The 144179-nt window shown below is 38.9% G+C and overlaps 1 protein-coding gene and 1 pseudogene across 1 annotated transcript; both read right to left on the bottom strand.

Moving 5' to 3' along the window:
* Window positions 1–48182: 48182 nt before the first annotated feature.
* LOC149172410 (large ribosomal subunit protein eL8y pseudogene) lies at window positions 48183–92417 on the bottom strand (annotated as a pseudogene).
* A 13509-nt stretch (window positions 92418–105926) lies between these two features.
* Window positions 105927–107645, bottom strand: LOC149172409 (protein PHLOEM PROTEIN 2-LIKE A10-like). The gene has a single exon (XM_089424311.1). The coding sequence runs from the start codon at window positions 107455–107457 to the stop codon at window positions 106153–106155; it is 1305 nt and encodes a 434-aa protein (XP_089280437.1). The 5' UTR covers window positions 107458–107645; the 3' UTR covers window positions 105927–106152.
* Window positions 107646–144179: the final 36534 nt, after the last annotated feature.

Here is a 144179-nt window from a genome sequence, read left to right as displayed (position 1 = left end):
ATTTGGCATGTTGTGGACAAAAACCTCTCTCAGTTTTCCAAAATTCATCTTTTATTGCTCTGGAACATCATTTGAGTGTGACTTGTCCCGATGTGTGAAACAAGGAATTTTGTCGAAATGGAGCGAAATGAAGGGGATAGGGGGCTTCTAAATTCTTGGGGAAATTTTTGGGAGTGGGGAGGGATGTTAGGAAGCAGGGGAAAATGGAATCTCAGAGATTGAGTGAGGGGAAGGGGTCCAAAAGGGAAAAACACAGGCCAAACCTAGAAAATTGCCAGATTGTAGCTAGAAACTAGGGTTTGTGCAAAAATGAGGAATTTGGCGGATCTAAGGGATAGGAAGTGTTTGATAAGGTACTTTAAGGATAGGGAAAGGTGTATGAACATTAGGAAACAAGTTTTGCCGGTGATTTGACCATCCAAGAGAAATTGCCTTCAAAACCCTAGGAGAGGGAAATGACCTTGCCTAGATGCAACTGAAGCATGAACAAGGTGTGAAATGACTCATTAGACACTGACATGATAATGAAAACCCTATGAATGATGATAAACTCAACTGAATGGTGACATGGATTGGCATTTGGGCAACTTTGAAAACAGTGAGAGCAAACCCTAGACCTAATGCCTAGTGACCAAATTTTGCTTGAAAACTCTTTGAAATGACAAAATTTGACCTTAACACTCTGAAACCACTTTGTAAGAACATATTTGATCACTGGAGGAAGGCTGGAAAGACTGACACTAACACAAGGGAGACCACTTTCACAGAGATTGTCCTTGCATCCCTCGGATACTAAGGGACTGGTCTCCCCGATTGCACAATTCGATGGCGTCAACCTCTGATAGCCATGTTGACAACACACCGTCAACTAGTTAAAGTGAAGCCACAGGACAGAGAGGGAGAGCTAGATTTCCCTGCAAACTGTGTGAAGGCGACCATGCCATCCACCATTGTCCCTTCTTAGACGAGGCTAAAAGAGTTTTGGAAGATCGCCCGGTTTTACCAGCGCGACTTCCTCCTGGATATCAAAAACTCATGCCAACTCCTTCACCAGTTGAGAACCCGATTGGCCCGCCCAGGTGGTCAGCCGAAGCACCTATCATTGAGGATGAACCGTCTGAATCCATACCTGACAAAAGTCAAAAGGTCGAGGCGGCAGTTGACCCGGTCTTGCCTTCAGAGGTTCTATCTTCGAATGATACCATCACAGAGGAGAATAAAGACGACACCGTCCAAATTCTCTTCATCAACACAGACTCCGACGAACAAGGGGGAAATTCGCCCATTCCTTTATCGCAGGAAGGAAGTTCGTCAGAGCGATATCCGGCCGTCTATTCGGTCCCACCACCAAGCAACCTAGTTGTATCCTTCGATTGGAACCAACTAGGCAGACCCCGGTTGCCAGCAAGCATACCATTCAGAATTATCGTTCAAATATACAGAATGGTAATGGCTGGCACCATCATTGATGAGGGGTCATTTGTGAGTATCCTTTCCTCTATTGCTTGGAAAGCGCTTGGTTCGCCAGCGCTTTTGCCTGAAATGAGAAATCTGACAGGCTTTGATAAAGGAACCAGTCGACCTTTAGGGATTCTTCCCAATGTGCCAATAGCATTAAAAGGGAAGACCGTTCAAATGAACGTGATGGTCGTTCAAGGACCCTTGGATTATAACCTACTCCTTGGACGAGACTATATATATTGCATGGGAGCCATCGTCTCCTCACTCTTTAGAGTAATGTGTTTTCCGCACGAAGGGAGAATGGTCAAGCTCGTGGATCAACTTTCATTCCCCGGATCATGCATCGCAAATAGTCATATACCATCCCTAAATGGTCTCTTCACTCAAGAAATGTCTCAACACACAGTCCGTCCTTCCGATGAGCGCGAGTAATCCGGAAGGATATGACTGGAACCCAGGGAGCATGCGTCCTGGTCTGCTTCGGCAGGAAAACTTTGGGTATAGAGTAGGTTTCCGCGGGAGAATATGACTAGTCTGTACCTCGTCCGTGGTTGGAAGAGGGGTTATTCTAGAATAAGATTCTCTTGTCAAAGTTATGTGTTTTGGCACTCACCTTTGTCTATTTCGGTAGACATCGCCGAAGAAGTGTTTTGTTTGGGGTGCAAATAGAACAATCTTTGGGTAACCTGTAAGAGGTAGGCCTCTCTCGGTAAAACAAATGTTTTGGCGGAAGATGAAGTAGGGGTAACCTTGAAACTCTGTTCTATACCTGGGGGCATGCAAACCTTTTGGAGTGCAAGCAAGGGCGACTATTTATTTTTAAAATTTGTAGGACCTCTAACCCTTTAAACTCATAGGATTAGTCGTTTCCAAACTTGCATAAAGAAAGGATCCGGGGCAAAGCTTTGTAAGATGAAGCTCCATAAAAAATAGAATCTTAATGAGACATTCTTATCATATGACTGGATTAATCGAGCAGTTTTAGCACACAGTTCATGCTCGTTAAAAAATAAACGCAAGATCCGAGCAGTTTTAGCGCATAGTTCATGCTCGTTAAAAAATAAACATAAGATCGAGCAAACGTTTCCACCCGCGTTTAAGCTCGTTAAAAAATGAACTATTCTGGTAAATAACCACCGTGAATGTAATATCATCAGCCATTAAATCCTTGGTCGTGTTTGCCCGTCACCTCCACTTTTCCATTGGCCGATCATTCACCTCCATATGATTGTTTACCCATTTTCAGGAACAGCTGCGAAGAGTGATTTCACTAGCCATCCTTGTGACACTGCCATGATTTGGAAATTCCAATCCTTCCCTGGAATCAGCTGCTACCCTTTTTATCACTCGTTCCTCAAAAGACGAGTCTTCTTTAAGCTCTTTTCATCTGACTCGTGAAATATGAAAAGATTGCCGAGTTTTGGCCTTCCAGCTCGATAAAGTGACCGGAAGATCTATCCCTCCTCTAGATTTTAATCTTTTTGGACCTGAGGGATTATTGCACAAAAAGATCGAGCGCTTGTTTTATTCGGCTCGTTAAAGATATCGAAAATCCATCCCTTCTGTATTGTTTTATACTTTTTCGGAATTAAGGGATTAGATGATGAAAAAGGACTTTTGGAGTTAACTTTATGTACCTTTTCAGACTCTCTAAAAATGAAAAGGACCGAGTTATCCTTGTCGTTAGACTCGTTAAATGCATGAAATAGCGACAAACTTGTCTTTAGATGAGAACGAGTTTCACTATCGCTAGGCTCGTTAAAACATAGCAATGGGCTTTCCCGAAGGGCAAGTTATAGAACAAGCATATGTTATCCTCCTCAAGCTTGACAAAAATAAAGAGGTATTGGTCAGCAATGACTGGGGAAAAATTGGGAGAAACTCAAGAAAACTTTGATGGTAGCAAGTCGCTCTTGAACATGACACTTTTCCTCCGTACCACAATCGGGTTGGGTTGTTTCATTCACCGGTCACATCACCATGGTCTCGCCATACCATCCATATTTGGGGTAATGCTACCAATCCATCGCATAAGTGTCGCCATATGTTCAAGAGAAGTCGTTCAGAGAAGTCACCTGTGTCCCATCCACTACCATACATTATACTCTTTCATGACCGCCACCCTGAATCATATGTCATCAGATCGTTTTCACCTCCATTAAAATAATTAGCTCCATTCCGTGTCATTGATGTGGGATTCATCATGGCCCTCCTTTGACGGATCGCTTCTTGTCGACATCAACTCATTATCCAAGAAGTTGATCTAGGAACACCCCCTCAGTACTTTGAAGCTTGCATGCCTCAATGGCAAGTTTCTCACTTCCGGCGACAGGTATACATCAATGACCTTCGACCGAAAGATTTTTCGTGGTGTTCGATGCCAAGTCCTCTATTCACACCACGTGAATTGTACTGCAGTACCTTGAGGGTCATCTTCATTATCGGTGATTCCTCTCGCGCTTGTTAACGGTTTACATCATTTACTGGTAATCAAGCGATGTCTTTCCATGTTCGACTTCAGAGCAATTCTCACATGGATCGACTTGTACTTAGAGTGAAGATCGGACGAGATTGAAGACCCCGGATCTAGTTTCATCCATCTGGGCTGCGATATATATTCAGAAAATAAAGACATAGAAATGTACAGCTTTACAGCACAGATAATCATCCTACCAAAAGGATGATGGCTCTATCAGAATCATCAGTCTATCATCAGACGATTGTCTGTTGTATGTACATGAAAATGAATTTATAAAGCTGAGCATGGGAATGCCCGCCTCAGCTAGATCATGAAAAAAGTATGAAAATAATGTATTATATTGTATTATATTACAGGTCTCCTCCCAGCATTGAAAGAACTTCGGATCCTCCTAATAAAGCATTTCACCCGATAAACGGCCTCATACTTTAGGGGGCAACTGTTATAGACATTTTTGTGCCTTACAGCTATAAGCATGAAATGTCCATAATCCAAGGGATCCAAAGTCCCTAAACATGTTGTTCCTACCCCTAGAGGAACAAGGCTAACAAACTACAGCAATTCACAGAAGTTCTCCACCAGAAACTGCTCAAAAACAAGTCAATTCAGGATCAATTCAGAGGCTCCACTAGCTGCCTGCGTTGAAATGCAGAGGCTACACTGGCTAGTTGCATTGCAATGCAGGTGGAAGCACTACCAAGGTGCGCTGAGCGGGAAATGACAAATGGCAAGGTCCTTTGTGCGAGGTGTAAAGACTTTGGAAGCTTCCAGAATCTTCCTCCATGACACTTGCCTTGCTGAGTTCGATTAAGTGATGAGTAAGAGGCTCTTAGTCTCCAAGTGGAAGCAAGAACTGACAGCGAGAGAGGACACTAGTCAGATCTCAAGCTGACTCATCCTCTCTCCAAACATCTATATATGGATCTCTCCTCCATGAGATCTAGAGGCTGGAATTTTGTTATTGCAAAGAATTGTTGTTGGTTTGAGATTGGAATCATTGGGTGCTTAATGCTTTGAAGGGATGTGAAGAAAGGATTTCATTTGTTGGGAGGTAGATGCTGGATTGGAACTCTCTTGGTTGTATCTTCTCCTGAACCTTGTTATTTCATCAATAAAGCTATCTTGGTTTCTCCTATATACTGATGTGTCTTTGATGTATGATTGCATTAGTATGTTTAGTTTATTTCTAATCCTGAACTAGTTATGAATATGAATCTATGTCTTTGTGTAGTGTTCCCTTCTTGTGATCTTGCAGGAACCTGTTGAAGCTGGGCGAGTGAGAAGGCAAGTAGCTGGGAACTCCCAAAGAGAAGAGAAACTGGATCGGGGGACAAATGGAAGACACCGGTTAGTCCATCCATCTCTCTTTATTCTTAATTCATAAAGGAAGAATACTAGAATAGTTGTTTCTGTTTGTTGCTAAGGCACTGTCACACCTTAGGTGGATAGGATCGTCCTGCATAGGCATTTTTCCCCACAACACTCACTCTTTCGAGTGATTTGTTTTCCGCATGAAGGCAGAGTGGTCCAATTAGTTGACCAGCTTTCATTCCCTGGTTCAAACACAACTACTAGTCAAATGCCATCCCTAACTGGTCTTTTTGCACAAGTAATGTCTCATCAATCTCCAGTTTGTCCACCTGATGAGTGCGAGTGATTCAGTGATTGTGACTAAACCCAGGGGACATGCGCCCTGGTCCGCTTCGGCAGGAAAACCCCATATATAAAGTAGGTTTCCGCATAGGATATGTGACTAGTCTAACCCCCTGTCTATTTAGGAAAATGGGATTAGACTGGAAAAGGATTCCCCCGTCAAAGGTTATGTGATTGGAAATTCCCACCATTCACCTTTGTCTATTCTCGACAGAGCCAAGGAAGTGTTTTGTTTGCAAATGTGGGTGAAACAATCTTGCTAATGCAAGAACTTCCGTATGGTAACCTGGAAACTCTACTTCTCTTTATACCTGGGGGCATGCAAAACTCTCGCATGCAAGTGAAAAATGGCCTTTTATTTTCTTAGGTTGTAGGCTCTCAACCCTTTAACCTTGTAGGTTAGTCGTTCCTAGCTTGCATACAAAAGGATCCGGAGCAAAGTTTCGTATAGGGCAAGCTCCCTAAAAAATGAACCTACCAATGAGAGACATCCTTATTATACAACTAGCACGAGCAGGTTTATGCGAAGTTCAAGCTCGTTAAAAAATAAACCTAGCAATGAGCACATGTTCCCCTAGAGTTTAAGCTCATTAAAAAATGAACCCACCTTCGGTAAATAATCTTTGCAATCGCATAACTATCAGCTTTTGAACCTTGGTCGTGTTCTTACCATCACCTCCACTCTTTTTTAGCCGATCATATGCCTCCATTTGATTATTTACCCTTTCGAGGAATAACTGCGACAAGTGATTCTATTAGCCATCTTCTTTACACTGTCGTGATTGAAAAAGTTCCAAACCTTACCTGGAACCAGCTACTACCTAAAAACATCACTCGTTCCTCAAAAACAAGTCTCCTTTAAGCTCTTTTCATCTGTCTCGTAAAATATGAAAAGATTGTCGAGCAATTAGCCTCTCCAGCTCGTTAAAGTCATTGGAAGTGTTGTCCCTCCTCTATATTTTAATCTTTTTGGACCTGAGGATTCATTACAAAAAAAATATCGAGCGTTTGTCAAGCTCGTCTCGTTAAAACTATCAAAAAGTCATCCCTTTTGTATTATTTTATACTTTTTCGGGCTTAAGGGATTATATTACAAAAAAGGACTACTGCAGTTTCCTTTCCATCTCTTTTTAGACTCTCTAAAATTGAAAAGGACCGAGTTATCTTTGTCATTAAACTCGTTAAAACAATAGCGACAAACTTGTCCATGCAGACAAGAGTGAGTTTCATTGTCGCTAGGCTCGTTAAAACGTAGTGATAGGTTTGCCCGAAGGGAAAATTATAGAACAAGCATATGTTATCCTCCTCAAGCTTGACAAAAATAAAGAGGTACTGGTTAGCAATGACTAGGGAAAAAGGGAAGAAAACTTGAATAACTTCATTGGTAGCAGGTCGCTCTTGAACATGACACTTTCACTCCATCACCATGATTGAGTCGGGTTGGGTTATTTTGTTCGCCGGTCATATCACCATTGGTCCTCTGTACCATCCATCTTGGGGTTAACACTACCAATCGATTTCAGTGTCGCTGATATGTTCAAGAGAAGTCACTCAGAGAATTCACCAACCTAGCTAATGCCTCATCCGATGCAATACCTTAACACTCTATTCTTTCATGACCACCACCCTGAACCTTATACCATCAGATCGTTTTCACCTCCACAAAATCATTTGATCCGTTCTGTGTCCTAGATGTGGGATTCATTAAGTCCCTCCTACGACGGGTCACTTCTTGTTGACATCAGGTCATTATCCAAGAAGTTGACTTACGAACAACCCTTTCAGTACTTTGAAGCTTGCATACCTCAATGGAAAGTTTCTCACTTCCGCGACAAGTTTACATCAATTGCCTTCGACCGAAAGATTTTGCGTCGTGTTCGACATCGACTCATGTATTCACACCACGTGAATTGTACTGTAGTACCTTGAGGGTCATCATCATTATCGGTGATTCCTCTCATGCCTGTTAACAAATTATATCATTGGCTGGTAATCAGGTGATGCATTTCCATGTTCGACATCAGAACATCTTTTCACATGGATCGACTTGTACTTCGGGCGAAGATTGAACGAGGTTGAAGACCCCAGATCTAGTTTCATCCATCTGGGTTGCGATATATTCAGGAAAATAAAGACATCAAATGTACATCATTGCTGCATAGATAATCATCCAAGCTAAGGGATGATGGCTCTACCAGAATCATTAGTCTACCACACAGATGGTTGTCTATCCTATGTACATGAAAATGGATTTATAAAGCTAGCATGGGAATTCCCACCTCAACTAGATCATGAAAATATTATGAAGATAATGTATTGTATTTTATCTTATTATAGGTCACCTTCCAGTTCGGAAAACCTCGGATCCTCATGATAAAGCATTTCACCCGACATCAGAAGATTTATGACCTCGTGCTTTAGGGGCAATTGTTATAGAAATATTTGGGCACTGCAACCCTAATCACATATGTCCATAAACCAAGGGCTCTCAAACCCATAAAAGTGTTGTTTCATACCCTAAAGGATCAAGGTCAACTGATTACATCATTTCCCAGAAGTTCTCCCTGAAAAAATGCTCAGAACTGGTCAAAACTGGACCATACAGACTGCTCCATGTTGAGGGTGCGATGCATCTCACCTATTACACACGGGGGTACGATGCATACTGGAAAGCCCTTCTGTAGGGTACGATGAGCGAGAGCAGACAAATGGCAGAGGCAGTTTTCTAGGTGGAAACTCAAATAATCTTCTAGAAACTGCTCATATGACACTTGCATCTTTGAATTCGCCCAGGGATGAGTAAGAGATCATGAAATATCCAAACAGAACCAAGAACTATTAGTGAAATTACACTAATCAAAATCCCAAAAGCTGACTCACTCTCCTCCAAACATCTATATATGGATCCCTCATCCTAGAGATCTAGAGGCTGGAATTTTGTAATTTGTAAGGAAGTATTGTTGGTTTCTCTTTGAGACATTGTATTGTTGGGTGATCTTGCTTTTTATGAGGTGAAGAGGGCTTTCATGCTGGGAGGATGATGCTGGATCAGACAGCTTGGTTGTAATCCTCTCTTCTACTACTTCTATCAATAAAGCTATTTGAGTTTTCCTCCATATACTTGTGTATCTCTGAATCTTGTATTTGTATATGCATTTGTATGGTTAATGTACATCTGATCCTATATTTTTTATGGTTATAGATCTCTATGCTTTGATGATATTTTTCTGCTTTGACTCTACAGGTGTGCTTTGAAGCGGGACAAGTGAGAAAGGAGTGGCGAAAGCTTTATCAAAGGAGAGAGGAAAAAAGCAAGGAGACTAGCGAAAGAATGAGGTTGGTACTCTTTGCTTCTCTCTTATCTATCTCTCATAAAGGAAAACACAAATAGCTTTAGTTTGTTTGTTTCTAAGATAGCTACCCGTCTTAGTGGGACTAGAAGCTCTGAATGGACACTAGTTTTCCTTATAACAGGTAGTGGAAGAGAACCATTGTAGTGTTAGATTTGTGGAAAATATCATTGCAAGAAAGTTTTTTTGGTTTACTAGGGTGGCAGGCCTTAGATCTAAAGTGCTCAGGAAGTGCAAAAAGTTGGGGATGTTTTTCATAACATTCCTTTGATTTATGTAGCACTTAATAACAAGAGGCAGATCATCAGGCATCCATTATTCAGATGGAAGGTAAGCTTTGTGATCGAGTTGTTTCCATTTGATTGATCCTATATCTAATTATAGTTATGTTAGTCTTGACCTGGTGGCTAAGTTTAGCTTGAATAAAGAAGTGCATGTAGAGTCTTGGTTGGTTCAGTTGACTGCAGGGACCAAGAAAAGAATTGATCATTGGGTGAGAGCTTGTGCATTTGAGTTGAATGATATTCCTACATCAACATATCTTAATGTGCTTCCATTGGGATCATTTAATATTATTTTGAGAATGCATTGGTTGTTCACTCATAGGACCCAGGTAGACTTCTATGAGAAGGATATCGAGTGTCAGATGATGATGGAGAAAAGAGAATCTTGCAGGGAAAGAAGAAGCCTACATCAGTGAGGATGGTCATAGCTATGTAGGCCAAGCGTAGTTTCAAGAAAGGGTGTGTATTATTTGCAGTGCACGTTTCTAGTGACAAAGGAAAGGATGTTGATGAGCCCCAATATTGCACTAAGAATGTTGCAACTCCTAGGATGACCAACTTTACTTTATCGACCCAGGGTTCGTATAAACTTGGAGGTGACAGTGCTATACGCACAACAGATGTAATAGTCTACTCTTGTCACTTCTCAACTATGGTGATAAACCACTAGGGTTTTTCAAACCAGTATTCTATTGACTAGAAGGAGGCTGACTACTGACAGTGAATGTAAAGCTATCTTTAATGCAAAAAGTAAGTTCTTGCCTATGTTAAGGAAATGAAAGTGCTATGAAATGACATGAAATTACCTAGCTAAGAATTAACACACATTACTTGCAGAAGAGACCTAATTTAACCTTGCATTCTATCATCTAGTTATTTGGACTAAGTAAGCATGGAAATGATCCTAACATTTCTAAGACTGATGTATGCATGCACTAGCTAAATATTGCAGAAAAGAGTCTTTTGGTTTTCAATTTAGAAATGTAAATGTTAAGCTAAACAAGTTGATCTTTTGCAGGGGAGGAAGGTATGGGAAAACTGGTCAAAAATGGCATTGAGGGGTATGGAGGTCAAGTTGAAGGCCTACCCTAGGCTCTAATCATCATTTCTGCCCAAAATAGTCTAAAACAGGTTGTTACAGGGTTTCCTGTAGTTGCTATAGGATTTCTTGTAGTTACTACAAGATGTCCTAGTTTACTACAGGAAACTTAGCTGAAAGTTGTAGGAAGGTAGGGAAGGTGAAAGGAAGTGCTGGGAAGGTGTATGATGGTGGAATAAGGTATGGGGAAGGTGCACACTACCCAAGGATCATCCCAACTCTTCAGAATGGTTGGATTTGCTCAAGGTGGTTGTCTACGATGGCTATAAAACATAAATATGAATTGGTGATTGGTGGGATTTGGCGAGAGGTGGAGAAGACTTAGATGAGGCTAGTGGAATGAGTTCCTCCCTACATATTAGTAACTCTTGCAACAACACATATTCATTTCTTTGTTTATGCACAACTTTATGTAAATGTGGAAAATATGAGTTGAATTTGAGAAATTGATTTATTGATGGCTACTGGATTAAATATATGGAATGGAATGCTTTCTAATCTACAACAAACTCAAGAAACCAAAATGACAATTTCAGGTGCTTCTAAGAAATCATTAACAATGATCTACTCAATAAGAAATCCTAAGCTATGTAATAATCAAAAGATAAATTTATTTTTGGGGTTGTGAGGGTGAGGCCCTCAAACCATGATCCCATGAGGGAGATGAGGATGAGGCCACTGTCACAAGATTTTTAGAAGTCCTTTCTTTCACTACTATAACATTGATCTACTTCTCCAACTAATGGAAGAAAAACTAACCAATCATTCAAAGACTTGTAAATTAAACAAAACAGAGATAACTTCAACAACTAATATATGATTCTAATCTAAGGATACATGTGTAAAAGGAGGAACCTATACTGCTAGGGTTGGGCCCTAACCCAAGAGCTTCATCCCTCTGAGTCAACTCAGCGGTGGATCAAAGAAACCCTTTTCACTATCACCAAAATGTCAAAAATAACATGATAATAACAATCATAATATCTTAGCTCGAAATTGCCTCTTGGCTATAATAAACAGTCGAATCCTAATGAGGCCCTAGACCTTCTTATTTATACAACTGAAGCTACCAACAACTTCCTTAAAATTAGGAAGGCTTGGCTCCCAAACTTGATATTAACTTGCCTTCAACTATCACTAGCTTGGCTGCAAATGAACTCGGTGAGCTTGGCTGCTTGTAACTCTAAGTTGATGAGATTTGGTGGAGGAATATTCGAGTGATTGAGGAGTTAAGGAGGGAGACCCAATCTCCTAAAATCCCTATTTCTTGTCTACTTCGAGTTCCTGCACTTAAATTAGCCCAGAACTGCTCCAAATCCCGCAATTAATGCACATTTGGCCACATGACATAACATATAAACTTTACGCTTCTCACTAGGAAAAATATAATAAAATATGTAAATAAATGTGAGAAAAGTTGATTTTAATAAGATGGAGAGTGGCATAAAGGCCTATATAATTTACCTTTTCATGAGACTCATGAGATGTTAAGGATGACGAATTCCTGAAGAGTATCTTGTTTTGTAACAATTTTAGGATGTATTCCCTGTAGAGGTTTCAAAGTTACCACCTCATAGGGAAGTGGATTTATCTATTGAGTTAGTACTAGGAGCAGCACCAACGTCAAAGGAACCTTATAGGATGAGCGCTCCAGATTTAGTGTAATTCAAGTTGCAACTTAAGGAAATGCTTGATAAGGGATACATAAGGCCAAGTGTGTTGCCTTTGGGTGCACCAATGTTTTTTGTGAATAAGAAGGATGGTACTCTCAGATTGTGCATTGATTATGGGTAGTTGAACAACGTGATGATTAATAATAGGTATCCTTTGTCGAGGATTGATGACTTGTTTGATCAGCTGAAGGGAGCAACAATGTTCTCAAAGATTGATTTGAGATGAGGATATCATCAAGTGTGCATCAAAGAAGAATATATCTATAAGACCACATTTTGTATAGGTATGGGAATTATGAGTTTGTGGTGGTTCTATTTGGTCTTACTAATGCTCCAGCTAATTTCATGAGTTTGATGAAAAATGTGTTGCATCCCTATTTGGACAAGTTTGTGATAGTGTTCATTGATGATATATTGATATATTCTAAGAATGAGGAAGAGCATGCAGAACACCTGGCAACAATGTTGAGATTGTTGAGAGAGCATCAGTTGTATGCCAAGCTTAGCAAGTGCATTTTCTTTCAGACAAGTTCATTACTTGGGGCATGTTGTTTCCAATCAAGGTATAGTAGTGGATCTGGAAAATATTAGAGATATCATGGAGTGACCAACTCCTAGGAATGTGGATGAGGTCAGATCATTCATGGGATTAGCAGGATATTACAGGAGGTTCATCTCACAAATTTCCTATCCTATTACATATTTTCAAAGAAAAGGAAAGAAGTTTGAATGGGCATAGGAGTGTGCAACTAGCTTTGAGTAGTTGAAGCATTTGCTTACAAATGCTCCAGTCTTGAAGATAGCAAATCCAAATAAAGAGTTCTTGGTATGTACATATGCTTGAAAGAGAGGACTTTGTGGAGTGTTGATGTAGGAAGGACCGGTGGTATGCTATAAGTCAAGGAAATAGAATAAGCACGAGAAAAATTATGTGACTCATGATCTTGATTTGGAAGCTATCATTCATGCCTAGACATTATATTCTAATGAGTTATCATAATGTATTAAGGTACTTATTTGATCAACCCAATTTGAATTCCAGGCAAACTAGATTGTTGGATAGTCTCAGTGAGTTTGATTTTGATATCATATACATTAAGGGAAAGGAGAATCATACTGTAGATGCTCTTAGTAGAAGAGTGCAGGTGAATCACATTGAAACAATGAGTTCGTATGGGACAAATTTGCAGGAGATATTATGCTGGAAGGGAAACATGATGACAAATACTAGCAATTGAAGCAGAGGTTGCAGCAGCAGGGTGAACGTGATATGGATAAGGAGTATCACCTCACAGCAGGTGGATTGGTTAGATTTAGGAACATATTTATTTTCCAGATAGTAGTGACCTCAAGAAGATTATCTTGAGTGTGTTTCATGTCAAGCCATATTAAGGTCTCCCGGGATATCAGAAAACATAGATAGCAGTCAAGAATTTCTATCATTGGACGAACTTGAAGAAAGAGGTGGTTCATTTTCTTGTTATATGTATGGATTGTCAACAAGTGAAAGAAGAGTGTAAGCGACAGCTGGTCTACTATAGCCTATTTTGATTCCAGAGTGGAAATGGGAGGTCATTTCTATGGACTTCATTACAGGTTTTCCACAGACATTTAAGAAGTGTGATTCCATCATGGTTGTAGTTGACAAGTTAAGTAAAGTAGCTCACGTCGTTGCAGTTAAGTCCACTAATTCATATAGTGAGATAGCTTAGATCTTGATTGGGGAGATAGTGAGATTGCATGGTGTTCCCAAGAAGATCATATCAGACAGAGATGCCAAGTTCACTTCCAGGTTTTGAAAGGGGTTGTTTGCAGGCTTAAGGAAAGAATTGGATTTCAATACAACTTATCATATATAGACATATGGATAGATAGAGAGGGTCAACATGATTCTTGAGTACATGTTGAGGATGTATGTCATGCATCAGTAGAGAAAGTGAGAGGAGTATCTTCCATTGGTGGAGTTTGCATATAATAATGGGTATCCAGAGTCCATGGGGATGAGTCCATTTGAGGATATTTATGGGCAGAGTTGTAATACTCCTATTAGCTGGAGTGATCCAGTGAACAAGGTGTTCATTGGACCAGACATGTTGGCTGAGATGGAATAGGAGATGCAAGTTATCAAAAAAGAATCTAAAGGCAACCCAGGACAGGTAAAAGAGTTATGCAGATCAACATATAGCATTCAAGGAGTTTAGGTTTGGGAGCATGTGTACTTGTGCATCAAGTCCAATAGGATATCTTTGAGGATTTTTTCCTATGCCAAGCTAGCATCTCAGTATTGTGGGTGTTTCAAGATCCTTGATAGGATTGGATTAGTGGCCTACCTACTTGCACTTCTACCAACAGTGAAATTCCATGATGTTTTCCATGTAATATTGCATAACAGATATGTGCAAGATGTTGATCATGTGATTGATTGGTCTGAATTGTAGGTGGAACCAAAGGGATATTTTCAGTCATAACCTCATTGCATATAGAAGAAAAAATAGCTCATGCTCCATAAATGAGCAATAGGGCAAGTTAAAGTGCAGTGGAATCACTTTGGGCCTAATGAAGCTAACGGGAAGATGATTGATCAGATGTGGGCTTTGTATCCTTCATTATTTGTTGGTCAAGAAAATGATTTTTTGGTATATTTATATGTATATGTATATGGATATGGTTGTAAATACCACAATGAGTTGTGTTATAAAGCTGCAATAATCGATATGTTTGTTTTGCTTTCAGTAGGATGTCATTGTAAATACTATATCAAGCTATGTTATAAAGCTCCATAGGAAGTATGTTTTGTTTTCAGCAATTTGTTGGTCCTAGGTGTCATAGAACACCGAGGATGATGTTCCCATAAGGGGGATGGGTTTGTAACAACCTCAGTTTAAAGTTTCATGTAATAAATGAAAATAAAGGAAAATAAGACCAAGGTTACGGGACACATATTCCAAGCTGAATGTTGGGAAAAGCACTTTAGTGGGCATCACTTTTGGTTTATTGTGTCTATGGAAATTAGCAAAGGCAAAGAGGCATTAATTGGAATTTAATTATGAGAAATAAGGAAAATAAGAGAAAAGGGAGGTGAAGAGACACAAAGTTGCATGCTAAGGAAATTAGAGGAAAATGAAGGAAAATGGAAAAAAAGGAGACATCAATAATAAAAATTCTTCAAAGAATCAGTTCACATCTTTTGCTGGTTTAGCTTTTGTCATTCACATTTGTCTCTCTCCTTTCAATCTCTCTCTCATACACTCTTGCACACTTAGAGTATTCTTGGAGCATTTTGGAATTCACTTGGTTGGGAGAAAGGCAAGAAAGAAAGGAAAGGAAGGAAAAGGATAAGCAAAGGAAAGTGAAGGAAAGTAAGGAGAATGTTGGATCAACAGGTTTAGCAGGAGAATTTTGCAGGTAATAGGTTGCATGTGTGATTTCCTAGCTGAAGTGTGAATGCATGGTACATGCATTTGTATATTTGGTTCCTTGTCATTTGCATGGGTTTTTCCTGGTTCAACAGTGGTTTCATCATTGCCTTGCCATTTCCTAGAGAGCCATGGTGTGATGGGATTCATTCTTGGTTGATTTTTGGATTACCAGAAGGTTTTGGAACCAAGTGAGGTGGTATCAGGGAAATTCCCAAGTGTTGGGGTGGATATGGTTTTCTCCGGGAAGCTCTCGACATGTGGGTGGGGACGAGAAAACTCCTCAAGGTATGGTGAATAAATTCTGAGGCATCCAAGCTCAATTTAGTTTTGTGATCTTAGGATCGGTTTAGGTGAGATCACATTAGCTCGAGGGTGGAGGTGGTTTAACCTCTGGAGTGCCTGGTTGATTATGTCTTGGTGGATCCCATGAGATCCAACATTCATGCTTGGAATATGGCCCAGGGGTGATTGGATGAAAGAAATATTTGGTTCAACCCAATCTATGGTTGGGTGGTATGTGGAAGTCCCTGACTTGGTTGGATTTTGCATATGTTAATAAGACTTATTTTTGTATTATTATCTATGAGAACTTGTACTTGTTATTATGTGGATTTGATGACTGATTTTTCATAGTTATATGTTGGTTATGAGCATGGTTCTATGATGTGCTCTAGCTATGGCTCTTGTTCATGATTTGATAAGTATTCAAATGGTTAATGAATGCATGGGCTAAGTGTTGTTGTGGCTACTTGAGAGGGAATTATGTAGAAATTCCTTGTAGATTAAAACTTATGTAATTTACTAAAACAAAAGACTTGAATCTACTCTACTCATGAGTGGAAATAATTAAACGATCAATAAATCACAACATAAACATGAGACAAGATTCAGTCACATATGCTCATAGATTTATCTAAGTGGAAAGAAACTGCTCAAAAACCCTTCCTATCTGTATTGCATTAGTAAGAAAATAGAGAAGAAATGCAATTCTTGCTCAAGCCTAAGCAACCTTTGCACTACTTTAATTTATCTCATTACTTCCTAGATAGGCTCTAGTCAATACTTCACCAAATCCAAGCCTTCCCAAGTCCCTATTTGATCCAGGTGGATATTGGTGGCCACCCACCTATTCCACCTAGACCTCGAGTCGATTTCATCTGTTTCCTTGTTTGTTTCAACATTTACGATTTTTAGCAATTGTTTGGGTCTTGAACTTCCGGAGCAGTTTTGACCCCCCAAAACGGAGTTTATTTGAAGTTCACAGCATGCCCATAGCCATAATCAATGGCCTACCACCAATCTTGTAGTACTCGGAGAGACCTTTCCAACAAGGTATCATACGCACCAAATGGAGATAATATGACCAAGTTACGATCCCGGGAAGTTGGCTGCCCAACTAACCCCAACGGACCCACAAACTCTTGGTGTTGCATCTCCTTGGGTTAGGGTTTTGGTTGTTTATGGTTTTCTCTTGTTTTTCAATAATAAATAGGCCCTTGAGCCTCATTGTAACACATTTCATAATCATGTAGCCGCCACATCTCTTCTAAGAGATAAGTTACCATTGTCCGAGACAATTTATTTCCATTATCTTTGTAATCATATTTTAGTATTTTGATATTAATGAAATGAAGTGTTATTTGTGTTGCATCTATGTATCCATGGTTATATCTGTATTTTTTTGTGTTCATGTTTAAGTTCGGATCAATGGTATAAAAGTGGTCTTCTCTTTCTCTATTTTTCTTTTCATGTCCCCAACGAGGTCAAGGTATAAGGAGTTAGGGATCGAATTGGTTGAACCTTTGCCAGACTAACCTCGCAAACCCCGATGGATTCCCATGGCGGAAGAAAATAAAGATGAAGGGGCAGGAGATATTTTCAAAATATTTCTCGAGGAAGCTCTCGAGCGACAGAGGAACATGATGATGGATAACTTTGCCCAGATCGTCCAATGGCTACCCACAGGTGACGCATCTTCATCCAACAACCACTCTTGAGGCGCCACTCCTTTTAAGGTACAAGTTAACTTTGATATTCCCATATTTGAGGGCCAGATAGATGTAGACACCATAGATAAATGGTTGAATCTGTTGGAAGGATATTTTTCAGTTCATGACTTTTCCCATCAAGAAAATATTACTTTTTCACTTCTCAAATCCGCCCATGCATCAAGGACTCATGGGAAACCTACTATGAACAAAAGGACGAGAGGGAATTCTCACTATTTTCAATTTCACCCACTTGGGATTCTTTCCGAGACACCATCATGGAACAATATTACCCTGTCAGGAGCTATGAAGATAAATACATAAAGCAGACCTCGCTACGGTAGGGAAGGGATCAAGACGTGCCAAAGTTGACAAATGTCTTCCATACCCTCCACACGAAGTTGGGTATCAAGGATTCTGAAAGGAATTTGGTACTCAAGTACTGTGACTATTTACACAAGTACATCCAAGATGAGATGGAGTTAATGGACATCTCCTCGCTTAGCACGGCATACCGATATGCTATCAAGATTAAGACAAATTTTAAACAGAAGAAGCAAGACTTTGGATCTGTGAATCGAAAGCAAGGAAAATGCGCCCCCAAACCATAGAGAAAAGGCCAAAACCAAGGCGGGGTGACCCAGGACAACCCGTTGAATCCGCAAGAAAAGAAAAACACCACGAAGACAAAGAAGGACACGGGAAAATGGCGTGAGTTCCCTAAGAGCTCCACTCACAACATAAGTGAGTTTCGGGCTAAGCAATCATTGGTGTACAAGTTAAAGGCTTCTGATTCAGAGGCATGCTCCAACTCTAAGTGAGAACCCGATAAGGGGAATGACAAAGGGAAGCAGATCATTGACACGGAGCCCAACGCCATCATGGCCACCACCAAGATCCAAAAGAATGAGCCTGAAGATCCAGAGGAGGGGGGACACCTCTTCCACTCGTAGATGTGGGTGAAGGGTTCTCCACTGGAGTTCGTTTTTGAGAGCGGTAGCTAAAAGAACCTCATTTCAGCAGAGGTAGTGAAGCCCCTAATCCTACCAACGACAGCACATATGCAGCCATACACTATTGGGTAGATTCACCAAAGATGATTTCTCTGTGTCATCTAGCAGTGTTTCCTTCCCTACAACATCCAACCCTTCATGGATGAGGTACTGTGTGATGTTTCTCCTCTTGAAGTTTGTGATGTATTATTAGGACAACCATACTTATGGAAGCGACATGTTGTATATGAGTCTAGACCTCACTCTGTGATTATTACTTTGGGAAATAAGTTGTACATGATACCGGAGGTAGCCCTGCCTACCACCATATCTTTGATCACTACAAAGAAATGTAGTAAGATCATTTCTCTTACTAGGAAATTTGTTTTCCTTATGATTCACCCTCAGGGAAAGAAGAAGGTCGTGGCCATGGCTTCCACACAGGGATCCTCGACACAATACAACTAGATGGAAAAGGTCATGGAGGAGTACGGGGACATTTTCACCTCACCTATAGGGCTACCTCTTCATTGTCAGGTCAAGCACTCCATCAATCTAACACCAAGTGTGCCACTACCTAGTGGATCGATCTATCAACGCTCAGTTCTAGAGAACGATAAGATCAAGAGGTAGATTTGAGAGTTGTTGCAGAAAGGGCACATCAGGCCAAGCTCATCACTCTGTGGGAGCCCAATTGTATTGGTATAGAAGAAGGACAAGACCTTGAGACTATATATTGACTATCGGGCGATGAACAATATCATTGTCCAGAATAGGTACCCAATCCCACAAATAGATGACCTTCTGGACCAGCTCAAGGGGGCAAAATATTTTAGCAATATTGACTTGAATTTTGGTTATCACCAGGTGCCTATCGAATGCTTTGATGTATGGAAGGTTGCCTTCAAATCCAAGGAGGTCATTTTCAAATTGTTGGTCATGCCTTTCGAGTTTACAAATGCCCCCGCGACCTTCATGAGATTGATGGATGACATATTTCAACCCTTCACCAATGCATTCACGGTGGTGTATTTATATGACATATTGATCTTTATCCAAAGTTGGGAAGAGCACCTCCACCATATTCAACAGGTCCTTCAAAACCTGCGACAACACAAGTTGTGTGCCAATTTGGAAAAATGCACTTTTGGCATGACCTAGTTTCAATATCGGGGGTACATCATTGATGAGAATGGTGTGCATGTGGACCCAAATAAGATATAAGTCATTCAGATCAGCCAGTCCCAACCACTCTAACAGAGCTCCGCAGCTTTCTAGGTCTTGCCAATTTCTACCGCAGGTTCATGTTGGGGTTCTCTCATCTCACTTGGCCTTTAAGTCAAGTTGCCAAGGGCGAAGCGAAAGCAAAGTTTTTTTGGTTTGAAACCCAACATAAGGCATTTTCCGAGTTGAAGCATCACCTCTACTCTACACCAGTGCTCACATTACCAAACCGACAGCACCTCGAACTATGTTATTGTTGTAGTTCTTACTTAGCAGGAGCAACCAATGGCTTACCACAGTGAGACACTTTCAAATATAGTATGAAAGTATCACACTTACGACAAAGAAATGTACTCCATTTTGCAAGCTTGTTGTCAATGGAAGCATTACATTATGGGGAAGGAAATGGCCATCCACACAGACCACTGACCACTGCAGTTCATACAAACATAAGGAAAGTTGTAGAACAATCGCCATCAGAAATGATCCACCTACCTACAACAGTTCCATTTGAACATTAAGTACAAGAAGGGCAGCACCAATAAGTGTTATTTCTAGTGCATCTCTTTATTTGTGGTTATATATGTAATTTGTTATGTTCATGTTTAAGTTTGGATCACTATTTCCTTGCATTGTTCCTCAAGGAATTAACCCCCTATTTAATTAGGGAAATTCTCAATTAGAATTGCACATCTGTAGGCCATTCTCGGACTACATGCACCACCTGTACAACATGGATAATTATACAACTGATAGTACACTTCCCTTGAACTCCAATCTCAACTGGGTAACTCAAATTTCATGCAGGCATGAGTTAATTAAGGTTGATTGATCAGTTAACTAGTTGAACACTAAAGTTGCACCCCACTGCTAGACCTCCTATTAGTTCCTCCAACAATTAGAACTAGTTTAACTGCCCTTAACTCAATTTAACACAAATAAATTGTTACAACTGAAATTAACTCAACCTAGACTCCTAAATTTAGGAATCACTATACACAACTCAAGTTAAGCCCAAAACTCGAATTAACTAAGCTAACTGAGTGATAACAACTTATTTAACTCATTCAAGTTGTCTTGTGATGTGGAATTTCAATTTTCTCCTAATTTAATTCAAGGGAAAATTAAATTAGGAATTTTTTACTTCATTTATACTCCCTCTCAATAAGAAATGGATTATCTGCTACCCTGATCCTACCTCTATGGAACTCGAATTTACATCTTGACAATGCCTTTGTCAAAATATCTGCATCTTGTTCCTTTGTAGGAATGTACTCCAACAACATGATTCTTCTATGCACAAAATCTCGTAGATGGTGATACCGTATGTCGATCTTCTTGGACCGATCATGAAAAGTTGGATTTTCAAAGAGTTTGACAACTCTAGTTGTCACAATAAATCATTGTAGTATCCATCATCTGACGAAATAACCCAACAAGGATCTCTCTCATCCAGATAGCCTCATATACTACTTGGTTAGTAGCCATGTATTATGCCTCTATTGATATGAGTGAAACATATTGTTGCTTCCTGATGTACCAAGAAACCGTTGTTGAACCAACACTAAAAATTCCTCTTGATGTGCTCTTCCTGTCTGATGGACTACCTGCCCACTTTGCATCTATGAATCCTTACAGCTTCACTCCCTCTATCTGCCTGTACCAAAGACCAAACTGAGTGGTTCCTTTGAGGTATCTCAACACATGCTTTTCTTCATTCCAATACAATTTGGTTGCCTTAACCATAGCTTGACTAAGTTAGTTAATTGCATAACACATGTTTGATTGTGTGTTCAACAAATACACAAGTGAACCCACAAGCTACCTGTAAATGGTAGCCTCCACTATTTCACCTAAAGTAGCATCTTCCTTCCTCAAATTCCCTGCTAGAGGAGTTTCCATGGGTTTGTTGCTCTCCATGTGGAACTTATTCCATATCTTGTTGGCAAACTTTCCCTGAGAGACAAAAAATTCCCCATCTCCTTTCCATTCTTCCATACCAAGGAAATAATGCATGAGCCTCAGGTCCTTAATCTTGAATTCTCTTGCAAAATCCTTTTTTCAAGACTTGATCGACTTCTCATCACCAGCTAAAATTAAATCATCGACATATAATACTATAATCAATAATTTACCTTCAACAACAATATGGTAAAGTTGTGCATCTTCTTCACTTTTGGTGAAGCCCAACCTAGTGAGATAACTGTCGATCCTAGTGTACCAAGCACGAGGTGCTTGTTTCAATCCATACAACTGAGTCTGCACACATGCAACTCTCTGTTGAAGGTCCCAAATCCTTCTAGTTGCTCAATGTACACCTCCTTCTCAATCACTCCATTGAGGAATGGTGTCTTCACATCCATCTAATGTATCTTCCATCCCATCTGCACTGCAAGAGATATAATTGATCTTATTGAAGAGTACCTTACAACTGGAGAAAAGGTCTCCTCATAGTCAATTCCCTCCACCTAAGAGAACACCTTGGCCACAAATATGGCCTTGTGTTTCTCGATTCTTCCATCTTTTGATTACTTCACCTTGTAGGTCCACTTGGAACCTACCACTGACTTGTCCTATGGTCTTGGGACCACTTCCCAAACACTATTTATGATAATGGATTCATACTCCTCTACCATGGCATCAACCCATACAGGTTGTTGCACTACTTCCTCGAATGAGGTTGGCTTGAGATCTACAAGCTCACTCGTCAGAACCATGTAGCCAATGTACCGATATGGTGACCTCCTCTACCTGTGTTGTAATGTGGGTGCTCCCACATTCTCTCTAGCATCATTCAATAATTTTTTAGCTTCTCCGGTGCACTTCCTTCCATTTGGATGTCTCTTCTTGAGTGGAAGTCCCCATTCACTCTACCTCTGCTTGTGGCTGCTCCACAACTTCGTGACGTTCCTCCTTTGGAGTCAAAAGCTCTTGCTCTGAATGCAACTGAAGTTGTTAGGTCCCTATACTACTAGTGTAGACCCTTATTGTTATTAGTGAAACCCCGTTATTGTATTTTTGTGCCCATGTACTCCCCATATTTTTATTATTGTGACCCATAGAATCCCACTATTTTTATTGTTGTGCCCTTACAATATTATTGTTATATAGACTCTAATTATATTGTGAACCTTAAGACTCCTATATATTGAAAGGAAGTTTTTCTATTTGTATCATCCAAGAATTGTTCCTTTATTTAATGTAAAGGAGGTTTCCCCCTCGAAAAGGCTGATTTTGAAGTCGTTGATCTATCTCTTCTTTTATTTTGTGAGTTGCTTGCATAACATTTGGTATCAGAGCTTTTGATTCTAGGGTTTTTCTGCTTCAAACAGGTCATCGTGGAATTTTCGCTATAAAGTTTTTCATATGAATCTTCAGAAGTTGAAATTAAAACCCATTTGAGAAGAAATATTGGAGAATCTCTTGTACAAATTTCATATCTTATCTCGCTACATTTTCAGAGATATGATCCGAGGAAGTTAGGGTTTTTGTAGGCTTTAGAATTCGATCTCAGACAGGTGACCTTGGTAAAATCATCATAACTTTCTCTCTAAGAATTGGATTCAAATTTCGTAAAACGTTGTAGAAAGAGGATGGACTGTAGCTTATTGGGTATCGTCTTAAAGGCCGAATGTTGAAACAATAACACATGGCACTTTGTACAAGTTCGCCCTACTAAACTATTCTATAATCAGACAATCTTGGAAGATTCGGCATAACTCTTTCTTGGAGAATTAAATCTCAATCCGACTTGTGGGGTTGGAAATAGGAATTAGAGGGCTACCATAGGAATAAATTACAGACCTTGGAAATAAAAAATTATAGAGATACAATATATTCAATATCGAGCTCCTACAAAGCGACAAAAAAAAAAAATGTGCATTTTTTAAAATTTGCATTAAGTTTTGTTTGAAAAATTAGTTTGAAGTGATTAAAAGGGAATATTAAAGAATAATTATCATTAATTGATACCTCAAAGAAATAAAATGGAAACACCTAGTAAGCAATCATCAAGCTCTAGTATGACACATGAAGAAGAGGAAGAAATGCAACATGATATATCAAAATTGCAAGACCAAGTGCAACAAATTTTTCTCTCGCAAAAAGTAATAAAAAATGAATTGGAAGCCATGATGAATGTTAAGATAGATGATATAAAAAGGGACATGGTAGTTTTGAATTATGGTTTAAAATCAGACATGGAAGAAATGATGAATGTCAATATAGATGGATTGAAGGAAGGTTTGGCAAAGTTGCTAGAAGAAAGGTGTCCCAATGGTGACAAGGCAATCCATGAAAATCATGATGAAGACAAAAGGAATATAAATTACAATTTTAGAGACTCCAATGTGGGGTTTAAGAACCACAATATTCCAAATATCGATATGAGGAAGTTTGATGGCAAGGATCTTGTAACATGGATCCTACAGATGGAGCAATATTTCGATCTCCATAATGTGCAAAACACACAAAAGGTATGCATTGCGACTTTATACTTGGAACCCAATCAGTTTGTATGGTATCGATGGATTTTCTCTCGTAAACAAAATTTCACTTGGTCAATTTTTACGGAGGAAATAATAGCACATTATGAGGATACAAATAGAAATGCCTTCTTTATCCAATTGATAAATCTCAAACAAAAAGGTTTAATAGTGGAGCACATTGAGGACTTCCAAAAATTGAATATAAGGGTAAATGATATTCCAAAGGAGCATAGGATTGATGTCTTCATAGGGACTTTAAAGGATAACATCCAACATGAGGTTTGTCTTTGGGAACTCGATTCATTGGAGAAGGCATTCAGGTTGGCAGCAAAAATTGAAAGCAAAATTATGCAAACAAGGAATCCTACCCCTCACAACTATAAAGATGGAATTGTTGTTTCTCCTAGACTTCCACAAACTACAAGGTTGACACCACAACAATCGGAAGAAAAGGGCTCTGTTACAGTTGTGATAGAAAATACACTAAAGGTCATAAGTGTTTTGAGAAGAAATTAATTTACATAGATTGGGAAGAGGAGGAAGAAAAGGAATAAGAAACATCAAAATACACCAGGCACCAACCCTAGATAAATAATAAATGAATCTGACCATATCATGTAATGCATTGATAGGAATTACCACTCCTTAAACTCTCAAGATAGGACATATCAAGAAGAAAAAGGTAATAGTGTTGACTGATTCGGGTAGTACCCATAATTTTATTCATTGAAAGATAGCCAAGGAATTGAATTTCTTCCTATATCCAACACCAGAGTGTCAAGTGATGGTTTCAAATGGAGGAACCATAAATTTCTCTAGAAAGTGCCATAATTTCAAGTTATCCATGGTAGAATATGTATTGAATAGTCCAATTCTTTCCATTCCAATGGGTGGTGCTAATGTTGTATTAGGAGTCCAATGGTTACAATCTTTGGGTACGATAGCTTTTAATTTTCAAGAACTTTTCTTAAAAAAAAGTTGGGAAAGAAAGGAAGTTGAATTAAGGGGTATCAAAGGGAAACCAGGAAAGATAATCAGTCGTAATGGCATGACAAATATTCTAAAGAAAGAAAAATGGGGCATAATTGCACAATTATGTTCACTAGAGGTTCAAATAGTGAAATCATCTATTTCTACAGATCTCAAAAAAGTATTGGATAATGTTATAAGATTCAAGAAGTAGAAGATCACATCGAGCATCAACAACAAGTTCTCCAACTCTTAAAAGATAACCTCACTTTGGCACTGAATAGAATGAAACAACAGGCAGATCAACATCGCAACAAAAGAAGTTTTGATGTAGGTGATTGGATATTTTTACGACTACAACCATACAAACAAGTTTCCCTCAAGCAAGCTAAGAAGGATAACAAATTATCACCAAAGTACTATGGTCCTTACAAGGTGTTGCAAAATATTGGTACTATGGCATACAAATTGGAGCTCCCGCAGCTTCCCGAGTGCACCCAGTTTTCCATGTTTCAAGCTTAAATAAGGTTATATGTGACAAGCTACCATTTCAAACAATATTTTCGAAACTTTACAAGGAAGGAAAAATCATATTGGAACCTGAAGCAGTCTCGGAAATAAGAACCCGACAACTACGAAATCAATCAATTTCATAGTATCTCATCAAGTGGAAGAACCTAACCGCTGAATATTTTGCATGGGAGGATGAGAATTTTATAAGAAGCATCCATAACTATCCAAGCGTTGAGGACAACACTTTTTTGAAGGAGAGGGGCGTGTTAGGTTCCTGTATTACTAGTGTAGACCCTTATTGTTATTAGTGCAACCCTCTCATTGTATTGTTGTGCCCATGTAGTCCCCATATTTTTATTATTGTGCCCCATAGAAGCCCACTATTGTTATTTTTGTGCCCTCACAATATTATTGTTATGTAGGTTCTTATTATATTGTGACCCCTAAGACTCCTAAGGAGGTATTTTCATTTGTATCATCCAAGAATTGTTCATTTGTGTAATGTAAAAGAGGTTGCCCCCTCGAAGAGGCTAATTTTGAAGTCGTCAATCTATATATTCTTTTATTTGTGAGTTGGTTGCATAACAGAAGCTCCCTCTCAAGGGAACACCTCATTACCTTCTCCTCATCAAACTTCACATCTCTTATGACAATTGTCATCCTGAGAGATGGAAAATACACATGATAGTTGTGAGGTGTATCTGTGTACCCTACAAATATGCCCAAGTCAATTGTAGGCTCTAGATTTTTCCTTGCATCCATGGAAATATGACAGTAAACTTATGATCCAAAGATCCTGAAGTGTGACACGTCTAGTTTCTTCCTTGGAAAATATTCCTCTGTGTACTCATGCCAAGAATCTTGTGAGGACCCTTGTTCTCCAAATAAATAGTTGTGTTGCATGCTTCATCCCACAAGTGCAACGGTAAGCTGTAATCATGCAACATGGCCTGTGCAACTCCCACAATACGTTTTTTATTCCTCTCAGCCACCCCATTTCATTGTGGGTTATGAGGTTTTGTAAACTCCCATCGAATTCCTTATTTTGCATAGAAGTTCTTAAATTCATTCGACACATAATCTCCACCATTTTCGCTCTTGAGAGCCTTCACTTTCCTGCTAGTCTCTTTCTCAACAAGTGCTTTAAATTCAACAAATTTGGAGAATGTTTAGTATTTCTTCTACATGAAGAAGATTCAGTACTTCCGTGAGAAATCATCCACAAATATCACATAATACATGTGCTTGGCCATGGAGGTTGTCGAGAAAGGTCCACACAAATCTGAGTGAACTCTTTCAAGGACTACTTGTGCTTTACTGCCCTCCTAATTGAAGGTGGGTTTCATGTACGTCCCCAATGTACACCCTTTGCGTGTATCTCTCTACTCTAGTGCACCCTTGGGAAGTCTTGTAGAAATATGTTGCAGATCTTCAAGGATCCATGGTGAAAATGGCCTAATATTCTATGCCATAATTCACTAATGTCTCAGGTATGCACCTTCTCTTCTTTTGTGCTCAATGTTGCACAATATTCTACATCCAATTTGTAGAGGTTCTTCACCCGAACCCCGACCCTCTTCAACTATCATGTGGAAATGTGTCTAAGGAAATCCTTTCCTTTACTAAATATCACATCGTAGCCATGGTCTTCCAACATAGAGACATAAACGAGATTATTCTTCAGACCCAGAACATACATCACATCTTTTAATTTGAGAGGGGAGCCAAAATCCCTTTGAAAAGAAATTGTACCAATACCTATAGCACTATACCTTCCATCATCTCCTGTTTCCATGTGCATCTGAAGGTCCTTCTCCTCCAAGTCACTGAATAATTCTCAGTTTACCGTCATACAGAATGAGGCTCCACTATCTAGATACCACACACTACCCATTACGATTCTCACCATCCAAGTGATGAGGGTGAAATAAAGTTTGAATTGTGAAGCAAGAGATTCAATTGCCGCTCCTTCTAAGGGCTTCTTACCTGCCTTCTTGTGTGGACACTTCATGGCATACTGTCCCTATTCATGACAGTGAAAGAACTTGATCTTCGACAAGTCTTTCTTGTTGCTTCCCTGACTAGAATCCCCTTTGGATTGGGATTTCTTCCCCTTCCCTTTCTTTGCCTTTCCATCCAAGACATAATTCTCCTCATCGTCATGCTTGGATGAGGTTCCATCTCTCGTGTTCCACCGTATCTCTTCTTGCCCCAAGTCGGACCACAATTGCTCCCAATTTGGTAGCTTCTCCCTACTATTTATTGAATCCTGGTATTTATGCCAGCTCTTGGGAAGGCCTAGAAGTGATAGGCTTAACAAATCATCTTCTACAATTGTAATACCAACACTCTCAAGTTCATCCCGACATTGGGTGAGCCTGCTCAGGCACTGTGGTATTGTGTCTCCCTTCTCCATCTTGATATTTCGAAGCTTGTCCTTCAGTGCCAACTTCCTATGGTCACTATTGTTCTGAAACAATTCTATCAAGGCTTTCCACATTGCGTATGGGGTATCCTTCCCATGGAGATTCGAGATAATATGATCTCAAACTCCTTCTAGTATGATCCTCCTTGCATTTGCCACACATTTCTTACACTCTAGCAGATGTTGAGCATCAATTGTTGGAGGCTTCGAAATATCATTGTCTATGAATTCATTCAACCCATTATCTTCCAACACTGCCTCCACCATGTCCTTCTAAGAAAAATAATTCAAGCTACACTCAAGGGAATACTCGAGTCTCAATCCATAGAACGACATCCTACTGGCTCTAAAGAATGATACTACAAATTTAATTCAACTGCAAAGAAAAACTCAAATTCTTCTCTTCTATTGTGATTCCCGCTCTAATACCATGTATAGATTCCATGTAGATTCAAACTGCTTATGTAATTTTCTAAAACAAAAGACTTGAATCTACTCTACTTATCAGCAGAAACAATTAAATGATCGAGAAATCACAACATAAACATGAGACAAGATTCAGTCACATATGCTCAAATATTTATCTAAAGTGAAAGAAACTGTTCAAGACCCCTTCCTATATGTATTGTATTAGTCAGAAAATAAAGAAGAAATACAATGCTTGCTCAAGCCCGAGCAATATCACTACTTCATAGACAAGCTCTGGTCAATACTTAACCAAATCTAAGCCTTCCCAAGTCCCTATTTCCTTGTGTTGTTCTTCAAGGAATTAGCCCCCTATTAATTAGAGAAATTCCCAATTAGAATTTCGCAATCCCCATAGGCCCTTCTCTTACTGTATGCACCACTTGTACAACTTGGATACTTATAAAACTAATATTTCACTGCCCTTGAAATCGAATATCAACTGGGTAACTTGAATTTCATGTAGGCATGAGTTAATTCAGGTTGATTGATCAATTAACTAGTTGAACACTAAAGTTTCACCCCACTTCTAGACCTCCTACTAGTTCCTCCAACAGTTGGAACTTTTTTAACTGGCCTTAACTCAATTTAACTAAAATACATTGTTACAACTGAAATTAACTCAACCTAGGCTCCTAAAATTTAGGAATCACTATACACAACTCAAGTTAAGCCCTCAATTCAAATTAACTAAGCTAACTGAGTGATAATAACTCAGTTAACTCATTCAAGTTGTCTTGTGATGTGGAAATTTGATTTTCTCCTAATTTAATTCAGGGGGAAATTAAATTAGGAATTTCTTGTTTCATTTTCAACACATTAGACCTTCTTGGTGATCCTCAGATGAAGTTCAGATATTTGTAATCAGATATGCATTCATGACCTGTATGTTACATGTTCACCATATGTTTGACAAAATGTCTAATGTGTACTAGGCAATCTAGGTAATGTTATGGCTTCAAGATTGAATGTTTAGCATTATCATCATGTTAGTTGTGATTCTGGAAAGTTACGGGCAGTTTTGGAGAGTGGTCTAGAGGCTATCCCGGAAAAGTGGCTCAGATCGCAAAACCACTGGTAATGAACTGAAGGATTTATGTTATAACCACATGTAAGTAGGCTTTTTCATGTGGTTGGGGCCTCATAACCACACTCTTACCTTGTTGTGCATGTGATTGGGGTGTTAGGCCAATGAAAAAGGGTTCCAACTCAAGGATTGATTACTTGGGTTGGTTGTTCAACTCCTAAGTGATATTTAGTCCTTGTAGGAAGTCAATAAGTGTTCAATTTGTAAGACACACTTCCTTAACTGCAACATGGATTTTGGGTCATGTCATAGTAGCACTCAACCTCACATTTACCTTGGGAGCTTGTAAAAGCACGTAAATGTTGGAAGGAGGTGTTTACACCCAGGAAGTGATCACAACTTCTCCTAGCATTCAAGGGGAGATTCATTAGTTGGAGACATGTGTCATTAATGATCACCGGACCTATTCATATTTGAAAATTAGGGAGGAGGTCTCTAATTGACTCCCTAACCCTAGTTATACCAGGGGAAGAAGAAAGAAATGCTTGCATTCCATCACCCTACATTGGCAGTTGAAGACTTTGTTAGGCCGAGTTCTGAAGGAGAAACATGAAGATAAGAACGACATCATGTTCCCCCTCAACAAGATCCAAAGTGTGTAGTGTTATCAATGGTCTTGTTTGGGGAGACTAGATTCTCGCTTGGCTCACCTGGAGAGTCACCTCCAATGTGAGCTCAAGCCTTCTATGCCAACTGGAAAAAGTGTAAGGGACCTTGCTTCTATGACATCTTCAAATTCTTAAGTATGCAGTTTTGTAGTTATTTTGTTTTATATTGTAGTCCTATTTTAATATGGAACTAATGTGGTAATTTTTGGCTTCTTTATGACGATACTCTATCTCTCTTTCTTCTAGCCAATAGACCTGTTTTCCATTCTTGTGAGGCCAAATTATTTTTTAACAATGGTCTATCAATGATGTATCTTGAATTTCAAAGGTAATTCATAAATTAACTCAAAAAATAAAATAGTTAGAGGGTAGCTTGATCTACGTAATTAATCCATAATAGATCAAGAATTTAGCTCTAACACAAAATGGAATAAACAATCTGTGTTATTATTTTGATTGATATAGTCTCTATGTAATTGTATATTATAATATTAAATATAATGATTGATTGTTAAGATTTGGTGATGCTACAATGAGCTCTATGATAGTATATTTATATGCATCAATTTGTCACAAGGTCAAGGGGTGTGTGACCCTTTAATAGTTTTCACTAACCTTATTATTATTACTACTACAATGAAAACATTGGCCAAGGTAGAAGGTCAAGGTGTGTATTTATTCCTCAATAACGTGAGGATGATGCTCATAAATTTTAACTATGGGATTCTAATACAAAATCATAGGTATCACATCAATCAAAAGGAGTTTCTTGTTTGTGGCTTAGCTTCAGTTAGTTTTCCATGTTTTGTTGCGCCATTTGTGTATGTGATTATAGGGTAAGGTTGAGTGAGGAATTCACTCTAATTTTTAATATTACTTAACAACTTTAATAAACACAAGTTCAAAGGTTGAATGGTAAATATTTCCTAGTTAAAATCAGGAAAGGGAGATTTCCTTCCTATAGGACTACCAAGTGAAGTTATTCAAGATAGAAAATACAAGATAGATGAAGGGTGATGTGGAGGGTGGAAAAGTCGAGAGGGACATGGCATCATGAGAATGATTCTTTGTAGGCAGAGGACGGTGACAAGGATGCATGGAAGATGATGGTTAGAAAAGTGATGCAGGAGCATTAGTAAAATTTTAATGACCAAGGATGTCAAAACCTTTTAATATAGGAGTTGGTTCCTCAAAGTGTGGGATAGGTTAGCTAGATTAGGATTAATATCGTTAAATCCCATGTAAACCCTTTCAATATTAGAAAATTCGTTAAGATAGAGGAAGTTCGAGGGGTTTGTTTTGAAGTAAAAATTAGGCCATTTCATCCAATTTTTATGGATCTGGAAGGATGCCATACTTGTATTTATTCATGTTTAAATTTTTAAAAATGTAGAGAGACAACGTGAGAAGGAATTTGTGTGTAAAAACTTAGAGAAGTTGATTACATCCATTCCTTGTGATTCTTGTGAAAATATTTCTTCAATTTTGATTAATTGCTTTGTTTTTCCTTTCTTATGGTTGTATTGGATCAAAGTGGGGTCACAAGAGAAATCTATGTGTACATATTTAAACTTTGTTTAATCCTTGTGTAGAGGCTTGCATAATAGACATTAATGATTGAAGGGTCAAGATTGAGGTTTTTAAAGTTTTAGAAGTTTGTTGATTAACGATGATCGAATTGACAGAACTAAGTTTTGTTACAAGGTCTTTTTCCTCGGATAGACCTTCCCAAGTGATTCCATAAGCAACTGCATTTAAAATTGTCAGGACAAATATATTCCTAGCAAAAGACAAAAAGGATTTTGACAATCAACAAACAGGAATCTTCATCTCACAGATAATCCATCTCATAAAATGTGTATAATTGTCAAGTGAATTATCGCCAAGGTGCTAGGTTCTAAGATTAGATCTGGTGGTCATGCCTCATGATCACATAACTTATTACTTATGGCTCAAGGATTTTAAAGCATTATAAAAAAGGAGACTTGGTAATTGAAAAAGATAGAGAAGTTGGACATTAGGTGTTAAAGATATTCTCGTCACAAAAATCAAGTAAGCAGTGGAGGTCAAAGCACTTGGAAAAAACTTTTAGCGTCAGGACAAAACTTTTGAGGGTGTTAGTTAATATAAATATTCCCACCTTGGATGTTTTTCTCCCCAGAATTTTTAAAGGGTATTCATCGCAAAATCACTAGGGTCTGTGGTTTATTACATTGGTAATGGGTTATAGTCAAATGGGTTTCCTAGTAGGTGTTGGAGAAAAAGTTAAAGTGGCTCTCGCATTCATATATAATCATTAAATTATTGAGCCTGTGATGGCGGTATATATATATATATATATCTAAGGTCTTGAATCTAGTGGTTTTCAAAGGGACTTCTCCCTTAGTGCTTGTCACATATATGAATCTAGTTGTTTTATAAAGTATGTGTGTGTCAACAACTCTTGTTAGAATAAGTATTAACATGTCGGCAACTGGAAGTCTCTTATATTGGTTTGGGGACTTAGTCTCATGTCTTAGATGTGGTGGTTCTATATTGATTTGGGGGTTTGATTCAAATTTGACCGATTATGTATATATTTTAAATTAAAGCTCAAGCCTGCAACATTAGTGATATCAAAGCAAGATAACTTGCTCAATTGAATTTTGTAGAGATTGAAGATGAAAATTGTGGTAATGATCTACTAATATTCTCTCCATTGTTAATACAAGCAAGGGCATGTAAATACATGTATAATGATTTGAAGGTTGTATAATAGGGTTGTTAGTTGTATTACAGAGCATGGATTGCAGAAGGAGACCAAGCATAAGTTTGGTGTAGATTGAAACAAGTGAAGTGGATACGGGTTGATGCTTTTTAAATCAAGATTGAGTAACATGACAAATTATAAACAACTGATTTGTACTAGCAAGGATGAATGGGAGATTGCAACAATAATTGAAGAGATTGGATGACATGTAATGAGGCTTTTTGTTTTCAATGAATCTAAAGGAAAGTGTTGGAGTAGGTAGCAGCAATTGCAGTTAGGAAGTTGTGATAGAGAAGGAAAAGAGAAAGTAAAAACTCTCAAAGTAAAGGATTATGGCAGAGGAAGTTGTAGCAAGGAATTATATAATCACATTTTAGGTAGAGATTGAAAGTGAAGGGAACAGTAAAAGTTCTCAAGAGAAGAAGAGGGTGAGAAGAGTGCACAAGCCAGAAAAGAGTAAGGAGTTCTCAAGAAGAAGGTTTTAAGAGACAGAACCAATGATACCAAAAGATCAAACTCAAGAGGAATGCTTGATGTGGTGTTGAGTAGTAGTGTTGGATACTGACTACAAGGAGAAGGCTTATTTACAGCTCATAATGGGATGGAGGAGCTCATAGAAGAGAAGATGGATATGACCAAAGATAGTCAAAACAAAATTTTAAAAGAAATTCATAGAAAGAAGAAAGAGGATGCTAGAAAATTGGCAAGAAGAGGACAATGAGTGATGAAGAGTTTGAAAAGGAGATGGTTGAGATGAGGGCAGAAATCATCAAAATTAAAAAGATACTACATAAGGAAATCATAAAACAATTGAGACAAGGATTGTATGTAGGAAAGAGGGTCAAGTGGCATGTCAAGTAATTATTTTCCTAAGAAGATATTGCAGAGAATGGAGATAGAGAAAGCACTCAGGGTAGTTGAGTACGAGATGAGAGAATCCATTTATGAACCAAAGAAAGGACCAATCCTTGGAGATGATGCTGATGATGATGGGATGATTATGTGCTCAAATCAATGCAACAAAAGGATGCTAGAGGCATATTCAGAGACTAAAAGGTCTCATGGTTTTAATTTTAATTATTTGTGTGTGTATTTGCAAGTACCAAAGACAATAGAGTTGAACAAATATCAAAGATGGTGGAATGAACAGAAGTTCCACAAAGGAAAAACTTTGATTATGAAGTACAACTAGGGTTAGCAAACTTTGAACACGGACAATCTCAAAGAACTATCACAAGAGAAGACGATTCAAGATCGGATAATAAAGATAACATTGAAGAAGGCTATGAAGGAGTTCGGGGTGGAACTCTACAAGTTTGTTAAAAGGAGAGTAGTTTCAAAGGTATGATTAATTGTTTATGTCTTCTCTTATGGAATGTCTACTGGATTATTTTTGAAGGAATTACATTAAATATTGGAAATAAATGGAGATGGAGGAAAGAGAAGAAATAATATGTTCTACAAATTGGTGAATAACATATCCATGTGAATATGGTGAAGGAGGAGATAGACAGAATAAATCAACTCAAGGTAATTCAGTGAATTCATATGAGGCTATAAAGAATCAAGGATGAGAAGACAACAAAGAACCCACGATACAAGAGGATGCATTAGCACTTCATATGATCAAGAAGGAGCGAAGACTAGTTTACAAAGACAATTATGAAGAAGGGAGAATAAACCAAGGCATCGCTTTGGAAAGAAATGATAAGTTGTATACAAAGAAAAAAGTTGTTCTAAGGAACAACGATTAGGATGTCAGGCATATCCAGGGATTTATCAAAGGTGAGCTTAAAGTTCAAGAAGGAACCTATGTGTAGCAATGACAAGATGTATACAGAGAAAGAAGTTATTCTAAGGAACGGTGATGAGGGTGTAAAACATATCCAAGGAGTTATCATATATGAGCTTAAATTTCAAGAAGGATCCGATGAGAGAAGGAATTATAAATTTTTCAAAGATAGTGAAGTTGAAGATGAGAGGCAATACTCAAAGGCAATGTTCAATAATTTTAATGAAGAACCAAAATTGTTGGAAGAATTGTTATTACAATCTAAAGTTAACGCTGAAAATATTGAAGTGATGAATTTACCTATAGTTGATTCAGTTTTGTTGAATAAATATGAATCTATGTTGAAAATAAGTGAATGAAGGATTGTTCTTTAAGAAAATAATAAGGTTCTAAGAGTATCCTCTATAGGAGAACAAAATGGATACTAAAATTTCAAGACTAGTTGATTCTGAGGAAACATTAAATCAACATAAAGATTCAGTAAACAGGGATGGATAATTTCTTGGAGGAAATTCAAACCATAATTAAATTCTTATGATGGAATTTTTAGGCAGCCAAATATTTTGAAAACTTGTGAATGGAAGAGGATGCTTCAAGGTAACAAGAGGTATGACAAGGGAACTGTGTGGAACAACCAATACAAAGTTTGGTTTGATGAGATAGATAATGTTTCACAAGTTGACAAACATCAAAGAGGTAGGTTGGAGATAGAAAAGGCACAAGGAAGAAAGGTTCAAGAAATACAACATAAATCTGAAAGAAGTAGAGATACGAGGGATGTCATTTGGCTTCAAAAATATTGATATTGTAGGGTTCTGAGGTGCTTGATGCAAAAGTGCATTAATGCAACTATAGAGGAAAAGATAGTAGTGAAAGACCATGAAAAACCTATTGTGTCATGTGCATATCAACAACATGAATATCAAAGTAACTTGAAGGAAGAGATGGGTGCAAAGTAAAATTTGATTATGAATTTTAAAATTTTAAATGTTAAATTTATTTTGCAAAATATTTTTACCAATATGCTTACTTATGCAGATGGAGATAAACATAGGAGTCTTGGAAATGGAAGTAATCAATCACTCTTATTGAGCCAAGAAGATGAGGCTTGGAATGAAGGAATGATATTTTCTACAACTCTTACACGAGGCATTGTTGAAGCTGAGGATTGCGGGAAGATTACTAGAAATGCAAATATGCAACATGTAAACAAATATTTTTGTCAAGCTCAAAAGGAAGTGAAGACTAAAGGATTGCTTGGGAAAGTGTAATTGGATACACCCTAATGAAAGGTTGGCAAGTTTCTAGAACATGGCAGTATATCAAGAATTGGATTTACATTTTCATACCGAGCAAGGAAATGAGTGTCTTCAAGTATAAGAGGATTTCACTTGGAACAGTGAAAAGATGGACAATGGAAGCAATGGAAAATTTATATATTCAACAAGTAGAGGAAATGTGGATTGTTGCAGCTAAGGAATTAAAAGAAGTGTTTTAGAGACAATAGATTATAATGGTGAAAGTACAAGACAGAGTTGCTGATAAAGAATGCATGGGAAAGGATTCTAAATATTTTGAAACTTCAAAAAAATATTTATACAGGTTGTATTATGAAAGAGTAGTGTGTCCAACTCAAAGAGGAAACAGTCAACAACAAGCAAAAGTGAGAGGAGCAAGATCAAAGACAAAGACTCCCAAGTGGATGAGTAACAACAACCACTATAACTATGAGAAAATGATTAGTGAAGAAATCTGGAGAAACAAGACTGCACAAAAGCAAAGGTTTGGGATCTTGAATGGTTACAAGTAGTAACAGAGTAACAACATGACAATATCACAAGTATCAAGCTAAAACATAAGATATGGGATCTAGGAGAACTTCAACAGCAAAAGAATCATGATTAGAAGATCATGATTTTTTTCTCCTTGGGAGTATGACGTGAGAGCATCAATAAAATTTAAATTATTGAGGAGGTCAAAACCATTTACCAATGGAGTTGGCTCCTCAAAGTGTGGGATTTGTTAGCTAGATTAGGATTAATAACGTTTTAAAATAGAGGAAGTTCAAGATAATATTTGGAAGCCAAAATTGGGCCATTTGATCTGCTTTTTAGGGATCTAGAAGGATAACATACTTGTAGTTATTCATATTTGAATTTAATAAAATGTAGAGAGAGACATAGTGAGAATAAATTTGCGTAAAATTTTGAAGAAGTTGATTGCATTCATTCTTTATGATTCATGTGTAAATATATATTCAATTCTCATTAATTTCTCTACAGTTTTTCTATCCTGACAGTTAGGTTATGATATCTCCATCCTAGGATAGACCTTCCTTGGTGATTCCACAAGTGACTACATTTAAAATTGTCAAGGCAAATACATTCCTAGAAAGAGATAGAAACGAGTTCAAAAATCAATGGAGAGGAATCTGCATCTTGGAGATAATCCATCCCAGAAATTCTTATGAGTGTCAAGTGAATTATCGTTGAGGTGTCTGGTTTCTGAGATTGGGTCTTATGGTCATTCCTCATGGTCACATAACTTATTCCTTAACTTTGGCCTCTGGAGTTTTGGTGTTTGGAATCGATTTACAAGTAGTCCCACTCGTGTTATGGCTCAAGGCATTTAAAACGTTATAAAAAGGGAGACTTGACAGTTGATGGAGACAGAGAGGTTAGACGTTCGGTTTTAAAGATATTCTCATCCCAGAATTAAAGTAAGGGGTGAACGTCAAAGCACTGGGAAAAAACGTTTAGCATCGAGATAAAAATTTGGAGGGTGTAAATTAATAGAAATATTCCCTCCCTGGAGGTTATTCTCCCAATAATTTTTAAAGGTTGTTAATTGCAAAATTGTCAGGGTCTTTGGTTTATCGCATTGGTCACGGGTTGTAGTCATATGGACTTCCTCATAGGTGCTAGAGGAAAAGTTAAAGTGGTATGTGCATTCATATATAGTGTAAGGTCTTGAGCCTGCAATGGTGTCATCTTGAATATGTTGGTTTTCAAAGGGTCTCTTCCCTTAGTGCTTGTGTCATATATGAATCCAAAGGTTTTATAAAGTATGAACATGTTGGAGCTCTTGTTAGAATAAGTATGAATGGGTCTGCAACTAGAAGTCTCGTCTATTGATTTGGGGACTTAGTCCCACGTCTTGGTTGTGGTGGTTTTGTATTTATTTGGGGTTTGATTCAAATTTGATTGGGTATGCATATATTATCAATTAAATTCTAGGCCTACGCCACAAAGAATCATGGTATTGTAGTTACTCATAACAAAGATGTGTTTATGTTTCACACTGCAAATATTCCAAGAACATTTGGTAGGATCGAAGCGCACAAGTTGTCCAATTAGGAGAAAGAAAAAAAGTTGTGATTCCACTGATAAGAGGGGCATGAGCCAACAATGTATAATCCAAATCTCTTATAACATTTTGGCTAGGTTGAATGATGTAAACCACTTCACAAGGGAAATTTGGATCAATGGTCCTTACTAATGCAAGGTTAAAAGTGCAAAGACACTCACTATGGGCACTAAAATGAGCCAGGTGTTAGCATTGTGCAATCCACAAGTCTCACAACATTTTGGCTATCAAAATATACAAATTATTTAAATAGAGAAGGATCACTGGTCCTCATTATCACAATGTTTATGGTGTTTTGATGTTATTGGAGCAATCTGGAACAAGAATGAATGACCAAGCCTAAGCAATATGACAAAAATACCTATAGCCTTCACCCACATCAACAAAGTGAACCATGAGTATAATCATTAATGGACCCAAAGATGTTAATAGGGATTCCATGCAACCAATCATGCCATTATGTCCATGGTCAATTTGGTTACATAGAAGTTATAATAATTTAGGTAAAAAAAATTCTATGAATGAGAATATATTTAAGTCAAGAAAACAACTAAAATGGGTTTTTATGTTTGATTCAAGTTAAATGTTTCAATTAGGTAGTTCAATTAAAGGAAGAGTGGTGGAATCCAAATTAGTTCTTGTTTGAAGATCAAGATAAAGAGAGACTAAGGCCTTTCCAGTTAAACGTTGATTCTAAACCCTTGTATCCATGCTTGATAGCATGGTCATTTGAATGAATAAAGAAATGCCTATTTTTGTTTATTAAAGTTCAATATTTGATTATGAATCCTTCCTTCATTTTGTGTGTGTGTGTAGATCTAATAATTAGGTTACATTTGTACACCAAAGATTCAAGAATTGTTCATAAGGTTCTCTATGGAGGGATTAAAAAATCAACACACAATCATCAAGTCTTTTCCCACTCATGTGATCAAGTCACATACAATGGGGAAAATTTTCAAGAAAGTCACTAATAGAGTCACTTATAGGAATTGTTCTATGGAAACTCAATAAGAAGCATAAAAATTTCCTTTAAACCTACATAATATTAGGGATTACAATGATAAAGTCTTCTAGGATATTCCTAAATTAGTTCCGTCAACATAATATCATAAGCAATATGGCATTATGCTTATACCATAAGTACCCCTCTCAACATTTCATCTTACTTGCAGGGATTTTCCAAGGTCCGAATAATTGATTCCCCTCTTCAATGGAGCCAATAAACGTTATTTTATTTAAGGAAAACATTTTATTGGTTCAAATCATGATGAAACAATAGGAAAATCGATATCATGTTGAGAAGAAAATATCACAATGAGAGGAAATTCTTACGGACTGCCTAGATCTATCTATCCACCCTTAAAAAAGAAAAATAAAAAAATTGGATCCAAAACTTTATGGTCCCTAGAAGAGCTTGGATAAGACTCGAAAATGTAACTTATGACTTTAAATTTCTTTTCTCTAAATGCATCCATAAGGCTTCCCCAATCTCTTTTCTAAGTTAGGCCATTTGATAAAACGTTCTAGTCTAGATTAAACTTTGAGAAGGGAAAAATGACTTTAGAACCTTAATTAGTTCTTGATCGCTATACTTATCATATTGGGAAAGGACCCATTATAGAATACCTCATCAAGTAGAAGAAGATGCTTTTAGAGGAAGCCAAATGGAAATATAGACTCTTCATAAAGTAACAACCTCAACAACAAAACAATGAGAGAATATATTTTTGGAGGGGACTATCTTATGACCCTAGCCATTAGTAAATCTATATCTTTATCATCTTAGTAGCACATCTTCCCTCCTTTTGAGTCATTTTTCTACTTGAGGTTTCCTCTTTAGCATTCAAGGGGTTGTATTTACGTTTAGATGCATTGACCTAAAGTGATAAGATGTAAATAACAAATCCTAATTCTTATCCTATATATAAGGTAGAGAGATTCATGGATAATCACCTTGTAATTTGTATTTTTTTAAACCATAACTGTGAAATTTTGTATTAAAAATCTACATAAGGAATGCAACATTACATTATAAGGGAAAAAGTTGGCTTATCATGGTCTAAAAGTATAACTAATTCAGATTGAGCCACTGATTTGATGACAATGCTTCCTATATACAACACAAAATTGTCAAAACCTCTATAAATATAAACTTTCCAAAAGGATCCAAAATACATTAAAAAAATTCATTCCATAGATAATTAGGATTAATTTTTTGTATTTTTACCTACAAAATCCAGCACATCTAGCTTGCCCACAACTTGACCAACATGTTCGTTGAGATCTCGAAGTCCCGCATTCTTCTTGTTTAGTGAGCTAACAAAATGAGACATATTCTTATTGTCCTTAGATATTTGTAACTTAGTTTCTTGCATTTGGCTTCTGATGAACCTCAATTCATCTTCCATCTTGTTTATTTGGGGTTTTTATTTAATGATTTGTTCCATAGCTACTATTAAGGAATAAACCAATTGATTTTAGTGAATTTTTGTTGGGTATGTGTTATTTCCTTTGCATGACTATCTCCACATGTTGTAAAAATGTGTGATGCGCAGCAAGGGGGTCTTCGTGCAGGGATTAGAGGAAAAAATGGGTGGTTTTTTGCATCCATTTTTGGCAGTTTTCAACAGACGTATTTTGCTAAAAGTGAGTGTCTATACCATGGTGATTTTTCCCATTGTTTTGTAGTTTTAGTTAAGGATATAAGGTTGTATTCTAATATAGGGTAAATGGATAGGAATTTCATGGATGTCACGAGATATATATTGTATTGTAATACCATACAGAAGAAGATATGTTGGAAAAATATTGCTAGTTTTCCTGATTCTGGGTTTCCAAGATAAAATCTCTATGCTAATATGTGTGTTTTCCATTGCATATTTTCTATTTTAATTAATAATATGTTTGCAACAACAAATTTTACAAGGTGGAAACCAACATTTGGTATCAGAGAAGTTTTAGCTTAAATGGGGTGCCTTTGTGGCTAATGGGTTGGGCTCAAACTTGTGGTAGACCCTGTTATAGTGGTAGATATATAGAAGTGACTCTTGTTGTGAAAAGGAAATGGTGAGAAGTTCAAAGATAGAGATTGATAAGTTCAATGGGAAAAGTTTTGAGTTGTGGAAACTCAAAATGGAAGATTTGTTGGTGGGACAAGAACAGTGGATCATTGTGGATCCACATACTACACCAACAGGGATGTCAACAAAATAATGAACCAAGTTGGATCAAAGGGAAAAGAGTACAATATAATTGTGACTCTTAGATTCAATGTTATTGAATGTTTCAAGGAAAACTACAATGAAGGATTTTTGGGACAAGTTAGGGGATTTGTATCAGTCTATGTCCCTGGTGAACGAGTTATTCCTACAGAAGAAGGTGTATAACCTGAGGTGAAGGATGGAGACTCAATGACAGAGAATTTGAACAGATTCAATATTATGGTAAGTTAGTTACTATATGTTGATATCAGGATTTCAGATGAATGTAGTTGTGTCAGTTTGTTATGTTCCCTATCAAACTCATCGAATAGTTTGGTTTTTGCCATAGGTAGTAATGCAACTACTTTAAAGTTCAATGAAATAGTCTCATTTTTGTTATTAGAGGAGATGAGACAAAAAAAATATGGAAAGTCAGAATGAAGATGTCATTGTCTACAAGAGGACGCTCTTGAAATAGAAATAAAAATAATTCCTTGAGTGAGATATCTAAATATTGAAAAATATCTAATTCTCCAGAAAAGTTCATAAAGGTATGTTGGAAATGTGGAAAAGAAGGGCATTACATAGATCTAAAATTTATGAGAAAGGGAAGGGATATGAAGATGCTCCTTTTGTAGAACCAAAAACCTCCTCAGATGGAGGGGATGTGTACTTGGATTCTTCAAGTATACATGTAGATCATGAGGCATGGTTGGTCTATTCAAGCGCATCCTTTCATATGACCCCTCATAGGGAGTGTTTTTGCAAGTATGCACGATTCAAAGGTAGTGATGTTTTCTTATGAGATGTCTCCACATCCAAAATCATGGAGTGAGGAAAATTCAAGTTGAAGCTCATGGGTGGAAGGATTAGAACACTCCCTAGTGTTCTATACATCCCAGGATTAGCCAAAAAAATTATTTCTATAAGCAATATAAGCGATGCAGGTGTAAAGATAATGTTTGAAATGATACTTGTAAGATGGTCCAAGGATAAATGGTATTGTTGAGAGGATTTTGGATTGGAAATCTACATAAGATGTTGGGAAGCACTATGAGTGATTGGGGAAATAGTTTGTTGTTCCTCGGAGTGGAGCAGAACAAGGAAAAACTCTTGCAATTTCTGGAGAGAAGACTATGATATGGCATCAAAGTTTGGAACATATTAGAGAGAAGGGCCTTTGAGTACTATGTAGTAATAGTATTGTAGAATGTATGTCTAATTTCTCTCTAGATTTTGATTTTTGTGAACGATTTTTATTTTTGTGAACATTTTTTATATGTGAAGAAAAATCAGGTGCGATTCTCCAATGGTTTTATGAGGTCAAAGGGAATATTACATTTGTTGCACAGTGATGTGTTTGGACCTGTGTCAGTTCTATCACGAGGTAAATATGTGTATTATGTCTCATTTTTAGATTGCTTCTCGAGGAATGCATGAGCTTATTTCCTCAGGAATAAATATGAAGTCTTTAGAAAATTCAAAGAATTTAAGTCTCTTGTCGAATATCAGAGTTGAGGATAGATAATGGTGGAGAATTAAGTGGGAATGAATTCAAAGAATTTTTTTAAAAAGTGGAATATAACAAGGAAAAATGCTATTCCATACATACCTCAGTAGAATGGATTTACAAAATGGATGAACAATATGTTGATGGAGAAAGCAAGGAGCATGCTCAATGATGCCAAGTTAGGACAATAATTCTAGGTAGAGGTAGTGTACATTGTATGTTATCTTGTAAATAGATCACCCCTCATCAATGTTGGATAACAAGACTCCACATGAGGTATGGAATCGTAAAAATAACTTCTCTTAAACATCTTAGGGTATTTGGCTATTATTCTTATGTACATGTTCTAAAGGAGAATATGAGTAAGATGGATAAAAAAGTTGAGGAGAGTATATTTATTGGACATAAAGATAGTCTGAAGGGTTATATGCTTTGGAATATAGAAACTAGGAAGGTTGTGTATAGTCGAGATGTGGTACTTAGAGAAGTTAAAGATGTTGTCAAATAGGAAGTCATACTAGGGGAGAAATAACTGTAAAATATAGAGTTTGAATTAAAGGATGATGAATGAGACTCTATGAAAGAACATGAATAAGAATAAGAAGAACCACAAACTTTGGCACCGAGGAGATCAACTCATGAAAGAAGGCAATCGGAAAGGTACAGTCCACTTGATTTATGTTCAAGTTTTGCATTGTTTATTATTTATGATGATCCTAGAACTATTAGGAAGGCAAGGGATTCAAGTGATGGAAAAATTTGGGGAAATAGCATGGTTGAATAAATGGAAACCTTGGACAAAAATAAGGCTTGGGATCTAATGGAATTGTCGGTTTTAAGAAATCCCATTGACAATAAAGGGATGTTTAAGAAAAAATTTAATGCATAAGGCAGAGTGGAGACATACAAAGCTTGGTTAGTAGCAAATAGTTATCCAAAGTAGAGGGAATTTCCTTTGGTGTTATTTGTTCTCCTATTTCCAGGTCAACTTATATTATATTTCTTTTATCCATTGTTGCTACTTTTGATCTTGAAGTAGAACATATGGACGTGAAGAAAACATCCCTACATGAGGATCTCGAAGAAGAAATCTACATGAAGCAGCCAAAAGGGGTTTTTAATGAAAGGAAAGAAAGAGCTAGTACGCACACTGAAAAAGTCTTTGTATGGGTTAAAGCAGTCACCAAGGATATGGTATCAAAATTTTGATACTTATATATTGGGACTTCGCTTCATAGGGAGAAAAGGATATCATTGTGTATATATCAAAGTAGTTTGTGATCATGTTATTTATTTTGTCTTTGTATGTGGATGATATGTAGTTGATTGGAAATGATAGGGAAATCACCCAGAGAAAAAAAATATATATATATTTGTCCTCTAAATTTGACATGGAGGACCTCGATGTTGCAAATTTTTCTTGGGCATGGAAATTAAAAGAGATTGTGAAAACAAGAAACTTTGGTTAACTCAGAAGAAATATGTAAAGATGTTGAGAAACAGCAACAATAAATTTCAGTTTAATTTGTCCTTAAATTAAACTGTGAATTAAAATTGAATTCTATTCTCATAGAAACTTGTAACTAGTTAATTAAGTTTAATTAACTTAATTAGCTCAGGAATTTCAAGCTGGAAGTCTCTCTAAAGTCATGTATATGTCCTCCCTAAGTGCTAGGGGTCCAGTATGAGTTTAAAATGAGTTGGAAATTAGATCACTCAGTTTATTGAGTTAAGTTAAGTTAAATTAGTTTCAAATTGTTTGAGGAACTAATAGAGAGTTAACAGTCAGTTGGTGCAGTAATGCATCCACAAGTGTCACTCTAGTTAATTGAAGATTCCCTCATCGGAAACTCATGCATGTTGATTCTGAGAAAGGCCCAGTTGAGACTAGAGTGCAAGGATGATGTACTATCAGTTGTATTATTTACTAGAGTGTAAATATCATGCATGCATCATAGATTGACCTATGTTTGGATTGCATATTTTTGGAAGCATGAATTCCTTTTATATACGAGCTATTCATCCTAGGAATTGTGCAAGAGATTAGGGGCTTGGAGAGCTGAAGAATTGGCTAAGTTTTGGCTAAGCGCTGGCTTGTGAACTGAGAGAGTTGAGCATACCTGTGTGGAATTGTTCTAGTAAGAACAAGCTTTGTATCTTCACTCATATTTCTGATATATGCAATACAGATAGCAGGGTTTTTAGCAATGTCTTTCCCCAGATACATCTTGACATGTTATGTGCCATTGATTTATCTTCTTCTTGTTCATATTATTTTCATTGATATATTGGCTTCCGCTGGTTGAAAGTAGAAGTAGATTCTTGTCTTATGCTTTAGTACATTGCATGAGCTTGTGAATCTACAAGATTTCCTATAAAAGTCAATATTGCAAAGGTTTAATATACAATAGGAAGAGGAAGAGGACATGTTCCATGTTTGACATGTTAGTGTGGTTGGAAGCTTGTTGCGTGCAATGGTTTGTACTACGTTGGACATTACACATGTAGTGGGAATATTTAATACGTATGCGTCAAAACCATGAAATGAGCATTGGACATCAATAGAGAGATTTCAAGTATTTTCATGTCACTACTTCTTATCGATTGTGCTACTAAGGAATACTAAGATTGGATAAAGTGTTGGACATACATAGTTTTGTTGATGTAGACTAGGCTAAAGATCTAAATTGTAGAAGATATGAAAATGGTTATGTGTTTAATCTATTTAAAGAAGAAATTAGTTAACTGAGAAAAACACAATTTGTATTTGCACTCTCAACTGCAGAAGTTGAATACATGGTAGCCATTGATGCAAGAAAAGAAGTAGTATGGTTATAGAGATTGTGTTTAAGTATTGGGTTGGTACAACAAGCTATAAGAAAATATTGTAATAGTAATAGTGTAATCTTTTTGGAAAAGAACCCAACTTATCATTCGAAGACAAAGAATATGGATCTTTGGTGTCATGATTGAAGACAAGAAGGTGTTGCTAGAAAAAGTGGACACTTTGAATAATGTTGCAAATATATTAACAAAATTTGTGAGCACTGAGAAACTCTCTTAGTATATAGAAACAATGGGCATTGGCTGATTACTTACTGATTATCTGGATCGAAAAATGAAGCGCCACTTTCCTGAACCTAGAGAAGGGAAGGGAAAACGAAGCATCATTTTGGGTCATTTTGCACGGGCACAACCCATGATTACAGGCGCTATAACGAATGATCATACGATAACCTATGAGAATCTAAGATGATATTGCCCTCAGATGAGAAGATAGATTGATTCGACTGAATAGCCTTTTCACCCGGATAGACTTATTTATTTCCCTCAATTATTGATCACATATTATTGCGAACCCTTGTGTGAAAAGAAAACATGAGAGAGAATATCGAGAGATATTTCGGTAAAAATCACATAGTATACTTTTAGTCAACATGTTTCGAACCAACTAGTGTGGTTCATCTTCAGGACAAGATGAGGAACCAGATCATGGCATCAACTTAAATAGATGACGAGAAATGTTTACTAGTCGTTAGAATATAACTGCTACTTTTGACCAAAGAATATATATATATATATATATATATATATAATTATAATTATAATTTTCTTAACTAGAAAAAATGAATAAATATAAAATTGTTATTATTGATATTTTTTTAATTAAGATCAAAATTAATTTTATTCTAAAAATTAAATTGAATTGATCCTTTATAGTCAAAAGAAACACATAAGGAAATAAATCAAAATGCCAATCTTAAAAATTTCAAACAATGAAACTAATAACTAAAAAGTTGTCAAACCTAACTAGTGAACAAAAATAATTATAATATGAGAATTAAATTAAATTAATTCTCTATAGTCAAAAGCAAAGTCTAATGGAAAAAACACAAACAATAAAACTAATAACTCATAACAAACAAACAAAATGAAATAAAGGTTCAAACTTAACTAGACAGACACAAATAAATAAATAAAATAGAAAGAAATGGGATAAAAATGAAAAAATAAAAATAACATAAAATAAAATAAATGATAAATAAATAGAGAAAAGAAGAGAAAATAAAATAAAATTCAAATAATAGCAATAATGGAGTAAAAATTTAATTCTAAACATCTAAGAAGGCAATGGAGGGGTCTAACATCTACTAATAACCCAACCATCATCTCTATATAGATTGTTAGGCCTCCTTTCAATTTCCAAAGCCTCCCTGAAAGAGAGAGAATGTCAAGTATGTGTAATATTTTTTGAACGACTACCCATATATGCTGTAAATATGTGTGATATGTAGCAAGGGCCCATAATACTCCCTACATGGGGGTTCAAGAGCAGTGCCCCAAATTTTATTTTATTTTTTAGTGATTTTTTGCCTCTATTTTTTACGATTTTTGGTATACAACTTTTGCTAAAAGAAATTTTGTGGTGCATGGTGCTTTTTCCCATGGTTTTGTAATTTTAGTGAAGGAACTGCAATTCTATTCTAATCCAAGGTAAATGCATTGGTGGTTCATGGATGTCATGAGATATATATAGTATCGTAATATTGTACATAATATATATATATATAGAAACAATATTGTTGATTTTCCCGATTTTGCATTCCTAGGATAAAATATGTGGTAAAGTGTGTGTTTGTCATTGCATCTTTTCTGTTTTAGTTAAGAATTTGTTTGCAATGATTAATTGTACAGTATTAAAACCTACAATTACAATTTGAATTTCATAATATCGATTGATTCATCTTCTCCTCCCATCTTGTAATGTGCATTTCCCTAGAGTAAAAGAGGTGTGCCTCCCCCAAAGAAGGATCTAAATAATATTTTCAACCATATGTGCATAACTTGTCATTAATTAGATAAATTTTAAATAATGGTAAAAACTTATAACTTGTTGTAAATGGTCAAATTTTGAACTTTAAATATAATAATACCTAGATAACTTTTAAATATTGGTAAAAACTTTTAACTTGTTATAAATTCGTAAAATTTTGAACTTTAAATATGATAATACCATACTATTGGATACCCAATATGTAAAGTTGCTAAGTCATAATGAGAACTAGACCATAGTAAAAACTATTTAATATTAATTAAAGCTATCACCTTCATATTTACATTCAGTAAATTTAATCAACAACACCAGTTCTTACATTTTTACTTGTAACAAAATGAATAATAAAACAATTATTTTCTACAAAATGTTATAAAAAATATAACTCAATCCTTTATAATCATTACTATTTACAATGCCGAAGTTTATTGGTTAGACATTTGGAAGTTTTCTGGCCTAATTTTTGGTAATTTGCCCATAATCTGGAAGGGGTTTGTTGGAACCACAAATTTGAGTGTGAACTCTTCACAATCTAAGTGCCCCATGGGTTTTTCAAGGTATTAAATCCATATATGCAGTCAAAAACCCAACTGCATAAAGGATGTTCATTTTTCTACAAAGTGCAGGAAGCCGCACTAGCAACTCAATTAGATAAACATCATGTGCAATGACTACCAATTGAGATTTACTCTACTCAATAAGATAGTTACATGATTAATTCCATATTCACAACAATAAGCTTCTGCACTTCAACAATCTTCCCTTCTGCCTCAGCCTGAGCTTTTTTCATAAGCATTTCCTTCTTTGCAGCTTTATCTTCCAGTCTATATTTTAGAAGCATCTTGAAAAGGTTGGCAGTGACATTCTTGTCAAGGGTCTTGTTAAACTAGTTTAAGGCTGGAGGAACCTTCAAACGATGCTTCAATACCCTCCTTTGCCTCTGAATGAATACAACCTTCAGTCATTTCACGAATCTGTGAAAATCCTTCTCTAGCGCTAGAGCTCCCCCAATCCCAAACTGCTTAGGTTGCTTTTCAAACAATGGTGTGTGTGTGTGTGTGTGTAACCATGGTGAATCAGCAATTTTTTGGACGGGAGATCCAATGTCAACCTTTGTGGTTGTGTTATAATTGCAAGAGTATATCTAGCAACCTCCAAACTAGATATACAAGATTTTAGGATTTAGCAAGAGTCGAGACTCTCAGAAATGGGAAGTTTACTCCTTGAGCCAACATCATACAAATCCATATACTCAATGGGATTTGAACTGTGATCTCATTGATTTCACCCAATTAAAATTAAAGTTAAACCACATATCACTGTATAATATATATATATATATATATATATATATATATATATATATATATATATATATATATATATATACACACACACATAAAGAAACACTAAAATTTTCAAATCTATATTACAACATATTTACGTCGTAAGGCGTTCCCTCTAGGAAGAACTCGCCGAGATGCCACTTTGTACTCTTGTGCACCGTCAGATCCAATGTTAGACAATTGAAAGTTCTTCCACCATTAGATCCCATTGCTTTAACTGTCAACTGAATCTTGATTTGTGCAACTGTTCACCTTGTTGATCTTTATTATAAGCCATGAACATATTGCAGGTACTTTGCCAACTTTTACCTCATTTTTTTCTCTGGCGGCTCTTTCTTGTTGATTTGGCCTATATTTGCTTTTTCTGAATTTTCTTTCACCAACGGTTCTTTAATTGTGGAAGCTCTGCATTCTGAAGATTTTTTAGATGACCTACGTGTTGAGATTGCAACAAGATGATGGAGCTTAGTGAAAAGAGTCGCCTTCACTAAGTGGACCCGCAGGCAAATTATGGCGCAAGTTCTATTTTTTATCACAGTGTGGATGATCACAGTGTGGATGATCACAGTGTGGGTGATCACACTGTGGGTGACCAAAGTGTGGGTGATCAAAGTCTATTTTTAGACTGGCTGTCAAAAATAGAAAAGTCAAATATTATTGTCTCATAATGATATTTGGACTATAAACTTGATCTTATTCTCTTGGAGCACTTCAGTTTGAGCTACAGATGTGGCCCATGCAGCTGTCAGAAGGAAGTACACTTTTCTTATGAGTTAGTTGAGTTGTTGCATGCATGACTTCAGTTAGAACTCAATCAGTTGAGTTTGGTGGAGTTGATTGTGGAGTTGATGGAGTTGTGTTCAGTTTGACTTGGTTAAACTAGTTGTAGTTAGTCTAACTGCAGATAGACTAATGATGAGTTGTTAAACTAATTATTAAATCATAATACAACTATAGAATACATCAGTTAACTCAGTTGCATGTCAGTGCATGTTCAGTTCAGCAGGGACAGGTGTTAGAGAATCAGATTGCTATCAGTTGTGACTATAGTTGTGCATCAGATCTTGCACAATCAAAGGATTGAGTATGCCAATGAGTTTGCTCATGTATTTGCCCAGTTTGTAGCTTCTGCTCACGTCTTACACATTGTGAGTGATTCTTTGGAGGTCAAATACGAGTTTGGTAGACCATTCTCATTCAGTTCTTGAGCAGGTATTGAGCAGTGGAGGCAGGAAAGCAGTGGAATAGATTTGGAGATCAGATCTAAGTTGTATTGTGTGTAACAGGTGGAGTTGGTACTGGATTGCTTGTGATAAGCATTGTACTTTGTAATGTTACATGGTCTCAATCATTAATATACAGATAGTTGGGGTTTTTAGCGATATGCTTTCCCCGGGTTACATACTGTGTTAATGTGTGAATGCTCTTGATGTTTTATTGTTATTGATGCTGCTATATTGATGATCAACGTAGAGGAGCTTATGTATTGTGTATGTATTCCGCAATAGTACATGATCAGGATAATCTCTGTTGAATATGTGTTAAATTATTCAAATTTTCTACATGGTATCAGAGCTGCTTGATTTGTAGAAGAGATTTTTACAGGATATCAAGCGAGGATTGATCATCAGATCTACTATTCAGGAAGTGTTTACATTCTATTTCTCCAGGCAGAGTCTGTAATTGGGCCAGGTAGCCTCCGGATTCATCCTTCCTTTGGAAGGTGAGATATCCGGTGAATGCCCATACAGTCAATCTCTGTACGAGAAATATTGTGTTCTCACGAATTCTAGATCGGAAGCGGTTGAGTTGGTTGCTAGTGGAAATCGAATTTGCAGCAGTGTTGTTGAAATGTCTTTCAACGGATTGCAAATGTTATTACAAAGCAAGAGCGACCTGGCGCTCAAGGATAAACTCAGAAACAATAAAGGTGAGAATGGATCTTCATCAAAGGTATCTGATGAAGAGAATCGTGCTTTGGTTGCCAAATCAAAGAAAGGAAAGAGCAAGAAAGCTTCTCAGTCTGGTGCGAAAGGCAAGAAGCAGGATATGTCCAAGGTGAAGTGTTTTCACTATCACCAGCACGGACACTATGCCACTAATTGTCCGCAGAAGAAGAAGAAAAAGCAGGCTGCTGGATCTTCAGCAGGAGAGGCTCTAGCCTCACAGTTTGAGCTTGATTTTTCATTGATCGCATGCTTGGTTTAAAGTGTGATGGGATCAGTGTGGTTCTTGGACAGTGGTGCGTCTTTTCACATGACGAGAGATAGATATTTGTTCTCTGATCTGGAGGACAAAGATCTTGGAGTGCACATCGAGATGGGCGATGATGGTAGATACAGTGCGACCGGTATCGGTACCATTTCTTTTGAGAGGGAGTCTGGTAAACCCTTCGTATTGAAGGAAGTCATGCATGTTCCAGGATTGACGAAGAATATCATCTCAGTGGCGATGTTATAAAACAAGGGGTATGATGTTGTTTTCAGCGAGGGAAAGGCTTTCCTGCGCAGCAAGACAACTGGTGAGACTCGGAAGATAGGGGTTCGAGTGAGGAACCTTTATCAGTTGCATGTAGATGGATGTGCAGCAATGGCGGGCAAGGCAGAAGGATTGGTGAGCCGGGATGATGGCGAGTTGTGGCACAGGAGATTGGGTCACCTTCACCGTGGAGCCTTGAAGATACTGCAGCAGATCACTACAGGGCTTCCTAAAGGCACACTTGCACAGTCAGATCAGTGCAAGGGGTGTACTTTGGGGAAGTTTGTGAAAGCCACCTTTCACGAGAAGGATAGTCGCGCCACGACGATCCTTGAGAGAATTCACACAGACGTGTGTGGACCTTTCTCAGTTGCTTCGACAGCAAAACACAGGTATTATGTGATTTTTGTTGATGATTTCTCTCATAAGTGCTGGATATTCTTCATGCAGAAGAAGAGCGAGACATATTCAAAGTTCTGTGAATTCAAAGCACTGGTCGAGAAGGAGTCGGGGAAGAAGGTGAAGGCTCTTAGGAGCGATAATGGTGGTGAATACATCTCGGACGAGTTCAAGGATTTCTGCAAGGCAGAAGGGATTCGTAGAGAGCTCATAGCTCCCCATAACCCACAGCAGAATGGGGTAGCTGACCGGAAGAACAGAACGATCGTGGGTGTTGCACGGGAAATGTTGCATGATCAGGGCCTACCCCTTCACTTGTGGGAGGAAGCATGCAATACAGCAGTTTATGTGCATAACCGTTGTCCTCATAGGATACTTGGCATGAGTACACCCGAGGAGGCTTATTCTGGTAAGAAGCCTAACCTTTCTCATTTGAGGATTTTTGGTGCTAACGTTTACATGCATGTGACGAAGGATGCCAGGAAGAAGTTGGAGCCGACCGCAGAGGTTGGGATATTTGTGGGGTACACTGATACGCCCCACAACTATCGTGTGTATTTTCCAGACAGTAGTAAAATTGTTGTGTGATGGGATATAAAATTTCAAGAGGAGAAAGCCATAAAGTTTTCGCTTGAGAGGGAGCTACACTTGCATGCAGATGAGGAGCTATTAGTTCCTAAGGATGAGCTTCAGGACCTGGATCAGCCACAGGATGAGGTTCATGGAGTGGATGAGTCCACTCATGCAGCGCCAACCATCAGAGGGTGAAAGAACTTGACAGAAGCTGAGCGACTGGCTCAAGATGCAGAGAAAGTTGTAGGACCACCTACAGCCCAACGCAGGCAGAGACAGTCACCTGATCGGTACACTGGATACATGGCTCTTATGAGCAAGTGTGTTGTGACTGAGCCATCCTCTTTCGAGGAAGCTGTGGAGGATCCCGCATGGGTAGACGCCATGGTGGAAGAGTATGATTCTATTGTCAGAAACAGTGCATGGGAGATTGTTCCTAGACCGGAAGGGAAATCAGTGGTGGGTTCGAGATGGATCTACAAAGTTAAGCAGGCAGCTGACGGGAGTGTGGAGAAGTACAAGGCAAGATTTGTTGCCCGAGGCTTTTCATAGATAAAAGGGATCGATTATGAGGAGACCTTTGCACCTGTCGCAAGGTATTCTTCCATACGGACGATTCTTGCTCTCTCAGCGCAGATGGGATGGCACATTCATCAGATGGATGTGAAGACTGCGTTCCTCAATGGAGTCATTGAGGAGGAGGTGTACATTGAGCAACCTGAAGGCTTTGAGGTCTTCAGCAGCGAGTCGCATGTGTGCAGGCTTAAGAGAGCGTTGTATGGGTTGAATCAAGCACCACGTGCTTGGTACACACGGATAGACAACTATTTCACAGGACTTGGATTCTCCAAGAGCGAGGTGGATCCTAACCTATACCAGATTGTGGTGGAGGGTAAGTTGCTTATCATTGTACTGTATGTTGATGATTTGATTCTAACGGGTGATGAGCTATTGATACTGTCATGCAAGAAGGATCTTGCTACAGAGTTTGAGATGAAGGATTTGGGCCTCCTTCACTATTTCCTAGGATTGGAAATATGGCAGCGCAGTGGTGGACTGTTTGTTTCTCAGGGAAAGTATGCTCGGGAGATACTGGAGAAGTTCAACATGCATGGCTGCAAGCCTGTTGATACTCCTCTTCCTATAGGTTGGAGGAAGGAGGATGCCACTTCAGGAGAAGAAGTGGATGCCACTGTTTATCGACAGTTGGTGGGGTCGTTGATGTATTTGGTCAATACATGACCTGATATATGCTATGCAGTTAACCAGCTTTCACAAGCTATGGTTAAGCCTACCAAGATCTTCTAGAAGGCGAGCAAGCATGTATTGCGCTACTTGAGAGGCACATCAGGATATGGTTTGTGGTACAAAGAGGAGGATGAGGTGAAGCTATGTGGCTTCACGGATGCAGATTGGGCAGGGAGCCCAACGGACAGAAAGAGCACATCAGGAGGGGTCTTTAGTATCGGATCGACAGCAGCTTCTTGGTACAGCAGGAAGCAGAGATCCGTGGCGCTCAGTTCAGTGGAGGCCGAGTATATGGCAGCAAGTTTGGCTGCATGTGAGGCTATATGGATGAGGAAGATCATGGTTGGTTTGTTCGGTTCTCATTTGGATCCTACTGTGATTTACTGTGATAACCATAGTTGTATTAAACTCTCGGCTAATCCTATATTTCATGATAGATCTAAACATATTGACATCGGGTACCATCATATCAGAGATTGTGTGCAGCGGAGGATCATGTTGCTTTCATACATTCCAACGGAGGATCAGGATGCTGATATTCTGATGAAGGCTCTCACCAAGAGCAAATTTGAGTACCACGAGGCAGGATAGGGGTTGCTGATAATCCATATCTTGTCGAGAGGGAGTGTTGAGATTGCAACAAGATGATGGAGCTTAGTGAAAAGAGTCGCCTTCACTAAGTGGGCCCGCAGGCAAATTATGGCGCAAGTTCTATTTTTTATCACAGTGTGGATGATCACAGTGTGGATGATCACAGTGTGGGTGATCACAGTGTGAGTGATCACAATGTGGGTGACCAAAGTGTGGGTGACCAAAGTGTGGGTGACCAAAGTGTGGGTGATCAAAGTCTATTTTTAGACTGGCTGTCAAAAATAGAAAAGTCAAATATTATTGTCTCATAATAATATTTGGACTATAAACTTGATCTTATTCTCTTGGAGCACTTCAGTTTGAGCTACAGATGTGGCCCATGCAGCTGTCAGAAGGAAGTACGCTTTTCTTATGAGTCAGTTGAGTTGTTGCATGCATGACTTCAGTTAGAACTCAATCAGTTGAGTTTGGTGGAGTTGATTGTGGAGTTGATGGAGTTGTGTTCAGTTTGACTTGGTTAAACTAGTTGTAGTTAGTCTAACTGCAGATAGACTAATGATGAGTTGTTAAACTAATTATTAACTCATAATACAACTATAGAATACATCAGTTAACTCAGTTGCATGTCAGTGCATGTTCAGTTCAGCAGGGACAGGTGTTAGAGAATTAGATTGCTATCAGTTGTGACTATAGTTGTGCATCAAATCTTGCACAATCAAAGGATTGAGTATGCCAATGAGTTTGCTCATGTATTTGCCCAGTTTGTAGCTTCTTCTCACGTCTTACACATTGTGAGTGATTCTTTGGAGGTCAAATACGAGTTTGGTAGACCATTCTCATTCAGTTCTTGAGCAGTGGAGGCAGGCAAGCAGTGGAATAGATTTGGAGATTAGATCTGAGCTGTATTGTGTGTAACAGGTGGAGATGGTACTGGATTGCTTGTGATAAGCATTGTACTTTGTAATGTTACATGGTCTCAATCATTAATATACAGATAGTTGGGGTTTTTAGCGAGATGCTTTCCCCGGGTTACATACTGTGTTAATGTGTGAATGCTCTTGATGTTTTATTGTTATTGATGCTGCTATATTGATGATCAACGTAGAGGAGCTTATGTATTGTGTATGTATTCCGCAATAGTACATGATCAGGATAATCTCTGTTGAATATGTGTTAAATTATTCAAAGTTTCTACACTACGTCAGTATATCAGGGTGAAGACTAGTTAATATTCTGAAAACGTCGTGATAACTTTACGTTGTAAGCTTTAACATAATGCAATGAAGGAATAATTTTGCAACTAGAACTCTTTAAACTTCTTCTTTGTACAGATACTTTCATGCATTTAGAACATCTTAACTGCTTGATTCCAAATCTGACCTCTGTTGCTTCATGATCATAAAATAAGTAAGCTTAACAGTGAATGAGTAATCATAAAATAATCCATACCAAAATTTATTTTCTAGATACTTTGCATTTTAAATAAAAACTAAGCTAAAGTTAAGAAATCATTCTTCGTGACATTGTTGAAGGATTTGTTTTATGCCTTCTTGATAAAGCATCTACGAACAATCTTGAAATCCATTTTAGGCAATGGTTGTTTGTCAGTTCCTATCTTTATCTACCTGGTAATACATGGAATAAGAGTTTTAATAATTTGATGTTTGCTTAAAACAAGGGTTGTTAATGGATATTTTTTAAGTTTGTTGTATTTAAAAATGAATGTGTCCCCTTATTTAGATTAATTTGATTCATTACTTAAATTTAAGTAATGTTTTTACAAAAAAGTTGTTTCCTACGGTTTCATCTTTCTTTCACTCTTGTCTCAGCTATGTATAGTTGTGATTTCACCTTATTTTGCAAAATTGTTCTCAATTATTTACACAGTTGTTTCTCCTTTGATGATGGGTGTAATATTCACCTCAAAAGTTGGACACAAAATGATGCTCAACTTCATGAAAATAAATACATACAATATGTAATCTATGAAAACCCACATGCTGAAACAAAGCGAAAATTTTCAAGACTCAAGCATGATAATGGATGCTTCTAGCAGGGGCAAGTAGTAACAGGAGCTCCTCTGGTTTTTCCCTCTTAAATGTTACTCAAGCATTTGTTCAGTTTATTGCCATGAATTCCTTTGGAAATGGCGAGGAATTTGGGAGTCCATTTTTCCTTTAGTCTGTAGGATGTGTTGTGCAAGATTATTTATGGCTCTACCAGAGATATACTTTTCATGTCCAGATTTTTGTGAAGTTTTTTATATAACTTGTGTATTTTGCACATTTCCATTTTTTAAGATGACACTGATATATTTTGTTCGATTCTAGCAGGCCTACAAGTGTTGATAGTTGTTACACTATTTAATCATATTTATGTAGCATGTAACAATCGACTACAGGGAATTAAGCGGTGCAGACGAGAAGGCAGGAAGTGTTCCTCAACAGAATATATGTTCGAAGCCTGTTAGTGCTTTAAATTGAGGGTTTTTTGTAATTTTATCAAAATCTAATGATAAGTGTGGATGGATTTAGATTATGTTTTAAAAGTAACATGCATGGTGGGTGCAATGCAACTGGAGATCGCTCGTTTCAGAAGGAATAAAATGCCACTTCGTCGGTAAGGGTTATTTCGTTTTCATTTTTGAATGCATTGAAGACAATAACCTCATCTTTAGAAACGGGCCATACTTCATGGGTCCCCAGGGTCTGTACCTGAACAAATGGACACCAGACTTTGATCCAACCCAAGATGTGCCCTCGGTTGTCCCTGTCTGGGTGTGCCTCCCACATTTACCCTTGCACTGTTAAAGTCTGAAGACTTTAGAAACCATTGGAAACACCCTTAGAAAATACATTGATAGAGCAGACAGGAAGGGACAATACTCCTGTGCCAGAATTTGTGTCGAGGTTGATCTGGAAGTTGGGCTTCCAGAAGCCATAAAACTAACAGTGGTAGAATGGTCTCACGTGAAAGAACTAGATTACGAGCAACTACCTTTCAAGTGTAGGCATTTCCATGGATATGGGCACTTTGCAAGAAACTGTAAAAAGAAAATCGAAGAAGAAGTAGAGAAAATGAAAGGAGACTAATGGACAATGGTGCAGAAGACGGCCTCATCAAAGCAGCGCAAAAAACCAAGAGGGAAAGGGGCTCAAGTAGGAACCATTGTGCCATCCACAGAGCTACAATTGGAAGGGATAGTACCCTCTAGGACAGACCTTCCCTCAATTTCCTTCGCAGCTCTCAGCACATAGGAAGAAACCCCTGTTATAGAAAGTGACACAGAACAACAGGTCAATCCCTCATTAATCGAGGAAGGAAACGTAGGGGTTTCCCCTACCCAAAATGACTCCCTAGAAAGAGGCCCTTCACCATCCTCTTATGCAGACATGATAAGAAAGAAGCTCTCAAAATTGACAGGCTCATCGGAAGAGGGGACATTTGAAAGGCCCTCGAAGTGGGCAGAGAGGAAATCCCTCAAGGAAGCAAGAGAGGAAGAAGCAGAGAGGCAAAAAATGCAAGGAAGCCAGTCCACTCTAGAAATTTCCATAAGTCAAAATTCCAAAGCACTGCCACCAAAGGGAGGCCTCTGCTACACTACCCCAAACAAATAATGAGTATAGTCTCTTGGAACTGTAGAGGCTTGGGGAACCCCATGACGATTGCAACTGTTAAAGATCTCATGAAAATAGAAACCCCAGAGGTCCTCATGCTCCAAGAGACAAAAATTGAAGGGGAAGCCCTTCTTGAGTTTAGCAGAACAAACTGGAAGACCAAAGCTGGGACGGTCGTAAGTGCAAGGGGAACCTTGGGAGGACTTGCCACGATCTGGATGGAGGAATTGTTCCAGCTAGAGAATTCCTTCAAGACTCGACATTGGATTTACACCGAGCTTCGACATAAAGCAAGTAAGCTCACTCTCACCCTGTTTAATCTTTATGTTCTTGTTCTTTACCTTGAGAAAAAAGAGTGTTGGAAAGCACTTATCAATTTTGTAGACATCTATTCTCCCATGAACATTGTAATAGAAGGAGATCTAAACATTGTTCTTGAACCTAAAGAAAAAAGAGGGGGTAACAAAAGCAGAGATCCATCGCTACCCCTTGTGGAGGACATAATTCAGCAATGGGATCTTCTTGATCTCAAACCGAAGGAGAGATACACTTGGACCAACAACAGAACAGGGGAAGCTCACATCTCAGCCAGGCTCGATAGATTCCTAGTGCAGAGCACTCTTTTAATGGATAAGAGAATAGTATCATCGAGAATCCTACCAAAGCTCACCTCAGACCATAAACCCATTCTCTTACAACTGGATGAGGAAGAAAACCTGGGGCCTATACCGTTTCGCTTCAGCCCTTTGTGGATAGATCAGGAAGGGTTTATGGAAGTCGTTGCCAAGGCTTGGTCTATCATGGTCACCGGATCACCCAGTTATGTATGGGAGAAAAAATTAAAAGCAACCAAAGCAGCTCTAAAAGAGTGGGTCAAAACGCCTCCTAGCACCTTCACCACATATAGAAAAGAAACTGTCCAACAGTTATCTTATTTATAGTTATAGATGGAGGGAAAAGACATAACCACACGTGAACTGGAGAAAGAACTAGTTGCCCAACTTGCTTCTTTCAACTCTTTCAAAAAAGAAGAATAATTTTGGCGGCTTAAGTCCCGAAGGCTATGGTTGAAAGTAAGTGACCGAAACACAGCCTTCTTCCACAGGCAGTTCAGAGCTCGCCTCTCCCGAAATCACATCTTAGAAATCACCTCAGCAGATGGGACAGTCGCCAAAGGTTTTTCCCAAGTTAAAGAAGCTGTTGAAACTCACTTTCAGCGGTTATACACAGAGGATGGAACAAGTGATGAGGCGATATCCAATGACTTCCTCTCCTAGATCCCTTCCTTGGTTAATGAGGAGAATAATTCAAACCTTATGAAGCCCTTCACTGAGGAAGAAATCAGCAATGTAATTTGGGACATGGAGCCTGACAAAGCCCTGGGCCCAGATGGTTTCTCAGCACACTTCTACAGAGTTTGTTGGACAATCATCAAATTCGACCTGCTAAGAATGGCAAAGGGTTTTTAGAGAAAGGAAAAAGTGGGAGGCAACACCAAATCCACCTTTCTGGCCTTAATACCCAAAGGAGTGAATCCGGCTACCTTTGACAGATTTAGACCCATTTCGTTATGTAATGTCTCTTACAAAATTCTTGCTAAATTTCTCGCAAATAGAATTAAACCTCTGCTAAGTAAGCTCATTTATCCCAGTCAAGGAGGGTTCATAGCAAGAAGACATATTTTGGATAATGTGATACTTGTTCAGGAATCCATGCACTCCAGTCATCAGAGGAAGGAGCAAGGGGTGTTGATCAAGTTGGATATGACCAACACCTTTGATCGGGTAAAACTTTCATTTCTTTACAAAGTTCTACTCTCCTTTGGATTCAGCCCAGCTTTTGTGAACATGATCAAGGCCTGCACTGACAAACCTTGGATCACCCCACTGGTAAATGGTTGACCTGCCTCTTATTTCTAAGCTTCAAGGGGGATAAGGCAAGGATGCCCACTATCTTCCTTTCTGTACATAATAATGGCAGACACCTTGAGCAGGAAATTGATAGCTTAAAGAAATAAAGGTACTCTCCCAGGCATCCGACCAATGATTGGATTAGAACCAATCAACCATGCCTTGTTCGCAAATAATTCTCTTCTATTGGGAGGAGCTTCCACACGAATAGTAAAGGAATTCAATGGCACCCTGCAAAGCTTCTGTATCATTTTAGGAGCACTTATTAATAAAAGAAAAAGTGCAGTGTACAGTTGGAACACAGAGGAGAAAACCATACTCCGAATTGCCAGAATCCTGGACTTTGTGGGCTATGCCTCCTGCGACAAAATTCAATACCTGGGACTGCCTTTAACTCTGGGGGCTAACCGAGCCTCACTCTAGACTGAAGCCATCAGCAAGATCAAAACCAAGATAGCTGCTTGGGGTGGGCAGTGGCTCAACTACGTTGGCAAGCTAATCCTCATAAAGTTTGTCCTTTCCTCTCTCCCTATCTATAAGGCCTCCTTCCTTCTGGCACCAAAGACAATCACGGATCAGATTTCACAGCTACTCAGAAACTTCCTATGGCAAGGAGGCAAAGGAAATGAGAGGAAATTTCACTTGGTAAGTTGGGACACAGCGAAAAGGCCAAAGCTAGAAGGAGGTCTCCAGATTAGAGACCCTGGCCTGGCCAACATTTCCTTAGGTGGCAAAATCCTCTGGAAGCTCTACTCCAATAAACACCACCCAATCATCCATCTACTCCAGAATAAATACTTCAAAGGAGCCTCATTGAGAAACCTCCAAGCAGACAGAGTTCCCAAAGGCACGCCGCTTTGGGACCTATGCAGAAAAGGGCTTGCCACCGTCCAAAACCAGCTTTACAGGGTGCCTGGAAATGGAGAAAATATTATGATATGGCAAGATAAAATCATGGGAAATTCCCCCCTTGAACACACAATGGAGTTAGCTGATCTCCGTGACTGGCTCTCCTAGCACGGCTTGCACAGTCTAGCCGAAATTTCTGCTTGGGACATCCAAGGGAACTGGGAAGACTGGGTCTTCCCCAACCTGCCAGCACACTTACTTCACCAAAAGCTCCTCCTCTTGGATAATGTGAAGGGCTCGACACCAATTAACCTACATACATTGGATCTTTAGAGATGGGGGAAGACAGGGGTCTACACCCCTGCGCTTGGCTTTGCAGCCTTGCAATCCACACAAAATCAAGTTCTCAACCCTTCCATTTGGCAGCGCACTTGGGACGCATATGGTATCCCCAAGGTGAATTTTTTCACTTGGTTACTCATCCACAGGAAAGTGTTGACAGGTGAAAATCTTGCCCACAGAGGCATTATAGGGCCACATTGGTGCATTTTGTGTAGATCGGCATCTGAAAACGTGGACCACCTCTTTGTAAGTTGCGCCTTTGCCCAATCAGTATGGGCTCTCATCCTTCACGGTCTCGATGCACCCGCCCCTCTCTAGTGTATAGTCATGGAACTCTTCTCCACCTAGACTGCAAGGTACCCTAGGACTCTCAGCACAAAATCTCTGTGGAATCGGATCTGGCACTCCATTCCCAAGTTCATTTGTTGGAAGCTCTGTCTCGCCCGAAATAACTGGATTTTCAACAATGTAACATCCTCTCCCTTGTCAGTGGTAGCCAGAGCTAAGGCGTCCTTGATGGAAGCTCTAGGGAACTACTCCAGCAACTTAGACGATACCCTCATAACTGAAGAGCGAAGCTGGCTGGGAACCCTCCTCGTTCGAATCAGCAAGAAAGTACCTGCCTGCCCCACATTCAATCCTTCTTGGCAAATCAGAACATCCGATGCAGAGTTCCAACCTGGGGGAGGAAGCAAGGAAAGGTAACTGTTTTCTTCGATGGCGCCTCTAAAGGCAATCCAGGGATCTTTGGTGTAGGTGGAGTGGTCTACTCTCAGGACGGCTCCCGAATAGATAGCTACAGCTGGGGACTAGGACAGAGCACATACAATCAGGTCAAAATTCTCAGGCTTATTAAAGGCTGTCAAATCGCACGGGAGCATGGACACAAAGCTCTTCAAGTCTTCAGGGACTCAGAGCTCTTGATAAAGACATTAAACTCAAAAGAGCACTTTAGCAATCTGTCTCTCAATAATACTCTCCAGAGGTTGCGTGTTGTTGGGAAAAGTATCCAATACGGAATGACCCTATCCCACTCTAAGGGTGATAGTACCTCAGCAACAACCGAATGCAAAGCTATCTAAGATTACTTCTTTATGAGATGTAAGAGAGAGGAGAAAGAGATCCACTAACCGTTATCTTCCGCTAATGATTGATCCAATCTTCCCTCTTTGCCGCTTGCTCCCAGCTCCTTGCTCTTTCACTGGCCCAGCTACACCAAGATCCTGCAAAATAACAAGAGAGGGAAACTACAAGAAGCATACATTCATAATTGATTCAAGGATTAGAATAAATCAAATATACAAGTATCAATTCGCCATAGAGACACATGCATATAGAAGAACCTCAAATGCTTTATTAATGGAAGAAGTAAAGTTCTGAGAGTGTTACAACCATAAGAGGCCCAATCCAGCAACACCTCCCAGCAAAAAGAAATCTTCTCTTCACCTCCTTCAAGCAAATCACCCAATAGTTCTATACTCAAACCAACAGCACTTCCTTACATTCACCAAATTCCAGCCTCCTTAGACCTCATGAGAGAGCTCTATATGTAGGAGTTTTGGAGAAAGGATGAGTCAGCTTGAGGCTGGCATGAAGCTGACTAGTGTCCTCTCCCACTTCAGTTATACTTCAGTTCTTGAGTCCACTTGGAGTTTCTTGCTTCCACTTGGAGATCTAGATCCTCTTACTCATCACAAGGCGAATTCCCTGATCCAAGTGTCAGTTTGGAAGCTTCCTGGGCATTTGACACCTTGCAGAATGACTGTGCCACTTGGCCAATCTCGCCCAGCGCAGGTAGCCTTCATTAGATTTGACATTCAGCGCAGGTACAGAGTGGAGCAGTTGACATTCAGCGCAGATGCTCAGTGGAGCAGCTGACATGATCCAGAAACAGCTTGTTTTTGAGTGTTTTCAGGTGGAGAACTGATTTTCAGTACTGTGGTTTGCTGACCTTGTTCCTCTAGGGGTAGGAACAACATGTTTAGGGACTTCGGATCCCTCAGATTATTGACATTTCATGCTTCATGCTGTTAGGCAAAAAAATGTCTATAACAGTTGCCCCCTAAAGTATGAGGTCGTTTATCGGGTGAAATGCTTTATCAGGAGGATCCGAAGTTCATTCAATCGCTGAGAGGTGCCCTGTAATAAAATACAATACAATACATTATTTTTTCATTCTGCTTTCATGATCTAGCTGAGGCGGGCATTCCCATGCTCAGCTTTATAAATTCATTTTGGTACATAGAACAGACGATCGTCTGATGGTAGACTGATAATTCTCTGCTGAAATTATCATCCTTTGAGTAGGATGATCATCTGTTGCAATGATGTACATAACAAATGTCTTTATATCCTGAATATATATATCGCAGCCCGGATGGATGAAACTAGATCCGGGGTCTTCAAACTCGTTCGATCTTCACTCTAAGTACAAGTCGATCCATGTGAGAATTGCGCTGAAGTCGAACATGGAAAGACATCGCTTGATTACCGGTCAATAATGTAAACCGTTAACAAGCGCGAGAGGAATCACCAATAATGACAATGACCCTCAAGGTACTGCAGTAAAATTCACGTGGTGTGAATAAAGGACTTGGCGTCGAACACCACGCAAAATCTTCTGGTCGAAGGTCATTGATGTATACCTGTCGCCGGAAGTGAGAAACTTGCCATTGAGGCATGCAAGCTTCAAAGTACTGGGGGGGTTTGTTCCTAGATCAACTTCTTGGATAATGAGCTGAAGTCGACAAGAAGTGATCCGTCAAAGGAGGGCCTTAATGAATCCCACATCAATGACACGGAACGGAGCTAATGATTTTAGTGGAGGCGAAAACAATCTGTGAAATATGATTCAGGGTGGCGATCATGGGTGGATGAAGGATAATGTATGGCAGTGGATGGGACACGGTTGACTCTTTCTGAACAACATCTCTTGAACATATAACGACACTGATGTGATGGATTGGTAGCATTACCCCAAATGTGGATGGTTTGGCGAGGACCATGGTGATGAGACCGGTGAATGAAACAACCCAACCCGATGTGATACGGAGGACAAAGTGTCATGTTCAAGAGCGACTTGCTACCATTAAAGCTTTGAGGTTCTCCCAATTTTTCCCCAGTCATTTCTGACCAGTACCTCTTTATTTTTGTCAAGCTTGAGGAGGATAACATATGCTTGTTCTATAACCTGCCCTTCGGGCAAGCCCATCGCTATGTTTTAACGAGCTTAGCGATAGGGAAACTCGTTCTCGTCTAAAGACAAGTTTGTCCCTATTTAATTATTTTAACGAGTCTAACGACAAGGAAAACTCGGTCCTTTTCATTTTTAGAGAGTCTGAAAAGGTACAGAAAGTTAACTCCAAAATTCCTTTTTCGTCATCTAATCCCTTAAGTCCGAAAAAGTATAAAACAATACAGAAGGGATGAGTTTTCGATTACTTTAACGAGCCGAATAAAACAAGCGCTCGACCTTTTTGTGCAATAATCCCTCAGGTCCAAAAAGATTAAAATCTAGAGGAGGGATGGCTCTTCCGGTCCTTTTAACGAGCTGGAAGGCCAAAACTCGGCAAACTTTTCATATTTTACGAGTCAGATGAAAAGAGCTCAAAGAAGACTCGTCTTTTGAGGAACGAGTGATAAACAGGGATAGCAGCAGATTCCAGGTACAGGTTGGAATTTTCCAATCACGGCAGTGTCACAAGGATGGCTAAGTGAAATCACTCTTCGCAGCTGTTCCTCAAAATGGGTAAACAATCATATGGAGGTGAACGATTGGCCAAATGAAATGGAGGTGGCGGGTGCAAACACGACCAAGGCTTTTATGGTTAATAAATTTACGATCACAATGGTTATTTACTGGAATAGGTTCATTTTTTAATGAGCTTGAACTCTGGAGGAAACTCTTGCTTGAAAGCTTATGTTTATTTTTTAACGAGCATGAACTATGACGCTAAAACTGCTCGGATCTCGCTTTTCTATTTTTTAACGAGCATAAATTCCGCGGTAAAACTGCTCGAATCACATGATCAAATTTTGATTTTTTACCATTACTAGCTTTTCTCTTTTCAAATATAGTACTGCTTTTTCAATTGCTGCAACAAACTTTGTTAGAAATGAATAATATTTGCATGAAAATGAGATTATAACCCTAATATTTCACTTTAAACTGTGTAAAAAGCCATTAAAAGGTGTTTTTACCTCTCATTTACCATTTCATTTGCATTTGGTTTGTTGGAGCTCTGGAGGTGCCTCTTCCCCCTTGATTTTCACCAGCTGATTCCGTGAGATTCTGCGGACGATTTTCGGTGCCGTCTAGACCAGGTAGGAGCTAAACCCTAGCTCTTTCTTTTCACGGTTTCCTTTTCCTTTTTTTTGCCTGTTTTCCGGTCTTTCTGAGCCCCTGGGGTTTTGCCAGGGCGCCCTAGGATCAGCGCAGGTTTCCCTTTCGAAACCTGCGCTGAAGGTCAAGCTGCCTTAAAGCAGCCTAACCCTCAGCGCAAGTGGGAGACTTCCTGCCTGCGCTGGGCTCAAAAAGACTGAGTTTTAAGGTTATTTTTGATGATTTTTTCGCCAGTTTTTCATCAAATCAGGAATTCACTCTTTCTCTTGTTTGCTTTGCAGGGAACCTTGAACAAAATGTCCCTTACATGGCGAGAACGAGAACATGAAGAGGAGGACATGATTGCCCTCCATGACCCGGTCACGGTGAACGCGCTGCGGAACTGTGGCCTGCTGAAGTTCTTCCATATCTCTAGCATGAGAGCACAGATTTCTTTACTGCAGTATATGCTTGATGCTTGGGATCCTGTTAACCAAGTGTTTCAGATTAGGGGGAAGACCATCCCCTTGACCATAGAGGACATGTACTTCTTGACTGGACTGTCAAGACGAGGTGCCCCCATTTCCTTATCAGGTACGGCCCGGGGGACTGATTCCACCAGAGATTATGTCCGCCAGTATTGCAGGGAAGGTTCTCAGTCGAGCAGAGACGGCAAGATTGTTATCCGTGAGATTACTGATCGGGCTCTCAGGTCCATTCTGTTCACTATTGGTAGGATGGCCGGCAGTGCAGCTTTACATGTTGCCAACAGGTCTTATATGCAGCACGCCTTGGAGTGTCTCCAACCGAAAGTATTCAACTGGTGTGATGCAGTACTTGTTCAGATGAAAAGTCAATTGACCAAGGTAAAGGACGGGAAGCTGAAGAACTTTGGATTTGGTTCTATTCTGACTGCCTTCGCCTTGGAGAAAATCCCACTGATGCAGCCTCAGTACATCATACTTGACTTGCCTTCTCCAACCGAGCCACGCATGCAGAGGTGGGTTGACCACATGTCTAGGCATGCAGGTCAACCTCAGATTACTTTTACTGAGGCCTTCTTTAGGTGGTTCGAGCGCCAGGAGATGGCGTTTTCTGAGTATCCATATGTGGGTATGGATTTCCGAGGTGATCCGGATTTGGTGCTACCGGATGGCGAGCAGTGGGGTGCCATCGGTAAACTCTTTGACCATATTACTGTTCATTTGTTCTTACTCATAATGTTGTTGTGCTTTATTCTATCAAGACTTTTAATTGTACTCTTGGGTGCATGCAGATATTGGTCCTGTTCGTCCAGCAGTTCGTCCGAGATCGCCAGTTGCTGCCCCGGCAAGGGAGCCTGCTAGGAGAGTTGTTATTCGCGATCTTGACGACACCGAGACCCTTACAGTTGTGCAGGAGCAGGTTGAGAGCCTTACTCGTGGCCTTCCAGATGTACAGATTGACGAGTTACCTTTACAGATGCAGCGGCATACCATTGGTGTGCCTAGACGATGGACTCGTCTCTTGCGCATGATTGCACAGGCCGTGACGTACTATCATGAGCACCACTAGGTTAGGGTGCCCCCTAGCATCTTTTTTGAGTTTTTAGGTCATATGACCAATTTTGTCTTGGTTACAGAACATTATGTATGAACTTATACAAACAGCTTATATATTTTGATTTTCGGGTTTTATTCTGTTTGAGTTATATGATCCATATGTACAATCATTAATGACGTGTCCTTTTTATAAATTTTGCGAATGTCTATCTAACACATAGTTTGCTAATCAGTCGGTTAATGTGTTTAAGTTTCTTGAAATATGTTGATATTGAATTGAATAAAATCGTCTTTCCAAGATCTTAACCCTTAGGAACATGCGATAAATAGCTGGATTGCGAACAGAATATATACCATTGAGTTGTAGTATTACGAGCTGTGAGTCTAGCCTGACAATTAGTCGGCGTATGCCACGTGTGATGGCATCAGAGAGTAGTTCTATCAACGCGCTATACTCAGCGATGTTATTCGTTGATTGCCCAATACATACACCTCTGAAACTTACTAACTCGCCGCTTGGATCAAAAATGGCCCAGGCTGCGGAGGATAGGTTCCGCGAACTACGACTCGCTCCGTCGGCATATCCAACACATGTCTCCATAAGGTTTGACATCTGCAACGAACGAAAAAGGTGGATCACTCGACCAGAACAAACACTTTAGCGAAAACAAAATACAACAAAAGCATACAGGTTACTATTTAAGCATAGTAACGCTTGAGGTACAACCCGTTGCGGGGCTGCGCCAGTGGAATTCCATCGTAATCCATTAACTCGTAGGCTCCTTTTGCTAACACCCTTTTAACAATATAGGGGCCCATCCATAAGGACTTGAATTTGCCTGCTCCCAATTTATCGGATTCTTGGTCATAAAGCAAGACCAAATCACCTTCTGAGAAGACACGAGGTTTGACATTTTTGTCAAACTGAGCCTTGACTCGTTTCTTATGAGCTTCGTTAGCCAAAGCGGCGTCACGACGGGTTTCATCCAACTGGATTAATTCCAAGAAACGAGCCTCTTCTTCTGAAGTTCCAGGGAGGAGGTCGATTGCGAGTTTAAGTGATGAAATTTCGCACTGGATTGGTAAGACTGCTTCCAAGTCATACACCAGTTGAAAAGGTGTGAACCCGGTTGCGTTCTTTACTGAGGTCCGGTAAGCCCACAAAGCTGAGTACAGGATTAGGTGCCATCCTCTTTTATGAACTCCGATCATCCTTTGCAACATACGCTTCAGGACCTTGTTGATTGCCTCAACTTGTCCGTTGGCTTGCGGATAATATGGGGTAGAGCTGTCGTGAGATAGCCCTAGCTTGGCAGCTAATTCGACCATCATGTGATTGCGAAAATGCGACCCATGATCTGTGACTATAGCCTGTGGTACGCCGAACCTGGCGACTACATGATTGAAAAAGAAAAGGGCAGTTGTTTCACCAGTGTTATCCAATGTAGGCATCGCCTCGGCCCATTTGGTAAAACAGTCAACAGCGACTATAATATACCCATGCCCCCCGGTCGAGGTGGGGTTACATTGCATGAAATCGATGCCCCACTTGGCGAAGGGCCCAACAGCAACTATCGGCTGTAAAGGTGCGGGTGGTCGTCTGGTTTTGCTATCAAAGATTTGACAAGCATGGCAACTTCTGACTGCGGTTATGCAATCTTTGAACATGGTTGGCCAGAAGTATCCTGCTCGTAAGATTCTTTGTGATGTTGCATATCCAGACTGATGCCCCCCACACGCGCCTGAATGACAATCATTCAGGGCTTTTTCGGCCTCCTCATGGGTAAGGCACCTCCTCAGAACTGTATCGACACCACGACGGTAAAGTGTATCATCGACGATCATGTAGTCTTTTGCTTGGTATCGTATACGTTTTTGTTCGGAGTGAGAGGTGTTAGGCCTGAACTTTTGGGTTTGGAGATAAACTATGATATCTCCATACCACTCATCGCTTACAGATATTAGAAACAAACTTTCGTCCACGATTGACTCTTCCGATGTTTCATCGTTGGACGATGATGGGAGATCGCACAATAATTCTGCGAAAACTAGGGCCTTCTTTGATTTGGATTTTACAAATTCCAGATCAAACTCTTGAAGGATCGCTATCCATTTTGAATATTTTCCCCCCAGCAACTGTCGCGACAGTATATAAGTCATGGGGTTGCAATCTGACAGGATGGTAGTTTTCCGAAAGAGGACATAATGTCGAAACCTTTGAATCGCTTGAACAGCTGCAAGCGCTAGTTTTTCAACATAAGAATATTTACTTTCTGTATCGTTTAAGTTTTTACTTAAATAATAGATAGGATGTTCTATTCCATCGACTTCTTGAACTAAAACCATCGCAATGGTCGTATCCGCTGCAGCTAGATACAGGTTAAAATCTCTTTGATAGTCCGGGGCATACATTAATGATGCTTTTACTAGACAATCTTTCAGAGCATCAAAAGAAGCTTGCGCCACCTGGTCCCAGACAAAAGGTACATCCTTTTTCAATAGACGAGTATAACCCTTAGCAAGTTTTGCGTAATTTGGAATGAACCTCCTCAGAAAGTTTGCTTTCCCTTGGAGTTTCTGAATCTGAAGCAAATTTGAAGGTGGAGGCAAATTAATGATTGCCTGAACCTTGCAGGGGTCGAGACGAATCCCATCTTTAGAGACTACAAAGCCAAGTAAACGACCAGAACCGACGCAAAACACACATTTGTGCGGATTGAGTCTTATCTTGTAGTGTCGGCAACGTAGAAATATCGCTCTTAAATGCTGCGGATGATCAGTCCGCTTTCGCGAATGAGCCGGAAGATCGTCGAGATAAGGTTGAACAATGTTCTTGATGTCATGGAAGGCATAATTCATCGCCCTCTGAAACGTCGCCCCTGCGTTCTTTAAACCAAAGGGTAATTTTCGATAAGCGAATGTGCCCCACGGACAAATAAATGCAGTCTTTGACTGGTCCTGTGGGCAGATATTTATTTGATTATACCCGGAAAATCCATCCATAAATGAAAAGATTTCACATCCGGCGCATTCATCAATTATCTGGTCGATGAAGGGTGTAGGGTAGTTGTCCTTCGGACAATCTTGGTTTACATCCCTATAATCAACACACACTCTAATCGTCCCTTGTTTTTTCATAACAGGGACAATATTCGATACCCAATCGGTTAGAGGAACCGGGTTGATGAATCCAGCATGGAGGAGTTTTTCAACTTCCACCTTAATGGCAGCGGCTTTCTTCGGGTGCACCTGCCGAAGCCGTTGCCTTACTGGTTTGACATCAGGATACATTTTAACTTCATGTTCAACGATACTCGAGTCAATGCCTGGCATTTCATCATATGACCACGCAAAGACATCTCTAAATTCGCGAAAAAAGAGCGTTATATATTTCCAGTTCTGAAGGGGAACAACCTTTGCCGACATAAATATTTTCTACAACATCTGTTTTGGTCGAGATATTTATGGCTATAGTCTCTTCAATATTGGATAGGTTTCGCTCGGAATCCACCGTATTTACAGTATTCGTTAGGAACTCAAATACTGAAGGGTGATAAAGATCACTTTGAGTATCTTCTTCATATTCCGGAAGAAGGGAACGATGGTGGTGATCATTCCATGGTGCCCCCTCAATCATCATTGATTGTAAGATTCCTTCATCAGTCCCATGTACTTTCGACCAAGGATCTAATGGGGTTCCATATTCTCTAGATCTATCTACCCAAACGCTTGACGAGCGTTGATTTGGGCTCGCCTCCCATGCTTGAAACATTGATTGCTACAATATTTCTAAATGGCTTGGGGGCAAAACCATTGAATGATCCATGTTGACCTTCGTGGAAGATATCATGTTGCAGGTTGCTACAAATGGTACATTTCCTATATAAATAGGAGGTGGTAGCGCGAAAGTTCCCATCAATGTGGGGTCTTTCAATAATCCTACTCCGATATCTTGAATTGAATGGTTGCTCTCATGGATCATGGGAATGCTTCCTGTAACTTGTGAACCATTAGGGAGGAAATTCTGTTGGTCGACGATCGTAATCCCTCCTTCAAACGGGAATGCGATCTTCCTAAAATAAGTCGACACGACAGCTGCCATGGCATAAATCCATGGTCTACCTAGTAGGATGTTATAGTCAAGATTTCCATCAATGACTTCTACATCAATTTCTACTGTCTTTCCTCCTAGTTCAACTTTCAAGTTATTAAGGATACCGTAAGGGGTATAAGTCCTTCCGTCGAAAGCTTTTAATGTCGTCGAAGACCGCGACAAGGTTGGAGATCCTAAAGTTTTCCAGCAACTCATTGACATAATACATGTCGAGGCTCCCTCATCAATTATCGTTCTGTGAACAGTTTTGTTGAGTGCTTTCACTTGAATAAGGAAAGCTAGCTGAGCTGGTAACTGAGGATCATATCCCTTGTGATCAAAGGATACAAGATTGGAATCCTTAGGATCAACCCCACCAATTGCCGATAACAATGCCTGCCTTTGGGTTGGACAATTTTGTAGCACTTCAAGAGTCGACATAGCGGATGGCGATTGGGCCAAATCTTCCACTATATTATAATGCTACGCCGCTCTGGCGCGAAGATTAAATGTCGACTTGTGTACTACACCCTTCGGCGGTTTTATTGTTAATTCAGGGATGGTGGGCGTTACAACTTCTGTCGAAGTTGTTGTCGAACTACTTGGTTGATCTTTACCTTTTTCGTTCGACACCTGAGGATTCCCATAATCTTTATTCCTTGTCGAAATCAAAGCATCATTCTGCTGTTTCGAAACCGACAACATTAGGACTTGCGACGGGGAAGCATTTCCACTCTCAACCAGATTTTGACCTGGGTTGGGAAATGGATCAGTTAACACAACTGAGGTTTGGGAACTTTTAAAGAACCTCTTTAACTCAGCTTTGAATGGGCAATTCTTTGTGGTATGATCCTTATCATCACATATTAGACATGGATAATTTTGTTTCCCTTTGCCAGGAGGGTTTGAAGAATCTTTTCCAGGGGATGACTCACCATGTTTCTTCTTCTTCCCTTTGTTTTGTTTCTTCTTGCTTCCTGGTTGATTGGTTTCTTTGCCCTTATCTTCCGATACGGCATTTACTTCCGAAGCAAGAATTTCTTCTTTTGCATTTTGATCCGAATTCTTACGGGCTTTCTTTGACGAAGCCTTTATCGATTTCGCGTTTGCCGTGCCAATCACGCCGTCACCGGCATGAGAGTCACTGTTTTATTTAGGAGTGGGAGGAATTGAAAACTCTGGTCTAGGGGCGTCAGGTATTTTGTCATAGAGTGTGCCGGACTGAGTATAAACTAAGTCCAAATATTGTGCACGAGCAATAACTTGCTCCTCTGTTACGAATCCCCCCTTGGCCACATCTTCCGTAATAGCCGGAAGTAACGACTTTATAAACCATTCAGCTAATAGCTGATCGGGAACATATGTTTTCACCATCCTACGACGATGACGCCACTCATGTATATGATCAGATATATGGGTAGCAGTTGTCTGTTTGAAGTTGGTTAATATTTCTGTTCCCGTTTCATACCTTATCGGTAATTGAAAGTGGGTTAAGAAAGTCGTGGCTAGGGAACTAAAATTGTCGAAAGAGGCTCTTGGCAATTCAATATACCATTTAGCCGCTGGACCTGTCAATGTCCTCTGAAAAAGGCGAAGTCTTATCGAATCGTCGTTAAGGGTGTTCGACGAACACCACAGATGAAAAGTCATCACGTGATTCGACGGGTCTTCACTTGGATTTCCATTGAATTTAGGAATGTCAGATGGAAGTTTATGAGGAATCGCTGGCCACCAAGGGGCATAAGCAATCGGATCGTTGGTTAAACGGTGTAAATCGGGTAACTCTAAAGTTGCCACGAATGGTAACTGTTGATTCAGGTTAGGCGAAGCGTAACCAGGGTACGATGGAATCGCTTGAGCAGTGGGTCTTTGCATACCAGCATAATGTAATTGATGTTGGTATGATTGATACGGTTGGTGGACTTGACCACTGTAAAGTGGTTGGTTTTGACCGTTTTGGATATACGGTTGTCCACTATTCGCAAAGATCTGCTGCTCAGAACCTTGGTACACTTGCTGGAACTGCGGTTGTTGGTATTGTACAAGCCATGGTTGTGACGCCACGTTCTGTTGCGCCATGCTAACCATTGGACCAAGGTGTGGGGTAATTGTACCCGTTTGTACTTGTGTCGCCCCACCAGTTGGTGATTGTGGTTGTGACCCATGGTCAAGCGACTATTGCATTACAACCTGAGAAATCTGAGGTTGACATGTAACAGGTATCGCTTGAACTTGCGACACGGTTACAATAGCCGGTGTGGTTGGGATGTTCGTCACAGGTACACACTGTTGCATAGAATATACAATCCTTGGTTGTTGAGGTAGCATAGGTACCCAACTACTTGACGCAATTCCAGTATAACCTGAACATTGTTGTGAACTCACGTATGGGTACCCTCCCGGAGGGGGTAATGAAAGGGCATACTGCCCCCCATACGGTATCAATCCAGAACTAAAGGGGATTGATGGCCCAGATTGACCTCCAAATGGGTCAATTTGGCGAGTTTCAACATAAGAATTATCGGGTATTACTCCGGATGAACAAACTGGAACAGACCATACTGTCGAAATAGTCCCTTGGTGGGCTCCTTCTAGCTGTTGAGAGCTAGTTGGGACAGCTGGTATGCCGGCAAACATCGTTGGAATGACGGCAGGGGCTTCTGCTGTCGCTGTGTCATTTGACACAGTCCTAGATGATGACGGTTGTTCAGACATTTTAAGTCTATCCAATAGATTTCCTAGCGATTCTACAGGGACTTCCACTTGTGGTGGATTAACTTCTGATGAAGGAAATAGAGTGACCCCGACTCCAAAATGAGTTGGAGTACTTGCTTGCGGATCCTCTGCAACTTCCTCTATCGCAATCAAACCTGGTGGAAGAGGAAGACCGTCAGGTCCGTAAAATATTTCTGGTGCCGAAGAAGTGGTTATTTCGACAGCGACAGTTGTTCGAGGAACAAAACTCTCTGGACCGGTTATAGATGGAATTGGTTCAGTTAAACAAGTATTTGCCCCCAGACTAGGATCAGTATTACTGTCCTTCTGTGGCTGTTGAACTTCTCCTATAGAGGCAGGGTTTCCAGAAATGTTAGGAGTAACCGGAACCTCAGATGCAGTCGGAACACTTGTTCTAACTTTCAAAGGAGATTTTGAACCGGTTAAACGAGTTCGCTTTGCCCGTACTGTTTTCGATTCCGGGGACAAAGACGGTTGACTCGTAAGCCTCCGCGAATGACGGGGTTTCAATTGACTTTCTTCCACGATTGCGGATTACTCGATCAACTAAAATATTAAAAGGGGAAATTTGTGTTTCCGAATTGAATGAATTTTATTAGACGCTTTTAGACACAACTTGCTTTTTCACTTTTTAAGAGTCGAGAAAAAGCTAAAGATGACTCTAGTCTCCTTCGATGTATTAACGAGCCCGAAGTGACAAATGCTCGGTTGGACTTTTTCAGTTATAGAGTTTGAAAAAGGCCAAAAGAAACTGCTCTGGAGATCTAGGCAGAGGGTGTGCCAAACCTTTCGCAAAACCACAGAATACGTTTTACGGTACGAGTGGTCGATCTTCGTGAATGCTGTGTTCACTGCATTGCGATCAGTAGGGCGGCCGACACGGTTTCCTATTGGATAAAGGCTTTATTCCTATAGGGGTCTCCCAATATATACGCGACGGTACGTGGGAGCACAAGTCCGTATTAGTGCCACCGACTCTCAGGAGGAATCACCCACCTTCGTCGAGATCGACACTCACTACGTTTAACGACGCCGGAACACGTCTCTAGCTTAGACCTCTAGATGTTTGCGTTATGTTTCAAAGCGTTGTTAGGTTCATTCAATATATTTTAAGTTTGATCTTTTTTAGCAGTTTGCCTTTATGGATCACCACGAGATGTATGATAACACTCCTAAATGCAGTCTAAGATGATAAGCAAGCTTTTCAATCTTTCAACTTTGAAAATCTTAACTACTGAGGGAAAAGAAAGATAACATCTTTTCACACAGATCATAGAGCACACACTAATGCATTTTTTCCTAAATCAACATGCAAACTGTCATAATGTATATGCACAATGCAAGTATTTCTTTTCTCTTTCTTAATGTTGGTGCAATACAAAAAGAAAGCTGTTGTATAATTTTGAATTCAATTTCAAGTGAAAGCAAACAAGCTTGTCCAAAATCAAAAGACACCTTAAGATTTACTTGTTTCGACACTAGAAATATATAAATTCAAACCAAATGACGAAAGCAAAAGTTCAATCAGCTATGAACAGCAAACAAACTAACTCTTAAGATCAAAACGACACTTTATCACAGGTCTAGATCTAAGAGGTCACAGCAAGACTAGTTCACTTTCGTTATGGGAAACTGTAAATGTATAAGAAATACACAAAGAAAAAACACAGTTTCTTTATACAACCGAGGAGGAATAGTGACAAGGAAAGTTGGTTTCAGATAGGCACACTGACTGGTAACAAACAGCAAAAACAAGAGTGAAAACAAGGCAAGAAACAGCAGGAAACCCCAGCAGCACAAGGCAGGACTGGTCCAGCGCAGGTGGAACACTGCCTGTTTGACCTTCAGCGCAGGTAGCCCCTTCGGGAACTGCGCTGAAATGCAGACATCCTTTGTACAGCCTGCACTGAAGAACGAAACTTTCGTTTCTGGTGGTTTCCGGGTCACAGATTGCTCAAAAATTCACAGTTTTTGCTCAAATCAGAAGCTATCAGTCAAGGACACACTAAGGGATGACAAGGAGGATGAAAAGCTATCACTAAGAGCTTATTAGAGTCCTTGTGGATCAGCTCTTCAAATCATAAACTTGCCCAGAAACTGAGCTAGAGTAGCTGCCCTCTACTTTGCATTTGAAAGATTCAAACACAGTTCGATTCGGTACTCCCTTTGTTTATGAAATGAATAGCAAAAACACAAACAACCAACAAGATACGGTCCCTAGCGGAGTCGCCAATTTGTTGTTGGGAAAAGTATCCAATACGGAATGACCCTATCCCACTCTAAGGGTGATAGTACCTCAGCAACAACCGAATGCAAAGCTATCTAAGATTACTTCTTTATGAGATGTAAGAGAGAGGAGAAAGAGATCCACTAACCGTTATCTTCCGCTAATGATTGATCCAATCTTCCCTCTTTGCCGCTTGCTCCCAGCTCCTTGCTCTTTCACTGGCCCAGCTACACCAAGATCCTGCAAAATAACAAGAGAGGGAAACTACAAGAAGCATACATTCATAATTGATTCAAGGATTAGAATAAATCAAATATACAAGTATCAATTCGCCATAGAGACACATGCATATAGAAGAACCTCAAATGCTTTATTAATGGAAGAAGTAAAGTTCTGAGAGTGTTACAACCATAAGAGGCCCAATCCATCAACACCTCCCAGCAGAAAGAAATCTTCTCTTCACCTCCTTCAAGCAAATCACCCAATAGTTCTATACTCAAACCAACAGCACTTCCTTACATTCACCAGATTCCAGCCTCCTTAGACCTCATGAGAGAGCTCTATATGTAGGAGTTTTGGAGAAAGGATGAGTCAGCGTGAGGCTGGCATGAAGCTGACTAGTGTCCTCTCCCACTTCAGTTATACTTCAGTTCTTGAGTCCACTTGGAGTTTCTTGCTTCCACTTGGAGATCTAGATCCTCTTACTCATCACAAGGCGAATTCCCTGATCCAAGTGTCAGTTTGGAAGCTTCCTGGGCATTTGACACCTTGCAGAATGACTGTGCCACTTGGCCAATCTCGCCCAGCGCAGGTAGCCTTCATTAGATTTGACATTCAGCGCAGGTACAGAGTGGAGCAGTTGACATTCAGCGCAGATGCTCAGTGGAGCAGCTGACATGATCCAGAAACAGCTTGTTTTTGAGTGTTTTCAGGTGGAGAACTGATTTTCAGTGTTGTGGTTTGCTGACCTTGTTCCTCTAGGGGTAGGAACAACATGTTTAGGGACTTTGGATCCCTCAGATTATTGACATTTCATGCTTCATGCTGTTAGGCACAAAAATGTCTATAACATTGCGGGCCTGCTGGTTTTTTTTACCTCATCCTCCTTCTTTCACATCCTCCGCAACTCAAACAAGGAGGCAGATATCAAAGCCAATGAGGGATGCTATCTAACTCAATGGTTTCTCAAAAAAAACTCAGAAGAGCTCGTGTGGATTGCCATACCATAGCTCAACAGCACTGCGCTAAGTAAAATTTGCACCGAGCAACTGTTGGATCTTAGTGATCAACAGTCCAGATTCAACAACAGAGGAACCTAATGGAACTATCGGAACTGACCGATGGAGCAGATCAAGGGTCATCGCTTGTGAAAGAGCACAGAAGTTAATACAGCGAAAAGGCGGTTTTTTAACCTCGAGGGGTATTTCAGGTGACAATAGCAGTGGTAAGTGGTATTGTGGGCTTGGCTATGATTCCATAATTGGAGGACACATAGCTGCAGTGGAGTGTGGGGAAACCGCTTTATCGGGCAGTTAACCCCCATGTGCGTTATCAACCCGAAATAAATGAGAACTGTCGGATCTAACAAGAGTAGATCAACGACGGAGGTTGAATATACAAGTTGGTCGATCGGGGATTGGGGTTTGGTAGCACCATGCATTTTTGCGAAGGGCCGATGGGTGCGGACCCGATGTTGTTATGTGTGCAAGTTTATAAAGTTTGAAGTCCGACAGCTCAATCACATATCGGATGCAGAGGAAGAGTGTTGTAAAGTGAGCCACAGAGGTCTCGATACCTGATTGCGACAAAGGTGGAATCTCGGAAAGCGTGTCAAGACCGTACTAAGGTGGAAAGGATTGTTTTGTGGACATTTCCTTTATAATGGTTTATAAGGAATTAGCGTCGTTGGAAGGTTGTATGTGTTATTTATATATAACCTTTGTTAAGAAAGGAAAGGTTAAATACTCGTGGCTAAGGGGTAACGAAGTTTAATAAGAGGGTTTTAAAAGTCTCGATAAGTATTTATGGGCCTTAAACATTGGAGGCCGATCGCATCGCTAAAAGAATTGGTCTTTGTTCCGACATCGTCGAAAGCTCTTCTCCAATGTGATTGTTCCGGGATCGCAAATCATATCCTATCGTGTCTTAAGACCGCCACTTTGTAAACTTCAATCGCCGATGCGAAGTTCCTTCAAGTCTCAAAACTAAGAAGGAAAGATTGTTATGTAATGTCGGTTGATTAGGCTATGGCCCAACCGTTGATCTATAAATATATTAATCGTTTTAGTTAAAAAATAATAATAGAAAGTGATTTTCCCGCTTAGTCTTAAAATGTATAAATTAAATTTATTTAAATTGAAGATGTTTTAATAAAATAAATTAAATTGACATAATGTTAATATCTATATTATATATTTTTAAATTGTTAATATTTTTATAATATATTGTAATAAGAGGTTTCTCCAATTAATTTTAAAATATTTAAATTAAAGATGTTCTAATAAAACAAACTAAATTGACATGTTGTGTTTTTAGAATGTTAACATTCATATGGTATATTTAAAAGAAAAAGAATATTTGATATTTATTATAAAATAAAATTTATGTTTTTGAGTGATAGATAAAATGTATATATTAAATTTATTTAAAATAAAATGTCTAAATCAAATAATTTCCAATTTACACGATATTAATATTTATGTTATATAATCTTAAAATTTTAAATTTTAAACCACATAACAAAATTATAATGTTGCAACAAATAATAAGGCTCTTACAACAAATTCCTTTTGGTAACAAACAAGAATTGAAACCTAAATTATGGAGAATTGGAGCCTAAAAATACATTGGCATTGAGATAATAATCAAGTAGATTTGTAGGATCCAAAACTTCCTTGGTATATCTCCCCTCAAATCGTTGTAATGCACATAGATTCCATTGTGACATATGAGATTTGCAAACACTCAATTAGAAATCCACACAACTTTCTATGCGGAAAGAAAATGTTGGCCATCTTACCTTGCTCATTTTAGGAACTCCTTTGAATCCCTTGCTACAACGATCACCCTCTACAATTTGCGAATATAAAATCCTTCCCATGGGTTCAAGCATTCCTTTTATTACAACCATAGTAGATTATAACTTATGTTTGTATCAAGAGGATTAAGAAATTTTGGTTTTGTGAATGAGAATTTAGGATTGAAGTTGATGTGATGGTTGCAAAGAGTTGTTTTTGAAAATAATTAAATTAGAACATTTCAATTAGGATAATATAACATTTGATACATACCAAAAAGTGGAAACCTTAATTATCTTTGATGTCTCACTTGAATTGGCATACCTATTGCCATCTTCACAAGCAAAAACACCATAGTCATGGTTGTGACCATCCTTTATAGTAATTTCCTCTTTTCAATATCTTGGCCCTTTAACCATCATATTTCCTATCAAACTAATCTCCCTCATACCTCCCACAAATATTGGCAATTAAAAGAGAATATAAAATTTGAAGAAAGTTTTGCACCTCTAGAGATTTGATTCCTTTCGGAGCTTGATATATTTGAAATTAAGATGGATATAGGCTGATTTAATTATTAATTTTATTTTTTTGGTTATTTTTTGTTTTTATGTAATTTCAGAGTCAAAATGTTTTAATTATTTTTTGTTTTTATGTATAAATTTTGAATAATATGACACATATTCACAGAGATTATCCTGATTATACACTTATAAGTGAAACATGCATAATACATAACCTCCTCTACGTTGATCATCAATTTACAGAAGCAGAAACATTCACAGGCGCACATAGAAGCATCAATCGCACATATCAACATAGTATTTTCCCGGGGAAAGCATCTCGCAAAAACCCCAACCATCTGTATATTATATTGATTGAATCATGTAACAATACATAGTACAATACTCATCCCAAGTACTCAGTACTATCTCCTCATGCTACACATAATACAGCTCAGATTTGATCTCCAAATCTCCCCCGCTGCTTACCTACCTCCACTGCACAATACCTGCAAGAGAATGAATGAGTATGGTTTACCAAACTCGTATTTAACCTCCAAAGAATCACTCACACTGGGAAAGACGTGAGCAGAGGCTATAATACTTGGTATTGGCCAATTCATTGGCATACTCAATCCCTTTGATTGTGCAAATCATCATGCACAACTATAGTCACAACTGATAGCAATCTGATCCTCTAACACCTGTCCATGCTGAACTGAACATGCACTGACATGCAACTGAGTTAACTGATGTATTCTATAGTTGCATTATGAGTTAATAATTAATTTAACAACTCGTCATTAGTCTATTTGCAGTTAGACTAATTACAACTAGTTTAACCAAGTCAAACTGAACACAACTTCATTAACTCTACAATCAACTCCACCAAACTCAACTGATTGAGTTCTAACTGAAGTCATGCATGCAACAACTCAACTGACCCACAAAGAAAGTGTACTTCCTTCTGACAGCTGCATGTGCCACATCTGTAGCTCAAACTGAAGTGCTCCAGGAGAATAAGATCAAGTTTATAGTCCAAATATTATTATGAGACAATAATATTTTACTTTTCTATTTTTGACAGCCAGTCTAAAAATAGACTGTGATCACTCCTGCTGTGATCACTCCTGTTGTGGTCACTCCTGCTGTGATCATCCCTACTGTGGTCACTCCTGCTGTGATCATCCCTGCTAGGATCCAAAAATAGAACTTGTGCCATAATTTGCATGCGGGCCCACTTAGTGAAGGCGACTCTTTTCACTAAGCTCCATCATCTTGTTGCATTCTCAACAAGCATTTCTTGTTGCACACTTTTCAACACTCCCTCTCAACAAGAAAGGCTTCTTCTCAAAGCCGATCTTGTAACTCTGGAATGTTCTCCATGCAACACATCTGGCTGGTCCACTTGCTTTGTCATCAAAGTCTTTGACTGCTATTGCCTCTGTAGACTGAAAACTCTGCATCTTTGTGCTCTTCAGTATCTGACTGCTCTAGCCTCTGTCACTTTTATCTCTGACTGCATCTGTGTTGCTGCTAGTTCTATCTCCCAGCATTGCATCCGCACTGCACCTCCCAACTAACCTCCCTATTGGGCTAGAAACATCCTCTGATGTTGAAGCTCTACCTGCTGTTGACAAGTGCTCCCTCTCTGACATCTGCGCTAGTGCAACATCTCCATGCATCTCGCACCATTGCACACCTCTTTGTGCCACCTAGCACTGTGCAAAACACTTGTGCCTCTCGCATTGCTGAACCTGCTAGCTATGCATTGTCCTGGGATTCCCTGCACTGTTGCTCTCTTTGTCGCTCCATCTGCATCTGTCTCTACCCAATCAATCAGTTCCTGCTACTCCACATCAGGGCTCCCGTAGCAAGGTCACATCCAAGAGGTTGGGTACCTCAAGGATCTTGCCCCTCCTTCTTGGGACAATCAATCCACATCACCCCACCTCCTACCTGGAGGTATGGCTGCATGCGATCCCTCAACCCACCTGGCTCGAAGTTTCCCCCTACTGGAGGTCTCTGCATGAGTAGATGTCTCTACTCGATCTCTGCTCAGCTTCCCTTGTTGTGGCTCCTCCACAATCGTCTGATACTTCTTCTGGCTCTGCATGTTGAAAGGTAACATACCTTCCCTCTCAACCACCAAGTCTCCATCAATTGCCTCGCTGCTCAAGGCTTTGCATGCATCTTGAACCTCAAGAGAATATAGGTTCTTGACCCGTGAATCCTCCTCATGACAACGAAAGCATCGCACTTTCGATTTGTCAACCTTCTTCCCACCACTGGAAGAACTGGATTCGGAAAGAGAACCCTTCTCCTTCCCCTTCTTCACCTTACTCGCTAAGGCACAGTTCTCCTCATCCTGCATGGATGAAGAACCGTCTCTGGTGCTCCGTCTAATCTCCTCCTGCACAAGATCCGACCAAAGTCTCTCCCATCCTGGCAGTTTCTCCCTTCCATTCACCGAGTCCTGGTAGCTATGCCAACTCTTAGGAAGGTCAAGGAGTGCTAGACTCACCATCCTCATCCGACAGTCACGCCCACACTTCCTAGCTCATCGTGGAATTGGGTGAACTTCGTGAGATACTGGGGCATAGTGTCTCCATTCTCACACTTAATGTTTCTGAGTTTCACTCTTGCTTTGGAATAAATTTGAATTCCACCAGCTCAAAAATCAACCGCTTTCGATCTAGAATTCGTGAGAACAAAGTATTTCTTGTACAGAGATTGACTGTCTTGGCATTCACCGGATATCTCACCTTCCAAAAGAAGGATGAATCCAGAGGCTACCTGGCCCGATCACAGACTGTGTCTGAAGAAATAAAATCTAAACACTTCCTGAATAATAGATCTGATGATCAATCCTCGCTTGATATCCTGTCAAAATCTCTTCTACAAATCAAGCAGCTCCGATACCATGTAGAAATTTTGAATAATATGACACATTTTCAAAGAGATTATCCTGATTATACACTTATAAGCGGAACATGCATAATACATAACCTCCTCTACGTTGATCATCAATTTACAGAAGCAGAAACATTCGCAAGCGCACATAGAAGCATCAATCACACATATCAACACAATATTTTCCCGGGGAAAGCATCTCGCTAAAAGCCCCAACTATCTGTATATTATATTGATTGAATCATGTAACAATACATAGTACAATACTCATCCCAAGTACTCAGTACTATCTCCTCATGCTACACACAATATAACTCAGATTTGATCTCCAAATCTCCCCCGCTGCTTTCCTGCCTCCACTGCAAGAGAATGAATGAGAATGGTTTACCAAACTCGTATTTAACCTCCAAAGAATCACTCACACTGGGAAAGACGTGAGCAGAGGCTATAATACTTGGTATTGGCCAATTCATTGGCATACTCAATCCCTTTGATTGTGCAAATCATCATGCACAACTATAGTCACAACTGATAGCAATCTGATCCTCTAACACCTGTCCATGTTGAACTGAACATGCACTGACATGCAACTGAGTTAACTGATGTATTCTATAGTTGCATTATGAGTTAATAATTAGTTTAACAACTCATCATTAGTCTATTTGCAGTTAGACTAATTACAACTAGTTTAACCAAGTCAAACTGAACACAACTTCATTAACTCTACAATCAACTCCACCAAACTCAAATGATTGAGTTCTAACTAAAGTCATGCATGCAACAACTCAACTGACCCACAAAGAAAGTGTACTTCCTTCTGACAGCTGCATGTGCCACATCTGTAGCTCAAACTGAAGTGCTCCAAGAGAATAAGATCAAGTTTATAGTCCAAATTTATTATGAGACAATAATATTTGATTTTTCTATTTTTGACAGCCAGTCTAAAAATAGACTTCGATCACTCCTGTTGTGATCACTCCTGCTGTGTTCATCCTGTTGTGATCATCCCTGCTGTGGTCACTCTTGTTGTGATCATCCCTGCTGGGATCCAAAAATAGAACTTGCACCATAATTTGCCTGCGGGCCCACTTAGTGAAGGCGACTCTTTTCACTAAGCTCCATCATCTTGTTGCATTCTCAACAAGCATTTCTTATTGCACACTTTTCAACAGCAAAAACACCATAGTCATGGTTGTGACCATCGTTCATAGTAATTTCATCTTTTCAATATGTTGGCCCTTTAACCATCATATTTCCTATCAAACTAATCTCCCTCATACCTCCCACAAATATTGGCAATTAAAAAGAGAACATAAAATTTGAAGAAAGGTTTGCACTTCTAGAGATTTGATTCATTTCACAGCTTGATATATTTGAAATTAAGATGGATATAGGCTGATTTAATTATTAATTTTATTTTTTTAGTTATTTTTTATTTTTATGTAATTTCAGAGTCAAAATGTTTTAATTAATAATTTTATATTTTATTTTTATTTTTATTTTTAGATAACATAATATAACAAGACATTACAACATCTCTTCCATATTGGGATGGAGAGTGTCTCTCAGCACAAAAATTTAATAAAATTAAATTTAATATATATATAAAATATTTTGATTTTGAAATGAGATATGGTTTTTGAGCATGTGGTATTGATGAGCCATGGTATTGGCCCATGGTATGGTATGGTTAGGTTAATAATATCCATGGTAAATTGGGGTGAGTATTCATGGTTAAAAATCTTGTTATATTATAAGTATTATTTTGATAGTGAAATGAGAGATGGTTTTTGGGCATGTGGTATTGATGAGCCATCGTATTGGCCCATGGTATGGTATAGTTAATAATATCCATGGTAAAGTGGGGGTGAATATATATGGCTAAAAATATTGTTATATTGTAAGTATTAAGTTTTATGTGCTTATTAATGAAATTTAAATACGTTTACAAAATTATTATGGGGTAGATGTCAAGTGTAAATGTTTAACATTTAACATTTATATGTCCACTCAATTAAAAAATAATAAAAGGTTAAAAGTAATTATATAGAACTCATTATGGTGGAGATGTTGTAATGTAAACATTTAATTCTTGGCTCAATTAATAATAAAAAGTAAAAAGTAAAAAAATAAATAATAAAATTCAATTTTTAGTATTGTAATTTTGTTTTGCAGGGCCCCTTTCTCTATTGGTTTAACATCTTTATGGAACACTTTGAAACCATAGCTTTTAATTCTTGGCATCTCAAACCCAAATGTTTCTGGTTTGTCCATGACACTTTTTCGTTTGGCAATATGGTCAATCTGCCTTTCATTCCCATCTTAATAGCATCTCCCCTTATATCCAGTTCACTATGGAAATTGAATCTAATAATTCCCTTCCATTCTTAGATGTCCTTGTTTCCTACCTCCCCAATGGCTCCCTCTCCCATCAAGTCTATAGAAAAAAGACTCACATTGACTTATCTCCACGCCCTTTCTCATCACCACCCATCCCAAAAGTCAAGTGTTCTCAAAACCCTCATCTCCAGAGCTCTAAAAATATTTTCTCCCCAGTTTCTTTCAGTTGAAAATTCCCATCTGGTTAAGGCCTTCAAAGCCAATGGCTATTCCTCCCATTCTATTACATGAAGTAGATACTTGAGTTATCCTATTAGGACTAGAGTAATCTTGTTAAAATTGGAGTTAGGACTAGATATGTTTACTAATGAAGATTTGATTCGATAATAATTGTTGTTTCCAAAACTCTTGACTGTATCATGTAACCATGTCTTTGTGCACATTTCTTGTTTGCACATTGCTAATGAATCAACCTTTTAATTCTCTTCTTGATTGTGGACATTTCTTGGTATATTTTGGCTTTAGGAGGAAGTTGTTTAGACCAGTTATGGGCTCGTGTCAATATTTGTATGCAGAGATCAAGGGAAACTAGCTCTCATCACTTATCCAGATGTGGCCTTGAATTGTAAGTGATATATGTTTTCCTCTTTTCACTAACTGATATATTCATTTACTGATAATCTCATGACATTGGAACATATATGTCATGCTTTCTAGGGTTATTATTTTGCCTAGAAGCCTCTTCATTACTATTCCATAACTTCTGTGTCTATCACATAGATGCACCTAGACATGAGGTTTGTATTGGCACTTTCTCCTTATTAGAATTCATAGTTATTTATATCTGCACTTTGCATCATATTTTGTGTATATGTCTTAGGTAAGTTGATGTTTTAGATGTCTCGACTTCTCATCTTACATAATTTTCATTAGACGATTTGGCAGAGCAGGTGGCTAAAGTGTTGTATCACTTTGGGTATTTACAAAAAACATTATTAATTGTTGTATTATAGATATAGATTAATTGATTTTTTCTCAGAGTTATCACATTTTGGGTTTACCTTTGATGCACTTTTTTTCAAGTTAGATTGACTTGTGATATTCCATTAAAATTTGGTTGACATGATTCATGAGGAATCTAAGTATCACTACCACCTTAAAGCAAAAATCGTTTAGATATTGTCTTGACTGAGGTCTTAAAATATTTTTTTTCGTTAGTTTAATTTCCATCTGACATGTCTCACTGTCATCTTTTCACAAGAGGAAACTAAGCAGGCATTTAGAAAGCTGTAAAAGCTTAGAAAACATGACTTCAGTGACATCCTTATATTTTTATCTTATAGATTGTCAAATGTTGGGTGAGGAGAGTAACTTGGCAAAGAGATCTCCCAAAAGATCTGAGAGAAATCTATAATGCAAAAATATTCACCTTTGGGACTTATCAGTTGGGGGTAAGAAATTTGTTTGTTTTCCATTTTTATTTGAAATGTAAAATTGCCTCATTAATAAAATGGAGTTCCACCTATTGTACTTTTTCATTAGGCCTTGAAACACATGTTATCATCGAGATCCTGGTTACAACTTTCTACTCGAGTAGTGTAGTCTGTGAGTGATATCTTTGAATTCAAAGAATCTATGTTGAAGCATCCCTTCTTGTCTACAAATGACGAGGTTGCAATTACCAGTTGAAGATATGTAATTATAGGCTTGCAATTGTTTTTCTATGTTTTCATTAGTTGTTGTCACTTTATGTTTTTGACACTTGATTTACATGTTGTTGTTTGGATTTATATGGCACTACTATATTTGGGGTTACATTTAATTTGGATTGATTTACTTGCAGGCATTTGGTTGGGCATATGTCAATAATCGACACAATACATGGGAGAAATTGTATGTCTATTGGATTACTCCCTTCATTGGATCCATTTTAGTAGCTTGGACTTTAAGACTCATTTCTCCACCCAGTTCATCAAAAAAGGAGAAGAAATGATAAGCATGTCTTCCCACAAATTATCTACCTTTTCTCTCTTCTGAATTAAAGTAGAATTAGAATATATTTGAGGATAATTCAGCTAAAAATTGTCACATTTGGTTTTTGATAGACTAAATTGGGATTTCCAATAACACCGTGGCTGCGAAGGTGAGAATTTATTTGTAATCAAATTTTTAATTTATGCTTCTTGTTATTTATTTGATCTTAGTTCCCAACAATATTTGTCTGAATGGAAAAGGGAAAAGTGAATATGCATATCCTATCAGATTGAAATCTCCAAAATGAGGTCATTCTTCTGAGTCCATGATGCTTGCTTTAAATGACACTCTATTTGGTATTGCAGTAAAAGACTATCATTGTATATTTTGCAAATTCTCTTTATCATTGTATAAAAACATGTACACGGGTACTTTTATTCCCTGGGGAATTCTTTTACCCACTATATTGGGCATCCTAATGGTCTTCTCTAACAAGAGAAATTGATGTACCCCTCTGCCCATGTTTCAAATAATTTCATCATTTTTGCACTGACACCTAGACCCACACCTACTTATGTGCACATAGGTGATAAACATTGACTTTATCTTTTTTTATCACCTTGAATGGGTCATCTCTTACATTATAGGAGCATCGATTTAGTTGGCTTACGTTTATAAGTGCATTGCTTTAGAACTTTAATATTTTAACCAACCTTGCATCGTTTGGGACCTGACAGTAGGAAGGATATAGTTGCATTTATTTATTTACCAATATTTATGTTGAATCTGCCTAGAATGATTTTCATTTTCACATTTATGTTCTTATTTTTTTCAAAATTCATTTTTTGGGTTCTCAATCGCTTCATATCATGAATGGGCTATCAGCTGCAATTATTTTTCCTTATGGGTTTTTGTGGAAATTTTTTTTTGCTTGTTTTCATGGGGATGTCTTCTTGTTTGATGTTATTCAATGTGCCTCTTGAATATATTGCAGGCTAGAAAAGGCACTGATGTTTTTACTCGATAATCTTGATTCAAATGAAAATTGTCTTTTATGATATGAAGGGCTTTGTCATGATTCACCAAGGCCATCAAGTTATTTATCTCCCTCTCTCTCTCTCACACACGGTGCATATGCATTTAAACACTATTTGTTGTTTAAACCTAATTAAATCAACATTTTCAGTGTGATGAGATTGGTAATTGATACATTCTGGTGAAGTTTTAGAACATACATCATTTGGAGGATTTTGGATTTAATGCATTTTTCCATGTCATTTGCTTCAGCTTAATAATGTTTCAGAAAATTTTGTATTTTTATGGATAAAAAATGGACTTTATGTTTGAATTTGTTTATTTATTACTCATGAATGACATAAAATATGGAGTAGTTTGCTTCAATAGATGCCTTCACCCAATAAATATTGGTCCATTGCATTGTTCTTAGTGGTCATTGTAGCTTAATTTTAATGTAGATGTTTTCATATTAGGAACCCATAAGTTTGTATCAAAATGAGAGTTGTTTGGACTCTTTGAGAATGATGACATGCAATTTTCAGTCACCAGGTGGTGCTTCTTCTCATAGGATATACAAGTTACAAGTAACCCCTTACAGTAGCACATGTGGACCATAAGCTCATAAACTCAGGTTCTAGCTATTATTGGGTTACTCAAAGAAATCCACTTGCATTACTTCTTGTTTTCTAGATTTTTTTCAAGAGAGACATGGCCAATGAAAAGTGCAACAACCTAGTCTTTTGCCTACTTTAGAAAACCTTTGAAATCTTCCTTACTCTGGAAAAACATATCTTGAAAATGAAACCCCATACATAGTGTTGGACCTCACAGGTATTTTAGTGCACATAGAACACCACCCTAAAAATTCTATACTCTTAATCACAAAAATAAAATTGTGACAACATGCTGGAATTGACATAAAAAATGACTCAAAATGCACATATTATTCAATTGTGACTCAATGTGCTATGAAATATTTGATTTAAATCATTTACTTATAACAATTGGGAATGGTGCAGTTCCAGAGCATTTTCATAAATCCTTTGGAGTTAAGGTGTTGTGCATTACCTTCATTTTGAACATATTCTCAAATATTGGCTTGGTTAGAATCTCCCTGAAACATAACATATGATAAAAAAGAAATGTCAATAAAGAAACAAAATTGCATTAAAAATTACTTTTTTCTTCTATGCTATTACCTTACGACGTTTCTTTTGCAACATGTGGTGTGATTGCTAGTTTACACGATTTTCAAAAATTTGTCATATAAATTCTTTGGCTTACATTTTCTCTCTGCTCTTTCCAATGATTCATCCTCTAATAGGTTTCATTTTTTCCATCTTTGTGGTTCAATAAAAAAAGTGTTCAATCATTTTGTGTTATATCTCTACCATTGATAATGTGCAGTGCCCAAATTATTATGAGAAAGATACATAATAAGAATTAACTAAAATATTTAATTAAAACATATTTATATCTCTACCATTTATAATGTGTAATGCCCATATTATTATGATAGAGATACATAAAAAGAGTTAAATAAAATATTTAATTAAGATATGTACTTTTAATAATGTAGCTAAATATTATGTTAGATCCATTTTTAACTCTACAATTATTTAGTGGGAAAAGGAAGTAAATCTTTCAAAATTCAAATTTCTATTTAAGTTTAAAATTATAAAAATAAATAAAAATAATAATAATAAATAAAAATAAATAAATTAAAAATTAAAAATAAATAAATAAATAAAAATATTACACTTCAAGAAATTTGATTCCTCTCCACGCTGGATAGAACCACAATTAAAATAGACTACATTGACTTTTAATAATATTATTTATATTTATATAGATTTCACATCTCTAAAAATATGCTTATTTTTAAATTTATTAAAACCATAATAATACATATAATTACATAAATATACACATTTACATTTTTATTTGACATAATTTTATAATTTTATATTTTAATATGATATGCATAACATTGATTTTAGCTTGGGGGAAGCTGGAGCGAGAGGGGTCGTCTTTGGTCCCAATGAAAAAATGGTCTCTCAATTTGCTTGGGGAATCGAAATAGCCACCAACAACCTAGCGAAATATCTAGCCCTACAGAAGGGATTGGAGGTTGCCAATGAATGCAAAATCTCCATAATAAATGTTGTTGGGGACTCGATGCTCGTCATCCAATAGTTTACAAAGGCTAAAACGACCATTAGTAATGAATTTAGGGCCTTAATTCAAAGAATTTTTGCCTCTATCTCCCATTTTGAGTAGGTGAATTTCTATCATGTTTCTAGATACTTAAATTCAAATGTTGACGAGCTACCTATGAAGGGTGCAATCATGAACCAAGGGGAAATAGAGTCAAATCAAAACGTGACTTCTCGTCAATCCCTTTACATGTTGAGCATTTGATTTAAGAAATTGAAGTTGAGAGAGGGTGCTCTCCACCACCTTCCTCTAAAGAGTTTGGGTATGATGAAGAGCAATCAAGATCACTCATTAGTGGAATCTCAGGCCTAGCATCACTATGCTTTCCAGTCGACTCTCTCTAATCTTTGGTCCCAGATAATCATAATCCATCCCAGGTGTCTCTTGACAAAGTACAAGTGGCCTCCTAATCTGGCTCCAATCCTTATTAAAGGTCTTGTCTATTTAATTAGCATGAGGTTTGGGTCATTACAATTACAAGTGTAGATGTAATGTAAGAAAGTTTGTCAACATTTTTAAATGGCGAGAACAATATATATATATATACAAAAATAAATAAATTAAATGTTGGCTTCATATGTTTTAATTAATTTTCAAATTAAAAATATATAATATAAAATGTAAAATGTAAACAAACGTCAAATAATTTCACCTAACAATGATCTATCTCAGTCATCATAATTGGGTCATTACAATTACAAGTGTAGGTGTAATGCAAGACAGTTTGTCAACATTTTTAAATGGCGAGAACAATATAGATAAATTAATTAATTAATTAATTAAATGTTGGCTTCATATGTTTTAATTAATTTTCAAATTAAAAAATATATAATATACAATGTAAAATGTAAACTAATGTCAAATAATTTCACCTAACAATGATCTATCTCGATCATCATAATTTATAAAAGAAAATTTAACAAACAAAAAATAAGAAATTGGATAAATATAAAGTACAAAACCATGGGCAAAAAATAATAGATTAAACAAATATAAAGTACAAAGCCATCAATTATAACTAAACCATGGGCGATAACACTTTTCCCAAAAGCTACTTTAACACAATTAAATCTTGGCACTAAAAATGAATCATTTAGTAAGATGTAGACTCAAGTGATATTTATATATAATATTTAATTTAACAGAAATTAAAAAATTCATAATTTAATAATATTTTTAAAATCACCCGGACGAGGATGGCATTTGATTACCGTTGTCTTGTTTGCATTTATAACCTCCATGCATGCACACCACAAGTGGCAATCAAATGCCTTTAATTCTCCCTCTTGGCCTGCAAATACATCGATTTCAATGAAGCCCAATCCATTGCTCCATATCTGTCACGCCCCTACACCTGCGGTAGTCTTTCAACCGCTTATAGCGAGGTGCGGCACTACCAATCGTTTTCTTTTCACCAATACTTACGATTGTAGACTACGCCTAACATTCCTACTTAGTTTTATTTTCGTTACCAAGTATTATTAATGTGCTCCTTTATACAAGTGAAAGCCCATAACATTCACATAAACAACATTATACAACAGAAATGCACAACAATATAAAGGGAGAGGCAACTCCCCACAATATGAGTCTGTCCGAGTCAATATATTATACAATCTTCAATTTTACAAAGTACAAGTTAAATCTTGGGAAACCCCAAATTTACACTTAACCAATTTTCAACTTCGGCAAACTCGGTTGCCTAGCTCGTCGGCGCCTCTGCACGGTCACCGCACGACTCACCAACCCCTCGTTCTCCTGGTCGCACGATCGTGTTGTTTGCCCAACTTGGGCGCGCCTCGTCGTAACCAAGTCGCCACACACGGGCGCCTTCGCACGAGTCAACACTTCACCAAAATTCACACTGTGCACACTTGCACAACGGGCGGGCACTCACCCGAGTCACCCAAGAACCCATGCCAAGTCGTCGCACAAACCGGGCGCCCACGCCTTCGTTTCACCGTCGGGCGCTCCTTCGCACAACCCGGGCGCCACACCCGTGCATGCCCTTCTCCAACCGGTGGGCGACCTCTACCCGCGCCCTTCACCCAAAACCAAGATGTGCGTTTACCTCCGTGTGGCCTCGCCCAAGAACGGGCACATCACCCAAGTTCTGCGCCTTTCTACTTGCTGTGTCCACCCGTTTGATTTGTGCACTTCTTCAATGGTGCGATTGTTGAATGACCTCCAATGCACCTCCAATATATATGAGCAGGAGGTAAGGTCGTGGCTACCTAACCAACCTGCCCATGCGCTCAACCATCATCACAAATGCTTCAAAACTCAATTCGGACTTACTTTGTTCGCTGGTTGGCCCGTGGGTGTTCCATTACACTCCCATGCATATATAAATTGTTCACCCAACCTTCCACAAACTCATAACACCTTCTCATGCTTATGTTGAGTTCGCACTTCAGCTCGAACGCGCGTAAGAACTGCAGGTCCTAACATCCTCCACCTGAACTCGTTGTCGCCCTCGACAACATACCATCCTGGTAGCCATCCACCAAGATCATCAATATTTGTCTCATCCATGACGTCAACTCCTCCACAAACTGCAACCATTCTGCAACATATGTAGAACCACTGTCTCCATCATGTCTCGTCCTAACAATCATCTGTCACCAAGATCACCATACCAAGGTATACACCCCAACGATATGTTATACATCGGAAATCATCTCAATCCATGACCATCGACCATCTTGTCGCAATCTCCACATGCTGCTCTCTATCGTGGAAGGTTGGCCCCTCCATCTCAAGCTACATGCTTCCTACAGCATCTCGTGTCGACCTCATCATGTGTCGTCCTCGTGTGAACTGCTGTCATGATACTCCAACATATGCTAACACATCTCCGTACATGTCGGCCCCCATGTCTGAACTAGTCGGGTGATCAGTCCAACTGTCACGCTCAAACCATGAGAATGCACATCCTCATGCCATCATCAGTCATTTCTCAGAACATCCTGTCACATCCTCAACTCAATCAAGAATCCATCTCCATATAAGTGTAAGCCATGCTCAGGTCCATGAAGTAGTCCTCATCTCATCTACAACATGTTGTCCATGATGCTTGGTACCAATGTGCTGCCTGAAATCAGCCACATCTATCCCAACATCATCATCCATGTGTGCCTCCTCAATATGAAGAGACCATCTCATCAATCTCCAACTCTCGATGTGCCACATCCAGGTCCATGAAGCAACCTCCATCATATTTGCAATGTGCCATCCCTCAAGTCTGTCATAGAAACAGGTATACACCTGTCTCATCTATCCATGTGCTGCCCATGATCATAGATCAATCAACTCCCATGTGCCAAAAAGTGGTTGAGTCTCGGCTCAACCCATGCCCAAGTGTTGCCACCAAGGCATCATCATCGTTGTAACTCCATCACTCCAAAGTGTCTCATATTGATCCTCCACATCAAGTCACTCTTTCAAGCCATTCCCATACATGTATTTGAAAGTATGCACCCCATCCTGCATCAAAGTCTCTGACCTGAGCTCCTCAATGCATTAGATCCTCTAAGTCCACCATAGATGAAGTCCCTAAAAGTCACAACCTCGTCATCATGAGCTCCATCAGTCATCTCCAACCAACATCTCAGCAAGCATACAAGTCTCGACCCAAAGGTCTCTGCAAGATGCCTCAACGCTCCATGTAGTAGGAATGCTCCATAGTGTGCTCACAACTCCATCCAAGCCCATGGCCTTATTGTACAAGAGTGCACAATCTCTCCATCAGCTCATACATAAAACATCTCTATGTCACACCAGCAAATCTATCTGCACAACATCCCTACCTTGGCACTCCTCATTGGATGCCCATAAGAGACACCTCTACAAGTGCTCCTGCATAATGTCCCTACATAAGACTTCCATGCTCCATGTCTCCAACCTGATGTCCATGACTAAGTTGCCCATGTAGTCCAACCAAGTAGACCCATCACAACAATCGGTCATCCTCATCCAAGTCTGCAATCTTTGGTCTAGTGAACTCGGTCACCCAACCATATCATCATCATCACGAGTCCCTTCCTTCATAACTCCCCCACTAAAGATTCCACCAAGACTTCCTCTCTTAGTCTCGGCCATGAGAAGTCCACCCAAGTATCATCATACCTCAAGTGTGTGCCCTTTTCAATCTGTCCATGAGTCATGTCGGGCACTTAGCCAATTCTCTATGTGGCTAAAGCATGACCCACTCCTCCGCAACGATCATGATGTTCCTCCCTTGTCACGGGCCTTTGCACCTTCTACCATAAGGTCACAAACAACCCCAACAAGTCCTGCAACAGTCAACAATCCTTGCTTCTCCATACAAGGTCTCATCATAGTCATCCATGGTAAGATCCTCCCTAGCATCGGCAAACTAACTTTGCCCTTCCCTGCATACGGTCCATCCACCAAATGCTCAAATGAAACACAAGTATCAATACTTACTTCATCATCATCATGAGGCTCCGCCATAGGAGTATCCTCATCTATCCATGTCTGCAAACTGCACGATCCTGGTCCAACTTGATCAATTTCAAGTTCATCCTCCATCGTTGTCACATCTGCAACATCCTTGGTCATCACAGCTTCCTCTTCCTTGTCAGCACAATCTACAGCTTCATCTTACTCCATTGTCCAACCAAGTTGAAGAAGTTTGTCTTCAACATTATATTCCAAGACTTCAAGTTCCTTTCGAATCCGAGGGTTCTCTTATTTCAACCACTTCAACCTGTATAAGGTAAGCAAGAGTTTCCCTTCGCATTCTTCCAAACTTTCCATGCCTTGTCGTTCAACTTGGTCCAAGCACTACGCTTCACATCTGTTAAACTTGTTTCACCATTCACCTGAATCACCCTGATATTCCACCTGTCACCTGCAAAACTTGAACTTCCTGCCAAGTCTTCGGTCTTCGTAGAATCAACTCCTTGATTCAATTCACCAACTCTGATACCACCTGTCACGCCCCTACACCTGCGGTAGTCTTTCAACCGCTTATAGCGAAGTGCAGCACTACCAATCGTTTTCTTTTCACCAATACTTACGATTGTAGACTACACCTAACATTCCGTACTTAGTTTTATTTTCGTTACCAAGTATTATTAATGTGTTCCTTTATACAAGTGAAAGCCCATAACATTCACATAAACAGCATTATACAACAGAAATGCACAACAGTATAAAGGAAGGGGCAACTCCCTGCAATATGAGTCTGCCCGAGTCAATATATTATACAATCTTCACTTTTACAAAGTACAAGTTAAATCTTGGGAAACCCCAAATTTACACAGCCAATTTTGAACTTCGGCAAACTCGGTTGCCCAGCTCGTCGGCGCCTCTGCACGGTCACCGCACGACTCACCAACCCTTCATTCACCTCATCGCATGATCGTGTTGTTTGCTCAACTTGGGCGTGCCTCGTCGTAACCAAGTCGCCACACACTGGCGCCTCCGCACGAGTCACACCTCCGTTCACAATCTCAACACTTCACCAAAAGTCACACCGTGCACACTTGCACAACAGGCGGGCGCTCACTCGAGTCACCCAAGAACCCATGCCAAGTCATCGCACAAACCGGGCGCCCACGCCTTCGTTTCACGGTCAGGCGCTCCTTCGCACAACCTGGGCGCCACACCCGTGCATGCCCTTCTCCAACCGGCGAGCAACCTCTACCCGCGCCCTTCACCCAAAACCAAGATGTGTGTTTACCTTCGTGCGGCCTCGCCCAAGAACGGGCGCATCACCCAAGTTCTGTGCCTTTCTACTTGCTGTGTCCACCCGTTTGATCTGCGCACTTCTTCACATGAGCGAAGTTGTTGAGCGATGGTGTGATGGTTGAATGAGCTCCAACACACCTCCAATATATATGAGCGGCAGGCAAGGTCGTGGCTGCCCAGCCGACCTGCCCACGCCCTCAACCTTCATCGCAAATGCTTCAAAACTCAAGTCGGCCTTCCCTCAAACGCTCCCAAGTAAGGTTGGTCTTACTTTGTTCGCTGGTTGGCCCGTGGGTGTTCCATTACGCTCCCACGCATATATAAATCGTTCACCCAACCTTACACGCACTCATAACACCTTCGCACGCTTATGTTGAGTTCGCACTTCAGCCGGAACGCGCGTAAGAACTGCAGGTCCTTACAATATCCTTTATGCAAGCTCCCTGTACTTGGCCCTCGTGCCTCATTTACTTCGCAAGCCTCTTCCTCGGCGATGGTGAACTTTCTAGTAACCCTTTCTTGCCTCTTTTCCTGCCCGGCTTTTTCCTAAAGCGCCACTATCACTCACCCTGCTACACTCTCGTCTCCCTCCTAAAGAATCATTGTCATTCCCGCTACGACTTTGAACTCCCCTTCCTCATTCTCCTGCGTGCAACTATGGTTCACGAGCGTGGACAGGTCAGGCAGTGGACGTGGTCGTGGGCATCCCCCTCGTGCTGCAAGTTTTGACGAGAACTCAGTTCTCTTCAACCCAAACATTCCAATGAGCATATGACGCAATGTGGCTTCTCTGGAAGCCGAAGAAAGCAAGCGCCTTGGTGATGGGCATTGGGCCCTCTAAAATTCACTGGGCAAACACTTATGGAAGCATTAACAAGCCAAATAAGTAGCCATGAGAAAGGTTGTGGAAGCCAATACCCAAGTTAGCTGCCTCCACCAAACTTTGCATCAATTATCTTGCTACTTTGACATCTCCTTCCTTGTTGTCCCACTCTCCCCTTCCTCTTCCAACTCCGAAGATGGCATTCTCTCCCTCTCCATCTCACAAACGTCTCCCTCCCATTTTGCCCGGATAGATGATATCTAGTTGCATGGTCAAGCAAGCAGGGATGCAGAGTAGACACCGACACAACAAGCCTCGAGTTCATATGGTTGTCTCATCGTTGAGGAGCAACAAAAAGACACAATGGCAAACCAACAATGAGTCAGATGGCTCTACGACCTCCAAAGGCAAGCAAATAGTTTAAATTATCTTTCTTAATAGCTCTTATGCTCAGCTCTCAAGGAATTCGTATGAATATTTGTATTTTGGTCTTCAATTATGCATGTCACTTTCTCTAGCTCTGTCTAAGGATTGAGTTTTCTTTGACTCGTGTTTTCACTCAGGGACCTTCTGGTTTCCCCATGATGGGCAGTTGGTCCAAACTTGTTCTCACCAGCGTTACTATGGCTCTGTAAATTTTGTACATTGTTTTTGTTAATATGAAGTTCACGACTTGCTTACAATATATATATATATATATATATATATATATCAATTAATATTAATAAAAGATAATTGATACTAATTTAGGATAGTTAAATTTGACCATCAAAATTTAACATACTAATAGACCAATTATACAAATTATGTGCTTGGTCAATTAAAATAATTAATATAAAATAACTATATATATAGATGATTTAATAAATGCAAATATCTATATATGAGAGACCCATTAAACACTTAATAATCCAATACAATTTTTTTAAAATTATATTTTAAAGTTGTTTAATTTACAAAGATAAAGTGTTTCGGGGTTTTTCAAATGCGGAATCCATTTATGTATTCAAAATTGTATTTTAAACAAGAAATAAAATCTTGCTAGAAATTGTGTAGCCATATTCTAGCCCGAAAACTATTTGAGACATGAAATAACAATTATAAATTATATTACTTTTAAAATCAGCCTAGATCCACTTAATTTTGGATTACCAAGCGCTTGGAGATCAAATCTTTTGAGATACAAACTTCTTTTAAAATGAAAAAAGATTAGATCCAAAGTTCAGATAGATCTACACTGGTATTAATAAAAGCAAAAATACAATATAACAAATTAAATGGAATTGATTTATTATTTTTAATTTCTAGTAGAATAAGCATTATATTTTATTATTATTAGATATAACAGTTCATTTAACACACCACTACAATATCTCTCTCATACTAAATTATCAAATTCCTATTAGCCAAAAACAAAAAATAATATCTAACATTAAAAAAATACAAAAAATAATATCTAACATTAAAAAATAATGCAATGTAATGATACATTGCTTATTGACTCATCAATGCCATAAGAGTGCTATAAGATGATCATTATCACTAACAAATTCTTAAATTCGTAAGTATAAATAATGATAATTACCAAAAATAACCATAAATGCATTTATGGTAGATACAAGATAGATGGATGCTCATATAAACTCTTTATGCTCATATAAATTTTATAGAAGGAGAAGATGGCACAAGAGAGTGTTTCATCAAAAGCTAATACATTTCAGGGCAGCTACTTGAATTGTATCAGAAATGTGGAACCTTGTTCCAAGGCCAAAGTTTACAAGATCATGTGATGACTACGGTATATGCTAGATGGAAACTTTTTCTGGATTATGAAATCTTCAAAAATCTATTAAAAGAGTTTTGTGTAGCTTCATTCTTACATTTTCATTTTGTAATTGCTGATACTAATGTCCTCTTGATTTCTTAAAATATTATATATATATATATGAAATATTTTAAGGAATCAAGAAGATATATATTTTATATATATATAGTGCCTAAGCACCTAAACATTCTTTTGTACCCTCTGACGACAAGTGTTCAAGGTTTTGCCAGTGTTAAGACTTGATCACATGCCTTCTCCCCACACAAATCCACGTTGGCAATTTATCGCATGGTGTGTCAAGTGTTAAATGGCATGCCGATTGCCACCCTGTTTCAATTTGCTCCATTTTAAACCCTCTGGAGTGAATTTTAAAAAAATTCTCTCAATTTCTCTTGTTATATGTAATTCTTCCAACTAAGGGACGAGTAGTTCTGGAAGCAAAAATATATAAACCAATCAAAAGGTATACCATTGATTGAATAAACCAATACCAAGTTCCTGCTGGTTAACTATAAATTATAAAGAGGAATGGAAAAGGCTAAACAAAATTTAGAAAATTGTGTACAGAAGAGGGAGTTCTCATTGGAAACCTTTGAATTTTCTTTGATCTTTGTATAATCCCATGAAAGAGAGAGCCTTTAAACCCATGGAGACACTTGTACATGGTCTACAATTTTGTAAATCACCTTCACTCCAACATCAACTTGGTATACTCCGTAGAAAATTTCATATGCTTCTGCAAAACTTGTATGCATTGGAACTAACTCTTTCACCAAATAATGCGGTAATCATAAGATGACTTCTGTTATGTCAAAAAAATGTCACCAGCCCACAATACACATGAAAAATTGCTAAAAAGTTTATTATATGGTTAAAAATATTTCATTTTAAAAAAATCTTCAATCGGCAAAACCAGGCAGAAAGGAAAATGAGAAAATGAAATGGATGGGCAACAAACACCATAACTGTTGGTAGAATGGGAGAAAAATAGGAGAAGAAACAACAAAAAAACCACAACAGAATGACCAAGACACGAAACTGAATAAGAAACTGAATTGGAATTTGTTATTCAACAACGAATCTCCGCACATTACATTTCATGGGCATTTGTTTCTTTTATATCATCGACCGTCGTTACATAACTAATATTTCGGTATAAAACTGTAAAAACTGTCTAGTTACATTTTACCCAAAATTACTAATTCGTTGTCAAACTAACAAACTCCACCTTGACAACAATTTTCCTAATTTCTTGCCCATGCCCATTCATCATCTTTTCTGCAAGCCAAGAGAAGCTAAACACCACCGCAGCTTCTCTATTGTAACTAGCTTTGTGAACATATCTGCACAATTCTCTCGCGTATGGACCTTTTGAAGAGCTACTTTTCCGCCATCGATCACATGTCTCAGAAAATGATACCTTACATCAATGTGCTTGGTTCTGCTGTGATAAGCAGGATTTGTAGCCAAGTGAATAGCGCTTTGACTGTCACAAAGTACATTCACTTTCTCTTGCGTCCTTCCAATCTCATCGAGCAGACCCTTTAACCAGATTGCTTCTTTACTGGCATCTGAAGCAGCTATATATTCAGCTTCGGTAGTGGACAACGCAACTGTTTCTTGAAGCTTTGACATCCAACTAATTGCTCCACCTGCAAGAGTAAAGACATAACCTGTAGTAGATCTTCTTTTGTTCAAATCACCTGCATAGTCAACATCTACATATCCGCAGACTAATCCTTCACTACCGTTAAAGACGATGCAATGGTCACTTGTGCCTCTTAGATATCGAAGCACCCATTTCACTGCTTGCCAATGTTCTTTTCCTGAATTTGCCATGAACCTACTGACAACTCCAACTGCATGTGAAATGTCAGGTCTTGTAGATACCATCGCATACATTAAGTTGCCTACAGCGTTTGCATATGGTACATGAGACATATACTGCTTTTCTTCATCAGCTCTAGGACTCAAAACCGAAGAAAGCTTAAAATGGGAAGCTAAAGGAACATTAACAGGTTTCACATTATTCATAGAGAACTTTTCAAGTACCTTCTCCACATACTTCTGCTGTGACAACCAAAGCTTACCATTTTTCTTGTCTCTGTGTATCTCCATGCCCAAGATATGTTTTGTTGCTCCAAGATCCTTCATATCAAACGTCCTAGAGAGTTGAGCCTTTAACCTGTTGATCTCTTCCATGCTTTTGCTTGCAATAAGCATATCATCAACATACAAAGCTAAGATAATGAATATGCCATTGAAACTTTTTAAGTACACACAATGATCATACTCACTTCTTATAAAGTTCTGGCTCACCATGAAGGAATCAAACTTCTTGTACCATTGTCTGGGACACTGCCTCAAACCATACAATGATTTCCTAAGCTTGCAAACTAATCTTCTATTGCGACCTCGTACAAAACCTTCTGGTTGTTCCATATATATCTCTTCGTTCAAATCACCATGTAGAAAAGTTGTTTTAACATCTAACTGTTCTAACTCAAGATTAAGCAACGTAGTTAGTGCCAACACAGTACGTATAGAAACAAGTTTTACAGCTGGAGAAAAAATCTCATGAAAGTCTATACCTTCAACCTGAGAATACCCTTTTGCTACCAGTCGCGCCTTATACCTTTCAATACTACCATCAACTTTTCGTTTCAGCTTGAAGACCCATTTACATCCAACAACACTTCTCCCTTCAGGAAGCTCTACAAGATCCCAGGTATTGTTCTTGGCTAAGGAGTCCATTTCTTCCATAGCCATTTTCCATTTCTCGCTATCTGTATCATCTACTGCTTCCTGATAACAAGAAGGTTCCCCATCTTCAGTAACCAAAGCAAAAGATGACGCAGAATCTTCATACCTTTTGGGAGTTTTCCTTTCCCTTGTAGACCTTCTCAGAGCGACTGGTTGCTGAACTGGTTCGGAAACTTGCACTGGTTCAGAAGCTTCAACAGCTTCCTTTGTGTCTTCAACACCTTTTTCTCCAAAAGTCTCTCCTTCCTTTCGACTGTCACCGAAAGATCTAGCCTCCAACTGAACTCGTTGACTCGGCAATACCTGTTCCTGTTCAATTCTTTCAACATTTGATTTTAACAAAGAGGATTCATCAAATGTTACATCTCTACTAATGACTATGTTCCGCAATGTAGGATCCCACAACCTATATCCTTTCACTACATAGTCATACCCAACAAAGACATAACATTTCGACTTTGGATCTAATTTTGAACGCTGATTTTTCGGAATAAGAGAATAAGCATCACATCCAAATATCCTCAAATGTGAATAGTCACAAGACTGACCTGTCCAAACTTCTTCAGGAATTTTAGAATCAATTGCTACTGAAGGTGATCTGTTAACTAAATAACAAGCAGTAGACACTGCTTCTGCCCACAACTTCTTTTGCAAGTTAGCATTGCTGATCATGCTTCTGGCTCTTTCCATAAGAGTCTGATTCATACGCTCAGCAACACCATTTTGCTGAGGAGTATAAACAGCAGTTTTGTGTCTAACAATGCCCTCATCCTTACAGTATTGTTCAAATTCAACAGAAGTGAACTCACCACCATTGTCAGTTCTTAGACATTTAATAGATTTGCCTGTTCTTTTCTCTACCATTACTTTAAATTGTTTAAAGACATTTAATACATCAGCTTTCCTTTTTATCATATAGATCCAAACTTTACGGGAGTAATCATCAATGAACGTTAAAAAATACAATGCACCCCCATATGACACAACAGGGGAAGGCCCCCACAGATCAGAATGAATGTAGTCTAAAACATCTTTACTATTATGATTTCCAACTTTAAATCTCTGTTTACACTGTTTTCCATACACACAATTTTTACAGATATCTAAATTCAAGGATTTCAAACTGGGAAGAGATTTACGTTTCATCAGTATATGAAGACCTTTCTCGCTCATATGACCCAAACGCTGATGCCACAGACGAGTACCTGCTTTTTCCTTTTCTGACGCAACCGCTGCTTCACTGACCTGAGTACTTCCTTTTAACCTATAAAGATTTCCGACCTTTTCTGCCTTCATAACCACAAGGGCTTCTTTAAAGACTTTCAAGACGCCATCCTGACCTATAAACTTATAACCATCTGAATCCAACACTCCCAAAGAGATTAAATTTTTCTTCAAGTCAGGTACATGTCTAACACTAGTTAATGTCCTAACTGTGTTATCATACATCTTAATCCTGATATCTCCCATCCCAACAGTCTGACATAACACATTGTTACCCATAAACACAGAACTACCGTTTACATTTTCATACGAGGTAAACCAATTTCTATGTGGACACATGTGATGCGAAGCACCAGAGTCTAACAGCCAGCTATCAAAACTCTGAGAGACATTACATTCAGGTGAAGTTTCATCTATCATACATAATTCTTCAGCAGATAAAACTTCGTCTATCATACCTGAATCGACCTGATTCGCTTCGTTCTTCGGGTTTTCGGATTCCTTCCGTTTCCAACAGTCCTTCTTCAAGTGTCCAACTTTACCGCAGTTCCAACATTTTGCCTTACACTTCTTGCCCTTCGATTTTGACCTGGAAGACCCCCTTGGTTTTTCTCCTCTTTCCTTTGAGCGTCCTCTAGCAACCATGGCTTCTGATGCAACTGTTTCAGTGTTGGATTTCCTTCGTACTTCTTCAGACAGAAGAGCTCCCACGACTGATTCAAACTTCAAAGAATCAGCAAAACTGATGCTGATTGAAGTTACGAAGTGATCCCATGATTCAGGCAGCAAGGTTATGGCTTTATCTTCTTTCTGTATTTTGATTTCCATATCTGTTAATTGACAAATTAGTGTATTAAAAACATTCAAATGTTCTGCAACGCTTGAACCTTCTTTCATTCGAAGACTGTATAACTGTCGTTTCAGATAAATTCTGTTGGTTAATGATTTTGTCATATAGAGGTTTTCAAGTTTTTCCCACAATCCTGACGCCGTAGTCTCTTCAACAATGTTGAAGAGAACTTCATCCGCTAGGCATAACCGGATGGTACTGAGAGCTTGGGCATCCAAGTCCTCCCAGTTTGAAGTAGTCATGGTTGCAGGTTTCTTAGCTACTCCATCCAATGCCTTGTGCAACCCTTATTGCACAAGCAGATCCTTAACCTTCAGTTTCCAAAGAGCAAAATTGCTCTTTCCGGTGAATTTCTCCACCTCGAATTTTGCATTCGACATCTTGGCCATTTTCTAAGACTTTCAATCTTCAGTCTAGGGTTTTAAAAAAATATTTTAATTTTCTTCTTCCAAAAAAAATATCCAATGCCAACAAAGGATTTCCAAGTTTTAACTCTCCCTACTTCAATTGCTGAATAATTTTTCCAGGGAAAAACCTCTGCTTTTTTTAAATTCAAAGAAAACCCTTTTTTAAGAAAACTTCTTTTCTCCTTTCCTTTAAAAAAATTTGTCTTCTTTTTTCTTGACTTTCTCACATTCACCCCTTTAAACAAAAAATTCTTTAAATGAAAAAATACCCGGATTTTAATAGCAACTTCAGCTCCTTCACGCAGCAAAGGAAAAACGCCTCACGCAGATCAATCATTCAACTCGCACTGCAGGTTCTCACTCTGGGCAGCGATCTGGCAATCTCAACTCGCACTGCAAGTTCTCATCAAGCAGGTTTTCACACAGGCAATTATTCAACTTGCACTGTAGGTTCTCACTCCGGGCAGCAATCTGACACTTCACGCAGGGACGCAGGGATAGGCTCTTTCATAGAGGCAGCAACTTCGGCTCCTTCACGCAGGGCAGTCTGGCTCTTCTAGCTCTTCACGCAGGGTTTCAACAACGATCCTCCACTGAATTGACGCAGAGCACACAGCCGGCTCTTCTGGCTCTTCACGCAGGGTTTCAGCAACGATCCTCCACTGAATAACTTGACGCAGAGCACACAGCCCTTCAAACCTCGCTGGTTTTCACACAGCAAAAAACAAGTCTTGGACTCACGCCTTCACGCCCATTCACGCAGACAGCATCAAACCGCTCTCACGCAGGCTGATTGCCTTTTCTTCAACGCGGGTTCTGGACTCTTCTTCACGCAGGCAGGGTCTTCACGCCCAATCGCTCGGCCTTGTTAGGCTCTGATACCACTTGTTGGTAGAATGGGAGAAAAATAGGAGAAGAAACAACAAAGAAACCACAACAGAATGACCAAGACACGAAACTGAATAAGAAACTGAATTGGAATTTGTTATTCAACAATGAATTTCCGCACATTACATTTCATGGGCATTTGTTTCTTTTATATTATCGACCGTCGTTACATAACTAATATTTCAGTATAAAACTGTAAAAACTGTCTAGTTACATTTTACCCAAAATTACTAATTCGTTGTCAAACTAACAATAACAAATTTAGCAAATAACGATTATATCCACAGCTTTATCACTGAAAACTAACAATTCATGGTAGAAAATCCAGGTTCAGATCAAAGAAAGACCCCTCATCATCGAGTGTCATTCTCCAACATAGTCTATTGAATGGTTTCCAAATGCCAGGCATTACCAGATCGTGAGAAATCTTAACAACGCCACTGGAATAAGTTGTTGAAATTGTACAAGTCAATTTTCTGGGTATTGGTTATCGTTTGTCAATTCATACCACCCACCTTGTTTTGCCAGAGTCGGAAATACGCATCTTTACTGGAAATTGAGCCTAGCAAATTTGTGTTGAGTATAATGATTTAAGTTAGCTCACCATAGCACTGGATATGTATTCTGTATTGCCCCATCTGTCCCAGAAGACACATTCGTCAAAAATGTCGTAAGCAAGAGCAAACAGATATTTCTATGCACAACTGGATGACTGAAAGTTTAATACCATATACTTGAAACTCTTGGTTTGGGACTCGGAAGTGGTTCAACCACAACAAATGGCATGTTAGAGATTAATACAAAATATAATGTCCAGATAGATTGTCACTTACAGAATGATGGAACTCTAAATACTATCAGCAAAGGCCCTGCACTTACTGCTACAAAGTACAACATATATATGACAAACCCAAAAACAGCGGCCAAAGAAGAGAACTTTATGGATGCACCTGGTTGAGATAGATGAAGGAAGAGGTACAAAAGTCAAACTTTGAGATCCTTCAAGAAGCATATTACCTCTTGAAGTGGTGAGATGGAAGCCTGAGTGTTTAAATTCGACTAGGCTTATCACAAATATGGTATGTGTTTATTCATTACTCAGCACCACTGGGTGCAGTTATCTCGCAGAGAGAAGTTGGCTGCAGCAGTGTAGCAGAGAAAAGAAGTATCCCAGATACTGGAATCTAATAGCAGTCAGCCTTGTTCAACTGGCCATAGCCTTCTAGCAGCATGAGAAGAATGAAACTTGGGACGTGCAATAGGTGATTGGAACAATCTGCCATTGGGTCATGACTTTACTGTGCAATCAGGTGATTTGAAGGGTCTTACACGTTTTATCCATTGTCCAAAAAATTGTATAGACTGTGCCAAAATTTGGCGCATTTTAAAAACACCCTTGACATGATTTTCACTGAAAGAACCTGCAGATAACCTCAAGCACCTTGCCCATCTCTATCACTAAACTACCTCTTTTGTAAGATTTCTGTGGGAAAATGCAAATCTTGCATTGGCCGGTCTTCTTGAGAGCCATGCAACACTCATGAAATGAAGATCACAAAAGAATTACTTTATTCCCTAGTTGTTTTTTACAACAAATAAACAGTTGACAAGTTACAATGCTATCCAATAGAATACAATAAGCCAGCAGCATCTTGGATTCGAATATGGACAGCAGAGAGATCCAGGAAGTTTAATCCCTGATAATATTATTCAGGGTTTTCTTTATATATACATAGAAACGCCTTTTCACAATTCCCTTCAAAGCAACTGACCTAGACAACTTCCAAAATGCTCACTCCAGTGAATGTATGAAAGCAAATAGCAAGACAGACAGTGGCAACAACAATTGATTTAGTACCGACATACCTCACAATCTCGAGGAGTCTATGCAATGCATCATGGCAGGCAATAGGCAGAGTTACAGTAAAGAATTCAGAAAACTTAAACAGCACAAACTCGAAGAAAGACCGCGAGGCTTCGACGGTAACCTTGCCACTTACTTCGACTAACAGCTTCCGGTTGCTGGGAATTGAAAGGGTATAGGAGATCTTATCGATCCAACTATGCTTTGGTCCTGAAACCCCATAATTCACATCCTTGATGTCCAAGGTTGTCTGTTCTAGATTCACCCCACCAACCTCAATCCCCAGAGTATCGGACAATTCGCAATCCTCCTTGTAGTTATTAGAGACGTGCTGGGTTTCAGTTTCACCATCACTCTGGCATGAATTTTTATTTCCGTTGGAGGATCCATTTGTCAAAACATCATACGAAGTGCTAACAAAGGTCTCAACAGCCCCATTGAGGACAGTAATCAAAATACCCTTCATCTGGGCCTCGTGCTTAGGGTTTGTCAAAGCAGCACAGATCTCGTCATACACATTAATGTGCATAGTTTTGTCCAGATAAACAGTAACTGCAGTGCTAACAAAACTCCGAATGCATTCCGCAAGCAAAACCCGAATTTCACCCTTACATAGAACGTCAACAAACCCAGATTCCCCATAAGTTTTAGGACTCAAGTTTAAATTTAGGGTTTTTAGGTTTTGATAATGCTCGAAAAAAGAGACAACCAAGTTCCGAGCAAAGTTTCCGACAACAACAGAAACAAAACCTGTTCCGGCCGCCGTGAAGAACTTGTCCATAACCCTCTCTGCGACTCCTGGCCCGGGAGAATTCCCTTCTTCTCCGCTCAAACCCTTAAAAACCCCGGTGGACATGGCGCCTGAAACCATAGTTAGGGTTTCGTGGACTTCTCGGCACTGGGCCAGCTTGAAGAGCTGCTTTAAGCTTGTGGGTATTTCGTCAGAATCCGATTTCAAAAAGGTTTTAATATCATTCGACAACAAAGAAAGTGTCTCTGCAGATGCCGAGGCTGCCTCGGATATCGTTACCAGAGAATTCAGAAGTTCAAGGACTCGGTATTTTTTTGTCGCAATTGACGGGGATGTGCACAATCTGTAAAACCCGTATCCGGTTCCCGCCATCGCTGTGATGGCCAGTAGCCAGCTTCTGCGCTTTCTGCACACGGAAACCGCGTTCGTGCTCATTTTCTGAGCCATCCTCTGTAATTCCATTGCACAATTTATGGGATATGTCGAACTGAGATTCTGCACTGTGCATATCTACATGATGAATACATATGCAATTTTGGGATATATACAAACTATATAAGCTACTATCATGGACTGGCCTACGTAGACCTGCATCAGCCTAAATACAAAGTTAGCTATTGGGGTAGCTTTCCACGTTTCTTCGTTATCTGGCCAGTGTTCCTAGTCAGAAAGTTATCCTATAATGACAAAACCTGGCCAGTGTTCCTAGTCAGAAAGTTATCCTATAATGACAAAACCTAGCCAGTGTTCCTATTCAGAAAGTTATCCAATAATGACAAAACTAATGATGGTCGATACTTGGATTGGGCTGATCTGAACATGGATCCCTATCCATCTGTAAAAGATTTCAGGGCTCGTGTCGTTTTTGCGGGAATAGCATGTTCAAATTCTCTGATAGTTTATATTTTTATATTTTTAAGGTGATATATCTAGAGGGTGGAGTAAGTATAGAATTATTATTATTATTATTTAATTTTAAATTCATATTTAAGAAATATTAATTTGGTATATGATACTTCTTGTTTGTAAGATAAGGGACTTGTTTTAGCGGAGACATATATAGTCTACTTCCTCTATCCAATTGTAGTAATTGTTTGTAGGATAAGGGGGTATGACACCCCTTGTTTGTAGGATAAGGGATCCACTTTTGCGAAGACATACATACTCTACCTCCTCTATCTAATTGTAGTAATTGTTTGTAGGATAAGGGACCCACTTTCGCAAAGACATACATACTCTACCTCCTCTATCCAGTTGTAGTAATTTGGCTAAGACTAAGGTCAAGGTTAGCTTTTTCTAGTTTTTATTATAACACTAGTAAGTCACCTATACTAATGACTTATGATTTAGAAAGCGTCCATATGTCACATAAGTAAGGTGATTATATTTTACATGTTTTTTGGAATTGAATCTTGGTGGATGGAGAACAAATCATGCTCTCAACCACTCAAACTACCAACATGCTCCATAAATTTTAGCAATTAAATCATTGCACCTGGACCATCTCTTGTCTAGTCTCATACACTAATTTGATGTTTTAAAATTAGACTATTATTATTACATTGTAATATTTTTTTTCTAGATGGAAAATTGCACAAAGTCTTAGTGTTTAAGCTCTATGTATAGTAAATGGATAAAAAAAATAGGCTTTTTTATATCACTTGACTCAAATGTGTAGTATCAATAATTATTAGACGGAAAATTATGGATTTAGTATTAAGAATGATTAAATTGGAGATTTATGTATTTAGTTGATCTAAGTTTAAATTGTTTTTTTTACTTTGGAGTATGATGTGAAATTGCTTTTGATTAGTTAAGAGTTTGTCTTCCTTAGAAATAAAAAATAAAATAACAAGACCTAAAAGAAATCCAATAAGGGTGGAAGTATATCCCCTTATAATCCAATTGCGTGTTATTTCAAGTGGTCATATTTTGTCTACACATAATGGTGTTGGTACATGTATGGGTCTTGAGATGGTATCGATAAAGGCTAGGTCAATAGTCTTTAGTATTTTAGAGTTTTCCCTACATTGGTGTGGAAAAAAAATCGATCCTAATGTTTCAATGGTATTAGGGTTTTTGAGGTTTGTCAATGGAAATTTTGGCTAAGGTTGGTCTTATACATGCTCTTACAACTCAATCATAGAGGAAGAAAGAAGTGTGGTTAGTAAAAAGAGTCCCTATCGAATCAAGGGGTTGTTGTATATCCTCCATGATTGTAGCTTTCCAAAGGAACCAAATCATGGAAGAGGAAGGTTTTAAGGTTGTCATGTCAGAATTAAGAATACGATCCTATAACCAAGGGTTTAGCTCTATGATGTATCTGTGATGGAAAACTTTGTCGTTCTAATCAAAAGGATGGTCATGTCAAGTTGGAGGTTGATAGGCTCATACAACATATGAAATTAATTACTCCATTCATCAAAAGAACAAACTTTATTTATCAATATGGTAGCATAAATCTTTCAAAAATTCTATACACTATATATACATTTTCAAAATCTTAACTTCCTTTGTTGTTTTATCCTAACTATTGGCTTCTTTCTTGGGGAAATTACAAATCTTTTGTTTCCCTACATTATTGATACATTGACTACTTTATTTATTATAAATAATTTTATAGAGTAGCTGGTTTCTAGATGCTAACTAAATTATGTTACAAAAATAATTACAACTTATACTAAATTCAGCCACAAGAAATAATTACAGTGGCAAACCAAACTTATCTAACCTATTCCATTGCTAAATTCTTTGGTATCCATAGTTAATTCAACCAATCTAAATCAATTACAAGATGAATATGTCCTAAATTATTTAGTGCAAGAAAGTAATGTATCCTATAAAATAAAAATTGTTGCCTAATTGCAAATAATTAAAAAGACATAATCAAGCCATAGACATTTGCTTAGCAAAAAAATAGTACACAATTTGAAAATTAAAGGAAAAGATGGAATCGCCACAATTATAGAGCGGCCTTTGCCCTATAGTTCATTGTATGATCCCTTGAAAAAGAAAAATCAACCATGGATAACTAGCACAAAGATTCTCTAAAGAGTCCTATAATCCAAAATACGTGAATCACAATGAACCCCCTAAGTTCTCTTTTCTATGCTTTATACAAAAACAATTTGCTCAAATTCAAGAAACTAACTTAACTAAAAATTGAATCAATTGTTTCTCCTTGAATAAAGGAGAAATAAAAGATAACCACTTCCAAAAACGTAAGTCATGGTGTTAACAACTAATTTCCTTAACCACTTCATTAATCGAGTTGTCTTTAGTGAGACTTTTTGGAAGCTCTTTTGGTGGGTTTTTCCAGTCTAATTTCTCTAAAATCGGGCAGGAATTTATTGAAATCGCAAGCTTGATGGGTAACCCCTGCACAATCCAATTGCCCTATGGGTTTTTCAAGGTGTTGAATCCATATATACAGTTAAGAAACCAGTTTAAATAACACAAATCAAGATTTCACCTCAATTTTTTCCGTTGGATTCCAGCACCGGAAAGTCCAAAAAGTCGCACTAAATATAACTCCTTCATTAATTACACAATTTTGAATTCCCACATAAGCCAAATGACTCATTGTATGTAATTATGAATACATTATGGTTGATATGGTAGTTCAATATGTTTTTCTTGCAAAATAGTAAAAAGAGTATTTATATATATATTTTTAAATCATTGTCACTAAGAAATTCTGTAGTGTTGAGTCTTCCTTTCCTTGGTGATTACATTGATGAGAAACTTTGTAGCGATTGATATTTTGACATAAAATATTGATGTTGTTGAGAAATTATGCAACAACTATTGCTAATTGAGAATTATGCAACAATCAAACAACGATAAAAACAAGATAACTTCGTTTAAATCTTGCAATTAACAATTTAACCATTCCAAACACCCACATCATGTAATCTCATTATTTTTCCTAATAAAACTCATTCATTTTGTTTGGAAATCCTATTGTGAAATTATAGGGTATTGGAAAAGAGAAATGAGGTGAAATTGGAAAATAATAGTAATGGAAGGATAAAAACATGAGGATGAAGATGGGAAAATATATGATTGGAAAAAGAGAATTATCAATCTCATCATATTACCAAACTTATCTTCTTCTTCTTTTTTACAAATTCGGTTGCTTTTATAAATCTGAAAAAAGGAGGGAGACTGAGCTCCTGAAATACATGCTGAGGTCCAAGAAGAGCTAGGGAAGGAGTTACAGCTTAAACAAAATTCCTCCTGAATCTTGCCTTTTGGGCTTCTAAAAATCAAAGACCAAAGGTAAATCCTAACAAACTGCAGTAATAAATAACAACATTTACAAAGCATATCAATCTATATTACTGTGGCTGATGTGTCGAGCAATGGACTCTTCAGGTTTGTCGTCAGCACCAACTTGCTTCAAGCTTGACGAACTTGTTGGCACTGCGTTTTTCTTTTCTGTTGTTCCTTTTTTGTTGTTCCGTTTTTTCTGCTGTTCCTTTTCTGTTGTTCCTTTTCTACTGTATTTTCTGTTATTCCATTTTTTCTACTGTTCCTTCAGGAAAAAGGAACAGCATAAACCAAAGGTGTTGTTCCTTTAGATCTATGCGGATCTTAGTCATAGGCGGAATGAGGACAATCTTTGACCAGGCTATCATATCGGATGAACTGAGATGTTGTTCGGATCCAGGAGGTCTCTTCATTATGGTATATGTTGAAATGATTCCACGCCATTGCAGATAAGGCAGCCCAGTGATCTGGCACAAGCTTTGTTGGCTTGACTGTCAGCAATTTTATTGAGCGATTGCAAAACATGATAGTAGCGCACATCTTTCATGGTGTGTCCTAAGATTTGGCACCGTCTGATAATCTGCTGAAGGAGAGCATTGGGAAGATCCCTATTCTAAACCATTGCACTGACGACTATCACCGAGTCTTCCAATATCGTGACTGTGTCTGTACCAAGCTTCCCAAGCTAGATAAGACCTTGGTAAAGGGCCAGGGCTTCTGCTCTGTTATTGGAAGTGTGGCCAAGACCCCACTTGTAAGAGAGTATGTTATCCCCATTAGCATTAAAAATAACTCCTCCCGCCCCTGCTGCCCTGGGATTCGACTTTGAGGCCCCATCGAAACAGAGATAATGCCTATTACTGCTTTTAAGCCAACCTGCAAATTCTTCCTCTTTTAGCTTGATCTTCCAGTTAGGGGAAACATTGTTGTTTCTGTTGCTAGCAGCATTGCCCTTCTGATTGCTGGTGTTTTGGTCTAACAAGTGTCCAATGAAAATGCGTTCTTTTATGCTGAGTTCACTAACTTTTATACTTCTCGGATTCTTAACTGAGATGATCTCAATGTTGGCATTTTGGCACAGGAGTGGTGCTATGGTACAAGTGTTGTCCTTGATGGCAACTCTCTTTGGTGACAGATCTCAGTTCAGGCGCTCATAATGAAGGAAACCTTGTATATGCAGGTTCACCTTGCCAAACACGCGTATACACGCGGGTTATACGTTGAGAAGTCGCGTATGCGTATAACGCACTTTTATGCACAAAAAAGCGCGTACATGGTGGGAAACTTATTTTTGGTCCATGGTTGTTAGTCCTTGGAATTTGAACCTATGGTTTTGGACCATGGTATCTCGTCAGAAGTGTTGACCCCAGGTTTTGGGCCCTTGGTATTGGTTTATTATGGTTTTGGACCGTGGTATTGTGGAAGGCCTAAAATTATAAAAGAGGAAGGAGATCATGTGACAAGGGATCATCTGAATTATTTGAATATCTGATAATGTATGAGATCTGGAATACTGGTGATTGAGTTATGGTGCAGATCTAGATCTGAATGAAGGAGGAACCTGAGCGCAAGAAGGATAAGGACTATTGATGGATCAAAATCTCAAGGCTTGAACATTGGTATCTCTGTATGATTTTGATCTGTTATATGTGGTGCACTCTTGATCTATAAATCTGGGTTAACTGATGTCTGAATGCTTAAAAGAATAAATTATCCTTTATAGATCTGTACGCAGGTTCAGTGAATTGCAGGTGCGTATACACGCTTTTTCTGTGAGTGAAAGAAGCGTATACGCAGTTTGGTTGTGGTACAGAGGCGTATACTCGCAGGTTGCTGAACAGTGAAGTAGCGTATATATCTTTATTTATGTTCTAGCTGCTTCTGTTTTATTATTGCAGTGTTCTGGGTTCATAATTGGTGTTTGATTACAGTTATTGTGTTCTGGGTACAACGATCAGAGAAGTGTTTATTTGGTTCAGCTTTTGATTGGTGAAAAGGAGTTTGGGTTATGCAGAAATTCTTGATGTTTGATTGATGTTACTTGTGGATCCAGTCTGAAAATTAATGAAACGAGGTCCCTGAAAGAAAAGAGAAGGTTGCAGCCTTCTGCAGGTAGGAGCCTGCGTACTAGTATCTCAAGCTAGTACAAGAACTTAGGGGGTTGGAGCTCCCTTCCAGGAAAGCTGGAGAACGAGAGAGAGTTGTAGCTCTCTGCAGGTTGCAACCTGCGTACTGGTAAAGACTGCACCAGTACAAAACATTGTAAAGAGAAGTTTCTAATTAAAAAGAAGATAGAGACGAATTGCAGCAGGGGGTTTTCACCCACATTGGGTTTCCTCCTTATATCTTGTGTTCTTGTGTGTGACTGTCTTCTGCTCTGTTTCTGGTACTGTTTATTTGCTTCTGATACACAGATTAATAACTGACATCTGAAAGATAAATCAAATTATAAGTCTGCTTTGTATACGCGGGTTTCTTTATCTATAGTTGCGTATATACGTGGTTTTTATTAGCAGAAGTAGCGTATATAATCTGGAATTGAAAAAGGAAATATTTGACTTGATAATACTGATTCACCCCCCTTCTCAGTATTATTTCCAACAATTGGTATCAGAGCAGGTCCTTCTGAAGAAGCTTGATCGCTTGAAGGAAGATCTTTCATCATGAGCAACTACGAGAGGGAAGCATCAATCAGGCCACCGGTTTTTGATGGGACAAACTTCGTATATTGGAAGGTAAGAGTTACTGCCTATCTTCAATCTTTGGGTACAGAAGTCTGGGATATCATAGATACAGGATATACTTTTCCAGCAGCAACTCCTACAGATCCAGCTGAGAAGAAGAAATATGAAACAAATGCAAAGGCGGTCAATACTCTATTGGGATGTCTATCTCAATCAGAATTCGTGAAAGTTATGTAGTTAAAATTAGCAAAAGAAATATGGGACAAGATTGTCCTAAGCTATGAAGGAGATGATCAGGTAAAACGAGCAAAACTTCAAACCCTCAGGATTCAGTATGAAAATCTCAAGATGTATAATGATGAAAGTGTGGCTAACTATTTTCTTCATGTAGATGAGATTGTTAATTGTATGAAAAAATTGGGTGAAGAAATAAAAGAGGCTGTTGTGGTTGAAAAAGTTCTAAGATCTTTGTCCCATAGGTTTGAATCTAAAGTTTCTGCAATAGAAGAAAAAGAGAATCTACAAAGCCTTAAAATGTCACAGCTGCACGGAATTCTAACTGCTTATGAAATGAGGAAAGGAGGACCATCAGACAGGAGAGAAGCTGCCTTCAAGGCTTCAGGCAAAGGCGAGTACTATGAGTCAGGACACGTGTCAGAAGAAGAAGAAGAATCAAATTTTGTCAGAAATCTTCAACGAGGTACTGGACGGTTCCGAGGTAAGTTACCTTTCAAATGCTTTGCTTGTGGAAGAGTCAGTCACTATGCTGCCAAATGTCCGCACAAGGATAAGATTGAAAAAGGGAAGGAACCTGTTAGATGGAACAAGAAACAGAATACAAATAAGAAAAGCTATTACACTCATGAAGATAGTGATGGACTTTCAAATAGTGACGAAGATGAACGAGGTAAAAAGTATAAACTTTTAATGGCTTTTGAAGATGATGACTACATGGATGCTATAGATGTAGAAGGCTTTTGTGAAGAGATGACTAATCTCAAAATCTGCTTAGAAGAGAAAAGTGCAATTATTGATTCTCTACAATGTCAACTGGCTGAAAGGGAAAAACATCTTGAAAAATTGGAATGTGAAATTGTTTGTCTTAGAAAGGAGATTGAGAAAACAAAAGCTATTAATCTTAAATTTGTTAAAGGATCTGAAACTCTGGATGATATTATCAATGTGCAGCGTTCTCCACTAATCAAGACAGGTCTGGGATATAATGGAGAAACATCTCAAGCTTCTACCTCCAAAAGTTATCTTGATGCAACAAAGAAGAGCGAGCAAAGGCCTAATAGAAATCATCAGGTAAATCAGGGACAGTTTACCTCAAGAACGAATAAAGACTATCAAGAAAATCGGGGACAAGCTACCTTAAGGACAAACAGAAGCTACAATCAGCCACAGGTAAAATCTTCCCAATTTGCCTCAAGAATGGATGTCAGTAGAAACTACAATCGGTTGGATGATAGATTTGATAATCGCAGGAGTTTCTTCAATGGCCAATGTTTCTCTTGCCATAATTTTGGTCACAAAGCAGCTCAATGTGTTACCTATAAGACAATCATGACTAGAGAAGCTCAAAAACAAAGGAATATGACTGGAATCACGAAAAGGACTTATAACAACTTTTCGGCCCTTGAAAATGAAGTTGAATGTTCTATTTGTAATAACTTTGGTCATGAAGATTCTGAATGCAGGAGCAGGTTTTGGAAGACAACTCAGAAGGAACATACCTCAAGTGCCAGAACATGGAGAATGAAGGAACCACAACCAGAAAGATGTGGGATAGCCTTCTATGCAGAAGGACAGGAAAATATATGGTATATCGACAGCGGATGTTCGAAGCATATGACAGGGGATAAAGAAAAACTTGAATCATATACTGCATTAGAAAAGGGAAAGAAGGTGTCTTTTGGAAATGATACCCCTGCAACCATAAAAGGAAAAGGCACTGCTCAGTTGAAAGAACAGGTCAAAGCTGGAAATGTTTTGTATGTTGATGGCTTGAAGCATAATCTACTGAGTGTTAGTCAGATGTGCGATCAAGGAACCGAAGTAATATTTCGATCAAATGGATGTAGTGTTCGTGATCTTGATACAGGAGAAACAGTGATCAAAGGCAGAAGAACTCCAAATAATCTATACATATTTGAAGAAGGACAACAACAATGCTATTTAAGCAAGGATGATGAACACTGGTTATGGCACCGGAGGTTGGGGCATCTAAGCTTTTCACAAATAAGGAAAGCATGCAAATACCAGGCAGTTCGTGGTCTTCTAGATATCAAAATTCCAGACAACACCATATGCAAATCATGTCAGTTTGGTAAGCAAACCAGAACTAACTTTCCTGACAAGGAAGGATCAGCTAGCAGGCCTCTTGAGCTAGTCCATACAGATGTATGTGGTCCATTTAGGACAAGGTCACCTCGAGGAGAAGAATACCTTATATTATTCATTGACGACTTCTCCAGGTTTGTTTGGTTAGGACTTATGAAGCACAAAGACGAAGCATTCGAAAAATTCAAATCCTCCAAAGCCTTGGCTGAAAATGAATCAGATCACAAAATTAAGTGCCTCAAGTCCGACAGAGGTGGGGAATTTACCTCAAATGAATTTTTTGATTTCTGTGAAGAACATGGAATAAGAAGGGAATTCTCTACATCTAGGACTCCTCAACAAAATGGAGTGGCAAAAAGGATGAACAGAACAATCCAACAAATGGCTCGTGCTATGCTTAATGAGTCTGGAACTCCCGCAACCTTCTGGGGTGAAGCTGCATATGCTGCGGTTGTTATTCTCAACAAAACAAATGTCCGAGTGAACAAAACTCAAACTCCTCATGAGCTCTGGTATGGTGAGACTCCTTCGGTAAAGCATTTCAAAATTTTTGGGAGCAAATGATATATTAAGAATACTGATGAGCAGCTTGGAAAACTTGAACCTAGAGCAGATGAAGGCATTCTCCTTGGTTATTCTCCCTACAGCAAAGCATATAAGTGTTACAATAAAAGACTTGGAAGAATTGTTGACAACATTGATGTAGTGGTTGATGAAAAAGGATACATCCCTAGGGAAGTGAATCATGAAAATATCAATGAGGATGAAGACTACTCTCCAAATCAAACAGATGATGAAGAAGAACCCCAAGAGGCACCAGAGGAACATATAAGGATAGAAGAGAAGACTCCATCCAGGTACGTTCAGAAGAATCATCCAGAATCTCAAATTTTGGGGCAGAAAGAAGCAGGTATACAAACAAGAAGAACAATAGCAGAAGCTTCAAGCTATTTGGCATTGCTCTCTTCCACTGAACCACAAAATGTAAAAGAAGCATGCAAAGATGAGTGTTGGGTTAAGGCAATGGATGAAGAGCTTGAGCAGATCGAAAAGAATAACACTTGGGAGTTGGTTCCTAGACCAAAAGACAAAAATGTCATAGGAACAAAATGGATCTTCAAAAATAAGTTGAATGAAAATGGGGAAGTGATTAGAAACAAGGCCAGACTTGTTTGTAAAGGGTATGCTCAACAGGAAGGAATAGACTTTGAAGAAACTTTTGCTCCCGTTGCTAGACTTGAGGCCATCAGAATGTTCCTTGCTCTCTCTAGCTTCCAGAAGTTCAAAGTATTTCAAATGGACGTAAAATCAGCCTTTCTGAATGGAGACTTAGAAGAAGAAGTGTACATAGAGCAATCAGATGGCTTTATCCTTGGGAATGATCCAAATCTTGTATGCAGACTTAAAAAGGCTCTCTATGGCCTTAAACAAGCTCTAAGGGCTTGGTACTACCGCTTGGACAAATACCTTCATCAACAAGGTTTTTCAAAAGGATCAGCAGATAGCAATCTTTATATAAAAATTGAAAATGACAAATTGCTAATACTTGTTGTGTATGTAGATGATATTATCTTTGGCAGCAATGAAGAAGGTATGAGTCAAATCTTTGCCTTGGTGATGCAGAAAGAATTCAAAATGTCTTTGCTCGGAGAACTGACATACTTTCTTGGATTGCAAATCCAACAAAATGAAGGCGGTATCTTCTTGTCTCAAACCAAGTACCTCAAGCAGATTCTGAAGAAGTATGGCATGGAAGATTCAAAACCAGTATGTACCCCCATGGTTACAAGATGCAGCATCAGTGCAAATGATGAATCGGCAGCAGTGCATCAACCAACCTATAGATCCATGAATGGAAGTCTACTTTATTTGACAGGTACCCGACCATACATCATGCATGCAGTGGGAATAGTTGGAAGATTTCAGGCAAATCCAAAGGAAACTCATCTTCAGGCAGTCAAGAGAATCTTCAAGTACCTTCAAGGAACTCAAAACTATGGCTTATGGTACCCTAGAGATACAGATCTCACACTTCATGCTTACACAGATGCAGATTGGGCTGGAAACGTGGATGACAGGAAGAGCACAAGTGGTGGTGCATTCTTTATGGGTTCCAGATTAGTATCTTGGTTCAGCAAGAAATAGAGTTCGATTGCTTTATCTACAGCTGAAGCGGAATATGTGGATGTTGCATCTTGTTGCACTCAACTTCTTTGGATGATGCAAACCTTGCAGGATTTTCAAATCACTTGTACTCCACCTGTCTCTATCTTATGTGATAATACAAGTGCAATAAGCATTTCAAAGAATCCTGTCATGCATTCAAAGACCAAGCACATACCTATCAAATATCACTTTCTTTGGGAACAAGTGCTTGAGAAAAAAGTCAAGTTGGAGTATGTTCCTTCCAAGGAACAAATTGCTTATATCCTTACCAAACCACTGCCCAGGGAAACTTTTAAATATCTCAGACAGAAGCTGTGAGTAGTTGATGCTTCATCCTGCTGTTGAAGCTTGTCTGTTTCAAAGAAAAGTTGGTGTACGCGAGTTGGGTGAGGGGAATCCGCGTACATACACAGATTTATGCAGGTGCAGTCACGTATATGGAATTCTGAAGAAAATCAGCAAGAACAGACTCTAGTTGAAGAGAGTCTGATATGGGTCTGTCAGAGACCATCAGGCACAGGTTCAGGGGGAGCAGATAATCTTCTAACAATGCATTGTTGGCATTACCTTAGAAGCTCTTGGTTCTAGTACTCAAGCTGTTTTTGTTTCAGGTGGATCAGCTGCAGAAAGGAGAACAGAAGAACATCATGGTTGTTGATATATACAGTGATTGTCAGATGTTGCTGATAGTAGTTATTGGTGATTTGCATAGTCTTGATATTTCGTGTCTATGTCATGTATATCTTTTTTATCTAGGTCATGTAACGACCTATTTTGGTTTCCCCACTATGCCTGGGATGATTGATGCAATGTGATTGGTTGTCATCTGTAAATTTCTGATGTATCCCCACTTGGTTGGGTGATGGATGTATGTATTGAGTCTTTTGGTGATAGGAAGGTCTTTCATAATGTATATGTCTTGGTTCTTCTTGAAGAACATCCTTTGCAGATCTTGCCTACAGCAAAGCATGTTTAGCATAGCAGAGCAGAGATATCTACATGTACTAAGGGGGAGCACAGCCCTTTGCCCTTGATGACAAAGGGGGAGAATGACTTTGAGGATCTTGGGATTGCCATCAAGTCCAAAGGGGGAGATTGTTGGCATTTTGGCACAGGAGTGGTGCTATGGTACAGGTGTTGTCCTTGATGGCAACTCTCTTTGGTGACAGATCTCAGTTCAGAAGCTCAGAATGAAGGAAATCTTGTATACGCAGGTTCACCTTGCCAAACACGTGTATACACGCGGGTTATATGTTGAGAAGTCGCGTATGCATATACACGCACTTTTATGCACAGAAAAGCGCATACATGGTGGGAAACTTATTTTTGGTCCATGGTTGTTAGTCCTTGGAATTTGAACCTATGGTTTTGGACCATGGTATCTCATAAGAAGTGTTGACCCCAGGTTTTGAGCCCTTGGTATTGGTTTATTATGGTTTTGGACCGTGGTATTGTGGAAGGCCTAAAACTATAAAAGAGGAAGGAGATCATGTGACAAGGGATCATCTGAATTATTTGAATATCTGATAATGTATGAGATCTAGAATACTGGTGATTGGGTTATGGTGCAGATCTAGATCTGAATGAAGGAGGAACCTGAGCGCAAGAAGGATAAGGACTATTGATGGATCAAAATCTCAAGGCTTGAACATTGGTATCTCTGTATGATTTTGATATGTTATATGTGGCGCACTCTTGATCTATAAATCTGGGTTAACTGATGTCTGAATGCTTAAAAGAATAAATTATCCTTTATATATCTGTACGCAGGTTCAGTGAATTGCAGGTGCGTATACACGCTTTTTTCTGTGAGTGAAAGAAGCGTATACGCAGGTGGTTGTGGTACAGAGGCGTATACTCACAGGTTGTTGAACAGTGAAGTAGCGTATATATCTTGATTTATGTTCTAGCTGCTTCTGTTTTATTATTACAGTGTTCTGGGTTCATAATTGGTGTTTTATTACAGTTACTGTGTTCTGGGTACAACGATCAAAGAAGTGTTTATTTGGTTCAGCTTTTGATTGGTGAAAAGGAGTTTGGGTTATGCAGAAATTCCTGATGTTTGATTGATGTTACTTGTGGATCCAGTCTGAAAATTAATGAAACGAGGTCCCTGAAAGCAAAGAGAAGGATGCAGCCTTCTGCAAGTAGGAGCCTGCGTACTAGTATCTCAAGCTAGTACAAGAACTTAGGGGGTTGGAGCTCCCTTCCAGGAAAGCTGGAGAACGAGAGAGAGTTGTAGCTCTCTGCAGGTTGCAGCCTGCGTACTGGTAAAGACTGCACCAGTACAAAACATTATAAAGAGAAGTTTCTAATTAAAAAGAAGATAGAGACGAATTGCAGCAGGGGGTTTTCACCCACATTGGGTTTCCTCCTTATATCTTGTGTTCTTGTGTGTGACTGTCTTCTGCTCTGTTTCTGGTACTGTTTATTTGCTTCTGATACACAGATTAATAACTGACATCTGAAAGATAAATCAAATTATAAGTCTGCTTTGTATACGCGGGTTTCTTTATCTGTAGCTGCGTATATACACGGTTTTTATTAGCAGAAGTAGCGTATATCATCTGGAATTGAAAAAGGAAATATTTGACTTGATAATACTGATTCACCCCCCCTCTCAGTATTATTTCCAACACTCAAGGGCAAGACTCCTTGCCTTGGTGCAAAGGCTTCTAACAGTCGAGTCCTTATCGTTAAAAACCTTCCGATTTCGTGCCAGCCAAATATTCCATAGCATATTGTGGCGAAGAATATCCCAGACTCTCTTCACTGTGTTATTTTTCCTGTGCTGCCAGGGGTAGTTTTTTTTCCATTTGTAAAGAATTTCTCCTATGGTGTTTTGGGTGTTCCATGGGATTTGATTGTTATGAGAGAATTTCCTCCAGCAGTTGATGGCAAAATGGCATTCAATAAAGAGATGATGAATTGATTCTTCAGCAGCCAAGTAGTTAAGACAACGAGAGGGGCCATTAATTCCCTTCTTTTGCAAATTTTCGGCCGTGAGGACTTTCCCTTTGAGGAGGGTCCAGAGAAAAAACTTGATTTTTAGAATTGCCTCATATTTCCAAACCACTTTCTAGTGGTGCCAACTTGGCATGGGGTAGCTGATGTTGAAAATATAATGGTGAGCAGCTTGGATGGTGTAAGAGGATCCGGATGGGTCCCAATGAAACCCATCAAGATCGTTCTTTTTGACAGGGGCTATACTGTGCAAATGGGATTGAAGGACAGAAAGACTTGCGTTAAGACTATTGGGTATGGCTGGGAAGGCCCAACCTGACCAAAGAAGTGTGTGAGGATCCCATTGGGAGATCTGGTCTAGGTAATGAATGCCTGTTCTTTCAAAAAAAGAAAGGATAGGGTGGACTCCCCCATTTCTGTTTATTGGCTGTTGACCCATGATTCTGTCTGCTTCAATATTGATGCTTGCACCTCCCTTGGGGGTTTTTGAAGTATTTTGAGCGATTAGTGGAATTTCTCTCTTGCATAATTGCCAAATTTTGGAGGATTCTCTATTGGGAATATCTCGATCAAGAAGCTGCTGTCTAGGAAAATTGAGGCATTTAATTTCCAGAACTTTTTTCCACCATGTTGGGAGTCCAATAATGAGTCTCCAGACAATTTTGCCTCCAAATGCTAAATTGAGAAATTTAGGATATCTAATTCCAAGACCTCCTCGGTCTTGGGGCTGGATCACTTGCTTCCAATTAATCAATTTGAACTTCTTTTTATCATTCCCCCCCCTGCCATAGGAATTGGCGAAGGATGATTTCCATTTTGTTGTGGAAGGAAGCCGAAGCTTGAAGAAGAGAAAAAAGATATAGGGGGAGAGAAGATATACCTGACTTAAGAAGAGTGAGGCGACCGGCTGGGTTGAGCCAAATAGATCCCCACTGCTGCACTTTTCTTTTCATTTTGTCGACTACTGTGTCCCAGACTTCTGCTCTCAAAGTTCCAGCACTAACAGGCATGCCCAAGTAAGAGAAGTGAGTCCAATCATACTTTCAAGTGACTCCAAAGATGTTGGTGATTTTGTGAAGCACCTATATTGTTGTGTTCCAGCCATATATGCATCTTTTCAAGTTATTTACCATTCTGCCAGAGTAACTCATGTATTTGTCAAGGAGAGATTGAAGCGCTTGGCTATTGTGGTGGAGGCCCCTCCAATCAGCAGGGTGTCATCGGAAAATTGTGAATGATTTATGTTCTTGAATGATTCCTGTGATTAAGCCAACCCTACGGCTGAAGTCCAATGCCCTGCTGAAGGATTCAGCCATTAGAATGAAGAGATAAGGTGAGAGGGGGCAACCTTGGCAGAGGCCTCTAGAGGATTGGAAAGCTTCTCCATGCCTGCCATTTACAAGAGGGGAGATCCATGGCCCTAAAATGCAGGATCAAATGAGGTTGAGAAAGCGGTCATCAAATCCCATCTTCTTCAAAGCTACCAAGAGGAAGGAGTGTCTCACTCTGTCAAATGCATTGGCCAGATCAAGCTTGAGGATAAACCCTTTCTCATTTCTGGTTTGACTCGAATGGATGGCTTCTTGCAAAAGTAAAATGGAATCAATTATTTGTTTGTTGGCTAAGAATCCCCCTTGATTTTCGGAAATGAGAGAAGGAAGCAAAGGCTTTAGTCGAGTAGCAATGATTTTTGTCAAGATTTTATAGGAGAAGTTATAGAGTGATATGTGCCTGAAATGAGCAAAGGAAGATGGCCTATTTTCTTTGGGGATGAGTGCTAGATGAGTAGCATTGGTATATCCTCCTATTTTGCCTTTTTGTTGGATCCAATTGAGCATTTTTGTCAAGTTCTTTTTAATAATTCCCCATAATGCTTGATAAAAGCAGATGGGAAAGCCATCCGGTCGCGGGGCTTTATCAAGTTGAAGATTCCAGATTGATCTCCTGATTTCCTCCTCATCTATCTCCTTTCTTAAAATGTCATTCATTTCCCTGCTTATCCTTGTTGGTAGATGCTGCAATAAATCTGTATAATCCTTTGCTTCCTTTGTTTCAGTTAGCAGGTCCCGATAGTGATCTATAGCAGCTCTTCGAATAGCTTCCTAAGTGCTTTGTCTATCACCTTCTGCATCTAGGATGGAGCTAACATTATTCCTTATCTTTCTAGTTGTCGTTTGCTTGTGAAAAAAAGCCGAGTTCTTGTCACCCCCTTGTAACCATAATTGTCTCGACTTGAGCCTCCATTTTGTTTCTTCTTCTCTGTTAACTCGGTATAGCTGTAAGTAGAGTTCATTTTCCTGCTGTTTGTTCTCTTGGGAGAGGCCATTTTCCTCTATTTCTCTTTGGATACTCTCCAATTTGTTCTTAATTTATTTTTTTACCTTCTCTGGTTCTTGATACTTTGTTTTAGTCTATTCTTTGATGGCTTGTTTTGTTTTCCCTAGTTTTGTTTCCCAAATGAAACCCGGAGAGCCTTCCACGTGTTGGATCCAAGAGCTGTAAACAATTCCTGCAACTGCTGGTATATCATTCCAGAGAGAACTGTATCTGAATGGGATGGGCCCAAGTGGCCTATGATTTTCCAGCGTTAGAGTTATTGGGAAGTGGTCAGAGGCAGAGCACGTTAGAATGTTAGCATATCCAATGGAGAAAGCAGAGAGAAGTGTAATATTGATGAGAATTCTGTCCAACCACTCCATGATGTTACCAACACCCATCCTGCGGTTGTTCCAGGTGTATCTACAGTTTTTTGGAGGGACATCCATAAGATCATGCTCCTACATGATATTTTCCAACTTTATTCTATATGGATCAGGTGTAAAACTTCCTCCCCTTTTCTCATTGGCGTGGAGGAGTAAATTAAAGTCACCTCCTAGAATAATGTTAGTGTTTTGTTCTGCGTCCAGAGTGTCTTTTAGATCATGCCAACAACTATCCTTATCTCTGCAGTGATTCGGCACATAGATGTTGTAGATGATAATGGATTGCTGACTTGCTTTATTTTCCAGAGTTGTTTTGATCCAGTGTTGATTTATTGTTTCCGAAATACAGTTCCATATACCTTGATTCCAAATTGTTGCTATTCCTCCTGAGGCTCCTCTTGCCTCACTAATGCTTCCTCTGTACTGTCTTTGTTGCTCAATGACTTTACTCATTTCCTTGTGGTTTTGTTTTGTTTCCTGTAACATAATAATTCTTGGCTTCTCAGAGATGATAAGATCCCTTAGGTCTGCTACCTTAGAGGGGTGCCCAAGTCCCCTGATGTTCCAAGATAATATTTTCATCATTGGATATGTGGTGTGCGGAGAGGTGCTTGCCCCCCTTGGTCCTTGTTGATTGCTTCTTTGTCATGATGTCCCGGGATATAAGTTTCTATGGGTGTCTGCATTCCCATTGCTATGTCCTTTTCTCATCCCTGTGCTGCTTAGCAGATTTCCTGCCTGGGCCAGGTTTCTTGGAGGGTTCACTGGATCCCCCATGATCTTTAGATGAGCTTACCAAACTTATCTTATTGCACATTATCATAATCTAATTACACAACTTATGCATGTTGATCTGCACAAAATGCTCTATAGTTGTAAGGAAGCAATTATGTGAATTTTTCCTGTGCATGACCCCCTGTTAGCATTTCTATCAAATCTCATCTTTTCTTCTCTTGGTGTTTGTTTATAGTCAAAACTCCTTTATAATTTGGAGCAAGATATGAAATCAATGGATGTTTAAATCAAAAACAAATACACTAAAGCATGAGCTCTCTAACAAAGTTGACATATAATCAATGATTGTAAAAGGATGCATGTAAATTAGGTGATAAATGAGGTTATATTTATTTGAGTATATCACCTAGCTCATTCCATATCCCTTGACATACTAGTATAACTTAGTATTATAAATTGTTATATAACTAATAAATTATTTGACTACTTCACTTTGCACTTAAACTATAGTTGCATGTATCCTTGGCTTTGGCAACTTGTTGTGATGATCTTTGAAAACATTTGGTATGGAATTTGGCTCTGACTTTATCCAAAGAGGAATAATAAGTTCCTCAATCTTATAAAGTTCTAATTCATGGACCCTTTTTAGCTATTTTTCATAATAGACAAAAAATCTCTTCTATTTACATTCCTAATATAATGGTTGGGATTATAGATAGTACTTGTAGGCAACATGTAGTTATGTACATACAATTCAGATGCAAGCCTAATAGCTCCTTTCCAAATAGCCCCCAGAGCCAAGCTCATTTGCTTGTTGTTCTAGTCATGCTCACTGGAATCAAGCGCTAAAACCAAGCGTTGTACAATAGTTGTTATCTTGTAACCCCGCATCCACGTAGCTTTATTAAATTATAATTGTAAACACTTACAAGCTCGCGGGACTCTAGGTATTTCGACTTGGTCTCACCATCTCTTCTCATTGCCAAAGGCTTTATCTTTTTATAAAATGCTTTTCAGGTCACATTTTTTCCTATAACGCGAAAGACTTGCAAACCACCTTCCTGCTTGTGGGCTCCACCACGTACAATTACCCTAATGCTTTCAGTGTTCCAAGATCCCTACCTTCCTACATTTCTCCTTCCCGCAACCTTGGATCCTTAGTGCTCGATCGAAATTCAATTTAAAAGGGTTACGGGATTCCGACCTTTCAGGCATGAGTTCCACCATCCTTTGACTCCTTGCTTATTTCTTCTAACTAGCCATTGTCCACAATACAGTGGAAAACTCTGTCAATCCTCATTCCAAATGTTGGCCCCACTCAACTCTTTAACAAAGGAAAAACCTCTCCAACGCACTCACCCTATAGAGGGCCCCACAATCTCCATCTCTTGACAGGTCTAGGGAACGAAAAATGCTTCCGTCACCATCACTTGACGGTCCCTAGTCCCCTGGTCTCAACACTTTTAGAAATCAATTTACATATGGGAATCAGTGGTTCCAGGATAAATTTCTTGTTACAGGATTCCATCAGTAGACAATCCTGGCTCTGTCACTTGACATGATTTACAACACTTAATTAAAATATCTTATGGGATCCGAGATTCTGGATTTCAGGTTAGATGTATGTCACAGTATTTCTTCAATAGATGACCTCGACTTCGTCAATTGACAGACTCTCTCTAAAATATAAAAAATGGATAAGTGTTGGGCCTTTCTAGGCTTATTCTCGGCTTCTATTGCAACTTTGATTTTGCCTCATCCTCTAACTTTTGGCTCTTTTGGTTAAATTTTGATCATTGATCATACAGTTGTTCAATGATCAACAACCCTATTCCTTCCATTATGAAGTTCTCTTGCCTCAATTGCAACAGGACATTTGGACCTCTCCTACTTCCACGCTTCCTTTGCGTTACTCTGATCCTACAAGCAATATATATATATATATATATATATATATATATATATATATATATGAATCCTTCCTAAGTTTAATTCTCGCAACCACCAATATTGTCCCTACATATATATAAACAAATGTTCGACATTCACAATGAAAAGAGATTCATCCTTGGAATACACTCAAAACAGAGTGTTATGCATTATATATACATAATTAAAAAAAGTACCATTGGCCTGAAATACAATTTGGCCCTCTTTGGCCTTATGACCTCTCTCAGCCCTCAAGCCTCTCTCCTATCTCTTGGATCTATTCCTATTTCTCCCTATGATGAATCATCTTTCTACAAATTATATACAAAAAGGGGATTTTGAACCAGAGTTAGTTTGAATCCACAATTCCTTCAACAATCTCTAAATCTAGCCTCTTTAGATCCTCAAAATTCTCTAAAAATCGAACTAACTCCTAAATCTCTATAACTCTCCAGTATACTCTCGAGATCTCTCATTTAGAGAAGATATGATTACATCAATCCTCACTTTAAATCATTTAAATAAATTTATTCGAAAAAAACTTAGCAAAATACATTAAATTAAACAATTTCACTCAATTAGGGAACCAACTCCCTTGGTAAATGAAAAGACCCCTGTTCTAATCAAAATACATTTTGACTTGGAAGTGGTATGCTCCTGCATCATACTCCCAAGGTGAAAAAGAATCATGGTCTCCAAACCATGTGTTTTTATATCTGGTTGAAATCCTCCTGAATCTCAAACTTTGCTTTGTAGTAAGTCAGTTGTTATGTCATGTTGTTGTCCTCCCACTATTGTCTCCTTCTTTCTTCCTGGTTTCCAGACTTTATGTTGCAGCTGCCCATTGATTTTGTTGATGCAAAGTTCTTTGGTTAGCTGCACCTTTCCATGGTCTATCTTCCTCTGTCTACTGTATCTTTTCTGCCTCTTGGATGTTTTCCTCATTAGCGTCCACAATTCACCAATCTCATGCCCAGTTTGTCCTCTGGTTAGTATATGTTTTTCCAATCCCTATTGTCTTCTTATTGAACTCCACTGTTATAGTTTATTGATTGTTGACCTCCACAAGGAAAAAGTACAATTGTGGTCATCTCCAACTCCTTTAGTTGTTTATTAACAAAACTATATGTTCTTTGTTGCATGATTTTGAGCTGCAACTTCAAGTTGTCCACCTGCTCCAACAACTCCATATCCTGCATTTTGTTAAAATGGAAAAATTTCAACAAACAAGTCATACCTTTATGCAAGGTGTCCTCCATATTTTTTCTCCATTCTTCAATAATATCTTCCTCTTTTATCAATGCCATGCTTACTCCTTTGTAGTTCTGCATAACTTCTTCCAAAGTTCGTTGTGCTTCTTCTATTGAAGTCTCTTTAAGCCAACCTATCATTCCCCACATATCCTCTTACTAACTTCCAGTTTGTACCTACACATCCTTCCATTTTCAATTCCTCCTTTGGTATGATAGATATGTAAGCATGTCTATCCTTGCATTCCTCATTTCATGCAGACACAAACCATTCATTAGTTTTAAAAATATGAGACTTTAGAGTCTTTGTAGATGTCTCCAATGTCTCCTTATACATTATTAGAAACATGAAACCATTCATCAAGTTCTCATTTTCCTCTTCTATCACAATAGCTTCTTCCTCTTTCTGCTTGACCAAAGCTTCACCATCCTCATGAATCTCATTACAAAAGGCAAATGCTTCCATTTTAGGAATATCATCCAAAAATAAAAATCTTCTTGCCTTGGGTTCTTCTTTCATGAATGAATTTTTTTGTTGCTTATAGTCTTCACCTATATTGCCGTTACAAGACAATTCTAGTCTTTCTTCCTTCTCAACAATAGTACTCAAAGATTGTTTCCCGTCCTTACATTGAACAAAGCCAATGTTTTGTCCATCATCTGCAACAATTCCTGCATTCATACACCAATTATCAGTAAAAACAAAAGGCTCTCTAGCCTCAGTCGATGTCTCTGTCATCATATGTTGATCCTCAAAATGTTTCTTTTTAGCATTTTCCTCATCCCCACTTTCTCCAAGGATTGATCCTTGCTTAGGTTCACAAATAAGTTACATTCTGTACTCAGTTGCTCTGGGTTATTCCTTCAATTTGGCACACACCCTCTACTTCAATTTCCTCTGTAATGAAAGCCATCTTACCTTCTTCTTCCTTATCGGTTAGCCATATCCATGGTCTTGTAGTAGCTGTCTCAAATGGTTTAATTTTTACTTCAACTCAATTATCTCTCTCTTGAACTCCTCATCACTCATCCTCCCTATGTCAGTTGTCTTGACATCTTCCTTTATTTGGCTGTGACTCCTCCTCAAACCCTATACATGACTATCAATAGTCATTCCTCTTCTTCTTTTCTGAACACTCCTCGTCCACTTCTTGTGAGATGCATCCTCCTCCCTTTCTTCCTCTATGTCTTTGTTTCTAGGAAGTTCTACCCACGATCACTGTGGAATTTCCTGCAACAACATCTACCAAACTCTTACGTGTTGGAAGTTGTTCTCTCTTCTCTATCTCCTTGGTTATTCATAGTAGAACCTCCTCCTCTAGAGCACATCTACTCTTCATCTTCAAAATTTATTGGCTGCTACAAATTCAAATGCGCACTTCTCCTGGAGAATTTATATTATCCTCGTCTTCTCTTCAACAATCCATCTTGTTGTTGGGTTTTGTTACAATCCTCCCTAAAAACTTCTACTCTATGGTTGCTACTTCTCTTCAGTTTAATTCTTGCAAGAAAACTCATACATATTCATACTTGTGCTAAGATTTCCTCAATCGGTCCTCTGAATCTATTCTCAAAACATTTTCCTCTGCTTCTCGGGTCATCCTCCCGGTCTTCACAACACTTCAATCTCAATTCAAATTGAAAAGAAATTTTTTTACCTCAATCGGATCTAATTCTGCCTTGTGGAATTGTAGTAACTCTACTTCTGCATCTCTTCTGAAAGTTCAGAACATTCTTTCTCTGATACCACATGATGCAAGCCAAAATAATTGAGCTTCTTAACCCACATTCCATGTCACTATTCAAACTCTCTCTCGGGATAACAATAAACCACACTTGTTGGTTCGAAACGCGTCGACAAATGAATTTTGATGTGATTACCGCCGAAAACCTGTCTCAAAAATTAGATATGGATCACAGAAGCCTCAATTCAATAATAATGAATCATCTTTATAAACTGTCAGAATAAATCTCCTTTCCAAATAGCCCAAGGAGCCAAGGAGCCAAGTTCATTTCCTTGTTGTTCTAGTCGCGCTTATTGGAATCAAGCACTATAACAAAGTGTTGCACAATAGTTGCTATCATGTAACCCCATGTCCCCGTATATTTATTAAATTGTAACTGTAATCACTTGAAGGCTTATGGGACTCTGGGTATTCTGACCTGGTCCCACCATCTTTTCTCATTGCTAAAGGCTTTCTCCCTTTATAAAATCATTTTTGACTCACTTTTTTCCCTATAACAGGAAAACCTTACAAAGCACCTTTCTAGTTGTGGGATCCACTAGGTACAAGTACCTTGACACTTTCAATGTTTCGATATCTCGACCTTCCTACCTTTCTCCTACCCATAACCTCAGATACCCAGCGTTCGATTGAAATTCAATTTAAAAAGGGTTACGGGATTCCGACCTTCCAGGTATGGGTCCCACCAGCCTTAGACTCCTCGTTTATTCCTTCCGACTAGCCATTGTCCACAATATATTGGAAAACTCTTTCAATCCTCGTTCCACATGTTGGCCCCACTCAACTCTTTAACAAAGGAAAAACCTCGCCCACACGCCTCACCCTATAGAGGGCCCAACAATCTCCATATTTAACAGGTCAGGGGAACGAAAAATTCTTCTGTCATCGTCACTTGATGGTCGTTGGTCCCCTGGTCTTGGTGCTTTTAGAAATTGATTTAAATTACTTATGGGATTATGGGATTCCAGGATTTTGGGATAAATTTCTTGTTACGGGATTCTGTCAATAAATGGTCCCGACTCCGTCACTTGACAAGCTTACCGACGCTTGATTAAAATATCTTACAGGATCTAGGATGCGGGATTCCAGGTTTTTGGCTAGATGTTTGTCATGGAATTTCATTGATAGACAACGCTGGCTTTGTCGATTGACAAACTCTCTCTAAAATATAAAAAAATGGTTTTAGTGTTGGGCCTTCCTAGGCTTATTCTCGGCTTATACTGTGACTCTAATTTCACCTCCTCCTCTGGATTTTGGCTCTTCTGGTTAACTTCCTATCATTGATCATACAATTTTTCAATGATCGACAAGCATATTCCTTCCATTATGAAGTGTTCTCGCCTCGATTACAACAAGATATTTGACCCTCTCCTACTCGACATTCACAATGAATAGAGATTCATCCTTGGAATACACTCGAAAAGAGAGTGTTCTGCATTATATATACATAATTAAAAAAAAAAGACCCTTGACCTGAAATACATCAATTTGGCCCTCTCTATCCCTCTCTATCCTTATGGCCTCTCTTGACCCTCAATCCTCTCTCCTATCTCTCAGATCTCTTCCTATTCCTCCCTATGATGAATAATTTGTCTACAAATTATATACAAAAAGGGGATTCTAAACCAAAGTTAGTTCAGATCCACAATTCCTTCAACAATCTCTAAATCTAACCTCTCCAGATCCTCAAAATCCTCTAAAATCCAACTAACTCCTAAATATCTCTTACTTTCAATATCTCTCATTTAGAGAAGATTTGATTACATCAATCCTCATTTTAAATCATTTATATACATTTATTCTAAAAAACTTAGGAAAATACATTAAATTAAACAATTTCACTCAATTAGGGAACCAACTCCCTTGGTAAATGAAATACCCCTGTTCTAATCAAAATACATTTTGACTTCGAAGTGGGATGCTCTTGCATCAAATTCATAAACCAATTTTTTCTTCTCTAACACACTAAAAAAGTAAATAACATAGTAGGTTATTCATGTAGATTTTTGTTCAAATAGTAGGTCGGACACTATTCTCCCCATTTGCAATCTCAACCATTTCTCTTTTAAGTAAATAGTATAAACCAACAAATGAGGTCTACACATAATGCCAATTCCCCCATTTCCTCTGTATTTTGTTTAAATTATTTTATTTACTCATCTCTTTCCTTTATTTCTTCATCATAACTTTGTCTATCTCTATCAATTTTTTTCTTAATTATTTATTATTTTGTTTTAATATCCATATAGTTGGATTCTGATTACTATGTATTTAAATACTCTTTTTTTTCTAGATCTAATCTCTTATGTACAACTTACATAAGGATATACTCCTCTTCATTAAAAGATGTATATAACTACTTCCACGAATCATTTTCTAAGCTAACCCCCTTAACTTGTTCCCTAAGCTAATTCAATTTTGGCATCAAATCAAAAGGGACTTTTTGAGTCTACAAAGTAACTTGGCAAGATGTGTCTCCCTTCCATCTTTTGCAAACACAATTAACTCCTCTTTATGATTTGGTTCGTGAACATGAAGAGGTGATGTGGAAGGTCCCTTAGCATTCTGCATATCGCTTGTGTTGAATGTGTTGTCATTGATGTCAAGTTCAAGGATACTTCCTAGTGGACACATGATTATCAAAGTCAGGGGGGGTTCTCAACAAAGGTCATGACTGAAATTTTGTGATTCTTCCTTGAACGAAATTTGGAATTTTACACAAAACTTGGCCCTCTCTTAATATAAGCCACTAAATAATCATTAACACTAATAACACCATGATTAGGGAGCTTGTTTAGCGAGTTGTGCACTTAGTCATATTTAGACTTTGTTTGTATTTGCGAATCTAGATATTTGGAAACTCACCAAGATAAAACACTTAGTCGGATATTGGACTCCATGGGTATCTAGGCATCCATCTATGTGGTCATGCAAAAATTTAACATTTCATGAAGTGAGGTAGATATTGGATTCAATCTGATTCATTTTTTCTCATATGGGAATCCAAATGTTCGGTAATGCACCAAAGTGACATCTTAGCAAAGTACCTTGATTCCAGATTTTTGTCCTAGCAATGGATGGACCCCAAGATGCGGACAGGTGGTAGTATGACAATTGGAAGTGACATGGAAAAATGGTGACATAGGTGATGACATGGAAGTAATAGAGTGACATGTGGTAGACATAAATTTCATTTTTGGCTATCACTATATGATTAGCAAGTGACATGTGATAGGTACAGGTTATCACGAGGACACGTGGTAAGCTTGGGTTAGTCGCAGAAAGTGACTTAGCATGTGAAAGTGGCAAGTGATTTGTAAAGTGACGTGGAAAATCATGGGTCTCAATTCATAGCTAAAGGTTTTTTAAGTAATCTGGTCATTCAACCATCCAAGAATGCGTCGAGGTAAAGAATTTTGTTGTTTGACCTGGATTTCGAATTGGGTGAAGGCAGTTAAAGCAAAGTATAACTTTGGTCAAGGTTCCACACTGAAAGATAAATGAAAATTCATCTAGGCATTCGGTAATCTAGATGTGAACCAAGTGTGGTCATTAGAAAATTCCCTAGACTCTGTATTCAAGTGAAGTAAAGGAGATGGTTAAGGTTGTGGAAATTGAGGTTACACATAGAGGAAATAAAAATTCATTCGGGCATCTAGTAATATGGATGTGAACTGAGTGTGTCGATTGACTTAAAACCTGTTGAAAAGTGTGCAACAAGAAATGCTTGTTGAGAATGCAACAAGATGATGGAGCTTAGTGAAAAGAGTCGCCTTCACTAAGTGGGCCCGTAGGCAAATTATGGCACAAGTTCTATTTTTGGATCCCAGCAGAGATGATCACAGCAGGAGTGACAATAGCAGGGATGATCATAGCAGGAGTGACCATAGCAGGAGTGATCACAGTATGGGTGATCACAGTATGGGTGATCACAGTATGAGTGATCACAATATGAGTGATCAAAGTCTATTTTTAGACTGGCTGTCAAAAATAGAAAAGTCAAATATTATTGTCTCATAATAATATTTGGACTATAAACTTGATCTTATTCTCTTGGAGCACTTCAGGATGAGCTACGGATGTGGTACATGCAGATCCCAGAAGGAAATACGTGGTTACCTATGGGATGACTAATATTTGCATGCAGGACTTCAGTTAGAACTCAAGTGAGTTGAGTTTAGTGGACTGGAGGTGCAGTTGATGGAGTTGTGTTCAGTTTAACTTTGTTAAACTAGTTGTATTTAGTCTAACTGATCAATAGACTAGAGATGAGTTGGGTGAATTAATTATTAATTAATTCACAAGTTATTAACTCATAATGCAACTATAGAATACATCATTTAACTCAGTTGCATGTCAGTGCATGTTCAGTTCAGCAGGGGCAGGTGTTAGAGGATCAGATTGCTATCAGTTGTGACTATAGTTGTGCATGATGATTTGCACAATCAGAGGGATTGAGTATGCCAATAATACCAAGAATTGTAGCCTATGCTCACGTCCAACACAGTGTGAGTGATTCTTTGCAGGTGAAATACGAGTTTGGTAAACCATTCTCATCAGTTCTTGAGCAGGTATTGAGCTGTGGAGGCAGGCAAGCAACGGGGGAGATTTGGAGATCAAATCTGAGTTGTATTGTGTGTAGCATGTGAAGATAGTACTGAGAACTTGTGAGGAGCATTGTACTATGTATTGTTACATGATTCAATCACTATAATATACATATAGTTGGGGTTTTTAGCGAGATGCTTTCCCCGGGAAAATACTGTGTTGATATGTGTGATTGATGCTTCTATGTACGCCTGTGAATGTTTTTGCTTTTGTAAATTGATGATCAACGTAGAGGAGGTTATGTATTATGCATGTTCCACTTATAAGTGTATAATCAGGATAATCTCTGTGAATATGTGTCATATTATTCAAAATTTCTACATGGTATCGGAGCTAGATGATTTGTAGAAAAATGTCTACATGGTATCAGAGCTAGATAATTGTAGAAAACGTTTCTACATGGTATCAGAGCTGCTTGATTTGTAGAAGAGATTTTTACAGGATATCAAGTGAGGATTGATCATCGGATCTATTATTCAGAAAGTGTTTACATTTTATTTCTTTAGGCAGAGTCTGTAATCGGGCCAGGTAGCCTCTGGATTCATCCTTCTTTTGGAAGGTGAGATATCCGGTGAATGCCCATACAATCGATCTCTGTACAAGAAATACTTTGTTCTCACGAATTCTAGATCGGAAGTGGTTGAGTTTTTGAGCTGGTGGAATTCAAATTTAATTCCAAAGCAAGAGATAAAACTTAGAAACATTCAGTGTGAGAATGGAGATAGTATGCCCTAGTATCTCATGAGGTTCACCCAATGCCTGGATGAGCTGGGAAGTGTGGGGGTGTTATAGACATTTTTGTGCCCTACATCTCCAAGCATGAAATGTCCATAAACCAAGGGTTCCTAAGTCCATAAAAGTGTTGTTCTAACCCCTAAAGGAACAAGGTCAATAGATTACAACTTCTCCCAAAAGTTCTCCACCAGAAACTGCTCAGAATTGGTCAAAACAGGATCATTGCAGCTGCTCCACTGGCTAGGTGCGTTGCATCTCACCCAAATGCACTGTGAGGGTGCGTTGCATTTCAAAACTCCCTTCTGTGGGGTGCGATGGGCGAGAAATGACAAATGGCAGTGTCATTCCGCGAGGTGGAGAGGCAATGGAAGCTTCCAGAATCTTCTCCTGTGACACTTGCCTCACTGAATTCGACCAAGGATGAGTAAGAGGCCCTCAGTCTCCAAGTGGAAGCAAGAAATGACAGAGAGAAGACACTAATCAAATCACAAGCTGACTCATCCCCCTTACAGATATCTATATATGGATCCTTCATCCCAGAGATCCAGAGGCTGGAATTTTGCATATTGTAAGGAATTGTTGTTGGTTTCTAGAGACAAACATCAAATTGTTGGGTGATCTATGCTTTGTTTGAGGTGAAGAGGGGCTTCTTTGCTGGGAGGTTGATGTTGGGTCAGAACCACTGGTTGTAACTCCTCCTGGATCTTTCCTTGTTTATCAATAAAAGCTATTTGAGTTATCCTCCATGCTTTTGTATCATTGATGCTTGTTACATTTGTATGGTCAATTTAAATATGATCCTAAGTTGTTTATGAATATAGATCCATGTCTTTGTATAGTGCTATGCTTCTGTGATCTTGCAGGTACTTTGTGAAGCTGGGCGTGCTAGGAAGCAGGTAGCTGGAGACTATCAAAGAAGAGAGGGATCATATCAAAGGATTAGCGCAAGACACAGGTTAGTTCTTCCTATTCCTCTCTACCTATAATTCATAAGGAAATACAAAAGTAGCTTTTCTCTGTTTGTTTCTAAGGTAGCTGTCACACCTTAGTGGGATAGAGCAGTTCTAAATAGACACTTTTCCCTGTAACAAAATGGCGACTCCGCTGGGGAAATAATTAGTTTGTTTGTTTATCATACTTTGTTGTTTGTTTCATAAACTTATAAGTAGCATTCGAACTGCATTTGCCATAACAAATGCAAAGTAGATAACTGCTGCTTCAATCCATTCACTGGATCTGTTTATGATTTAAACAGCTGATTCACAAACTATCTGATTGCCCTTGTGATAGCTCTTAGATCCTCCTTAGATCTACCCCTAATTGTTGCATTACTGATTGCTTTTTACTCGGCCAAAAACCAAGGACTGAACTGCAAACTGTGACCCGGAACCCAGACAGAGTCTCGTTTCTGGCCCAGTGTAGGTACTGTTCAGAGATTCTGAATTTCAGCGCACTTCCCGAAGGGACAACCTACGCTGCATTTCAGATTCTCTGTGTTACAGGTGCGCTGATCAGACTAGCTCTGTGCAGTTGTGGTTCCTGTGCTTCATTCTTTCCAGTTCTATCCCTATATTTTGCTGCCTGTGATCATTATATGTCTGTTTGAAACCCCTTTTCCTTGTTGTTATTCCGCCTCCTTTGTACAAAAGAACTGTAGATGTTTTTGTGTGTTTGTTGAGTCATTTACAGTTTTCCTTTGCAAAAGTAGCATAGTCGTACTGTCGTCCTTTGATTTGAATCTGTCGCAAGTGTCGATTTCGATCATAGGAGAAAGTTTGATTGCTGTTGATGGTCGATTATCCTGTTACTATTGCCTTTGGTCTGAATTTGTAATTTTCTAGTGTCAAGAACGAGTGTTCATTTCAAAATCGTAAGGTGTCGTAATCATCTCTATTTTTGATTTCGAAAAAGAGCTTGTTTATATTTGTTGCTTGAAAAGAAATTCAGATTTGTACATCAACTTTCTTTTTAGCATCAATACTAAGAAATTCGAAAACAAATACATGCATGTGCATTTGCATATAGACAGTCTGTTTGGCTTGATTTAGGAAAGTGCATTTACAGTGTGCTCTTTGCTCTTTGTGAAAAGATTCTGTCTTTCTTTTCCCTAGTAGCTAGGATTTTCATTGCACAAAAGAGATAAAAAGTTTGTTTATCATCTTTAGATTGCATTTTAGGAATTACATCTACATCTCGTGGCGAACCCAAAAGGAAAACTTCATAAGCAAGATCAACTTAAAATAAATTCAATGAATCTAACAATGCTTTGGAACTTAACGCACAACATTTAGAGGTCTAGGCTAGAGACGTATTCCGGCGTCGAAAAGCCTGGTAACTGTTGTTCTCACTGATGGTTGGGTGATTCCTCCACTTTGAAACGATAAGTGCCAGTACGGACTTGTGCTCCCACGTACCGTCGAGTATATTTTGGGAGACCCCTATAGGCTTAAATCCTTTATCCATAGGAAGCCGTGTCTGCCGCCCTATCGATCACAATGCACTGAACACAGCATTCGGGAAGATTGACTGCCGTACCGTAAAAAGTATTCTGCAGTTTTGCGATTGGTTTGGTACTCCCTCTACCTAGACTTCCAGAGCAGTCCCTTTCGTTCCTTTTCAGACTCCTTAACGGAAAAGGTCCATCTGAGCACTTGTCACTTCAGGCTCATTAAAAATCGAAGGAGACTAGAGTCATCTTTTGTTTTTTCTCGACTCTTAAAAACTGAAAAAACAAGTTGTGTCAAAGCGTCTAAAATTCATTTAATTCGGAAACATACTTCCCCTTTATTTTAGTTGATCGAGTAATCCGCAATCGTGGAAGAAAGTCAATTGAAACCCCGTCATTCATGGAGGCTTACGAGTCAACCGTCTTTGTCTCCGGAATCGAAGCCAGTACGAACAAAGCGAACTCGTTTAACCGGTTCCAAATCTCCTATTAAAGTTAGAACAAGTGTTCCAACGACATCAGAGACTCCGGTTACTCCAAACATTTCTGGAATCCCTGCCTCTACAGAAGAAGTTCAGCAGCCACAGAAGGACAGTGATACTGATCCTAGTATGAGAGTAAACACTTGTGTTACCGAACCAGTTCCATCTACAACCGGTTCGGAGAGTCTTGCTCTTCAAACATCTGTCGCTGCCGATTTCACACCTTCTTCGGCACCAGAAATATTTTACGGACCTGACGGTCTTCCCCTTCCACCTGGTCTGATTGCCATAGAAGAAATTGTAGAAGATCCTCAAACAAGTACTCCAATGCACTTTGGAGTCGGGATCACTCTATATCCTTCTTCGTCAGAAGTTAGTCTACCACCAGCGGAAGCTCTTGTAGAATCGCTAGGTAATCTTTTGGATAGACTACAAATGTCTGAACAACCGTCAACATCTAGGACTGTGTCGTCTGACACAGCGACGGCAGAACTCCCTGCTATCACTCCGACAATGTTCGCCGGTATACCATCTGTCCCGACTAGCTCTCAGCCGCTAGAAGGAGCCCACTCAGGGGCTATTTCGACAGTATGGTCCGTTCCTGTTTTTTCATCCGGAATAATATCCGGAAACTCTTATGTTGAGTCTCAACAAATTGATCCATTTGGAGGTCAATTTGGGCAGTCCGGCCCCCAAGGGCAAACAATTCCCTTGAGTTCTGGATTACCACCGTATGGGGGGCAATATACCCTTTCATTATCCCCTCCGGGAGGATATCCATACGGGAGTTCACAACAACATTCAGGTTATACTGGAATTACCTCAAGTGGTTGGGTACCTATACTACCTCAACAACCAAGAGTTGTATACTCAATGCAACAATGCGTACCTATGTCGAATATCCCGACTACGCCAGCTATTGTGACGGTGTCGCAAGTTCAAGCGCTGCCTGTTGTATGCCAACCTCAGGTTTCTCAGGTTGTAATGCAACAGCCCCTTGACCCTGCGACTCAACCACAATCGCCGACTAGTGGAACGACACAGGTTCAGACAGGTACAATTACCCCTCATCTTGGTCAAACTATTAGTATCGGGCAACAGCATGTGGCTTCACAACCATGGCTGGTGCAATACCAACAACCGCAATACCAACAAGTATACCAAGGTTCTGAGCAACAAATCTTTGCTAACAGTGGACAGCCGTACATTCAAAACAGTCAAAATCAACCATTTTACAATGGTCATGTCCACCAACCTTACCAAACATACCAGCATCAAATGCATTATGCCGGTATGCAAAGCCCAACTGCTCAGGCAATCCCATCTTACCCTAGGTATGCTTCACCTAACCTGAATCAACAGTTACCATTTGTGGCAACTTTGGAGTTACCTGATTTAAACCGGTTAACCAACGATCCAATTACTTACGCCCCTTGGTGGCCAGCGATTCCGCATAAACTTCCATTAGATATTCCTAAATTTAATGGAAATCCGGGTGAAGATCCATCGAATCATGTGATGACCTTTCATCTATGGTGTTCATCAAAAACCTTAAATGATGATTTGATAAGACTTCGCCTCTTTCAGAGGACGTTAACGGGTCCAGTGGCAAAATGGTACATCAAATTGCCTAGAGCTTCGTTCGACAACTTCAGTACCTTAGCCACAACCTTTTTAACCCATTTTCAGTTACCAATAAGGTACGAAACGGGAACAGAACTTCTTACCAATTTCAAACAGACAACGGCCACTCACATATCTGATCATATACATGAGTGGCGATGTCGTCGTAGAATGGTAAAAACGTATGTCCCCGATCAGCTATTAGCTGAATGGTTTATCAAGTCATTACTACCTTCCATCACGGAAGATGTGGCAAAGGGGGGAGTCATAACAGAAGAGCAAGTTATCGCTCGTGTGCAATATTTGGACTTGATTTACACTCAGTCCGGCACACTCTACGATAAAATACCTGACGCCCCTAGACCGGAATTCTCAATTCCTCCTCCTCCTAAATCGAACAATGACTCTCATGCCGACGATGGCGTGATTGGCACAACAGACACGAAATCAACAAAGGCTACATCCAAAAAGGCCCGTAAGATTTCAGGTCAAAATGCAAAAGACGAACTTCTTGCTTCAGAAGTAAATGCCGTATCGACATATAAAGGCAAAGAAACCAAACAACCGGGGAGCAAGAAGAAAGGCAAAGGGAAGAAGAAGAAACAGGAGGAATCATCACCTGAAAAATCTTCTTCAAACCCTCCTGGAGATAGGAAACTAAAATTTCCATGCATGATATGTGATGAGGATCATCGGACCGCAGATTGTCCACACAGAGCTGAGCTTAAAAAATTCTTTAAGAATTCGAAAACCTCAGGAGTGTTAACTGATCCGTTTCCAAATCCAGGAACAAATCTGGTTGAAAGTGGAAATGCTTCCCCGTCTCAAGTGCTAATGTTGTCGGTTTCAAAACTGCAAAATGATGCTTTGATATCGACAAGGAACAAAGATTATGGGAATCCACAGCTGTCGAACAACAAGGATAAAGATTAACCAAGTAGTTTGACAACAACTTCGACAGAAGTTGTGCCACCCACCATTCCTGAATTGACGATAAAACCGCCAAAGGGAGTAGTACACAAGTCGACATTTAATCCCCGCGCTAGAGTGGCACAACATTATAATATAGTGGAAGATTTGGCCCAATCGCCATCCGCTATGTCGACTCTTGAAGTACTACAAAATTTCCCATCCCAAAGGCAGGCTTTATTATCAGCCATTGGTGGGATAGACCCAAAGGATTCCAATCTTGTATCCTTCGATCATAAAGGATACGATCCTCAATTACCAACTCAACTAGCTTTCCTTGTTCAAGTGAAAGCCCTCAACAAAACTGTTCATCGAACGATTATTGATGAGGGGGCATCCACATGCATTATGTCGATGAGTTGCTGGAAAACTTTAGGATCTCCAACCTTGTCGCGATCTTCGACGACATTAAAAGCATTCGACGGAAGGACATATACCCCATATGGTATCCTAAGTAGCTTGAAAGTTGAACTAGGAGGGAAAACGGTAGAAATAGATGTTGAAGTCATCGATGGGAATCTTGATTACAACATCCTACTAGGAAGACCATGGATATATGCCATGGCAGCTATTGTGTCGACCTATTTTAGGAAGATTGCATTTCCCTTTCAAGGAGGGATTACAATCATCGATCAACAAAACTTCCTCCCCCATGGTTCTCAAGTTACTGGAAGCATTCCCATGATCCATGGAAGCGCCCATTTGCTTCAGAATATCAGAGTAGGCCTACTAAAAGATCCTATACTAATGGGAACTTTCGCTCTTCCACCTCCAATCAATCTGGCGGAAGTAGCGTCGATGGGAACCTGCAACATGATATCTTCTAAAAAGATCTCAGAAAACGATATCGACATGGATCATGCAGTGGTTTTGCCCCCAAGCCCAACGGAAATATTGTAGCAATCAATGTTCCTAGCATGGGAGGCAAACCCAAATCAACGCTCATCAAGCGTTTGGATAGATAGGTCTAGAGAATATGGTACCCCTTCAGATCCTTGGTCGTGAGTGCATGTCACCGACGAAGGAATTTTCCAATCTATGGTAATTGAAGGGACACCATGGAATGATTCCCACCATCGTTCCCTTCTTCCGGATTGTGGAGAAGATAATCAAGATGACCTGTATCATCCTTCAGTTTTTGAATTCCTATCAAATACTATAAACACGGTGGATTCCGAGTGAAACTTGTCCAATATTGAAGAGACTATCGCCATAAATATCTCGACCAAAACAGATGTTGTAGAGAATATTTATGTCGGCAAATGTTGTTCTCCTTCAAAACTAGAGATATATAACTCTCTTTTTCGCGAATTCAGAGATGTCTTTGCTTGGTCATATGATGAAATGCCAGGCATTGACTCGAGTATCGTTGAACACGAAATTAAGATGTATCCAGATGTCAAACCAGTACGACAATGGCTACGGCAGGTACACCCCAAGAAAGCTGCTGCCATTAAGGCAGAAGTTGAGAAACTTCTCCATGCTGGTTTCATCTACCCGGTTCCTCTAACTGATTGGGTATCGAATATTGTCCCTGTTATGAAAAAACAAGGAACAATTAGAGTGTGCGTCGATTATAGGGATGTAAATCAAGCTTGTCCAAAGGACAACTACCCTACACCCTTCATTGACCAGATAATTGATGAATGCGCCGGATGCGAAATCTTTTCATTCATGGATGGATTCTCCGGGTATAATCAAATAAATATTCGCCCACAGGACCAGTCAAAGACTGCGTTTATTTGTCCGTGGGGCACATTCGCATATCGAAAATTACCCTTTGGTTTAAAGAACGCAGGGGCGACGTTTCAGAGGGCAATGAATTATGCCTTCCATGACATCAAAAACATCGTTCAACCATACCTCGACGACCTTCCGGCTCATTCGCGAAAGCGGACTGATCACCTGCAGCATTTAAGAGCGATATTTCTACGTTGCCGACACTACAAGATACGACTCAATCCACACAAATGTGTATTTTGTGTCAGGTCTGGTCGATTACTTGGCTTTGTAGTCTCAAAGGACGGGATTCGTCTCGACCCATGTAAGGTCCAGGCAATCATAAATTTGCCTCCACCTTCGAATTTGCTTCAGATTCAGAAACTCCAAGGGAAAGCGAACTTTCTAAGGAGGTTCATTCCAAATTACGCCGAACTTGCTAAAGGTTATACACGTCTTTTGAAAAAGGAAGTACCCTTTGTCTGGGATCAGGTTGCGCAAGCTTCCTTTGATGCTTTAAAAGATTCCCTAATGAAAGCATCATTAATGTACGCTCCTGATTATCAAAAAGATTTTAACCTGTATCTGGCTGCAGCGGATACGATCATCGCAATGGTTTTAGTTCAAGAAGTCGATGGAATTGAACATCCTATATATTACTTAAGTAAAAACTTAAATGATACAGAAAGCAAATATTCTTACGTTGAAAAGCTAGCACTCGCAGCTGTTCAAGCGATACAGAGATTTCGACACTATGTCCTCTTTCGGAAAACTACCATTCTGTCAGATTGCAACCCCATGACTTATATATTGTCGCGACAGTTGCTGGGGGGCAAATATTCAAAATGGATAGCAATCCTACAAGAGTTTGATCTGGAATTTGTAAAATCCAAGTCAAAGAAAGCTCTAGTTTTTGCAGAATTATTGTGCGATCTCTCATCGTCGTCCAACGATGACACATCCGAAGAAACAATCGTGGATGAAAGTTTGTTTCTGATATCTGCAAGCAATGAGTGGTATGGGGATATAATCATTTATCTCCAAACCCAAAAATACAGGCCAAACACCTCCCACTCCGAACAAAAACGTATTCGATACCAAGCAAAAGACTACATGATCGTCGGTGATACACTTTACCGTCGTGGTATCGATACAGTTCTGAGAAGGTGCCTCACCCATGAGGAGGCCGAAAAAGTCCTGAATGATTTTCATTCAGGCGCGTGTGGGGGGCATCAATCTGGATATGCTACGGCACAAAAAATCTTACGAGCAGGATACTTCTGGCCAACAATGTTCAAAGATTGCATAACCACAGTCAGAAGTTGCCATGCTTGTCAAATTTTCGATAGCAAAACCAGAAGACCACCCGCACCTCTGCAACCAATAGTTGCTGTTGGGCCATTCGCCAAATGGGGCATCGATTTCATCACATGTAACCCCACCTCGACCGGGGGGCATGGGTACATCATAGTCGTAGTTGACTATTTTACCAAATGGGCCGAGGTGATGCCTACATTAGATAATACTGGTGAAACAACTGCTCTCTTATTTTTCAATCATGTAGTCGCCAGATTCGGCGTGCCGCAGGCTATAGTCATAGATCATGGATCGCATTTTCGCAACCACATGATGGTCGAATTAGCTGCCAAACTAGGGTTGTCTCACGACAGCTCTACTCCATATTATCCGCAAGCCAACGGACAAGTTGAAGCAATCAACAAGGTCCTCAAACGCATGCTGCAAAGGATGATTGGAGTTCACAAAAGAAGATGGCACCTAATCCTGTACTCAGCTTTGTGGGCTTACTGAACA

Source organism: Pinus tabuliformis, chromosome 4_2, assembly GCF_031772625.1.
Source record: "Pinus tabuliformis cultivar Carrire ecotype Pingquan chromosome 4_2, CPIR1, whole genome shotgun sequence".
Taxonomy (NCBI): domain Eukaryota; kingdom Viridiplantae; phylum Streptophyta; class Pinopsida; order Pinales; family Pinaceae; genus Pinus; species Pinus tabuliformis.
The sequence above is the reverse complement of the archived record's forward strand: the minus strand, read 5'-3'. Positions and strand labels throughout refer to the sequence as shown.

Bases quoted from the DNA above. Each gene is read 5' to 3' on its own strand.
- LOC149172409 (XM_089424311.1), bottom strand. From the start codon at position 107,457: ATGGAATTACAGAGGATGGCTCAGAAAATGAGCACGAACGCGGTTTCC.